The sequence below is a fragment of the Geotrypetes seraphini genome, chromosome 5, assembly GCF_902459505.1.
Source record: "Geotrypetes seraphini chromosome 5, aGeoSer1.1, whole genome shotgun sequence".
NCBI classification, from domain to species: domain Eukaryota; kingdom Metazoa; phylum Chordata; class Amphibia; order Gymnophiona; family Dermophiidae; genus Geotrypetes; species Geotrypetes seraphini.
In genome coordinates this window covers 66,351,188-66,495,366 of record NC_047088.1, presented here as the reverse complement: position 1 = coordinate 66,495,366, position 144,179 = coordinate 66,351,188, and the positions used below count along the sequence as shown (strand labels likewise).

Here is a 144,179-nt window from a genome sequence, read left to right as displayed (position 1 = left end):
AGTGGTGAAAAATGATCTGGGGATGAGAGAGGAAGAAAAGTTGGACTCGTGGAGGGACAGAGAGATGTTGGTTGGGGAATAGAATGAGGTCTGGAGGAGAGGAAGCATGAGAAAGAAAGAAAAAAAGAAAGATTGGATGCACAGTCAGAAGGAAGTGCAACCAGAGACTCATGAAATCACTAGATAACGAAGGTAGGAAAATGATTTTATTTTCAGTTTAGTGATCAAAATGTGTCAGTTTTGAGAATTTATATCTGCTGTTTATATTTTGTACTATATTTGTCCATTTCTCTATAGTTGTTACTGAGGTGACATTGAATATTTTAAAGTCATCTGTCTTGACCTCTTTGAAAACCCCCCAAATATAAATGAGTATTAGCATTTTCTCTGCGTACAGTGTGCTTTGTGTTTTTATAATTTTGTGGTTACCATTATGTATTAATAAGATTATATTGTATGTATATGAAAAATGGATGGAAGAAATTGCATTACAATTAGTACTATTATTATGTGGGTGGAGTCATGGGCGGAGTTTGTACAGGTTATGGGCGGAGCTTGGGAAGGGGTACTTGGTTGGTATTTGTTAGGCTTAGGGGGAACTTGGCTTGAAAAGGTTGAGATACACTGCTTTATACTGAAATTTATACAAATTTCAGTATAAAGCAAATTTTAAAATAGCCCCCTTAAACACTAGCCTAAGAACTGTAACACAGACTTTTTATGCTAATGGAGTAAAAAAAATAATCTGTCCCTTAAACTCCCTTGTTAAGTGAGCAGAGCACTTAAAATAAAGTCCCTGAACTTATGGTATTTAACTTTAAGTCTACCTTTCCCCATGTTTGCAAGCAACTTCCCAGCAAATTCTTACTAGTGATAAATGTGAAAAGTGAAAAAAAAAATGACCTAAAGAGTTAATGTGACAAATGATAATTTGAACAATATTGGAACAAGAAGTAGATAACAAGATATCAGGTAACTATTAGAGGTGAAATGGTAACAAATGATGTAACATAACAAAGCATCCTAAATTATGAAACCAAGCCATGATGTTGTTACCGGTACAGTGGTGTCTGAAACCTCTGTTAAGCCGATGTGGAAACAACAGAGATAAACCTAAAAAGATTAGGGGACTCCTTTTATAAAGGCGTGTTAGCGGCTTAACGCACGTAATAGCGCGCGCTAAACCGCTGGCCATGCTAGCCGCTACCGCCTCCTCTTGAGCAGGCGGTAGTTTGTTGCAGGGGTTAGCGCATGATGAAAAGTCACACACGCTAAAGCCGCTAACGTGGCTTCGTAAAAGGAGCCCTAGGAAATACTCCTAATAACACAACAATAAAGGCAAAGTTTGGAAATAAACCACAATCATTTTTAAGGCCATAACACATCTGAGCAGTGAATTATATATAATGTGACAACATAGTTGCAGTAGATGATATAACAATTAATAATAATAATAATAATAACAGCTTATATACCGCAATACCGTGAAGTTCTATGCAGTTTACAAAGATTAAGTAAAGGTACAAATTGATTGACTTTAAGAGGGAAGGAAGAAAGCGTCATGCGTCCAAATGAAAATAGCGTAAATAACAATATAAAACATGAAAACATGGAATGTATAAATTAAAAAGAACAGCCATAGTGTAACCAGCTCATGTGTCCACTAGAAATAATCAGCCAAATCTAAGCATAAGACCCACTGTATTACCCATGCCACTTCGGCTATTTCTAGGTTTCATCCTCCTGTGATACATTCGTAGGTTGGGATTAGGAGTTGGGGGGGTGAGTTAACTACGGGTATGGGTTGTGTCCCTGGGATGGGAGTTCTGGTTTTCCAGGGGGAGGTGGGAGGTTTGGGGAGGGCTTGTTTCTTTGGGGAGGGAGGTTTGGGGGTTGGGGGTTTCATTTGCACTTTGACTGAAAAAGGAGGGGGGGAGGGTTGGGGGACATGTTTGATTTTGTAAAACTTGATGATACATGCTGAACTCATTGTTTGCTGACAACTTGCATGGTCTGTATTGTTGCTTGCTATCATCAATAAAAATTGTTTATGTGTTAAAAACCCCCAAAACAAAACATTAAGACCCTCCTTTACAAAGCCGTGCTAATGTTTTTAGCACCAGCCGCGGTGGTAAGAATGCCGAAGCTCAAAGGAATTCTATGAGCATTGAAGTTCTTACTGTTGCAGCTGGGACTAAAATCGCTAGTGCGGCTTTATAAAGGAGGGGGGACATTTTTACTTGCTTAAATGTCTAGAAGTCAATGTATAGAAAAACGACAACAAATGTTTTATTATTATACATACTTATGTGTATGAGGTCGCAATTGCTTATAAATAATAAATTGCTGAACAATCTTCAAAATGAAGAGACATTTATATAACAGATGGGTTTTAAGACAATGTCCTAATCTGTCATTTAAAATGTCACGCCAGCTTATTCCTTATTTGCTGTGTTAATTAAATACATGACGTCAGTGATTATGGCATGAGGCTAACTTTACCGACCCCTCCCTTTTATCAAGCTGAGCTAGAAGTTTTTAATGTGGGCCGGTGAGGTAAGTGCTCTGACACTCATAGAAATTCTACGAGTTTTGAAGCATTTACCACACCGGTTTGCGCTAAAACCCTCTAGCACGGCTTGATAAAAGGGGCCCTTAATATGTAGAAACTAATTTACGCATAAGGATATTGACATTATCCTGCAAACATGTGACACATAAAAGGGCTATGTAAATGCATTGCATATAGATTGTGAAAACTTTTTAACAAACGCTAAAAGCTAAACTCATTTTGAAGCAAGAATCCCTTAATGTTAGCAGCAGTGACAAAAACCATGCTCTTATTCTCATCTGCAGAGGACGCAAAGTCTAAAAACCGCACATAAACTACCAAGAATAAACGATGAGGCTGCAAATGGCTGTGAACATTTGAGAAAACATATAAATACTCACAGATAATGGCTAAATCTATAGCAGCATCTAATCTATGTGAGAAAGAAAACCAATAGCTCAACAACTTGTCTTTTAGAAGGGAAAGGACGTAAATGGGTAGAACGCATGACTGGCATGACGTATGCAAACTATGACTGCTGATGGCTAATTTAACCTGACATTTGCAGGAAAATAAACTCATAAGAAACACAAAGAAATGGACTGTCTAAGAAATGCAATTTAATGGACTAAAGAACGCACAAAGCTCCTTTCCTTTCGATTTTTGTGTCCAAGAGGCGTAACTCTGAACTTAGCTGCCAGCAGTCAAGCATACTTCAGACTTTTTAAAAATCACTTCTCATCTGATCTGTTCCCTCTGCTGTATCCACTGTGCTATAGATCTTAGCATCCTTCACAATATATACAAACTTTTCATCCTAATTCATTCACATTATCACTCACAAAGATACTGAACAGAACCGTCCTCAGGACAGATCCCTGAGGCACTTCATTAATCTCCTTTCTTACCTCAGAGTAAAATCCATGCATCACTACTCTCTGTCATTCACTCAGCTAGCTTCTAATTCAATCTGCTACCTTGAGAATCTCTTCCCAGGTTGTTCAAATTATTTATGAGCCTTTCATGCAGGACATTATTGAAATCTTTGCCCTGATTATTGCTTTGCCCACTTTGGGGGAAACTCTATGACAGTGCTTCTATATTTAGATATCTAGAATTACCTGATAAAATCATATTCTATAAGGGGCTGCTGAAAAGGTCTCAGCTCAACCAACAAATATGGGGCAGTTTCCATCAAGGGCTATACACTTAGGGCTGGATTCTGTATAGGATGCCAGTTTCTGCAGCTGCCTAAGAAGTGGCTGAGAATCACACACTGACGTCCTAATCATGTCTGCCCTAAGGCACAGACGCCCAACTCTGCCTAACAGAAAAATTCTTTAACTGGTGGCCATATCACAGGCAGGACCCCCCCCATGAAGTTGGCCGGCAGGAGAGATGCCTACTCCCTCCCACTAGATCCCTCGAACCCCCACGCAACCTTGGCTGACAGGTGGGATGCTCACTCCCTCTCACTGGAACCCTCAAACCTCTACCCGTGAAGTAAGCCAGAGAAGGGAAGCCCACTCCCTTCTGCCCTGGATCCCTCCTGAAGCAAGCTAGGCAAGAGGGATGCCCACTCCATCCTGCCGTTACCACCCCTGAACTCAACCCCCCCTGAGCCCGAATACCCTTGACATTCCCCCCAAGGCTAAGGCTCCCCACCCTGCACCTCTAACTCTACCCCCAACCCTTATACCTTTTAGTTGAATGTCCGACTGGAGGGATGCTCAAACCCTCTGGCCGGCCAGCCCACTACTCCAAAATTGCAGGCCTTTCCCTTTCCGGTGCATTCTGGGATGCACCGTGGAGGGGCCTAAGGCTTTGATCGGCTTGTATACCTATGGCTTCTCCCATAGGAGGGGCCTAGGCACCTGGACCAACTGGTGTCTTAGGCCATTCTCACTACATCCCAAAATGCACTGGGAAGGAGGCCTAAGACTCTGTTTGGCCCAGGTGCCTAAGGCTCCTTAAATGGGAGGGGCCTTAGACATCTGAGCCTATCAGAGCCTTAGGCCCCTACACGGTGCATCCCAGAATGTACCGGGAAGGAGAAAGCCTGCCATTTTAGAGTGGCAGCTGGCTGGAAGGTGTGAGCATCCCTCCTTCCGGACATTCAACTGAAAGGTACAGGAGTTAGGAGTACAGAGTGGGGGGCCTGAGTCTTTGGGGTTGTTGGGGGTATTTGGGTTCATGGGGGTTCACATTCAGGGGGTTGCAGCAGGAGGAAGTGGGCATCCATACTGCCCTGCTTGCTTCAGCGGGGGTTTTGGGGCAGGAGGGAGTGGGCATCCCTCCTGCCCGGCTTACTTCGTGGGTGGGGCTCGTGGATTCTGACAGGAGGGAGTGGGCATCCTTCCTGCCAGCTGACTTCATGGGGGTTTTTCCTGCCATGGCTGCTCAGCTGATCGTGGTGGGATTTCCTTGCCACAGTCAGTTCGGCGGCCATGTCTATTTGAAATGTAGGTCAGCATTTTGCTGACCTACATTTCAGACATCTATTGCGGCCCTAGTGAGACACTTAGGGCTGCTTAAGCTTGCCGAAGGCCACTTCCAGGCAAAACCACAACCTACCCAGCCTCGGGCGCGCTTATGTGTCCCAACACATCTCCCTGCACCTGCGACAGGCGCCTACAGTGTAGGCAGCCTGCCTCTGGGATTTTTTTTTTAGAAAAGATGTAACATGATTGGCTGGTTAAACAGTGGTAGGACGCCTATCACTGCCTAAAATCGGAACACCGTGTATAGAGTTTGCCTCTTGGTCCAGTGATTTTCCTTTTTTTTTTGTTCTGTCAGAAAAATACAGAATGAAAAAGTAGAAAATTCTTGGATTAAGTGGGAGAGTGTGGTGCAACTACAGCCTCAGCACCCTGAGGTTTTGGGTTCATATCCCTCATTGCTCCTTGTGACCCTGGGCAAGTCAATTAATCCCCCCATTGCCCCAGGTACACTAGATAGAGTTTGAGCCTGCTGGGACATATAGGGAAATATAATAAAGTATCTGAATGTAAACCACTTAGGATATAAATGGTATATAAATAATTAAATTAAAAACAAAAACAAATGAAGGCTACTAGTCAGGCTTTCTAGATCAGGTAAAGAGGGTGGTTTGAAGTTGGAAAGAGAGCTGAAAGATAGATGGTTATTTTGGCTTGTAGGGTCTGAGGACATTATAGGTATTGGCTCTCCTAAATTGGATCTGATATCTTTTATTTTTTGGTCAATAGTTTGCCAGTTCTGTGGCAGATGGCTGATTGAGTGGTAGAGGAGGGTTCGAGTATGGGGATAGGGAACATATGATGTTATATAATGCTGAAGAATTGTGAGCGGTGGTTATGCCTGGAGAAGCCCAGTAGGCGGTGTACTGAGCCATAGAAAGGGGAATCCAGGCCCATATACTACCCTACATACTACATTTATGGTATAAAATATGAGCCCACCAAACCCAACCAAAACCTACTGTATTGCCATATAGGTAACATCTGCAGCTATAAGGGCTATTAGGGTGGTAGACAGGTGGGTATAGTAGGTTTTGGGGGAGTTTTGAAGGGCTAACAAGTTATAGAAGATGGTAAAGTGAGGTAAACTGGAAACATCCACAATGGCAAATTGCCCCACTTCTGAGTGTCCAGTAAGGAAAGAGGTCTAAAGGGTCTCCAACACCCACTCAATTCCACACCGATTGTGTAGTACACACATTTAGTGGGTAATAATATATATTCTTGACCCTTATTTTCATCTCCTCATTGTTGTTTCATAGTTGAATGAACCAATTCAAATAAAACATCACAACAGAGAGAAAACCTAGCCCTAAGAAAGAAAGGACGCTTGAGTGGAGCTCCTTAAGAACCCTTGAGAAAGCCTTTTTGTGGCAAAACAGGTTCCGTCAGGGCAGGCTAGTGATTCTGCACATTAAAAGATAAGTGAAAACACTTTCTGTTGTGATGTTTTATTTGAATTGGTTCATTGAACTATGAAACAGCAATAAGTGTTAAGCAAGACATCAATGAGGAGATAAAAATAAGGGTCAAGAATATACATTATTACCCACTAAACATGTGTACTACACAATTGGTATGGAATTGAGTGGGTGTTGGAGACCCATTAGACCTCTTTCCTTACTGGACACTCGGAAGTGGGGAGTTTTGAAGGGCTCAACATATACTATAAGGGGGTTATGGTGAAATGTGTGCTTGGCTCCCTTTATGTGAAGTTCACAGACCATAAGAACATAAGAATTGCCGCTGCTGGGTCAGACCAGTGGTCCATCATGCCTAGCAGTCTGCTCATGCGGCAGCCCTCTGGTCAAAGACCAGCGCCCTGAGACTAGCCCTACCTGCGTACATTTCGATTCAGCAGGAACTTGTTGAACTTGATCTTGAATCCCTGGAGGGTGTTTTCCCCTATGACAGACTCCAGAAGAGCATTCCAGTTTTCTACCACTCTCCGGGTAAAAAAGAACTTCCTTACGTTCGTACGGAATCTATCCTCTTTCAATTTTAGAGAGTGCCCTCTCGTTCTCCCTACCTTGGAGAGAGTGAACAACTTGTCCTTTTCCACCAAGTCTATTCCCTTCAGTATCTTGAATGTTTTAATCATGTCCCCTCTCAATCTCCTCTGTTCAAGGGAGAAGAGGCCGAGTTTCTCTAATCTTTCGCTGTACGGCAACTCCTCCAGCCCTGTGTTCTCTGGACCCTTTCGAGTAGTACCGTGTCTTTCTTTATGTACGGCGACCAGTGCTGGACTCAGTACTCCAGGTGAGGGCGCACCATGGCCTGGTACAGCGGCATGATAACCTAAGGTGCCCCACTGCTCTGTTAGCATGTTTGTGTCCATTAAAATACTAGCCCCTTCCACATCCAAATGGGCTTATTTTGGATGTTTTGCATTTGGACATTTTGATTTTCAAAAATGGCCAAAGAAGAAAAATGTCCTAAGGGCCAGAATGTCTAGATGAACAATTTTTGAAAAAAAAAGAAAAAGAAAAGACGTCTTGCTGTTTTGAAAATGGTCATTTTCCTGACCTGACTTTTGGATGTTCTTGTGGAAAAGTCCAAAGTCAGACTTAACGTCCTATCAAAAATGGGTCCTACTTAAAGGGTTTGTGCTAAAAATAACTGATTATAGAGTTTGCTATAACCATCATCTGTAGTCATTGAATGCTACTTAGAAGTCCTCTAAATATTTGGATTGCTATTTCTTAACATAATATATATGTACTGGCGTATAAACATTTATGCGTCTACATTAGTTTCAAGTTTTATTAGGGTTTAATATACCACTCTTAAGACAGCTTCTAGAGCAGTTAACTACAAAAAGGATTGAAAAGAAAGGAAGAAATGAGAGACGCAGTACCTAGGCGCTAATCCCCAAGTCAATGGCCAGCGAGTCAGAACCTTAACATATCATGGGCCATGTGCATCAAGAAACAAGAACGTTTTAAGGTCCCTCTTAAATTTCATAATCAAACCTTCCATTCAAATAGGGAAGAAGCAGTGCATTCCAAAGGGTAGGACCAATTATGCTATATATTCCGTAAGACCAAAATGAATATGATCTCTCCCTTAAGGGAATTGTAACAGCAGCGAGAAAACAACAATAAAGGCAAAAAAATCCACTCAAATAGTAAAGTGAGGGAGGAGCCTCAGTCTACACAACTCATGGATAGGGGAAAATTGATAAAACCCCTTAATTCAGAGTTGACACTCAATGTGTGAAATAAGTGAGTCAAATAAGACTGTGCTCAGTGGCAAATGTAAAAAAAAAAATTAAAATTTGTGTTGAAGAAGGCTTTTGCCTTCGAAACGGAGCCCTGTTGGACTTGAATTACATGTGGAGTTGTCAATGGGTCTTTTTTGACTTCTGATTTCCCAAAGATAAGTGCTGAGTTTATTTGGTTTTTCCAGTCGCATTGTCACTACATTACACCGCATGCTGCGGTGACTTTTTACACTGCTATTGCGGTGATTCTCTGGACGCTGATGTTTTTTGGATTGTACAGCAGCGATTCAACACAAATTTTGATTTTTTGAACATTTGCCACTGAGCACATTCTTATTTGACTCACTTATTTAACACACTTATGGGAAGTGTCCAGGGATGTTTCCATAACATTTACCCTTTATTGAGTGTCAACTTTGAATTAAGATGGTTAAGGGGTTGGAGGAGCTGCCGTATAGCAAAAGATTAGAGAAACTGGGCCTCTTCTCCATCGAACGGAGGAGATTGAGAGGGGACATGATTGAAACATTCAAGGTACTGAAGGGGATAGACTTAGTAGATAAGGACAGGTTGGTCACCCTCTCCAAGGTAGGGAGAATGAGAGGACACTCTCTAAAATTGAAAGGGGATAGATTCCTTACGAACGTAAGGAAGTTCTTCTTCACCTAGAGAGTGGTAGAAAACTAGAACGCTCTTCTGGAGTCTTTTATAGGGGAAAGCACCCTCCAGGGATTCACAACAAAGTTAGACAAGTTCCTGCTGGACAAGGATGTACGCTGATAGGGCTAGTCTTAGTTAGGGCGCTGGTCTTTGACCAGAGGGCCGCCGCATGAGTGGACTGCTGGGCATGATGGACCACTGGTCTGACCTAGCAGTGGCAATTCTTATGTCAATTTTCTCCTATTCATTCCTCAGATTTACAGAAGCAGGAGTTATTTTTCATATTATTTCTTCATTTTTGCTAAAGGTAATATTGGCATTCCATGTCAGTCAGGAATTTAGGTTACCTGCTTTCCAGACCACAGGTTCCATGAAGTGGGACAAACTTTTAAAATTGCTGAAGAAGTCTTCTGCAATATCTAGAAGTAAGCAATGATTTTCATCTTTCAGATCATCTGTTTTTTCTTAACCAATGCTGCTAGGCTAGGCAAGTCAGCATTTAAGGTGATGATTTCCAGATGGATTTGGTTGGCAAACTTGTTGGCATACATTGGCTGTGGTAAGCAAAAGCCAATTTCCTTGAGAGCACACTCTACTAGGAGTGTAACATCTTCATGGATAGACATGTGGGTAGTTCCTCCTGAAGAAATTTGTAGAGCAGCTACATGGTCCACCCTTCATACATTTACAAAGTTTTATAGGATAGATGTGGCAGTGAGATAAGATTCCACCCTGCCTAGACTCAGGAGACTGCTTTGGTATGTCACCTATGGCCAGGACTCATATGCCTTTTGAAACAGAAGGGAAGATGAGGAACTTATCTGAATAATCTTCTTTCTGGAAAAGTGATATATGATTCCTGTCATCCCACCCTGTCAGTCTGGAGTTCACCTGCCTACTGTTTCGGATAAATGCTTGAGTCCAGAGCTGGAGATTTTCTCCTCTCCGAAAACAAAACCAACCAAAAAACCCCAGCAAAGTAGTAAGTGGGTCTCTGTGAGCTCTATAAGTTTCATGCTGGTTGTACTTGCTTGCGTGGTTTCTGTTTGTTCCACCTAGAATGTTTAATGTATTGTTTAACCTTTTTAAATATTTCTTATAGAGCAGAACAGAAATGTTTTAGCAGGAAGACTCCCTGTCCCCCTCCTTCTTATTTCTTTGTTATACTGCTGTAAAATTGCTTTGGGACAAACTGAAGGGCCTACAGCACTGGAGAAAGAGGCAGAGCTGAATAAAGTAAAATTTATCCTTCTGCAATCAACTCATGGAGTATGTGAATATCACCTATAGTCAGGACTCATATGCCCCTTTATCAGAAGATTATCAAGATAAGTACCTAATCTTCCGTAGGCATGAATGTAGAATGGATGCTGCATGAAAATGAACACATGAGATATGATTACTGAATAACTAAAGACATGAGTATAAGGAAAAATAAAGACTGACTGTAAGAAGAGAAATGATCTGATGTTGTAGAGGAGATTATAAACATTATAGTCCTTATTTTAAAAGCTCTATTTGTGTTATGGATGTTTGAAACCTGACATTTAGACATCCTTATGACATGGATGTCCAAATCCTGATTTTATAAAACCAGATTATGGATATTTGCAACTATTTTATGTTCATATGGTAAGGGGCATAATCTGGGTATGCTCTGGGTGGGACTAGGGAGATGATAAAATATGGACACACAACTCTGATTGTAGAAGGGGAAGGGATTTTGGAGGAGCTGTCATACAGCGAAAGATTAGAGAAACTGGGCCTCTTCTCCCTCAAACAGAGGATATTGAAAGGGGACATGATTGAAACATTCAAGGTACTGAAGGGGATAAACTTAGTAGATAACGACAGATTGTTCACACTCTCCAAGGTAGGGAGAATGAGAGGGCACTCTCTAAAGTTGAAAGGGGATAGATTCCATACAAACGTAAAGAAGTTCTTCACCCAGAGAGTGGTGGAAAATTGGAACGCTCTTCCAGATTCTGTCATAGGGGAAAGCACCCTAAAGGGATTCAAGACAAAGTTAGACAAGTTTTTGCTGAATAGGAACGTGCGCTGGTAGGGCTAGTCTCAGTTAGGGCGCTAGTCTTTGACCAGAGGGCCGCTGCGTGAGCGGACTGCTGGGCATGATGAACCACTGGTCTGACCCAGCAGCGGCACTTCTTATGTTCTTATGATGTTCAAGTAAAAAAAGATGGACATCTGTATTTTGACCTGGTACTTGGTACATGTAGGTGACAGAAAGGAGCTCTGATTGAGTTCATCACTGGATGGAGTAAAGAAAGTCACAGTATGTAATTTTCTGTCCCTGGAGGGTCCAGAATTATTTACACAAAAAAAAAACCAGAAAATAAAAATTTTAAATCATCCACATTGGGACTTGAGCTATGACCTCCACTGTATCTCTGTTCTGGTTTTCATTTGACTGTTCTAACTATTAGGCTACGCTACCTCTTAGCATGTCACTTTTCCTTGTTTTGCCTTATTCACAGTTCGGATGTTTCAGTTTGTAAAATGGATGTTTGTGCTGGACATAGCCAGTGTTTAGATATCCATTTCTCTTGTATTTGTGAACAGGCTTTATGTGGCCAGATCATGTTCTAAAATACATGGGAAAGGGATGTCCACATGTAAATTACAGACTTGAACATCCATTTTCTGAGCCAGATGTCCTTTCTAAAATTTTACAACACGTATGTCAAGGTAAGTGTTGTGGTCTTCCATAGAAAGATACAACATTGGATCCTTAGCACCTGAAGCCTGGGAAATAGTAGTTCTTAAAAATAGTCATTCTGAAGGTTGCTACAATTTTTAGGTGGTTTGTGATATGGCAAAGTAAGAAGCTTGGTTCCAGACAGTTTTCTTATTTTATCCCCGTAGTAAAAAAAATGAAAAGTGATTAAAATACTTTACGCTGGTGATTAGAGCAGCTGCCTCAGCACCCTAAGGTTGTGAGTTCAATTCGCACTGCAGCTCCTTGTGACTATGGGCAAGTCACTTAACACTTCATTGTTTCAGATACAAAATGAGTACCTATCTGAAATATGTAAACCACTTTGATTGTGTAAACCACATAGAAAAGGCAGTATATCAAGTCCCTATCCCCTTTAATAGATTGTCTGTGGTGGTTTCTTCTTCTGTACACTGTGAAGTCTATGGGAACTATATCTTTTGTGACAAATATCTAATGAAAATATCTATTTCCAGCAATCCTTGATTGGGATAAATCAATTTTAATGCTATTTGGCTTCCAGACACAAAGCAATTTTTGGTGAATCTGGAGTCTAATATCCTCAGGCTTGGAGTTTCTAAACAACGCCAATTTTTTAGGTGCCTAAGCTCAGTAAAAAAAAAAAAAAAGCTGTTTAAATGACAATTTTTACTGTTTCAAGGTGCCTACTAGTGCCTAAAAAATCAGCACCGAAATTGTGCCTGCATAGGTGCTTTAGGCTGCCTAACACAATTGTGGGCATAGCTAACGCTGGAATGGCATTAGGCGGCCTAAAGCGCCTACATAGGTGTGAATCACGATAAAGATAGGCAATGGGAATGTAGGCCTGGAAAATCCTGGCCTACATTTCCTGCATCTATCTTTCATGGAAGCACTATTTTCTATATGGCATCAATCCATGAATGAAATGTGAACGGCAGCCGCTTTATAGGCGGCCGCTAATATCAGCGTCATATAGAGAATCCAGGCCTCAGTATCCTTTCTTTTGTGCTTGACATTGGTACATGTCTCCTTTAGAAGGCTTTTGTAAAATGAAATGGCTTCTCTCTCATATCTACCTACAACTTTTTAAACTGTAATATTTTGTCAAGCATAATCAACTGAAAAAAAAGAAAATTCAAAAAATGAGGATTTTAAAAAATATGCATTACAATTTGTGATATCCTTCTTTTAAAAATGAGGGCCTTATTATTTTGTCTTCCAAAGATATCATCTGCATAGGAAAAAATGTGAACTTGTGGATTTGAGAATTTCCTTCCTAATGCTTAGAGATGTGGAGGGGCATAATTAAAAAAACGTCTAAGTCCCCTTTTAGCCTAAGGCCCTAAACGCTGAAAGCAGAAGCAGGGAAAATGTCCATTCTCAAAAAAAAAAAACGTTCAAAAGGAGATTTTTTTTTATAATGGCCTGCCTCTACATTCAGCTGTTTAAATGCCCAGACCACAACTACGTCTAAACACACCATATAATCAACCTAAAAAAAGCCTAAGTCCCAAAAGCCCAAAACAAGGGCTTTTAGGCAAAGGAGGGGCCAGTATTTCACCTAAAAGCTGGGTTCTGTAACCAATGTCTGTCAAAAAGAACACAGGTTACAGAATCCCCCTCCAGCAACGATCGGGGCAGGAGGGAGCCCAAGCCCTCCTGCTCCGGTGAATACCTAAATCCCCATCCTGACAGTGATCGGGGCAGGAGGGAGCCCAAGCCCTCCTGCCCCAGTGACTACCTAAACCCCCACCCCCACTAAGATACAGGCAGGAGGGAGCCCAAGCCCTCCTGCCGCAATGACTACCTAAACCTCTACCACGACAACAGTCGGGGCAGGAGGAAGCCCAAGCCTTTCTGCCCCGGCAAAGGCTGACACCCCCGACAACGATTGGGGCAGGAGGGAGCCCAAGCCCTCCCGCCCCAGCGAAGGCCAACATCCCCGACAACGATTGGGTTAGGAGGACGCCCAAGCCCTCCTGCCCCGGCGAAACCCCCTACCCCCCACCCCCACTAAGATATGGGCAGGAGGGATCCCAGGCCCTCCTACCTTTGCCACACACCCCGTATGATTGCCCCTGAACCCCTGATTGGCCCCCTACCCGCTGACCCCACGACCCCCTGCTGACCCATCGACCCCCCCCACCCCTGTACCTTCAGAAATTTGTCCGGATGGACGGGTCCCAAGCCCATCCATCCAGCAGGCCCACCATCCGTCAAATAGCAGGCATTAGGGCCTGATTGGTCCAGGCGCCTCAAACCCCACCCAGAGGTGGGGCTTAAGGCGCCTGGGCCAACTGGAATTGGCCCAGTAGCCTTAGGCCCCTCCTGTGGGCATTGCCTTAGACACATGGGCCCAACCCAGCCCATGTGCCTAAGGCCCCGCCCACAGGCGGGGCCTAAGGCTACTGGGCCAATCGGGCGATCGTGGGGGGGTTCACATCCTGCCCCGATTGCTTTCGGGGTGTCAGCCTTCGCTGGGGCAGGAGGGCTTGGGCTCCCTCCTGCTCCGATCATTGTTGGGGGTGGTAGGCAGGTTGCCGGGGCAGCTGAGTTCATTGCGGCAGCCCCTTTTTCGGCACATATACCTGTTTTGACTTGGTCTAAGTCAAAACGTATAAGTGCCGACTAGGCAACCTGCTTAAATTTTTGGTTATACCTGCTGTACGACTAAGTGTAGGTCGGCCCACCTCCCACCCTTTCCCCTCCTCTAAAAATGCCTTTTTTGCTCTATTCGTTTAGAGGCAGGGGAAAGGCCTAAGCTGATTTTAGATACGTCTAAAACCAGCTTTGGTTATGAGTACTTGGACGATCAGGCTTTTTGATCATCCAAGTACCCATTTAGGCCACTTTTTAGATTTATTTTTGTTCTGATTATGAGCCCCATACTGTATATTGAACAGGGATAGAGACAGTGGTGAGCCCTGTGGTATGCAACAAAAGGCCTTACAGGCCTGAGACTTACTGTTGCCCTTACTCCTGTGATTTTTCACTTTTTTTTGTTTCATGGAAAATATGGAATGAAAAATGTGGAAAATCGCTGGACTAATACCTCCTTTTATTAAACTGTGATAGCAGTTTTTAGCGCGGGGAGCTGCACTGCTCCCAAAGCTCATAGAGTTCCTATGAGTGTCGGCAGCAGTGCGAAGCATTCAGCTCGGCTCCCCGCGCTAAAAACTGCTAGTGCAGTTTAATAAAAGGAGGCCTTAGTATATAGCCCTCAATGGAGACTGGCCCAACTTTGTGGGTTGGGCTAAGAACTTTTCAGTTGCTCCTCATATATTTAAATTATGTGTATCTAAAGTCATTGCTCCATAGTCTGGCATTATAAACTTTGAACTGTGCATCCTTGTTCATCCATAGAAAATATGCTATAGAAAATATTTTTAGTTATTTTGTCAGTCATATTTCATGTATTTTATTTAGTTTATTAGATCTAATAAATCTGATTATAGTGAATTTCAATTCCATTAAGGGGAGAATTCATCAATGTGTTCTGCTTATAAAATGGGTTATTTTATCACAAGTTGTGCTATTTCAGCACAAGGGCTCATTGGGGAATATAATGGGACCCTGTGTTAAAATAGCATGACTTTTGGTAAATTAACCCATCTTAAAAACAGCACACATTGATGAATTCCCGCTTAATGTCCATAAATCAGAAAATGTAGGTCCCTAAATTAAAATTCCATTAAAATGAAATTCTATATGTGAGCTTCTATTTCATAAGGGATTGGTGTGTGGGTGTCTGTGTGTAGAGTGCTACAAATTTAAAATAGAAAAGGGAAGAACAGAGACAGGAATTCCTAAATATATGTGAAAATATTTACAGAGTAAATAAAAACAGCAAAACGTGTTAATTTCTGTAGATGATTTTACCATAGAATTTAAAGGGAATATTTTGAACAGATGGGCAGCCCACTATGGAATTTGTAAATTTGGTTATTTTTAAACCTTTTGTATAGAAATTCTTCCTTTAAAATCCATGATGAAGGATTTCACCAATTAGTTAATTTTTATGGAATATTTGCATGACTGTCTGCAAAGTAAAACCCAGTAGTATTTGTTGCTTATCTTAGATGTTAGGATTGTACAGAAAGTATAGGAATTGTTATGTTTGCACGTTAGAAGTGAAATTGTATGTATAGCTAGGGAATAAAGACTTTTGTTCCCTGAGTCACTGGATGTGCTCTAATAGCTCATGAAGAAATGTAAACTTTTAATCGTCACATTTAAAAAATGACTTATTTTACAGAATTGGTATATCCATGAAAAAAATAGTACACTATCTTGTTTAAAGAAAGTAGGATTTCCAGGAACCAATCAATACTTAAAGAGCATAAACTGTATTGTACATTCCATGTTTGAATGCAGATTTTATTGTTACTGCCTTGCTTTCAACCGTTTTATTGGAAACAACAAAACTTTCAAGTCACGTTGATTGAGGATGTTCTAGTCTTTGTCATATCATGATATAGAATACAGTTTTCAAAAGTGCACTCATTTCACTTTCAGCCTGGAAGAAGCAGATTTTTCATGAGTTCCTGATTCTTAGTGAGGATATTCTTATGTTGTGTGCTTTTTTATTTCAATACAATTATGGCAATCTGTGATGTTACTATTTTCAAAATGTATACTCTTTTCACTGACGCTAGATAATCTCTATTTTTCCTATACTCTTATGGTCTCTCTCCTTGTTGTCTCCCTCTCTATTCTCTAAATAATTCAGTAGGGGGGGTCCTTTTATTAGGTTGCGCTAACCAATTTAGCACACACTAAAGCTTAGCATTTAGTGCACACTAAATTGGTTAGCGTGTCTTAATAAAAGGACCCCTAGGTTGCAGTGGTTTCTGATCATAATAAACAGGTCCTATCCTCCATTTTTATTCTTGCATATATTATACACTTTATATATACCATTACTGCCTAACCTGTTTGATGAAAAGAAAACTGACTGTCAGACCCTGAAAAAAATGTTTTCTATATGACGAGAGTTCAAAGGAACAATAACATATATATGTCTATATATTTCTGTATCCCACTAATATAAAGTAAGCTTGATTCCATTCCAATAGCAAAATGGATGCATTGACTTCATGCATTTCAAAAGAAGATATTTTTTTGTTTGTTTGTTTTACAGTAAAACAACTCATCTGCATTCAAAGTGACCAACAAAGAAGAACAAATCTTACACTGTCCTTTCAAAATTGTATTTTTAAAGTAGTATTTTTGTCCTGGGGGAGAAAAAAATTGTAAAGGCTCCTAACCAATTAACAACTTTCAAGTACATTTATATCAGCATACATTTCCATTGGATAAAAAAAGAATTTTTCTGTTTAAACACCTTCCCCCCAAATAATAAAAGAAAAAAAGAAAATAAAATTAATGTATACATTACATTATTTTGGCACTGTATGATTTTTTTTAAAAACATTTTTTTAAATACTTAGAGGACGGTTTATACAAAACTGTAAACTATTTTCAAGTTTTACTTGTTTTAATTTCACCTTTCAAAAACTGTCACAAAAAAAGCCAAAACAAAAATAAGGAAGGCAATTTTTGAAAGGATATAAGAAGTGATTAATGAGAAAGCACCTCGTGTCAAAGTCACTTCCTTTAGCAGAATGGGATAAATGGCTGTCCAATAGGAAGCTTGCTGTAAGGGACAGAAGTGCCCACCCATCAGTCACATGGTTACACCTGTAGAGTACACAAAGATGGCTCTTTAGGTCATTTTATTTTAGATTCTTTGTTCTTTCATTTTTTTCATTCTTTCTATTCTTTTTTTTCTTATTTTTTTCTTTTTTTTTAAAAAATCTCTACATTTAAATCACTTTTGCTAGAAACATTTTTTTTTTTACATTTGTTAAGCAGGATCTGCTCTGTGAAAAAAGACAAAGATCAAGGTCTTATTTCATGCAGAAAGTGCAAATTAAAGGTAATAAAAATGAATGTTTGCTTTCTGCTCATTTTTCTTTTTGTTTGTAACTGTACAGGATGCAATGCAGCCACTGAAGAGTACATTAAAAGATTTTAACAACAGATTTTCCTGAAATTTACATTAGCATATTTATGAAATAATGTCAAAGTCATTGGTTTCCTGTCCTTTTAAATTAATTGTTATTTTTGACCATCGTTGTTGACCTTGTTGCTTCTTCTCCAGTGAGCGATACGCACATGAGGAGTTTAGGAAAATGATATGTTGGTTCAGTGTCATGGCTAACCTTTAATTCTTTCTAAATAATGACCTGGTTGTAAGAACTAAACTTGTTATCCATCATAGCATCCAGTATTGGTGGACCAACCTGTTTTTTAAACAGACCTAACTGTGAGATAAGACTGCTGTCATTTTTATCACATCAAATAAGCAAATATTTACTCTCTTTCTGCATAAACACAAGATGCTGTAACTTTTATGGTAGGCTTACATTTGGGAACTAGCTAAATCTGTATGAATGAGACTCCTCTGCCCAACCCTTGTTAAAAGTGACCATTTCACACAACTGATGGCTCAGCTCCCTAGCCATGCAAATGTTTTAAAGCTCAGCCAACCAGCAGCAAGAGCATGAAATGGAAAAAAGAAGCAGTAACTGCATAGGTGATTCTATACAGTACCCATGTGCATTATTTCTGTTTATCACACAAGCACTATAGATAGCATTTTGAAAAGTGGGATGGAATTCCTGGGGAAAAAAATACAAATGTTCATCATGATACTATGGTAAAATTTTGAGCATAGTATACAGAGTTTAGTTTACAGGCTGGAGATTAAAGCAACAAGCTGGACCACCTGAAAACTTCTTTGTTACTGATTTTGGCCCGGATTCTATAAATGGCGCCATGGTCATCGGCTGGCTATGAAACGGCTGTTGATCGCATGCCAATCACGCAACAGTGCCGTTTATAGAATCACAGCTTTGCGAAAGGTAGGTGCCGGAAGTGTAGTCCAGGGCACCTACCTTTCATGCAAATCATGGCTACGGAGGCACTTAATGCCACTTCCAGCATTAGCCATACCTACAGTGGCATTAGGTGTCTGTAGCTGCGATGCAGGCACCGGTAGGCACCTGCATTTTTCTTTAAAACTACTTTTAATCTTTTTTTTTTTTTAATGGCATTTTACACTTAAGATAGGTGCCAGTAGGATGCCTGCCATCATCTAATTTAAGACGCCATTTATAGAACATGGGCCTTCGTGACCTTAAACAAGCCACTTAACTTCTCTGTGCCCATGCCCAGGTTGAAAGCTCTTGTGGAATTAAAGTCTTGTACCCATATGATTTATCTTGTATTACACTGTTATAGAGACTTACATATTATATGAAAACTAAATGTTATTAAATTAGAAAATATAAAAACACCATACTCCTGCATTGAGCTATGCATTTCGGTTCATGGGGAAAAAAACAGTGCTTCTCACTTGAATTATAAAAGTGTATTGTCTTCCTTTAAGTACACAAAAAACCAAGGGTGCGTTTACTCTTCTGTCTTGTCTTGGTGCTTGCCTTTAAATTAATACAAACGAGTAAACATGGTTTATATGAACATCCATTCTGTTGGATAGATACTTACAGAAGGCATGCTTATGCATAAAACTACACTTAAAAGGAAAAACTCAAGATGATAAATAAAGGCCCTGATTCTGTAAGTAATGCCTGCCATGACAGACACCTACAAAACCAGCGCCTGTCGACTGTCAATCACTAGAAAAAACAAGGAAGGCAACCAAGTCACCTTGATGTGACTTGGTTGCCTTCCTTGTTTTTTCTAGTTTAGGATTTGTTTGGCAAATCAGGAGTGTGTTGTTGTTGACTGTCAATCACTGACAGGCGCTGGTTCTAGAAATGTGGCTCCCAAGGGCTCTCGGTGCTGTAAATATAGGCCAGGGTTTTACGGGCCTACATTTCCAGTACCCGGGGCCCTTCCTGAATCAGGCCAGCAGCCCATAGTGTGGCCAAAGTCCGATGCCGCCCCTAACATGTCTGCTTCTGGGCTTCAGCATCGCTATGCGCCTCTATCTGCCAGGGACCTAGGCGCTGGTCTCAGAGGCTGCATAGTTGTGGCTATTTCATTTTTTTTTTTTTTAAATGAGGGTTTAATTGGGTTTTAATAGCATGACCAATTATCACGCCACTTAAACCCAATTAAATCAATTAAGTTAGGCAGCGGTTGGGCGGCTACCACCTCCTAACTTTTGGCAACAGTTGTAGAATCTGGCCCAAAATGAACAAACTTTGAATTAAACAGGTTCTCTGTCCATTGTGTAACGCCCTAGAAAGATCAAAGGTAATGAACAGGCATCGATGAAGTTAAATATTTGTCATTTTTAAACAACCAGACTACTAACTACTTATCATTTTTATAGCATTATACTACCCAAAACTGATAACCTGTCTTTGACTTAAATATGTAGTACCTATACATAGATTATGCGTATTTGCTTCAAGTGCACTAAAATAACCCTGTGCAAGACAAAGTGAGACTCATAACCAATGCTCTCCAATGTGATGCTTAGGGGGAAAGATAAAGAAGCCCCATGCCTAAAGCACATTAGCTGCCAGTCACATGACCTGAAGTTCAAACCCTTCCGTGCCATATACTGCTTTCATCTAGCGAAGCAGTTTTTGAATAGCCCACTTAGTTCTATGGTTCACACCTACTTTTGCACTCACACGCGCTGTAGCTAATTTTCCGGAAGAAATTGCATGTGTCACTTAACTTTAAACATTAGCTGCAAGTCCAAGTGTATTTTACACCTGCTAAGTAGGTGGGTAACTGATTAGGGGTAAAGAAAGCAAGTGGGCATTGGAAAATGTCAAATGTACCCATGTTGTTTATGTCCCTCAATCTAAATCGCTCTTGCGAAACCTGGTTAATAAATCTGTGTACTCCGAAAAACAGAGAATATATTTAGCCATTTCGAGTACAACTCACAGTCAAATCAGCCTACTCAGGTAATTCTCTTAACAAAAACATAGGTAGATATGAGTCACCTGAACCCTTCTAAATCATAATAACAATTATATTTCCCTCATGGAATGGTGATATGATATGGTATGCACGGGCAAGAAATTTGCAGTTCATTTTTAGTTCATTTGGCATTTGTTCCTGATTTTTCTTTTCAATTTGTTTGACACTTTCATTTTATCAATCTTTTGAAAATGTGTCTTTGAACTTTTTTTTTAACACAAGTTGACTGTATACACATTAATTTGCAGGCTAATACATGTACAATTGATTTTGCACCAAAAAAACAATTTAAGGCACCCAAACTGAATGCACCTTTCTAATGAGGTGTGATTTAAGCAGAGGCATTAGCAATTTCCCTTGGGATCATAACAACAAACTACAGAGGTACAGTAGCAATGGGATACTTTTAAATTGACGATCATGTGAATTTTGGAATAGGAGCTCCTCCAGCTAATCTGAAACATCAATGCTGGGTGTTAAAGGAATCAGAGTTCTACTTAAGGAGACCGAAGAAAGGCAAGCAAATACCATCTTTCAAAGTGGGAATATTTTTATACATGCACTTGTACTATAAAATAAAAACCTTGTTAGAAATGGACACATTTCTTGCCTCGTTTCTTGGAAAACAATCTAAAACTGCATTCCTTCTCATTACTCGATTCTTTGCAATCTTTAGACTGAATCTGGAAGGGTTTGGCACATGCATTTACTTCATGATCTATGAAGAACACATGATGGATGGATTTAGTCATTCATAACAAGTGAAATGAAGCATGAACCATGCATTGGGCTTGGAGCATGTCATTCCTTTTTACACTGTCAGAAAGAGTACACAGTACATAGAGGAGTTAGATAGGACTTCAGAAAATGCTGCAGATAGAATTATATTCACAATGTTCATTAATGGTAGGACAGGCTTCTGTAACTCATGAGTGGTGAATAATGAAATCTCTGCTTGCCAGATAAACTTGGGCACCTAACCCAAATATTTTACCTACTGTTTATACCACTCTGCACAGGAATGACCATTCTTATAAAATATAACATCATGCTATTTGGGGCTTCCAGTGTAACTGAACTAAAGATCACAAGCTCAGGGCTAAATAAATTTGTTAGTCCATAAAGTACTATCTTCAGCTACCTTTCTGTTAAAGATGCGGATCTGGATGACTTTGATTTCCCTTCTCTGCTACTCATCATGTGGCACTGAGCAAGGCACTTAACCTCCAATACAAAGGATAAGCTTTCTAGACTGGGGACAGTGACTGCACATAGGTCAACATGCATTAGCCATACTACATAACCACCCACATTTGCTGTAATTATTTTGGGTTGTCTGAAATTGACCACAATGGCCTTGCAATGCTAAAGATGCTCTTCAGACACAATTCACGCCTGCATTTCTGTGTCTAAAATTTCCTGTTAATGCCTAAAACACTAATAAAAATAGAACAAAACGTGTAATAATTCCAGTTTATTGAATTACTGTTAAAAAGAGACATGCTACTAAGGTTGAATTTGATTACATCGGGGCTAGATTTGTTAAGCAATGTCTCACGTTTCTGGGGTCCTTTGCAAAAACATGCAGGCAAATGCAAAGTTTGCAAATACCTACAGATGTCATAGGCAATGAAAAATGGTCAAGGAAAAAGTACAGGTCGATATTTGCACCTTCTTTTCCTGTGTACTATTCTGGCAAAATCCACATACTCTGTTTTGACAATGCAAAACTGTGTACTAAAACCTCTACATGAAAATGCAGATAAAATAATGCACATATACTGATCTACTGTTCTACCTGTACTAACAATTATATTGAATGTCTATGTCAAACTGTCCATTGCAACTTCCTGGGTAACAGACCCAACCTCTAGTAATGTAATCCAACCTTGAACTAAATAGGTAAAGACGGAATAGAAAACCTGATGTAACATAACATAACATATTTCTACCTGCCTATAAGGTAGGCCCTTCCCCCACCCCCCCAAAAAATCCTCTTTTGCCAGGGTAAACCGACATTTGCTTAGGTAAACAGTATTTAAAAATTGTCCTCTTTTCTCTTTATTCTATAATCTTGTATTCTTTTTTTTGCATAAATTCCTGAAATTCTATAAAAATGCTAAAATAGGACATGGAAATTTTGATACATGCCCAATTTGCGTATGTAATTTAATTGAATAGTGAACCATTTAGTGCTTATAATTGGGATATTAATGAACTATTATTGATGCTAATTGTTTTTAATATATGTAAATTTAGGTGCAGGATCAGCGCCTACATTTTAAATGCGAGTCACAAAAGGGGACATGAAAATGGGAGGGTCACAGGCAGCTCGGGAATGTTTCTTGAATTTATGCATAAGGATTTATACCATGTTGTTGTTGTAAATGGCCATGCCTAAAGTTAGGCATGGATCCCAATGCTAAGCGCTATTCTATTAAAAAAAGTCTAACTTTGAATGCCATTCATAGAATAGCACTGAACATTATTCTTTTGCAGTTCCAATTTTTTAATGCACTCTTTATATTCAGTCAGCATGCAAAATTGTGTGCAAAAGTTACAGAATACCAACAGTTATATGCATAATTTAATTGCTCGTAGGAATTCTATGAGCATCGGAGCTTTTACAGCCGTGGCCTGCAATAAGAAACCCTAACGCGGCTTCATAAAAGGGGGGAGGGGAGTGTGAATTGACACTAACAACCAATAATTGCTCGTTTTGGAGTTGAAACTAATTTGCACTTATGCATGTAACTACAATGTTAGCACCTAAGTCCTATAGCGTGTAACTGTGAGATGTGAGTGAGGCATGGACAAGACAGAGGCCTACCAAGAAGTTATATATGTTAAGATTTTAGAATATTATCAGTTATATGCCTAATTACTGCATTTAGGTTTGTGCATTTACACCTGCCATAGAGCTAACATAAGTGCTCATGCCTGAAGTTACATAAACACTTTAGGTGCCTAACTTTAGGTGAGCTGTACAGAATTACGGTACCTTCTTTGTGACTATTAGCTACAGTACATGCTTTTTACATAGGTCTCAGAAAACCTCTTACAGTTAAACTTATACTTTCCTAAATGATTGTATTGCATGCATCAGAAATAGAAAAACATAACAGGTATAAATTACTGTACAGCTTTGCAGATTTTCTATCTCGTTTTCTTATGATATGCATTTTGCATATTTAGTTAGTCATATACTTAGAGTGAATTGACCTGTGCTCTGGTGAAGGAGCCTATTTCAAAACTAGGTGAAACTTTTGTGGATGCTTTTCGTCATGGACTTTAGCAAAGCGGTTATGTATTTTACCTTTAAAAACTACCTACAGAAAACTACCTGCAGAGATTTGTACCTCCTTTTTTTTAAAATTTGTGCAGAAACCCTTTTCTTGAAAAAGAATCTCCCCAATATTTGAACTCCACGATTGTTGGTTTTCATTACCGATCCTGGCATATCTCTGTCTTTTCTTTTTACGCATAGGCCCTGATTCTATATATTGCACCCAAAGTTGCATGCAGAAATCTGTGAAAGCAACTTAATTGGTTAACAAACCAATCAGTGCCAATAATTACATATCTATGAAGTTTTCAGTCGGTACGATTTGTGAATGCATAAATTTCTACAGGGCCCAATTATGCACAACAATTTTTTTTTCGCTAAAATACTTCAAATTTCCAATTGATTTTTACCCTGCTGCTTCAGTTTGCTCCATGAAGCCTTAATGCAGAAAAATGTACCATGTAAGTACAGTAACTAATTGTTTCGAGGTGAGGAGTGGCCTAACGGTAGAGATGCTGCCTCAGCACCCTGAGGTTGTGGAATCCCTGTGCTGCTCCTTGTGACCCTGGGCTAGTCACTTAATCCTCCATTGCTCCAGGTACAAAATAAGTAACTGTATATATGTAAACCTCTTTGAATGTGTGACCACAAAAAGGTGGTATATAAGTCCCGCCCCTTTCTTTTTGTACCAGCACTATCTGTAAAAAGAGCGTGGTGTAACTACATATGGTGTGGCATACCATGGGAGCTATTGTCCTCAACACGTTAGAATGGCTTTGTTTTTTCTTCAGATATGGAAAGGAAAGAAAGTCCATGACATTATGGAACAGCCTTGATGCTGTTTATTTCCATGCAGTAGACTTTGATCACTGAGCATTCCCTCTTTCCATTCTTCTCTAGTTCCTCATAAAGGGCTAGATTCACTAACTTCCGATCCGTATCCGATCCATGTCCGTTTGTATGCAGGCCGATGAATTCACTAAAGGCCTGCATACAAACGGGGACAATCATTGGCACGACCCCCCCCCCCCCCACCCACTGCATGGATCATTACAGAGCAATCCTTGCCTATAGATCCTTGCCTATAGATGGCCTGCGCATGCTCTCAGCATTTTTTGTTGTTTTTTTGCAAGCCCTTCGGGCCCGGCAGAGCTATTTAAACTATTTTGTCTACTTCGCGAGCTTTAAACCCGCAGGTTAAACCCACGGGCTCACACTGCGGGGAAGGGCAGGCAAGTCGGGGCTGAACAGGGCAGGAGATCGGGACTGAGCAGGGTGGCGAGACAGCTGGAAAATCGGGGGCTCAGAGCAGGAGAGCCGGGGGAAGCAGAGAAAGAGAGTCAGGGAGGCAGAGAGTAGGTCGTGGCATAGAGCAGAGAGAGTAGGTTTATTTCAGGGCTGCAGGGCTGGCAGGACAGTCGGAAAGGAAGTGAGCGACTGGTCCCCAGCAGTCGCTTCTTGGTGATAGGACAGCCCAGTCGGTGTTCAAGATTTTTGTTTAGTGACTCGCGTCCCTGCCTACTTTACATGCCGTTTCCCTCATTTGCATGCACGGATCGGAATCGGATCGGTACACAAGTTAGTGAATCAGGTTGGAGGGAAATCGGGTCGCAAAGGTATTGCAAACCGATCGGTACACTAGGCCAAAGTATTCATATCTAGGCTTAAAGCCCACTTTTTCAAGGCTGCTTTTAACTTCTAAATCTTACTCAGTTTTAAAGTAGCCATGCCTGTTTTATCATTCCCCTCTGTGAGAAATACCCTAACTCCTATTTGTCCTGTTTGCCTGTTTTAATTAGATTGTAAGCTCTATTGAACAGAGACTGAGCAATGATATAGAAATGATAAGTAGTAGTAATAAAGTGCTTTTATAAATTATGCTTATTTCATGTTGATACTGAAATAATTGTGACAAAAGGCAATGTATGTGTCCTGAAGTCAGGGATACTATTACCTGAGGTTCTCTAATTACTATTTCACCAGTTTATCATAGATGCCAACTTCACCAGTTTCAGTAGGGACCAGTTAAATCCTGGTTTTCAGCTTATACCTCTGCAGTGTGGGCTTTCTAGTACTTTTGCTTATTGAAATCAGTGCTACAGGTATCATAATAGATCAGGACATGGTTGCCAAAAATGCAGGAGTGGCCTAAAATATCCCTTCTGGAAATGGGTAAGTCATCAGTTATGTGTTATCTTGGCTTTGTCTACTACATTCTGGGAAGGGCTACGATGCAACATGACCAAGAATTAAAAAATGTAGAAAAACACCCCTTGGTCTTTTGCTGCTCCTGACTTAGCTACATGTGATTGTGCATTTATGGACAGATTTACTAACGTTTTCCCTAGGGACATGAACAGGAAAAAAGCCTTGGTAAACCAGACCCATAATTTAAAAAATTGCCTTAGAGAAGCTGAAAAAAATGCCAGGCACTGCTAAGGTTACAGTGCTTCTGGGTTTCAAATTTTCTGTGCTTTTTATCTTCTTTTTTGAGGCTTAGGTAGTTTGGAGCCCAGAAACATGAACCATGCTACTTGTTTCATAGGCAGCAGAAAGCTGCTTTATTTGGGAGGGGGGGAACCCAGGAGCTCTGCCCTGGCACACGACCTCTAAACAGCTCCCGAGTCCCCCACCCACCTCCACCCGGCTCTTTAGTTAAATCTTCAGCAGCCACCGCACAGCGTCCATGAGCAGGTCTGCCCCCAGAAGTAGAATAAAGGATTGCAGGGCAGGTCTGCTGTCTGACGCTGCACAGTGGCTGCGTGGAGGCTGCCTGAAGATTTAAGCAACACCACCGAGATAAGGGTGGGTGGGAGGGACAAAAAATAAAAAGCAACTGAGAATTTTGTGGAAGGCCTTGGCCCCCTATGGCTTTCCCTGTTCCGACGCCTATGTCTTCTTTAACCCTTGTTGAGGTTTTCAAGTAGAACTTAAATCAGCAGTACTATGTATTTATCAAACATCATTAATATGATTTAAACAATATCCCCTTGATTCTAAAATCTTGCACAATACCTTTTTCATTCGTATTATGCAAAATTGTGTACACAGATTATAGAATATTGCCACTCGTGTGTATAACTTGATGGTTAACCTCCCCCCACCTTCTACTAAGCCATGGTAGAGGTTTCTAACACAACCTGTAGCGGTAAATGCTCTGACACTCAGAATTCCTATGAGCATTGGAGCAGAGTTGGTGTATTTAGTGCGTGGGCTATGATAGAAACCTTTACCACAGCTTAGTAAAGAGAATGGAATCAAAATAACATAACCATGCTTAAGTGGAAAATCTAGTAGCTGGGGAGTATAGCTAGTACTATGCAAACTTTTAAGGTCTGTGTCCTGATCATGGCTAGATCTGGTTGGACTAGACTGGGTGTCAACGACAACTCCAGTAGTTAAAAATTAAGCCAGTGCCAGGCAGAGTTCTACGAAATGTGCACTGAAAATAGCAAGCACTGCTCAAGATCAAGTATGTATATGTTAGATCGAAATATCAGCCGCTTGATATTCAAAAGGGTTTAACCACACAGGAGAGGCTCCTGCCTGGTAAACCCCCACTGAGTGACCTGGCACCTAATATTCAGTGGGACTTAACCGGTTAGGTTAGGCATGGGCTGGGGGAAGAGTGCATACTTAGGGGTCCTTTTACTAAGGCACGCTAACCAATTTAGAGAGTGCTAAGCGATTTAGCACATGCTAAAGATTAGTGTGTGAGGCACATGGGCCCAACCCGACCATGTGCCCAAGGCCCCACCCCCAGGAGGGACCTAAGGCTCCCGGGCCTATTCTGATTGGCCCAGGTGCCTTAGGCCCCACCAGTAGGCGGAGCTTTGGGACGGATGGGCCAATCCGGCCTCATTCCGTCGTTGGCTGCCTGCCGGACAGGCGGGTTTGGCTCCCGTCTGTCCGGCCAACTACAGAAAGGTACGGGGAAGGGGGGTGGGGGTGTTGTGGGGGTCGGCCAGGGGGGTCGCGGGTCGGCTGGGGGGGCAGTCGGAGGTTCTTGGGGGCGGTCGTTGGGGGGAGGGGGGTTTGCGTCGAGGGCAGGAGGGCCTGGGATCCCTCCTGCCCGTAATGTAGTGTGGGGTGGGGGTAGGGGTTCGCCGTGGCCAGGAGGGTTTGGGCTCCCTCCTGGCCCGAACAACTAGCGGGGGGGGGGGGGGGTCGCCAGGGCCAGGAGGACTTGGGCTCCCTCCTGGCCCGATATTGTCGGGGAGTTGGGGAGTCAGCGGGACAAGAGGGCTTGGGCTCCCTTTTGCCCCGATCGTGTTGGGGAGTCGGGGGGGCAAGAGGGCTTGAGCTCCCTCTTGCCCCGATCGTGTCGGGGGTGCCGCGGTTGGCTGGGGCAAGAGGGCTTGAGCTCCCTCTTGCCCCGATCGTGTCTCGTGTCGGGGAGTCGGGACCGCCAAGAGGAAGCAGCAGGACACCGGTAGGAGCTTGTACATGATGGGGGGGGGGGGTCGGGAGGCTGTGGGGGTGCGAGTGGTCCTTCAGGGTGGGGGTGCAGGTGCGGGTGGGAGTGCGTGCGAGCGGTCTTTCGGGGTGGGGGTGCGAGCGGTCCTGCGGGGGGGGGGGGTGAATCGGACGTCAGGGGGGGCATCAGGCTTTCAGGGTGGGGACAGGACTTCAAGGGGGAGAGGAGAGTCGGGGTGGCCAGAGGAGAGTCTGGGCGGGCGAAAGGAGAGTCGGGCAGCATGCGCGGTATACGGGTGTGCGCGGTATATAAAAATTTCTGTACATAAATTTGTGTTTTTTGCGCGCTATACCCTTGTGCGCGTTTTACACGGTGCGCATTATCTACGTGAAAATACGGTAATTTATTTTAATGTTTTTTAAATTGGTTTTTAAAGGTGCTTTCATTTATCAGTGCTGATTAAACCAATTAAAAAATTGAAGTTAAGTGCCTAGATTGGTTAGGTGCACCAATCTAGGGACCATTTATAGAATGTGTGCCCATGTGCCTCCACACTAATCGCAAGTTTAGATGTGCTAATGGAGTTTTCAGAGTGGTAGTTGCAGCGGACATGCTGGGCATACTCCTAACAATTACTGCACGGCCTTTGCGCTTAGCACGTTATAATTTTTGCTGTTAAGATGTGAACTATAACAGCACACTTTAGTAAAAGATCCCCCTTAATTTCAGAGAGAACATGCTGGTTGAATATTACATGTGGCCTCAACATGTCAGCTATTTTTGGATGACCTTTTAGAATGTAAAACCATTTATATTTGATCATAGGACTGTTTTGATCAATGAGACTGTCTATACCCAGGGGTCTCAAAGTCCCTCCTTGAGGGCCGCAATCCAGTCGGGTTTTCAAGATTTCCCCAATGAATATGCATGAGATCTATGTGCATGCACTGCTTTCAATGCATATTCATTGGGGAAATCCTGAAAACCCGACTGGATTACGGCCCTTAAGGAGGGACTTTGAGATCCCTGGTCTATACAGTTTACAGCTCCCTAAATATATATCCATAGGATATAAAAACACATTGCTTCATGGAGTTATATTGTAGTTTATAGTTTAAATGAACAGTCATTGCTCAGTGGCACAGTGATAATCTCTTCCTGTTTCTCATGATGTGGTATATGCATATATGGTAGGATATACACTAGAAGAGAAGCATGAAAACATGATGGCAGATAAAGGCCAAATGGCCCACCCGCAGCATCCAGTATCTCCTCCTCTCCCTAAGAGATCCCATGTGCCTGTCCCACACTTTCTTGAATTCAGTCACAGTCTTTGTCTTCACCACCTCTACCAGGAGACTATTCCAAACGTTTACTACCTTTTTTTGTAAAAAAGTATTTTCTTAGATTACTCCTGAGCCTATCACTTCTTAATTTCATCCTATGCCCTCTCATTCCAGAGCTTCCTTTCAAAAAAAAAAAGAAAGAAACTCGACTCATGCAAATTTAAGTCACATAGGTATTTAAATATTTCTATCACATCTCCCCTCTCCCACCTTTCCTCCAAAGTATACAGATTGAGATTTCTAAGGCCCTCTTTTACTAAGGTGCGCTAACCGATTAGCGTGTGCTAAACGCTAACGCTTGCATGTTAGTCTACGGATGCGTTAGCATTTAGAGCGCGCTAATTTGATTAGTGCATGCTAATCGGTTAGCAAACCTTAGTAAAAGAGGGGTTAAGTCTTTCCCCATACGCCTTATGACAAAGGCTACCGATCATTTTAATAGCCTTCCTCTAGAGCAGGGGTGTCAAAGTCCCTCCTCGAGGGCCGTAATCCAGTCGGGTTTTCAGGATTTCCCCAATGAATATGCATTGAAAGCAGTGCATGCACATAGATCTCATGCATATTCATTGGGGAAATCCTGAAAACCCGACTGGATTGCGGCCCTCGAGGACCGACTTTGACACCTGTGCTCTAGAGTCTAGACTGACTCCATCCTATTTATATCTTTTTGAAGGTGTTGTCTCCAGAATTGTAGCAATATTCTAAGTGAGATCTCACCAGAGTCTTACACAGGGGCATTAATACCTCCTTTTTCCTACTGGCCAAACCTTTCACTATGCACCCAAGCATCCTTCTAGCTATCACCATTGCCTTTTCAACCTGTTTGGCCACCTTAAGATCATCACATACAAAAAACTTAATTTATGTGCTTGAATCATACGTGGCAAGGCATAATAAAAAAATCCATCTAAGTCTGTTTTTAGCCTAAGGCGCTAGTCATCCAAAGTTGGCAGCGTCCAAAGTCTATTCTCGAAAAATACATCTAAAATATTTTGTTTTTTAGAGAATCGTCTACTTCTATGTCCAGCCATTTCATTGTCCAGACTAAGTCGTCTATCTTTATACCCCATTCTCTTTCAAAAAATTATCCAAGCCTAAAACGCCTAGAAAAAAGACCTTTTGGGCATGGGAGAGCAACAGAGTAGTGGGGCACCTTACAGGGCACTACCGTGAACTTCACAAAAAGGGTGCCACATAAACATCTCACCAGAACTCCTTTATAGGTCATGTGAGCCCCCCCAAACACCCCAAAACCTACTATACCCACCTGTCTACCACCCCAATAGCTGCAGATGGCACCTTTATGGCAGTACAGTAGGTTTTGGGGGAGGAAGGTTGGGTGTGCACATTTTATCACCATTAATGCAATGGTTAGAGTGGCTAATGGGCCTGGGTCCTCCTCGCTATGGTTCACTAGCCCACCCCCCAGACTACTTAAGCCACCTCTGTGCAGCTCTACTAAGCTTTCCTATGCCAGGTGCTGATGTTCTGGAGGCAGGTATGTACTTTTTTATTCTGATTTCTATGGCGGGGAGGGTGGGGTGGGTTGTGTCAGTGATCACTGGGGAAGTGTGTGGGGGTCTGTACTATGTCCCTTCAGTGGTTATCTGGTCACTTTGGATACTTTCTGGGCACTTAAACCTGTTTTTAAATCGCCTAAGTCACAACGTATAAGTTCTGTCTCGGCAGTCTCATTAAACTTTCGATTATCGCTGCAGGACGACTAAGTCTAGGTCGTCATAGAAACATAGAAACATGACGGCAGATAAGGGCCATAGCCCATCAAGTCTGCCCACACTATTTACCCACCCTCTTAAGTCTACTGACCCCCTAAAGAATAATTGTAATTATACTGTCACTCTACTGACCCGCTCATTCAGTCCTAGTGACCCTATCCCTTGGCATGACCTCGTAGGGATCCCACATAGGTATCCCATTTATTCTTGAAGTCTGAGATGCTGCGTGCCTCGACCACCTGCACTGGAAGCTCATTCCAATGCTCAATCACTCTCTCCGTGAAGAAGTATTTCCTGGTGTCTCCACGAAACTTCCCTCCCCTGAGCTTGAGCGGATGTCCTCTTGTGGTCGAGGGTCCCCTGAGAAGAAAGATATCATCTTCCACCTCTACCCGTCCCGTGATGTACTTAAACGTCTCAATCATGTCTCCCCTCTCCCTACGCTCCTCGAGAGTGTAGAGCTGCAATTTGCTCAGTCTTTCTTCGTACGGGAGACCCTTTAGCCCCGAGACCATCCTGGTGGCCATCCGCTGAACCGATTCAACTCTGAGCACATCCTTACGGTAATGTGGCCTCCAGAATTGAACACAGTATTCCAGATGCGGTCTCACCATGGCTCTGTACAGTGGCATCATGACTTCAGGTGTCCTGTTGATGAAGCTTCTCTTGATACAACCTATCATTTGCCGTGCTTTAGATGAAGCCTTCTCCACTTGAGTGGCTGCTTTCATGTCAGCACTGATGATTACTCCTAAGTCTCGTTCTGCCGTAGTCCTGGCTAAAGTTTCTCCATTCAGGGTGTAAGTTCTGCAAGGATTTCCGTTGCCGAGATGCATGACCTTACATTTCTTGGCGTTGAAGCCCAGCTGCCAGATCAAGGACCAATTTTCTAAAGTACGCAGGTCTTGCTCCATAGCATCCTGAAGATTACAGCCGTTTACTCCATTGCATAGTTTGGCGTCATCAGCGAATAAGGTTACCTTACCTCGGAGCCCTTGAGTCAGATCCCTAATGAATATGTTGAAGAGGAGTGGGCCCAGGACCGAACCCTGTGGCACTCCGCTGGTCACCTTCGACATTTTAGAAAGGGTACCGTTGACCACCACCCTCTGAAGTCTGCCACTAAGCCAATCTTTAACCCATGCAGTTAGAGTCTCTCCTAATCCCATAGATTTCATCTTGTTCAGCAGCCTGCGGTGTGGGACACTGTCAAACGCTTTGCTGAAGTCCAGGTACACGACGTCCAAGGACTCTCCTGAGTCTAGTCTTCTTGTTACCCAGTCAAAGAAGCTTATTAGATTGGATTGGCATGACCTACCCTTGGTGAATCCATGTTGGCTGGGATCCCGGAGATTACCCTCGTTCAGGATCGTATCTAATTTGTACTTAATTAGTGTTTCCATGAGTTTGCACACTATTGAGGTGAGGCTTACCGGTCTATAGTTCGCAGCCTCAGCCTTGCAACCCTTTTTATGTAGAGGAACGACGTTGGCTGTTTTCCAGTCCAACGGAACTTTCCCCGTACTTAGTGAGAGATTGAAGAGCACCGCCAACGGTTCTGCCAGGACATCTCTCAATTCTCTGAGCACTCTTGGGTGTAAATTGTCCGGTCCCATGGCCTTGTTTACCTTTAGCCTTGCCAGTTCGTTGTAGACGTCCCCAGGAGTGAACTCAAAATTCTGAAACGGGTCATCCACGTCTTGTATTATCATCAACTGTGGTCCGTGTCCCGGTGCTTCGCAGGTGAAGACTGAGCAGAAATATTCATTTAGTAGTTCTGCTTTTTCTGAATCCGCCACCGCGTAGTTTCCGTCCGGTTGTCTAAGGCGTACTATACCGTCTGTGTTCCTTTTCCTATCGCTGATATACCTAAAGAAGGATTTGTCCCCTTTTTTAATGTTTTTTGCCAGAGTTTCTTCCACTCGACGTTTGGCCTCCCTAACTGCTGTTTTGACCGCTGCAGATCTGGTCTTATATTCTACTTTAGTTTCTCTTCTCTGGGTGCGTTTGTAGGAAAGAAATGCTTTTTTCTTCTCCTTAATGAGGAGTGAGATCTCTTCAGTAAACCATTGGGGTTTGTTGTTTCTTTGCCGTTTATCTACTGATTTTATGTAGCGATTAGTTGCTTCGTGTATGGATGATTTCAGGTACGACCACATAGTTTCCACATTGCCGGTCTCTGCTTGGTCCTGTAGCGTCTGATGAACGTGATCTCCCATACGTGCGAAGTCGGCGCCCCGAAATTTGAGCACCTTTGTTTTTGTAATTGATTTAGGGGATCCTTTCCCAATGTTGAACCATACCATGTTATGGTCGCTGGAGGCTAGCGTATCTCCTACCGAGACCTCTGAGATGCTTTCCCCGTTTGTGAGTACCAGGTCTAGGATCGTCTGGGCCCTAGTGGGCTCCGTTACCATCTGTTTGAGATGGTCCCTCATTCCGCCTTCCTCCTGCACTAACCACTCCTTCAAAAATGCCCCTTTTCACTCTGGGTGCACAGTGAAAACGCCAAAGATGCTTTGAGATACATCTAAAACCCGTTTCACTTATCAGCACTTGGACGACCTGTCTTTTTGATCGTCCAGGTGCTGATTTAGACGGGTTTTTAAACATATTTCCATTTCGATTATGAGCCCCATTGTGTATAAGAAAGGGTCAAGGTACAAAGCTCCCATTTACTATGTTTCTATGTCTAACACATTGGAAGGGCCATTTCAAAGCGTTCTGAATCTATGATAATGGTGAAAAATCGATTTATCTGAGTAAAGAAGGGGCAGGTTAGGTCTTGGGAGTGACAAAACATAGAATTCTTTTGTTTTGAAAGACCTGTGTAGAACTTCTCTGGGTACATCTGCAGCTGCTTCAAAGCAGGTGAAAAACGAATACTATAAGACTATCCCTTCGCTGACAGATTTTCAAAGGGTGAACCTGTAGGGCTGCAAGTCCTATGTCCACTCTACAAATTAACCCCGTTACAAAATACAGCCACCTTATTTCACTTGAAAACTAGGATTTAAGAGTACATCCCTCAGAGATTAATGTGTAATGCATTAACATAGTGAAATATTTAGTGGTAAGAAGTTGATCATTGGCTATTCAGATTTCAGGCCTTGATAAATAAGTAAAAGACCTAGAAGAGGAAGAGAGAGATAATGTTATTGAAAAGACCTTTTGGCTTCCACTTGGGATATATCTAGTAAATGCAGACAATTGCTGTAACAGCGGAGAGAAAGATTGATTGTCAGGTATGACTAATCCTAAAAGGCAAGATGTCAGTAAATATTTTTCCTTTTCCTGCATGAATATCTCTGGCCCAACTGGTGGCCAAAAAATCAGGTTCAACAAAGTCATTCCCTTTGGGGAACCACAATTGAGCTTTAATTAAAAAAACAAACAAACACATTTCTGATCAAAACAAGCAAGACTAAGGTCTCTTTTTCTAAGGTACGCTAGCATTTTTAGCGCACGCTACAATGCCGCACGTGCTAACCCCGCGCTACACGGAAAATACTAACGCATGCTCTAAGGAGGCGTTAGCGTGTAGTGTGCATGGCAATGTAGCGCGCGCTAAAACTGTTAGCGCACCTTAGTAAAAGGAGCCCTAAGTGGTGACCTTCTACAGAAAGTGGAAGAGAAGGGTTAAAGTTTTGTTTTTCTAAAGTAACTCCTTCGGATTCTCTTTTGGAATTGAAATAACAATGCTGGCCTTTTAGTTGTAGCAATGGACACTGCACTGCAGATGAGTTCCCTTCATGTCTGCCATCTTGTAGGGCTAGTGAGACTGAGGTGTATCACAGAGATGAGGCCGTCAGGCTCCACAGGTGTAAGAGAAGTCAGCTTTTGGGATGATCCGAGAGGTCACGAATGACACTGCGTAGTTCAGCTTTAGAGAATACTTCAGCCCTCAACCGGTTGAAGGTGTTGCCATCCAGGTTGTTGTCACTGAATGGAGAAAGGAAATGGGGGAAAAATTGAATGCCTGTGACCAGTCCCATTAGTGCGGTTTCTGACAATCAGCTGGAGTCTTGCATCATCTCTATTTCATCCGAGGGACAAATAATTGATGATTTTAATTGTATCTACGAGAACATAGGCACTATAAAGGACTACAGTCAATTCATGACGGACAATTAAGGACATTTTTTTAAGTCATTGTGCAATCCTAAAGGATTTCACTTTCTTCTCCGAGTTGTCTGAAAGTGGAGATTATCCAAGAGGCAGCAAACCGGGTGAAGCTTGCTTTGAGAAATGATGAATTTGCATTCATGAGAAGTGGAACTATAGTTTCTGAAATAATTAAAATCCAATTTATTAAAAAATTAAATTAAATTAAATACAATTTATACAGTCATAAAACAGAAGCGAACACAGCTAAACTAAAACATATGTTTCTCTCTGGAGCTGCTAAATCCAGTCCTGGGAGAGAAGAAATCCAGTTGTTTGAAAGCAACGGACAAAAAAGGTCCAGATGGAGGAGCCTGCCAGTGGGACCCAACACGGTTTGTGTTTTGGCAAATAAACGCCTTCCTCAGGGGTCCTGAATCCTGTCTAGGCAAAATACGATAAAAATTGAATGTGCTCACTAGAGCAATTTGCATACAATGAAAACCTGACTGGCAAGGCGGTACTCCGGGACCGACTTGAGAAATACTGGTATAAGGGATAGCAAATGGCATCAGCACCCGTTAGAACATCTGGACTTGTTTTGCTCATTGCATGCAAACAACATTGAACTTGATCTCTTCTCTCCCAGGATTGGACTGTTTCCTAACAGCCCCAGAGAGTAGCATATATTTGTATTTAAGGAGGGTATTCCTCACTTTTTTATGATTGTATATATTTATAACAAATTGGATTTTGGTTATTCCAGAAACTATTAGTTCCACTTCTTTTGTTGTTTTTGCTTTGGTCTCGTTGGTGGAACTTTAGGTCCTTTTTTTTCTTTTTGTTTTACTCCTACATTCATGAGAGCCAGAAAGAATGCAGACGCAAGAAGGCTGAGGGCAAGTCGAAAGTTCTCTGGTGAAACAAAAAGACAATCCTGTCGGTGTTTTCTTTTCAGAAGTTATTTCTTAAGAAACATCGGGCTCCTTTTACTAAGCTGCGCTAGCGGTTTTAGCGCGCGCTTAGCCCACGCTGCATTGCCGCGCACGCTAGACGCTAACGCCAGCATTGAGCTGGCATTAGTTCTTGACATGTAGCGTGGGGTTAGCGCGCGGGGCGATGCGGCGTGCGCTAAAAACGCTAGCGCACCTTAGTAAAAAGAGCCCATAGTTTGAGATGTTCTAGTTGGAAATGATGATTTTTTTTATTCGTAAAGAAAATGAAATAGAGCCAGCCACTTGAATTTAAGAATTCAACAGGCAAAGCTGACAAATTACTATGACAAATGCCTCCAAATAAGTACAGAGCATATAAGGAAGGGCAGTCCTTCTTTTCCTCCGGCTGCAGTGACCTTTCAACAATGTTCATACTGTTTGTTCATTTGTATGACACTGTTTTAGATTAAAAATCAATAAAGATTTTTTTAAAAAATGTATGGAATTAAAGACATTAACATCTTATTCATCCAACTTCTCCCCTAGAAATCTCTGGAAATACTGACATATTTAGATATAATCTTGAACTGTAGCATGGTTTGGATGGCTATGAGCCTTGCAACAATTTTGTTTTTTGTTTCTTTCTATAAAGTGATTAATCTCTTTTTCCTTTTAGAATAGACTAATACATTAAATAGAACAAATCTTTTTATATATCAATATCCACGGTTTCCCTCCCCAAAATCCATTAGGGTCCAAAATAAACACTATTTACAATCCGATTTTCCTTTCACCCCATTTCCTTTTATCTTTCCAAGCCTCATATGAATGCTCATGCTCATATCTTTTGACATATTTAACCATTTGAGCTCTGCTTTTTGGAGTTATAGGGAGTATTGCTGTCCCCTAATTGATACCACTCAGTTTCTCAAAACCAACTGCCTCTAAATCACTGTAGTGTTGCATTTTTAGTTTTGAAAACTTTAGAACAAACTAGTTGGACTGTTAGCCCTATGCTCTTCCATTTAATCCACTCATCAGTCTCCCTTCACAACTGACTTATAACTCCTTTTACTAAGCTGCGGTAGCGTTTTTAGCACGCGCTGAAGATTAGCGTGTGCTAACCCCCGTGCTACATGGAAAAACTAATGCCAGCTCTATGGAGGCGTTAGCGTCGAGCACGTGCGCTCAAACCGCTACTGCAGCTTAGTAAAAGGAGCCCTGAATGTAGACGTCTACTTAATCACCAGCATGACTTTCAAATTCTGAAAAGAGAGGGATAGAGCTAGTGGTCTGCCTTAGAGGCTTTCAAATAGTGCTCCTTCTGCATGCATTTGGTATTTGCAAACAGGATTGGATTTAGGTAAAGACATGTGCCTATAGTGCAAAATTATAAAAGGTGCCCAATACCTAAAATGGATTTTCTGCTACCTAATCTGAAGTGAAATCCTCCCCACTGCCCTCTACTTATTGATGCTATGATCTTGGTTTCAAGACAAAAAATAGCTTATCCATGAGTGAGATAGTGAGATAGTAAGTGTCGGTTAAGACCAATTCTTTTGTTTCATGCACTGTGATTTAGTCAATATGAATAGGCTAAGATGAAAAATAGGTACCTATTATAGTTCATTGTTTTCCCTTATCTAAAACCTATCCTCTTCTGATAGTTTTATCAGTTATTTTCAAAGCCAACTATTATTTTCCTTTGCATCACAACTTTTGTCTGTCAGAGTTAAATGAGAAAAAAAAACAGTAATAAGGCCCCACATTCTCATTTTATCAAATACACTATAGTTAATGAAAAATGCTTTCAGTATAAGAAAACACAGTGGCTGACCATTTTATGTAGATGGGTTAATTTAAAAATGACCTAGTTCCTTTTTTTCCCTCCTGCCATCCAAGTTTATAAAAAGAGAAACTTGTTTCCAATATAAAAACATAAGAGTTGCCATGCTGGAACAGACCAAAGGTTCATCAAGCCCAGTATCCTGTTTCCAACAACAGCCAATCCGGGTCACAAGTACCTGGCAAGATTCCAATAAGTAAAACAGATTTTATGCTCCTTATTCTAGGAATAAGCATTGGATTTCCCCAAGTCCACCTTAATAATGGCTTATGGACTTTTAGGAAATTATCCAAATCTTTTTTCAAACCCTGAAACGCTAACTGTTATCACCATATTCTCCAGCAGCAAATTCTAGAGTTTAATTGCATGTTGAGTGAAGAAATATTTTATCCGATTTATTTTAAATTTACTACTTAGTAGCTTCATTGCAAGCCTCCTAGTCCTAGTATTTTTGGAAAAAGTAAACAAGCAATTCACATCTACCCATTCCATTCCATTTAGTATTTTATAGACCTCTATCATGTCTCCCCTGAGCCATCTCTTCTCCAGGCTGAAGAATCCTAGCCACTTTATCCTTTCCGCATAGGGAAGTCATCCCATCACTGTTATCATTTTCATCATCCTTCTCTATACCTTTTCTAATTCCGCTATATCTTTTTTCAGATGCGGCAACCAGAATTACACATAATATTTGAGGTGCAGCCACACCTTGGAGTGATATTATAACATACCATGGATGTGTCTAATCTTCATAGGAAGCTGTAAGCACTGATATGCAGCTCAACATAGGTGCCTTAATTTTGGACTGAACACTAGCACCTAAACTATAGCTTCCTCATACTGAGGTTCCTACAGCTAGGCTTGCTGTTGAAATACCTAACTTTATATATTTGCTCCCCTAACCTACCCTATCCAATGTTAAGGCTGCCAAATTTAGGAGAGTTGTATATTAAGGTGCCTGTCATTTTTAACATTTTGATTATAAAAGTTTTGGCAAGTGGGTAGTAATTCTATAAGGAAGTAACTATTTTTAGGTACCAAGAATGTGTCTATTTGGAGCTATTCTATAAAGAAAAGTAGGCACCTACTATTTTTTTTAAAATAGAATATCGGTATAATTGGTCAAAAACATGCTTGTATTTTAGGTATAATCATTTACACCAGCTATTGAGCCACTGTAAATCTTAATACCTAGATTCTTAAAGAACACATGGACATTATAGTATTTTAAAATATATGTGCCTAAATATGTCCTACCCATGCTCCACCCAAACTCCACTCATGCGACTGCCCACTTGCAAAGTACCCACCACCAAATATTGGCACAAACCTACAGAATAGTATAGAGCAGTGGTTCCCAAACCTGTCCTGGGGGACCTCCCAGCCAGTCAGGTTTTCAAGATATCCCTAATGAATATGCATGAGAGAGATTTGCATACCTGTCCCTTCCATTATATGCAAATCTCTCTCATGCATATTCATTAGGGATATCTTGAAAACCTGACTGGCTGGGGGGTCCCCCAGGACTGGTTTGGGAACCACTGGTATAGAGCCAACATATATACTGTACATTCATGACTAGAATACCAGCCTTTACCTGTGTTCTTGCAACCTAAATCTGGGAAACTATTTATGGAATTATCCCCCTATCTCTTAACCTGTTTCCCACAATGTTCCAAAACTGGTTTTTATAAATCTAGGGTTAAATTAAAAGCTTGAGCCGAAATGGGTTAATAAAAGGGACCTAGATCTTTTGAAAACCGGATTCATTAAACACCAGCCTTGGAGCCTGTTAGGTTCGCCCCTCCCCCCTCCCCCCCTCTAGAAACAGCCTTGGTATATCAGGCCCTTAATGAACTGGGATGGAAAAGGCTCACTGCATTCGCATGATAGGTATTCATTCATAAGATGACCTAATGTAACATTAATAATTTAATAATGGCATTAAACTTATACAGTACTTTGTCTAAAGTGCTTTATAAGTATAATACACAATTTTTATTAACAAATTAGACATTATCTATCTTAGAAGAATGGAGAGCTGATAGAATTTAGATTCTCACTATCATTGATGGTTTAAAATATTAAAAGCAAACAAGCAAACAAACCAAAAAGGAAATGGAGAGAACTTATTCCTTTACTGGGTTAATAAATGTCAAGATATTGACTGAAAAAGGAATTTTAATAATCTCCAGAACTTCCATCTTAGACATTAATTAACCTAGTAAAGCTATTCTATGTTCCTAAGAGACCCTGCTACAAAACTGGGTTAAGCATTAACATGCACTTACCCCCGTTTTACAAAACTGTAGTGTGTTTTTTAGCTCTGGTTGTGGCAGTAACCGCTGCGACGCTCATAGGATTCATATGAGCGTCGGAGCTGTTACTGCTGCGGCCGGCACTAAAAGCCACATTACAGTTTTGTAAAAGGGGCGGTTAAAGTGGGAAAAATGCTGGGACCAAAACACCCCTTAACATGTTCTGTGGCAATTTGTCTGGCAGTGCGAACTAATTATGCACTTTTGTTTTAAACATTTTTTTTTTCAGGAGGTAATAAGCCATGAGCGGGGAATGGGCACAGAAATGTTATCTCGCTAGAACATTCTGATTAGCGCGTGGTAACTGGATATCTCATGCTTATGGTGGTAAGGACATCTGAGTTATGTTTTTGGAAGACCCACCCACTAATGAAAAAATTAGTGCTGGACCTGCCAAAAAAGCAATAAAAAGAAAACTCCTTAGTTTACTGCCATGCACGTAAAATAAGGGCTTAGCAGATGGGAAAGTCCTGCATTAAAATGTACTAAGCCCATATTTTAGTGTGTTTTAGCAAAATGACCCCTAAGTTTGCTGTTGCTTTTCACGTAACAAATCTTGCTTTTGGCAGACTGGCACAGTCCTTCCTCTCTGCATCATCATTCTAAGGAAACAAGAGTAGGGGCTCAATGAAGTTTAATAGTTTTGGGAAGTCAAAATATTGCACATATACAAATGTTCAAAGATTTTGCATTATTTCTGGATGACAAAGCAATAGATATCGCATTTATTTGAAGGAAAAAAAAAAATATAAAAAGGTTTTGAAAACCAATGACTGTGCTACCAGTTAGTCCATGGCAAGATATATATAGCACAGTGACACCATTACTTTCAACAGAAATATCTGGAAACCCCAAAGATTGAGTAGATGGCATATCTTTTTATTGGAGGCATTTGAAAGTTAGAACCCACCCCAACCAAACCTTTGTAAATTGAGATAAACCAAATAGCCGAAAAAAGATTTCCATAATTTTACAAGTCGGCTTTGCTTCTATAAATTGTACAGTTCTTATTTCCTGCAATTTATGTATTGTCTGAAACCTGAGTGTCTGTAGGCACATTGGAGGGAAAAACGAAAGACGAATGAGTGTCTAAATGTTTCTTCTCTATGTCATCGGTCTATGTACACATTTCCGTGCAAATCCAAAAGAGATTGCATGAAAAATGCCTTTCGGTCCCGTGCATTCTACCGTAAGTCTGTAAAATGTACTGACATTGCATCTTAAAAGATGGAAATAATGAAGAAACTTTGCTGTACATTATACCACATGTATAAACTACAGTCTATTATAAATATCAAATTTTATCCTGTCGAAAAACTATTCTCAGTGTCCCAACGTTAACATTTACTGGGGTCAGCAATTCGTATGGCTTATGCTTTATTTTTTTTTTTTGATGCAGTTGGTCAGTTTCCACATGCGCCCACGCCTTCACCCACCCAATGTTGATTTTGCTTTGCATTGGTAAATCATAACATTACATATAGTCTTTCACTTTATCATCCTTAAACTTGGCTGTTAAGTAGGCGGCTTTAGCTGTTTAAGTGCTTCAGTTTGCTTTGGATCTTGTTTCTTTCACTCGTTTGATGGGGTGACCTTATTAAAACTTTAGTAACTGGGGCCTACTCTTCTATTGTATGCCTAAGATAGTTCATATATTTTACTTTGTTAAGATCCTATTAGCAGTACTTTTTATAATCATCTCCTGCCACCCACTCTCTTTTTTTTCTTGATTTTTTTTTTTGTTGTTGTTTATCAGCATAAATCTTTGCTTTGTATCTCAGTACAGAGTGGAAAAGGAAATCTGATTTAGTCCTTTCCCCTTCCCTTAAACTGGGAAACAATGATACAATTTCCTTCTCTTATTTCCCTGTTATTAAATAACTTCATATTGTCTATTTACTCCTTTTGGTAATGATATAATACAGAAACAGCCACAGGGGAATGGGAGTGAGATGGCAGGAGAACAGGAGGTAGCAGGGGAATGAGACGGGTTAGAAAATATCATTTTGCCGTTGTTCACTTAATATGTGCCTGAGGATTTTTCTTTAAGTTTTTGGTAACTTTTACACTTGATTTGTAAATAACCGAATCATAATGTATACAAGGAAAAATCTCCACTAAGAATAGAGAGAATGCATCAAAGTTCTCATGCAGTGGGGGATTCCTTTTCCCAAAATTTAGCATTAATGCAGACAACCAGGTCTCCTGAACAGTTTGAACTGGGAGCAGTTGTTTTAACCATGTCCATATCATAGTATTTGATCATACAAAGTCTAGAAAAGTCTAAAAAGAAGTTACTAAATGTATAAATCAGTCAAATGATTACGCCAATGAAATAAAAAGGTTTATGAGTCTCCACAAAGGCCCAATTCTATATATGTCGCCTATAAAATCAGCACCGACTAGTACACTGATAAGCGTGATTCTATAAACGTTTGGCACACCGTACAGTATAGAATCGTCCTAAGCACCACCTTAGCAATGTTAGGCATTTTAGTGCACGCTAAACTCCAACACATCCATTATAGTCTATGGTCGTATTAGCTAGCGCGCCTTAGTAAAAGGACCCCTAGGTATCCTAACTTTTAGGAACACCTTATTTACGCCAGAGTTTTCTTGGCCTAAATGCCTGCACCTAAGTTAGGTGCACAGTGGTGCCTAAATCATAAAGAGGCACCTAACTTGAAAACATGCCCACCATCTGCTCCCTAACCATGCCCACTTTCAGGTAGGTGCTTTGGACTGGGCACATACTTTTTATAGAATCACGCTTTCTAAGTTTTGCGCCTAACTTACAATTAAGTCCAATTAACATCAATTACAAGCTCTTAATTGCCAATTATTGGCACTGATTAAACATCTTAATCAATTAAGTTAGGCGATCACATAAGCTAGGGGCAACAATGTGGTCACCTAACTTTAGGCACACTTTATAGAATTTGTGGGAAATTGTGGTTTTAGAGCACCGCTGACAGAATGGTCCAGTTCAAGATTTTTGTGTAACTTTTCAAAACATTCTAGAGTTTATATTCCAGTTTAATAGGGAAAAATCAGGGTTATAAACCTCAGAATGCTTTTGAACTAGTCAAAAGAAAGGGTACACGGATGCTCTACTTTCACAGAGATGGATCAACAGAACATAAATTTTCAAGAGAGATGGATCAACACAACGTAAATTTTTAAGATACTGGATAAATTAATTGAGCAGGAGAGAAAAGAAGGGGCACAGAGAAAGGGAAAGGTGGCCCTACAACCATCTAGTGTTTACTCAAGTTGTAACCCTATAGAATGAAGATATACAGTCCATGTCAATATTATGATCGACAAACTATGCTCCTTCTTGAGTAATTTCCAGTCATTTTCAACAATGGAATATTATTGAAACCGTTTTAGACTACAACTGAATATTGTTTCAAATGGACCAATGATCAGCTGGCATTCCTTTATTTTCTCTTCTTTAAACTCTACTTCACCTGACCAGGTAGCAGGGAATTGGGCATTCTGCCCAGCTCCAACTTGTCTCATTATTCTACAAGTATGCAATCTGACTTTTTCTTATGAAAAATGTTAAGATTCCAAATTCTGTTTGAAGTTATTTCAGAGAGACGTTGTCTGGGCACCTGAGGACCAAAATTAAAATTCATTTGAATATCCCCTTCAAATTTTAAAATGGTTCAACTGATGGCCAGGGCCAAAATATCAACGTTGGCTTTTCAACTTCTCAGGAGCTTCAATCAAATTAGCATAGCATTCCTTTACCTTTTTTTTTTTTTTCTCTCTCTTATGTTCTGTCCCCCTCTCTCAAAACCCATTTTGTTTCATTTAAGTAGAGAAAACACCATAAGAAAATGCTCAAGGGGTGGGTGAGAGGTATCTCCAGTACTGGAATCAAATATCCAGAGTCCTGCCACTTTCTGTAATGCTTGACATGAACTTAACCTCATTTCTCGATTTCATTATATAAAAAAGTATTACAAAATCTCCCTCTTTCCTTCTCCAGAAAAGGTCTGCTGGTAGGCATGCATTGGCACATTCTGCACATATGCCCACATACACCTTTTACAGCAGTGCAATTTAGAATCTCATAATACATCCTTCCTCTTTCTCCATCCCCATCAGCTTTCTAACCAAATCCCTACCATCCTCTCAGTCTAAGTTGAACAGATCCATTTTTAAAATCCCATTTTCTCTTATAAGCAAGAAGAAAACTCATGCACTGCAACAAACCCTTTCTCATTGGAGCCATCCAGGAATTAATGAGAAAAGTGCGATGAAGTATAAGACCGAAAATTAGTCTGAAAGCAAAATTCCAAAATTAAATTACACTAGCAGGAATGAAATGGATGTCAGCCTATTCGTAAGCATTGCACATTCAAAGGTAACCTATTGTCCCTCCCCCTCCCCATTCTTGATTCTTGTTTAAAGGATTTTTAAAATCTTTTCTGCATGTGTTTTTTTTTTTTTCTTTTGTATTTTCCATCTGCTTTGTTTCTTTTTTTTTTTTCTTTTTTTTCTTTTTTTTTACAATGGTGAAATTGTCCTGTAAGAAATCAAAAAATGCATTTGCATTGAGAAAGATTCCCTCTCTCTGTATTTCCTGTGCTGAAAGGGAACAAAAATGTCAACCCTCACTGCCCTCCCTCCCCCCGAAAAAAGCACTCCCATGTGTCATTTCCCGAGTGTCTTTTGCTCTCTTCTGGAGATGACAGATATCAATTTACATAGTATAGCCAATAAACCAGGTTGAAAAATCCAAATGTGATAGGAAAAATGATCCTAGACCACTTGTCAATGGTGCTGACATCAGTCAGGTCTGGGATTTTGAGCTTCAACTTGGAGGAGCGCCGGCGCAGGCGGCAATTGGCACGGTTGCGGGCCACAGTGGCGGTCAATGGGGCATGACGGTCCAAGGTGGCATGACCAAAGCCATCCCGAGAGGTCAGTTGTTTCCGGAACTGAATTCCTGAGCTGTCAAAGGACATGACGGAGTTTCTGGAGTCACTGACACTGCTTGCCACTTCAGAAGGCATCAGCTCATTGTTCATGTCTAGGGTGCTCAGAAGAATGTTGCCATAGGGATCCACCTAAAAAAAGACAAAATAATACAATAGTTAATCTGCACTATCTGCTTGACCTGAAACAGAAGAAATGATAAAGAAAGAGAAGAGAATGATAGAGAGAGCAAATTTAGTACGGCAGAGCTTCTACGGCCATATTGGTCTTGGAGAACAGTGAATATTTTGCAGGTTATGATATATTTTGACTAATATAAAAATAAAGCAAAGATAATGCTGAACAAGAGATATTGGAATAACAGTCTGAAAATAATTTCATTCTTAAGTGTAGAAAAGGGAACAAACATGTGGTGTTATACATTGATCAGACAGTGGTAAACATGTGGAGGGCAATTCTATAACTGGGCAGCTCCATTAAGGAAGGGCACATAGTAGGATTCTGTTCTATAAAGGAACCTAGGTGCCTAAATTCCATTATAGAATACTAGTATAGCTCAGTAGAGACATGCCTTAACATAACACCCCCTTTTACTAAACCGTGAAAGCGTTTTTATAGCGCAGGGAGCCGCGCTGAACGCTGTGTGCTGCTCCTGACGCTCATAGGAATTCTATGAGCGTCAGGAGCTGCGCGAGCATTCAGCGTGGCTCCTTGCACTATAAAACGCTATTGCAGTTTAGTAAAAGGGGGGGGGGGGGGTTAGTTACTTGCATTTATGCTGGCCAAAGAGCTGGAGTAAATGCCTGCCCCTATGTATGGCAGTGTAACTTATGAGTGTAAGTAGGAGCTCCCCTATGTCTCACTCATGTTCCGCCCCGTGTGCATCCTTTATGCACTTGCTTGCTTTGCAAGATACACATCTTGGTCAGGATTGCACTTAGGCAGCATTCTATAGGTCTCAAAGTCCCTCCTTGAGGGCCGCAATCCAGTCGGGTTTTCAGGATTTCCCCAATGAATATGCATGAGATCTATGTTCATGCACTGCTTTCAATGCATATTCATTGGGGAAATCCTGAAAACCCGACTGGATTGCAGCCCTCAAGGAGGGACTTTGAGATCCCTGTGTTACAGCGTAGGCAAGCTATTATATTTCATAAAGCAAAGTAAAATGGAATTGCCACATATCTCCTTCTAATACTGACCTAAGTGAAAGACAAACCATGAGAACAAAGCATGAGGAAGATAGACAGAAAGAAAGTAAGCATGAGAGAGACAAATACGAGAGACAGCAATGGTGAAACAGTAACAGGGTCTCCTTACAAATGGCAAAAAGGGACAAAAAAGGAGAGGAAACCGTCTATGGTATTGAATGTTATCTGTTTTTAGTTATATTAATACGCAGCATACTGCACAAAGGGATGATTCATTGATTTATATGGTCTTTATGGTTGTGTAGTTCTGTAATCATCAATAAAATTGTTTAAAGCAAAGTAGGTCAATACTATAAAAATCAATGAAGTCACAAAGCAACAGTCTATTCTAAAAATAATTACCAGCCAATTTTCTAAGTGATTTGAAAGTGGCGTTTGTTGTTGCAGGATGCTTCTTTGTGAAGCATAGTGAGAGATTTTCAAATTGGTTTTCCTGTTTTTATTGGGGTCATTTAATGTTTACATGATATAAGAATTTGTGACTCCTGATGCAGGCGGGTGTCCGCCGAAACACGGTTCTGTGTCGTCTTGATTTGATTAACCTTTACATTGGATGAAAAAAGTCTCGATTTGTTCAGACTTTATACTGGCTCAAAGACATTGTGTCAGACCCCTTTGATTTTTTATGCATTAATGTTCAGCATTTACACCAGAGAGGACGGGTCACCTTAAGCAAAGGACATCCAAGGACAGCAACGGAATGGAATGAAAATCATTATTTAAAGAAACACAATAGGAGTGATTCAACACGAGACATGTTTCAGCCTTAAGACTTGCTTCAGAATTCTAAAGACATGGACCCTTAAAAAAAGACCTGAACACTTAGGCCCAGATTCTCTAAAAGTGCGTCCCGATTTTAGGCAGCTGCAGGCGTCCTACAGCTGTCTAATCAGCCAATCGGGATGCACGTTTTTAAAAACAAAATGCTCCCCAGGCAGGCCTGAAGGCACCTCCGGGAGCCTAGGGAGACCCGCAAGATGCCTAAGCTCGTCTAAGGGCCTTAGGCGGGCCTTAGGCTGAACCTAGGCGGCCCTACGCGTCTCCCTAGTAGATGAGAAGCTTAAAAATGTAGGCCAGCAAAATGCTGGTCTACATTGTAAGTAAACGCGGCCGCTATACTTATCGCGGCAAGGGATCTCTCTGCCGCTATAAGTATAGCGGGCCGTGGCCCCTGACCGATCACTGGCAGGAGGGTGCCCAAACCCTCCTGCCCGAAGACGCACCCCTCTCCCCGACACTACCGACCGCCCCCCCGACACTACCGACCGCCCCCCCGACATTACCGATCCCCCCCCGACAATATCAGTCGCTGGCAGGAGGGTGCCCAATCCCTCCTGCCCGAAGACGCACCCCCCCCGGCGCTAACAACCCCCACTCCACCAAACCTGTTCTTACAGATGGGTCTTGCACGTCGAGCAAGCAGGCACGCCTCGTCGAAATGAGGCGGGCCCACCCCTTCCCGGCCCATCCCGCCGAAGCCTAAGGCCTGATTGGCCCAGGCTCTAGAAGCCTGGACCAATCAGGCCTTAGGCATAGCGGGTCCGCCCATCCCCACTTAATCTAAGGCCTGATTGGCCAATCAGACCTTAGACTTAGTAGGGATGGGCGGACCCGCTATGCCTAAGGCCTGATTGGTCCAGGCTTCTAGAGCCTGGGCCAATCAGGCCTTAGGCTTCGGCGGGATGGGCCGGGAAGGGGTGGGCCCGCCTCATTTCGACGAGGCGTGCCTGCTTGCTCGACGTGCAAGACCCATCTGTAAGAACAGGTTTGGTGGAGTGGGGGTTGTTAGCACCGGGGGGGGGGGGTGCGTCTTAGGGATTGGGCACCCTCCTGCCAGCGACCGATATTGTCAGGGGGGGGAGATCGGTAATGTCGAGGGGGGCGATCGGTAGTGTCGGGGGGGGGAGCGGTCGGTAGTGTCGGGGAGGGGGGTGCGTCTTCGGGCAGGAGGGTTTGGGCACCCTCCTGCCAGTGATCGGTCAGGGGGCCACGGCCCGCTATACTTATAGCGGCAGAGAGATCCCTTGCCGCGATAAGTGTAGCGGGCCGTGTCTAATCTAACCCGATTCTCTAACCCGCGTCTGTAACAGAATCGGGGTTTAGTTTAGGCCGATTCTGAATAGGACGCCTCTCCCGGGCGTCCTATACAGAATCAGGGCCTAGGTGTCTTGCGGGCCTCGCCTTCAATATAGGCGGCCTGCCTGGGGAGCATTTTTTTTAAAAAAACGTGCATCCCGATTGGCTGATTAGACAGCTGTAGGACGCCTACAGCTGCCTAAAATCGGGACGCACTTTTAGAGAATCTGGGCCTTAGAGCAGAAACACCCACTGTCCCCTCCCTGATAAAATAAAAATATTTTTAATGCCTCCTTATCACTCCATGGTGTGACCTCACTTTGAGTACTGCATTCAATTCTGGTCGCAGTATCTCAAAAAAGATATAGTGGAATTAGAAAAGGTCCAAAGAAGTGCGACTAAGATGATAAAGGGGATGGAACTCCTTTTGTATGATGAAAGACTAAAGAGGTTAAAGCTTTTCAGCTTGGAAAAAGATGGCTGAGAAGAGATATGATAATGACTGAAGTCTACAAAATCCTGAGTGAAGTAGAATGGGTGCAAGTGAATCGATTTTTTACTCCATCAAAAATTGCAAAGACTAGGAGGCCACTCTATGAAGTTACAGAGAAATACTTTTAAAATCAATAGGAGGAAATATTTTTTTCACTCAGAGAATAGCTAAGCTCTGAAATGCATTGCCGGAGGATGTGGTAACAGCAGTTAATGCAGATGGATTTAAAAAAGGTTTGGACAAATTCCTGGAGGAAAAATCCATAAAGGAGCATTTTCAATAGGACTTCTATATCTGAGGTTGGACATTTTGGGTAAAACGTCCACAAACCCAGCCGAAAAAATGTCAATTTTCATGATTGAATACTAGTTTAGCGCAAATCGTGTGCCCAACTTTGGCACTGCATTTACGCCTGCTGAAACCTGGTGTGGAATGCTGGCATGGAACTAATGACAATTAGGCGTGCAAATGACTCTGTTCTATAACATTGCGCACAATTTCTGGAAATGTCCCTGATCTGTCAATGCCCCTCCCATAACCATGCCCCCTCTTGAGTTGCTTGCAATGAAATTTAGGTGCCCACTCGTAGAACAGAGCACAGGGCAAATCAAGAAGTAAACCCACATAAGAACATAAGAACATAAGAACATAAGAAGTTGCCTCCGCTGAGGCAGACCATAGGTCCATCCTGCTCAGCGGTCCGCTCCCGCGGCGGCCCATCAGGCCCATTGCCTGAGCAATGGTCTATACCTATCTATACCCCCCAATCCCTTTTTCTTCTAGGAATCTATCCAAACCTTCTTTGAAACCATTTAATGTTTTCTTGTCTACAACAGCCTCTGGAAGCGCGTTCCATGTGTCCACCACCCTCTGAGTGAAAAAGAACTTCCTAGCGTTTGTTCTAAACCTGTCCCCTTTCAATTTCTCCCAATGCCCCCTTGTGCTTGTGGTGCCCCTTAATTTGAAAAATCTGTCCCTGTCTACTTTTTCTATGCCCTTCAGGATCTTGAAGGTTTCTATCATATCTCCTCTAAGTCTTCGCTTTTCCAGGGAGAAAAGTCCCAACTGCTTCAATCTGTCGGTATATGGGAGATTTTCCATTCCCTTTATCAGTTTGGTTGCTCTTCTTTGTACTCCCTCAAGTACCGCCATGTCTTTCTTGAGGTACGGCGACCAGTACTGGACACAGTACTCCAGATGCGGCCGTACCATTGCACGATACAGCGGCATGATGACTTCCTTCGCCCTGGTCGTAATACCCTTCTTAATGATGTGCTAGATAATGCCAATTATTAATAGCTCATGATCTACCGTATTTTCACGCATATAACGCGCGCGTTATACGCGTTTTTACCTACCGCGCATACCCCTCGCGCGTTATATGCGTGAGCGCGGTATACCAAAGTTTTAAAACATAGTTCCCACCCCGCCCGACGCCCGATTCACCCCCCCAGCAGGACCGCTCGCACCCCCACCCCGAACGACCGCTCGCACGCGCTCCCACCCGCACCCGCATCCACGATCGGAGCAAGAGGGAGCCCAAGCCCTCTTGCCCGGCCGACTCCCCGACGTCCGATACATCCCCCCCCCCCGGCAGGACCACTCGCACCCCCACCCCGAACGACCGCTCGCACGCGCTCCCACCCGCATCCACGATCGGAGCAAGAGGGAGCCCAAGCCCTCTTGCCCGGCCGACTCCCCGACGTCCGATACATCCCCCCCCCCGGCAGGACCACTCGCACCCCCACCCCGAACGACCGCCGACTTCCCGACAATATCGGGCCAGAAGGGAGCCCAAACCCTCCTGGCCACGGCGACCCCCTAACCCCACCCCGCACTACATTACGGGCAGGAGGGATCCCAGGCCCTCCTGCCCTCGACGCAAACCCCCCTCCCCCCCAAGAACCTCCGACCGCCCCCCAGCCGACCCGCGATCCCCCTGGCGACCCCCACGACCCCCCCACCCCCCTTCCCCGTACCTTTGGTAGTTGGGCCAGAAGGGAGCCCAAACCCTCCTGGCCACGGCGACCCCCTAACCCCACCCCGCACTACATTACGGGCAGGAGGGATCCCAGGCCCTCCTGCCCTCGACGCAAACCCCCCTCCCCCCCAAGAACCTCCGACCGCCCCCCAGCCGACCCGCGATCCCCCTGGCGACCCCCACGACCCCCCCACCCCCCTTCCCCGTACCTTTAGTAGTTGGCCGGACAGACGGGAGCCAAACCCGCCTGTCCGGCAGGCAGCCAACGAAGGAATGAGGCCGGATTGGCCCATCCATCCTAAAGCTCCGCCTACTGGTGGGGCCTAAGGCGCGTGGGCCAATCAGAATAGGCCCTGGAGCCTTAGGTCCCACCTGGGGGCGCGGCCTGAGGCACATGGGCCCAACCCGACCATGTGCCTCAGGCCGCGCCCCCAGGTGGGACCTAAGGCTCCAGGGCCTATTCTGATTGGCCCACGCGCCTTAGGCCCCACCAGTAGGCGGAGCTTTAGGATGGATGGGCCAATCCGGCCTCATTCCTTCGTTGGCTGCCTGCCGGACAGGCGGGTTTGGCTCCCGTCTGTCCGGCCAACTACTAAAGGTACGGGGAAGGGGGGTGGGGGGGTCGTGGGGGTCGCCAGGGGGATCGCGGGTCGGCTGGGGGGCGGTCGGAGGTTCTTGGGGGGGAGGGGGGTTTGCGTCGAGGGCAGGAGGGCCTGGGATCCCTCCTGCCCGTAATGTAGTGCGGGGTGGGGTTAGGGGGTCGCCGTGGCCAGGAGGGTTTGGGCTCCCTTCTGGCCCAACTACCAAAGGTACGGGGAAGGGGGGTGGGGGGGTCGTGGGGGTCGCCAGGGGGATCGCGGGTCGGCTGGGGGGCGGTCGGAGGTTCTTGGGGGGGAGGGGGGTTTGCGTCGAGGGCAGGAGGGCCTGGGATCCCTCCTGCCCGTAATGTAGTGCGGGGTGGGGTTAGGGGGTCGCCGTGGCCAGGAGGATTTGGGCTCCCTCCTGGCCCGATATTGTTGGGGAGTCGGCGGTCCTTCGGGGGGGGGGGAGGGATGTATCGGACGTCGGGGGGGGCATCAGGCTTTCAGGATGGGGACAGACCTTCAAGGGGGGACAGTGCACGGAAGTCAGGGGGGGTGAACGGAGAGTCGGGACAGCGCACGGAAAGTCAGGGCGGGCGAAAGGAGCGTCGGGCAGCATGCGCGGTATACCCGTGAGCGCGGTATATCAAAGTTTTTGTGCAAATCATCGTGATTTCTGCGCGCTATATTCGTGTGCGCGTTTTATACGGGTGCGTGTTATTTGCGTGAAAATACGGTAATCAGATTTCCATGTAAATCTTGGTTCTGCACCAAGGCCTAGATTCTGTAAAGTGCGCATAATTTTAGGTGTGCTATAGACATCCTTGTAGCGCAAGTGGCAAGCAGCGTTATCTAGGCACTGTTTAGGCATCGTATAGATGTCTCTAATGCACTAAGCGTATCTTAGGTGTCTATTAGGCACATTTTCCCAAAACCCCATATAGATGCTAGACAGACGTCCCTACGATGTTATATATAAAAAGGTGGTTTTTACTGATTTGTTATCATTATTTCAGGACTGTAAGCTTTAATATAATTAACCTGAAGTATACCATCATTAAAAAGATAATAAAAACACAGTATACCATGTTTAAAAGGATATTTATAATATATTAGTTTCAATAGGAGTTGATCTGGGAACATCAGCATGGAAGGGGGGGGGGAAACTTCACTCCTGTGCTACGCAGAAACTTATATAGCAATGGTATCATTAGCTCCTATAAGAAATGTAAAGCATAGGACTTTGAGCTCCATATAGGCTTCAAATAGATGTGGTTTAAGCTCCAGAAAGGCTTTAGCCCAATACATGCTATTTAGGTCATCCAATCAGCTTTCTCTGGGCATCCCGCAGATGTTATTTGAGAGAGGTTTTTAGAAGCGATTCCTTGCTCTAAATAACACTTTCTTTATCATGAAACATTGCTACAAACAGCTCATTCTTCTGAGCAACCAGAAAACCCATAACTTCAATTGGCCAAACTTAAAAACAGAATAAAACACAGAACAGACCTGAATGTGGCTTCTAATTCATTGCAAATGGAGGAATGGAGCTGCACAATGATGACCTCATTGTGACATCACCCTAACCCTAACCCTAACCTTATGCCTAACTTTAGCCTAACTTATGCCTAACTTAAGCCTCACTTTGGCCTAACTTAAGCTTAACTTAAGCCTAACTTATGTCTAACTTATACCTAACTTAAGCCTAACTTAAGCCTAAGTTATGCCTAACGTATGCCGAATTTAAGCTGATTTTTCTTCTCCTGCGCTGGGATTTAAGCAGAGCCCAGCATCTGATGAGGTGCAGGGGTGTAGCAAGCTCACATACCATTCATCAGCAAGAAAGTTGAAATTTTGAAAGTAAGCCAATAGGCACTTATGTCACGCCCATGTTACACCCATGTCTACAAACTTAGACGCAACTATTCCCTAAATCTTCGCCTATTTTGCGTCTGTGCTATAAAGACGCCTAACGGATACCTAAGTCCGTCTAAGTTCCAATTAACGCTTGTTAAGACCCTTAAATCGCTAATTATCCACTTAATTCGGATGCCTAAAGCATGCCTAAAGTTAGGCGCACTTTACAGAATCTATGCCCAACAGTTTAGTGATCTATTTAGAAGCCAGGGGATAAATATGTAAGTGCATGGGAACAAACACAAAGGTGGAAGATGGGAGGGTCATGGGAGGGGCTGCTACTTACATATGCAACTTATAGAATACTGTGATTTATACCCATTGCATTCTGCACTTAGGCATGCTCGTGGACTCCTGCCATTGACCTTGCCTAAATGGTGTGCCTATATTTAGGTACACCGATGTGTATTTACACTAGCATTCTGTTTATTTATTTGATTACAATATTTTTTACCTTCCTATAACCTAGGCAGTTTACAATAAAAACATCCAAAATCTTTAAAACATATATTTAAGATAAATGGAATTCTGATGCACAGATGCCATTATTGAATAGGCACCCCTGCGCAGCACTGGGGCACTTAAATGGGGTGCTCAGGTATAGTTGTCCCCCTACATTTCTAGCATAATTCACAAGAGCAGACATTTATAGCTTGGTCTTTTTATTCTTATGATGTGAAAACTGTTGGGTCAATATTCAAATACCATGGTCAGCATTTAAAAAAAAAAAAAAAAAATTGTCAGCTAAAGCATGTAAATTTATCCTGTTATATAGTAGTACTATCTGGAGATCAAGAAAATGTTCAGATAAGAGTGATGAAAATGAATAAAAAGGGATGTGAAGACTTTCCTGTGAGGAAAGGTTAAAGCAGCTAGGGCTCGTCACCCTTGAGAAGAGACAGATCAGGGGGGATATGATAAAGGTCTATAAAATACTGAGTGGAGTGAATATGGGTAGATATGAATTGCTTGTTTACGCTTTCCAAAAATAGTAGGACAAAATGGAGGAAATATTTTTTTACTCAACATGTAATTAAACTCTGGAATTTGTTGCCAGAGAATGTGATGAAAGCAGTTAGCTTAGCAGGGTTTAAAAAAGGTTTGGCTAATTTCCTAAAGAAAAGTCCATACGCCATTAGTAAGATGGACTTGGGGAAATCCACTGCTTATACGTAGTATAAGCAGCATAAAATCTGCTTTACTCCTTGGGATCTTGCCAGGTACTTGTTGGAAACAGGATACTAGGCTTGATAGACCTTTAGTCTGTCCCAGTATAGCAGCCCTTACATTCTTAAAGGGGTACAGATTATACTTGCACAAGGGTGATTGATGCCGTCTGTATGGATTGTGGCAATATTCAGCTGCTAGTCATATAGCTATGCTGTTTAAATTAGCACAACCTTTTGATTGCTGCCTGTGTGAAAAAATGCTTCTGAAAACCAACCAGTGCATTTCTCAAACTGACATGAAGTGAAATTGCACACAACTTTCAGCATTCTATCTCTCAAAATATCTATAAATAACCTTTCTCAGGGACCTGAGATTTACCAGACTTTCTGTCTTTCTAGATCCATTACAAAAAAAAAGACAAAAGTTTGAATAATGGAATAAACATGAAAAGAAAGTGTATTAGCAAAATCTTGTATAAAACCCCGCCACCAAAAATAAAAACAAAAAAACTTGTACTATAACTATGACAAATTGTAACCTGTTAACTGTATATTATGTATGTCAACCTGTAACCCGTTTTGAGCTCTTTGGGGAGAACAGGACAGAAAACGAACCAAATAAATAAGTAAGTACAGACAAGGAAAAATAAACAAACCTGTTCTCTCACTCTCTTCTCTTCATATCGGTGGCGTTCATTATTAGCTTTGGTCATCCGTTCACTTAATTTCTTCTGCTGCTGAGGTCCTCGACCGAAGAAAACATAGTTGACAAAGGCATACTCAAGAAGTGCCAAGAAAACAAACACAAAGCATCCCATAAGGTACACATCAATAGCCTTAACATAGGGGATCTTCGGCAGTGTTTCCCGCAGATGAGTGTTGATGGTCGTCATGGTGAGCACTGTTGTGACTCCTGCAACAACAAAGTTGGTTCCTAATTACTGGATTTGGCTAATTCAAGCTAGATGTTGTTTTCATTTGTTCTGATTCTAGTTTGACTATTTGAGATGGTATAGTTAACCCCCCCCCACTGATTTTGGGGATCAAACCTCTGTTCAAACCAGGTTCAGCTGAACGATATAGGCTCTATAATTGGAACAGGAGGTGGGGGAGGGTGAAGCTTAGGCACTTTTGGTTAGTCTCAATGGACTAAATTCTATAAATGTTGCTCAAAATTGAGTGCTAAGTGCTAGTTTGGCAGCATTTATAGAATAAGGTTTGGGCCCGGATTCACAAACAAGTCACCTTAGGCAGGTACTTAGATTGCACCTACTGGTGTCTAATATAAGTAGTTTAATTGGATTTAAGTTGCGCAATAATTAGTCACGCCATTAAAACTCAATTAAACTCTCTTAAAAAAAAAGCCACCACTATACAGCTTCTGGGACCAGTGCCTAGGTCCCTGGCAGAGAGCGACACATAGTGACACTAAAGCCTAAAAGTGGGTGTGTTTAGGGACAGCACCGGACTTCGGTATTACTATGCGCCGCTGGCCACGATTCTGACAGGACTTTAGGCACTGGAAAGTTAGGCCTTTTTAAATCCTGGCCTACATTTCCAGCACCTAGTGTCCCTGCGCACTGCAATTCTGGAAGCGACGACTGTCTGAGCTTGACACGTGGCAGGCACCCGTTTTGTAGGTGCGTGCCATGGCACGCGCCGCTTCCAGAATCATCCCCTTAGTGCCAGGATCCACACCCAATTTTAGGCCTGAAGATTTACACCAACTGATCCCTGGTGTTAATCACGGCACCTAAATTAGGCATAGAGATGCCTTATTGTGCAACACTGCAAGCAAATTCTAGGAATGTCCCTGACCCACCAGTGCCCCTCCCATGGCCATGCCCTTTTTGGATCTGCACGTAAAGCTTTACAGGCACATCTTTATAGAAAACTGACTACACAGATGTGCTTATAAATTCAAATTGGAGCCAACTAGCACCAATAGTGGATTGCTAGTGTCTAATTATTGTGGCTAATTGGCTCATTGATTAATTTAATTCAGTACACAAATTGGGTGCATGCCTACATTAGCATGCAGAATTTTGAGCGCCATATATTGAATTAGAGGGAGCGAGTTAGGCACAGAGGGGTACAGCAGAGGACTTACCCAATGCTACTCTTGCAGCAGACGCATCATAGTTGATCCAAAAGGAAACCCAGGACAGAATAGTGATGAGGATGGAGGGCATATATGTCTGTAGGATGAAGTAACCAATGTTCCTTTTAATTCGAAAACTCAAGGATAACCGTGGATATGAGCCTGGCAATCAGAAAGCAGAAGCAGATGTTAGCTAATAAGAGCGTGCAGGCTAGAATAGAGTTATAATTCATAATCAGTCTATTAGATATATTCAAGGATAATAGAGATTTCAAGGGGATATTTCTGTGTAAAGAAGCCTAATTTATATATTTAAAAATAAAACATGAACTTTGCAATTGCATCTATTTTACATTCTATAAATGATGACTTTGAACACTTGGATGAGGAAAGCAGACACTGGTGCTGGCATCTATAGTTCCAATCCGTGGGTGGGCAGCTATAGTCCTCAAGGGCCACAACCCAGTCAAATTGTTAAGATTTGTCGGTGTACCCATGTAAATCAATCTCATGCATATTTATTGTGGAAATCTTAACAATTTGACTGGGTTGTGCCACTGTTCCCTCTAAGCTGAGCAGGAGTCCTCCACCCACAGTCTCACCAATAGAGGGTGCTGTTTTACTGTCACATTTTTCAATTGTGAGGGACAGGCAAGTTCTGCAGGACTCCAGGGAACATACCTGTCCTTAGCGACTGAAAATATTCCACCCCCTAGTGGTAGCAATGCAGCTGGAGGACACCTGCTCAGCTTAGAGGGAACACGGCCCTTGAGGACAATAGCTGCCCACCCACGGACTGGAACTATAGATGCCAGCACCAGTGTCTGCTTTCCTTATCCAAGTGTCCAAAGTCATCATTTTTAGAATGTAAAATAGATGCACTAGTACACTGACAAATCCGCGCTTGACAATTGTGCCCTCTGAAATGCGAAAGGTATACATACATTGAAGACCCTGATTTGCTCAGACTCCTCAGGCCCCGTCCCTTGGGATGGCCCCATCCAAGGGATGGGGCCTGAGGAGTCTGAGCAAATCAGGGCCTTCAAGATATCCAGTTATGTAAAAGGTTCCGATAATCATCATGTAACCCTTACCCTAACACTAGGAAGTAAATCTTTTAAATGTAGTGGGGAGGGGGGGTCTCCCCGGATCCCCCTCAAAAAAGAGGGTTACGAAGTAAACCTCAAAAAGACAAAATAGTATCCAATGGTCGGAGCACATTTGATGGGTCACCTCCCATTCAGTGTGCACATTTGTCAGGGCGCAATTGTCGTGCACGTATTTGACGTGTATTGCTTTCAGTGTGCACAATTAGAACTCAAGCATAATCATTGTGGAAATCTTGAAATCCCAACTGGGTTGTGGACCTTAAGGACCAGGACTGCCTACCCCTCTTCTAATCCATAACACTTCTCTAACATTTTGACAGGAGTATCACTTTCATACTGGGCAAGCCAAATCTCTCTTATTACAACTGGAATATTACATAAACACATTATTGGAGAGTAACTTAAACTTTATATTACAGAGAAACCAGATGATATTCAAAGGCACTTAAATGGTTAGCAGGTGCTAGTAACTGGATAAATGCCGGCCAGAAGAATATTCAGTGACATAAACCAAATAGTGCCACTATACATTCCCTCTGATCTCCTTGGCACTATGTGGACAGTGCTGTGGTGGTATGTGGGCAGAGGTTATCCAATTAGTAGTGACAGCTATTCAGTGCATAATCCTGGATATTCGGTTCCAGACAGTATTGAATATCTGGTGTTTGTACCAATTTCAATCAGCATTTAAGAAATATCGACCACCACAAGCAAACTATTATAGGCTGCAAAAAATTATTACACTGTCTAAGTTGCAGGCAGTGTTATCATACTGATGCATCCGCCTCAGATTCCTCCTTCTGTTGTAGAAATCCTAGATTCTCTTTTCTCTATTGGCTGAAAATCAGATACATTTGGCATATTTTAGAATTTGGCATGAATCTAACTATAGATGCTCAACCTTTTTATGGACCTCTTCATCTTCTTGCTCTACCACTTAGAGAAACAAAACATTTGCTGATGCTCAACATATCACTCTGTCATCCACCATTCCCCGTGGTGAAACTCACCTGTGGCAAAATCCACCTTTTTGGTGACCAGTTGTTGCTGGATAATGGTGAACTGGGGCAACTCCAGTGAATCTACTCCTGTCACAGCATTGTCATCTCCTTGCCAGAAGAACTCAATGTCGTCTGTGGTGTAGCCATCTGAGGAAAGAGAACTCTGGTGTCAAGCACAAAGGAGTTGAAAGAACAGCCAGGGGATCTGAGTGGAACAGTTTTCATCTGCTAATGCTAGTGGAAACATTACTAGTGATTGATACTATGGATACTTGTATGTAATCGATACTAAGACTGGCAATACCATCACACACACATATGTACAGTATAAGCAACACAGGCAAACACCTATAAATGTGAACAGTAATTATTTGTAGTATGAATTTTTCAGAAATGCTAGCATCAACACACATGTTATATGCAAGATTTAAATTCACTCACCTGTGTTCTGATGGATTTAGCCCAAAATTTCTCCGAAAAACAGGGAACTATCACAATGTTTATACAGAAACATGCTTTCAAGTAAACAAACATTTACTGAAGAACACAGGGAAGTCAAATAGACCATTATAGCCTTTTACAAAACCACGCTAGCGGTTTTAAAGCACGCATCGGATTAGCGCGTGCTATAGTGCGCGCTAGCCGGAAATCTACCACCTGCTCCAAAGGAGGCGGTAGCGGCTAGCATGTGCGGCAATTTAGCATGCGCTATTCCCCGCTTTAAGGCCCGAGCGCGGCTTTGTAAAAGGAGCCCTTAGTTTCCTTAGCACACTCGCTAGATCTATAACTTCACAAACTTTTGCTCCCCACTGTATGTTCTCATAAGGCTGTAAAATTTTCAAACCTGGTGTGCAAACAGATTTTAAAAATACGGTGTTGGTTTCATGGGTTTTATCAGATTTTTCTGAACTTTCCAAAATTCTGACAACAATTCCATTCAGTTATTGTTATATTTTTAATTTTAAAGTTTGCGCCTTGCTACTTAACCAGCTGAAAATTTTGTGATGGTAAGGCTTGCTCCCTTTTCTAGATAGTTGATTGGTTGCCCTCACTCTGCCTGGGACATACATTATCAAAGACGTCTTGTAAATATGGAAAGTTAAGTCAGTGCTTGCTCTCAGTCATGTCTTGGAATTCTCTGTGGTTTGGACCCATATTCTGCATCTCTCAGCACTGCTTAAGAAGTTGAGAAATGCCTAGGAAGAGGAGGTCTTTTTTTTTACATGCATGCTTTTCCCATGCTATCTCCATCTCAGTTCAAGCAGCAATGGCAGGTGAGACTGTTAGTTCCAAACCACCACTGGCTTCCTGCTGGTTCGAAAGTTTAGAAATAACATTTATGCCAAAGTAGCTTCCATTTCATTCCAGTCTGTTTCCATCATCTTTCTGGTTCTTGCCTGAGCCCTTGTCTTCTTGCAGGTACGGTTCTGGACCCGTCAGTCACTCATCAGCTATATTTCTGTCCTCTCTTAACATCATTTTGGACAGTGGGGGCCCTTGATAAATTAGCGACCCTTTTACTAAAGAACACTAAAATCTAAGCCTAACACATTTGAATGTGGTGCTGTCTGATGCACTAAATCCAGATTTACCCTACCATTTACAAAACTGTAGTGCACATGAAACCTGTAAATGATTAATGTATTTACCACCTCCTATGTAGAAGGCAGTTAAGTGTTCATGTATTAACTATGCATTAACCAGTTAAAGCCAGTTATTCTATAAAGGGTACTAACTTGAAGCAGTAAAGAACATGCCCAATTTCAGTTATTTTAATAATTTATACACAGATGTGGCAACATTCATGTATAAATGACTCCTTATAGAATACTGATTGATTGAAAAGTATGCATCATGACTTGATGGTACATATTTTGCAAGGAGTGTACTCAGGCATGGAATTTGTGGACACAGAGGACAAGTAGCACCTTGACCTAATAGCCCGGTCAAAATAGCCCTGACAAAATAGCCTTTGACATTTCTTCTCTCTCCATGCCTGCTATCCATCTTTTCTCTGCATCCTTATCTGTCCTGTCCAGCATCTCTCCTCTGTGTCTCTGTTCAGCATCTACCTTTTTTGGTGTTCTTATCCACCCCTTTTCCAATATTTCTCTGTATGCTTGTCTCTGTTCTTACTCTATGCCCAGCATCTCTTGTCTGTGCCCTGTCCCTCCCCTCCCTCTTCCCTCCCTTCTTTTCCCTGGGTTCAGCATTTCTCCCTCTCTCTCCCCAAACTGCTCCCCCTGTGGTCTGGCATAACTTCCTCTCTCCATCTGTAGGTCCAGCATTTCTTCTCCTCTGTATCATCTCCCACCCTCTGATCTGGTCTGTCTCTTCCCTCCTTCAGTCTGGAGGGAGGTAGGGATACTGGATTCGAGGTGAGTGATGTTATCTAGATCTGGGAGGGGCACCCCTTTGTCTCCTAGTAAGACTGGCCCTGTGAAACACCTCAGTTCACAGCAGCAGCAACAGCAGGACACAGCAACAGCAGCAAGGGTAAAACAGTCGGGTGGGCCCTTTTGTTGGGGAGCACATTTGTCAGGGGCTATATTATCAGGATCTTTTTTTATTGAGGCTATTTTGTGTTCAGGCTGAGCTGTTGGGGCTATTTTGATCTCATATCTGTCCAAGTATGTAAAACACTGTAATTTATGTACATACATGACAAATATTGGCAAGGGTATATATATCTGCCATTTATGCTAGAGTTACAAGACGCCCAGATTTCCACGGATATGTCCTTTTTTTGAGGACATATCTGGGGGTATGGATGGATTTTCAAATCCTGGCACTTTGTCCAGGTTTTGAAGAGCTTCTGATGTCGGAACGGCATCCGCAAATGCGTGTCACTGCTTCGCATCCACGCATGCACGGATGCCATCCAGACACCTGAACAGGTTAAGGAGTGGTGCTGGAGGCGGGAAAGGGCGGTGAACAGGTGGAACTGGACGGGCCTTAGGGCATGGCCAAAGGTCCAGATTTTCCTTTGGGAAAATCTGGTAACCCTAACCTATGTTAGTATTTTAGAAAGAGAAGTAGGCACTTACTTTTTCTTTATAAAAGATCATCATGGTTAGACTCAAATAAACTGTCTCTTAACATCAACAAATCGAAACTTATGATTTTTCCTTTTAAAGAAGGAAAAATGCTTCAGGCCCCCCTGAAGCATGAATCACTCCTCATCAAAATTGTCCCTACTCTAAAACTATTAGGAGTTACTTTTGACAGTAAATTTTCTTATCATTTTCACATTAGCACAGTTGTTCAGAAATGCCTCTATCGACTGAGGATGATACGTTCCCTTGCAAAATTACTTGAACCAGCCTCCTTGAACACATTGATCCATTCCCTAGTAATTTCTTGTATAGACTACCGTAATGCCCTGTATAACATTACAAAAAAGGAAATTAGATTACAAAAATGCCCTGTATAGACTACCGTAATGCCCTGTATAGCATTACAAAAAAGGAAATTAGATGGCTTCAGATTGTACAAAACACAGCTATTAAGATCATTAGTGGCGCAAAGAAATACGATCACATTTCACCTCTTCTGATTAGTGTACATTGGTTACCAGTCGAACATAGAATCAGTTATAAAATCTTACTTTTAACATTTACAACAAAATTAAACAATCAACCAGAGTTCATTAATAGTTCATTAATAGACTTTTAATTCCTTATAATACTTTAAAATCTCTTCGTTCAATGTCTCAGAATCTTCTCGTCATACCTTCTTTAAAATTAATCTATACATTGCGCTCCAACAACTTTGCCGTCACTGCCCCTACTCTCTGGAATTCGCTGCCTAACCATTTGCGCATTTGAATCTGATATAAAACCATTTGAATACATTTGGCATATTTTAGAATTTGAATCTGATATAAAACAATTTAAAGCAAAATTAAAAACATTTTTGCTCCAGGATGCTTTTGGACAACTGTCCTCTTAAGGACAAAAAAAAAAAAAAAAATAATAAAAAAAAAAAAAAAAAATATATATATATATATATATATATATATTTTTAAATTATTACTTTTTACCCTAACCTATTGTATTTTCCCTTTTTTGTTGCACTTTTCTTTTACGATTGTAGTTCTTCCCTTTTTTCCTATTGTCTGAAGTAGATCTATACGTCTTATCAGTGCTATATTATGACACTTATATTTTATCCAGTATCCCCAGTTTTAATATGTTTTTATGTAAATTTTATATTGAACACCGCTTAGAAACCTGATTAAGCGGTTTAAAAAAAATCTTTTAATAAACTTGAAACTTGAAACATCTAAGTCTGTGTTGCTACGTATATTGTGAGTGGTAAAGCAGAAGTTTGTTTCACTTATTTATACAACATACCCTGCACTTTCAATCCTCGGGCACTGCCCTGTTGATAGGCTGGTAAGTCCACCCATGCTTGAGAGTGCCAAATTGTTTCTACTTTACAACAATCGACCTGGTGTGTTTATTCCTCCAGGGAGAGTTAAACACACTGGGCCCAAAATTCAAAGCGATTTAAACAGACAAGAGAGACTCCTGATCATTTAAATGTCTTGCCCGTGGCTATCCAGGGATAAAAGGCAGTCACTGTATTTTTTGCACTATAAGACACACCTGACCATAAGACACACCCTAGATTTAGAGGAGGAAAACAAGAAAAAACCTCATTCTGAACCAAATTGTGTACTAATATATACCAGGCTCTGCACCCAGCCCCTCTCTCTCCCTGCCAGGCTCTGCACCCAACCCCACACTCCTTGCCATGCTCTGCACCCTGTCCCCCTCCCTGCCAGGCTCTGTATCCTGTCCCCCTCCCTATCAGGCTCTGCACCCAGCCCCTTCCCTACCAAGTTTTGAACCCAGCCCCCTTCCCTCCCTGCTCTACCAGGCTATGCAGCCAACCTCTCTCCCTGCCAGGCTCTGCACCCTATCCCCCTGCCCTGGCCTGTACTCTGAACCCCCTCTGGTGGTCTAGTGGTAGGTCAACACAGGGTACAGTGCAGGTCCAGTAATACAGGGCAGGTCTAAGTGGTAGGCAGTCCCAGCCCCCACCCCCATTAAATTCTGGTGGTCCAGCGGTGTATCAGCAGGAGTGAGCTTTCCGCGTTCCTGCCCTTCCCTCACTGGACATCTGCCTCCTCATTATCTCGGGGCACTCATGAGAACTGACGTCAGCCATTCAGGAAGCAGCACAGGGCCAGGGTGGAGCGTGAAAATCTCGCTCCTGCTTTATGCACCGCTGGCCTCGAGATAATAAGGAGGCAGTCGTCCAGCAAGGGAGGGGCAGGAGTGCGGAAAGCTTGCTCCTGACAATACACTGCTGGACCACAAGAATTTAAAGGTACCGAGAGGGGGGGGGGGGCGTGTGTTAAAAAATTGTTATTCGCTCCACGAGGCACAAATATTTCTACCCACTTTTTTGGGGAAAAAAATGTGTCTTATGGAGCGATAAATACGGTAACTGGTTAGTGCTTCTTTGATATCCCTGTTAATGGCCATCCCCTGGCCTTGAATATCTGGGGTTAGTTCAGCCGTGAGTTGAATATCAGGCAGATTTAAATTTTCTCATAATCTTCCAATCAGTATATTTTAGTAGTTTTACTCTGGGTTTCATTGCTGAAAATTCGTTTCATATAATGGAATCCAGTGATTGGACACAAGTAGCCTATATATAATATATTATGGGCCTTGTTGAGGCAGTATTTGAAAACAGAAGTCATTTGAGCTTTCTACGAAGATGTGAAGAGGCATGCAATCAAGACTTTCATTTCTTATTCTTAATAACGGAATATTTCTATCATTGTTCTTTCACACTGAAAGTGCAGATTAGTGAAACAAATTTCTCCTTTAACTCTGTTTTTTAGACAGCAGAATGAAAATACGTATATGCACTGTGGAGACAATTTTACAACTAGGCACGTCCATTTAGTTCCCCAGGGAAATGAAGAAGCCTATTGTAACCAGGGTTAAAAGTTTAAAAGTTACCTGAGTGAGAAAAAAACAAGGTTTAAAGAAGATTTTAAAGGGTTTTTAAAGTAAAGAAAATCTGGAAGGTAAGATCTGTGGTTTTTTTCCCCCTATTTTGAGAAGTTTGGTTTGTGTATCTTTTGTATTTGCGCAGTTTTGGTATTCTGTTGCTGATCTCCTGCACAGGTTTGCTGTCCTAGTGCAGAGATCGGCATCAGCTGGTGAATATTCCAACTGTCAGATTTGGAAGGGAGACTTGGATCTGTACTATTCTTTACTAGAACTTGGGCTTTCAGGTCTGTTTTAGCATTCTAATGTTCCATATTGGCTCCATATTGGCGTGCCTAAAATTTACATGCCTGCAATTATACCAGTCATAGAATTGGTATAAGTATAGGTGATTAAATGCATCAGAATCAAGCAGGGTCTATAACCCAGAAATATCAAAGAACAAAGACAAGTGATCTTAACCATGGATTTTTAATGCATGTAGTTATTGGACAGACTGGATGGACCATTCAGATTATCTGCTGTCATTTACAATGGATAACAAAGTAGTCTGTAAGTTACATGTGTAACTAGGAGCCCTGCCTAGCTCTTGCCCAGGCTACACCATTTATAGTCCCCCTTGCAAATATGTGCTACATAAGTTACCGTATTTTTCGCTCCATTAGATGTACTTCCCCCCCAAAAAAAAAAACTGGGTGGAAATTAGGGTGCATCTTATGGAGTGAATACCCAAAGCATTACCCCCTGTTACCTTATTTTAATGTGGCTGCCCTCCCTTGTTGAACATGGCGCCCTCCCTTCCTGAGAGCAGTGAACAAGGCTGACTGGCTGCCTTATTCCTGCTGCTTCCTCGAGAACTGCCAGCTGACGCGGCTGCCTCCTCTTCCGTTCTCTAGCATAGCGACGCACCAGGTTGCCTGCCTGGTTCTGTGCCGCTACGCGAGAGAACGGAAGAGGAGGCAGCCGCGTCAGATGGCAGTTCTCAGAGGAAGTGGCAGGAACCAGGCAGCCAGCCTTGTGCGCCCCTCACAGCGAGGCGCCACGTCCAGAAGTAAAAAAAAAAAAGGTATGTGCGGGGGGTGGCGGGGTAGAGGAAGAGGGCCAGGGCCTGCCTGTCACCTGCCTGGGGGGTGAGGAGGAAGAGGCCGGAGCTTGACGGGTGCCTTCCTGGGGGGTAGGGAGGGAGTAGGAAGAGGGCCAGGGCCTGTCTGTTGCCTGTCACCTGCCTGGGCGGTGAGGAGGAAGAGGCAGGGGCCTGCCTGGGGGGGGGGGAGGGAGGGAGAAGGGGGGAGGGAGAGGCTGGGGCCTGCCTGCCTGCCTTGCCGAATTAAAAATAGGGAGGGAGGAGGGAGAGGCTGGGGCTTTCCTGCTACCTGCCTGGGGGGGGAGGCCTGCCTGCTTGCCTGCCTCCTACCTACCTACCCACTCTGTCCCGTCCCTACCTGCCTGCTTGCCCTGTCCCTGCATGCCTGCTAGCCACTAGGCCTGCCTGTCCTGTCCTGACCCACCACTAAACCGCCAGAGGGGTGCAGAGCCAGGCAGGGAGAATTTGGTTCAGAATGGTTTTTTCTTGTTTTCCTCCTCTAAATCTAGGGGCATCTTATGGTCAGGTGCGTCTAATGGAGCAAAAAATACGGTATGTGGATATTTGCATAATATTGCTTAGATGCCCTGTAGCATTTACAAATCTAAGTGTACATGTTTGCATGTACTAGTATTGTACACTTTTATATGCATAAAAGGCATTTAGATGATGGTGCCTAGATAATAGTATTGTCCTTCATAATTATTTATTTATTCTAGGTATTTATAAACGTTCGGCCAAAGCACAAGTTGATGTATCCCACTAATTATAAGAGAGAACTTTGAACGATCTCAAGTGCTCACAGCTACAAGTCTGATGTGTATTTCAGGCTAATAACCACCGTGTGGTTATTTGCCTGAAATACACATCAGACTTGTAGCTGTGAGCACTTGAGATCGTTCAAAGTTCTCTCTTATAATTAGTGGGATACATCAACTTGTGCTTTGGCCAAAAGTTTATGTAAGTTTAGTGTGGATCACAAAATATTTAGAGGATTATTTATAAATGTTCAACAACAAAAAAATCATAGGTGGCGCTAGATGCATGAAGTCAAAACAGGGTTACATTCATATCATCAGATGTCATGTGTATTATTCTGATCTGAATCTTTGCATGAAAAAGCAAAGCAGATAAATAAGACCAGTGGCGTAGTAAGGGGTGTGGGTGTGTGTGAAGGGGGGGGGCAGCAGTCCGCCCCAGGCATGGTCTTTCTAAGGGCACCCTTGCTCCTCTTTGCTCTCACTCCTCTCCTTGCCACGCACATGCACCCCTTGCCTTTCCCCGTACCATTTTTACTTCCACAGCGTGAGGTTGCTGCCCACGTTGGCATCGTCACTCTCTTCGCGCCTAGGAAGTGACATCAAAGAGCGAGCTGACACCGATGTGGGCATGCTGCAGAAGATAAAAAGGTATGGGGAAAGGGAAGGGGCATGTGGCAGGGGTGGGTGGGGAAGAGGGGTGGGGGAGGGGCGCCACTGCCCTGAGCACCATTCACCCTTACTACGCCATTGAATAAGACCTATTGTAGCTCTGTTTTTCTATCAAATACTCTTGACATCATTTTGCTTTTATAAGTGACACTAGCGATCTCAGAAGAAAGGGGACATAGGATTAGTTAAGCTCTAAAGGAAGCACCCACTCTTTATTCACACAGCTATAAGACTACTATAAAGGAAAGGAATGGTCCAAAATTTAACCTGGGCCGTGTGAAGATTATTACGTGATGCAACACATCTTGTGTAAGGCCAGCAGTTCTTCTGCACCTACAATTATAACAGCGAGGACGGAGGGCAAAGAAATTAGAACTGCTGCACGAGAGTGGACTGTGGCCACTAGACTAGTGCCTTGGACCTGTGGAGAGCGCAGTGTGTTATCCAGTTCTGCTTTCCTCAAGCCACTCCCACTGTAGAAGAAAAACACATGCACAGATACAAGAGATGCTTAAAGAGAATGAGAGGGGAAATAAGGGACGGGGAGAAGGAACTGAGTGGGAGGCAGTTTGCAGTATTTGGGAGGGCATAACGAAACAAAGCAAACATCAATGTACAAATTGAGGAGGGGTGGAAGCTTTGCCTTCTTCCCCTCCCCCATATGTAACAAAACATAGTGATCCAGTGACTGTTGTGATCAGAATACATATGGAATACCCACAGCTCTCGATTTCTAGCGTGCAGTTCTGCTGGTCCAAGGGGTATCTCCTCAGGTCCATCATGCAAGCTGCTGTTGTTGTGATTCTGAAAGAAAAAAAAAAATTATATAAAAGGAAGAAATCAAAGACAAGCTGAAAGAGGGGGGGGGGCAGTGTTACTATGGCAACCTACGAGATGTAGTAAGAGGGTGGGAGAATGAGGGAGGGAGCAGAATAGGAGCAGGAAAAAGGGAGGGAGGTCACCCGCTGCTGTGCTGCTTAAATCTTTCGTGACTCACTTCATCAAGGCTGTTTTTTTTATTCAGAGAGATGTGTGTGTGTGTTTTGAAGAAGCAAAGCAAATGTGCACTGCAAAAGAAAGGAGAAGGGGAAAAAGAGAGAGGGAATATTTAAGCAAGAGGGGAACAGATAACGTAAGCACTGAACTGTACCAGCCAATAGTAAAGAAATAAAAAAATATGGTTCTAGAAAATAAGAGAGTTTACTTTCATTTTGTTGATTTGTGTGTGTGTGGGGGGGGGGGAGGAAGCGGGGTGTGTGTGTGTGGAAATGACTGGGCATGTGTTTATATGAGGCATATATATTGCACCTTCTTTTCAGAGTTTTGTCGTAGCCGCAGAAAGAAAGAAACCATCTTGAATTTGGATTTGGTTCTTGAGACGTGGGAAATTACAATTTCAAGACACCTACCCAACCTTTACAAAAAATCTGAACAAATTAAACCCCCTCATGCACCTATTTTCTTAGTCTCATTTCTGTTCTCTGCTTGCAGCAAGCGCTGAAGGAATGCCTCTACTCCCCATTACCTCATCACTTATTAAAGATCCATGATGCATAAATCAAGCAATGCATGTTTTATGATGCATGAATAAATGATTAGCTATGAACAAGGATGCAATGCAGGATACAAGTGCTTTAATGGAAAGAAAGAAGGTGAGGGATCAGAAGGAACTGAGGAGGACAAAGAAGATATACAAAGAATAGGAGAATGAGAAAAGAGATGAGGAAAAAGCTGATGCTTTAAGAAACCCTGTATACTAAATTTATATCTCCAGCCTGCTAAAAACTGTTTGCAGAAGATGAAGCCTTGAGGTAAATCTCTGTTACTGCCAGTCTCACTATAAATAGATCCTGCGCCAGAAACAAAGGCATTTAAAATATATCAGTGGTAGATCTTGATTCAGCTATCCAGTGATCCTTGAGGCCAGCAATGCCCCACTCAAAAGTGAACATTTGTTAGCCACTAACCAGCTGATGAAACGAATGTTAGATAGGAAAATCCAATGTCAAAAGACTACTTTTTTTTTTTTTTTTTAACCAAACATAGGATTGTCCTTTAACCGGCCTGGCAGATGTAGAAACATATCTGAAATTCTGTTCTGTTCCAAGCTCTTCTCTGTAACAATGTTTGTGTTCCTGTTAGCTTTTAGCACTGGCCCTGAAAGTTTCTGAACTAGGCAGAAGGAGAAAGCATGAGATTTTCTCCAGAACGAAAATGGACCTTGTGCAACAGAGACTTTTTTCCCTATGGAAAAAAAAATATCTTCATTAAGATCAAATGATTGCTTTCCTCCTTAGGTGTTCTCATTGACTGCCTTCCCCAAAGCACTCTAGTTAATGTCTCTAGATTTCCTATCCTATTTTGGACGTCTGCCTTTTCCCCCTATATTACAAAAAAGGGTAGCCTAGAGGATTTTTTTATTTTTAGGGAGAACATATTTTATTTTGTTAATAAGTGTTCAATTTTACCCTTGCTTTCTTTTCTCTGAAGTTTTGCTCCAGAAGCCACAGACTGTAAATATATCTACCAGTGGCTGTGTGATGAACTCAGGAAATTGCTAAAAGTAGAACCCATTCAGAAAATTAAAAATAGATTTTTATAAAGAGCTCTTGAGGCTCTCTTTCCTCACCTTTTAAGGAGTGAACAGAGTGCATAATGATAAAAGCATTACTTTTTTTTTTTTTTTATCATCCTACCTCCCCTTGATGAGAGCACATAGGTCCCTTTTTTGACTGAGAACTGAATGGACTGCCTTGTCTTAGACTAAATACTTCACTATTCTTCTTGAGACAGCAGGGCTTGCTCCTGTAACTGTAATTATTCAATCCTATTAAGAAACCCAGGCATTATTTCAAAACCTTACAAGCCTGTGAGCAGAATTTCAAATGGAAACTTCATTTGAGATTGCAGGGCCTGAAAGCAATGTGGACGCTTTAGTACCTCTGGACTCTGAGTTTGCTTTATACTCGTACTAGGTAGAAAATGTGTACCATAAATTTCACAACCCTGTCTACTGCTTCCAAATTTCCATTGTCTCCACCCTTTTGCAGCATGAGCAAAAGTACCCTTGTTATTGTACAATTGTAGGTACTTTTTCTCTCATAGGCTGAAGACTAATTTCAACTATATATTTTACTTATGTACCTGCTTATTTCCCAGGTAAAAGGGTTAGAGAATTACTTCTCTTTGCATTACCTGTATAGTCCAGATAAACAAAGACAAAGGGAATGGGGACTTGTATACCGCCTTTTTGCTGCTTTGGCATTTCAAAGCTGACATTCAAAGCGGTGGGCATTGGAGGATTAAATGACTTGCCCAGGGTCTCAAGAGGGCAGCACTGGGATTTAATCTCACAACTTCAGGGTGGAGAGACAGCAGCTCAACCACTGAGCCACAGCCAAGGAGCTTCCTGTTTCACAGTTGCACAGAGCTGTATGGAGTCAGTTAGCCTTGTGGCAAACATAAAAATCCAGAATGCTGGCTCGCAAACACATTGACAACTTATAATATGACTACAGTGAAAATTATACTGAGCAATATAGTTAATGGGGCTGATATTCAAAGTGAATAACATAAATCATCACTTTGCTGGAATGTAGCAAATACACTAACTAGCTTACGCATGTGTGATCAGCCCTTATATAATAGATACATTTAGGCAAATTATTCGCTAACATCTTATTCTATAATGTGAGCACCTAAATGTAAATGCCATTTGTACACTCAGATTATAGAATACCAGCTCTAATGTGCATGAATGTTACAGATTTGCACATTAAGTGCGTGATTCTATAAAATGTATGCACCAGTTCTAGTGTGTGAATTTGAAAAGAAGGCATGGCCAGAGGAGGGACATGGGTGGAATATGGGCGGAATGTGGGTTCTCCTAAAATTTATATGCATTGTTACAGAATGTGCCTGATCTGAGTTCAGGCACAGGAATTTAGGCCTGGTTTTAGCTAGCCCAAATGGGTTTTCCTAAAAGTTGCGTGACGCATTGGTACTTAGTGCGATTCTATAAAAGGTACGTGCCACTCTAGTCAGTGCTGATTTTTTGGGGCACTATACGAGGGGCCGCTGAAAAATTCTTAGACCAGCCAAGAAGAAAATGATGTAGAGCCATGAAACTGACACGTTATTCCACACTTTTCTTGACACTTTTCGTTTCATTTCATATCATTGAAACAAAAAGTGTCAAGAAAGGTATGGAATAACTTGTAATTTTCTTGGCCCCACATCATTCTCTTGGTTGGGCCGAGAACTATTTCAGCGGCTCCTCGTATTGTGATGTCATAATGCTTCATTCCACCAATGCCTAAAAAACAAATTCATCGCTGATGTCACAATGGCTTGGGTTTCCCTACACTGGTGCCCATTTACTAGATACATTTGCCTCATTGAAATGAAGAGTCGAGAAAGTGTGGAATAACTTGTTAAGTTTCATGGCTCCACATCATTCTCTTCTTGGCTGGTCTAAGAATTTTTCAGCGGCCCCTCATATATAGAATCAGGCTCATAGTGCACAAATGCAAGGGGCATTCATGTGGGTAGAGCATGGATATCTTCCACAATTATACACACATTAAGGAACGGTGTCACGTACATGCTAAAGTTCTATATTTAAGTGTACACTTTTACACTGGCCGCAGATGTGGAGGGGCATAATCAAAAGGAACATCTAAGTCCGTTTTCGTCTAAGTTGCAAGTAGTCCAAAGTAAAAAAACAGCCTAGGACACATTTTCGAAAAATACAATTTTTTTTTCTTTTGAAAATCGTCTAATTATACGTCCTGCCGATCTGATCATTCAAGTTGCTAAATCGTCCATCTTTATACCACATTTTCATCCAACTTTTCATCCAAGTCAAAAACACCTAGAACAAGCCTGTGGGAACAGGATGTGGGAGGGGGTCTGCAAAGTGATTGACTGAACACCCAGACATGGAACCTAAATAGTGGGGTACTTTACAGGGCAATGCTGTGAACTTCACAAAAAGGGTGCCATATCTTCTCCTCGCTACAGCTCTGTTATAGGTTATGGTGAGCCCCCCAAACCACCTCCAGAATCCCCTAGACCCACTTATCTATCACCCTAATAGCCCTTATGGCTACAGGAGCCACTTATATGCCAGTAAAAAAGGGTTTTAGGGGTGTATAGGGGAGTGCACATGTTTAAGTATTAATGCAGTGATTACAGGGGCTTATGGGTATGGGTCCTCCTCTCCATGAGTCCCTAACCCACCCCCAAAACAGCTTAAGCCGCCTCTGTGCTGGACGACTAGGCTTTCCTATGTCAGGCTGCCAGGTGATGATGGTCTGGAGGCTGAATTTTAAAGGTGTGATTATGATTTTTATGGGGTTGGGGGGGGGGGGGTTGGTGATCAGTGGTGTAGTGTGTGGAGGTCTGTTTTATGTGTTTGCAGTGCTTATCTGGTGACTTTAGTTGGGTTTTTGTGACTTAGACCATGTTTTAAATGGTCTAAGTCACAACATCCAAGTTCCGTCGATCCTGGGCTGTATAACTTTCAGTTATACATGTTGTACGACTAAGTCTAAGCCAGGCCACGTCCCACCCAACTCCCGCCCTCGACACTCCTCCTGAAATGCCCCATTTAGCTTTGGTCATTCAGCAGTACTATGAAGGCCTAGGTCATTTAGAAATACATCCAAAACCCGTTTTATTATCGGCGCTTGAACATATTTGGACAATGTTCATTCAAGTGCCGACTTAGGCCTGTTTTTGGACGTTTTTCTCTTTCGATTATGAAACCCATAGCGTTAATTGGTGTGTAAATACTGACTTAATGCTAGTATTCTTTCTTTTCATTTTTAATTTATAAAAAATTGCAAAATAATACAATGAAGCAAATTATTTTATAGAAAAGCTCAAATTGTACGTAATATACTATATTAAAATATAATAAATACAATCTAAAGGATAAGTCTACTATGAGTTTAAACAAAAGTCCAATATGGAGAGATGGTGGATCAGAAAATTACAAAAGATAAAAAAAACAACAATTGGTAACAATAGTCAAAAGGAATTATAATGAAGTCAGTGGAATCCTTCAAATTTTACTCTCATATACCCCCTCCTTTACAAAGCCGCACTAGCGTGTTTAGTGCTGGCCGCAGAGGATGATCATAGGAATTCTATGAGAGTCGGAGCTGTTACTGCAGCAGTCGGCGGTAAAAACGTTGGCGCTGGTTTGTAAGGGAGGGGGAATAATACAATCAACAACAGGAGTCAGAGGAGGAGCAGGAAGCTTCTTTTCCGCCAAGAAACTAGTTAAATGAACAGGATCAAATGATATTTACGTGATGTACAGATTTATATTTCATACTACATTTGCATGGAAATGTCAAAAAAATACAATGCTCCAGGTATTAACAAAATAAATTGTTTTCTCTTTTTTTGTGTCTCTCTTGAGATATCATGAAGCACATTTATTTTCAAATCAAGAATTTCTTATCACGATGACGAGAAAACATTCTCAGGCACCACTCTTTGTCAGAGATTAAAGCAAGGCGCTGAAACTTACAGCCATGGCTGGCACTAAAAACCAAAAGGGGGGAAAAATGTTTGACAACTTTTAAACACTATTTTTGCTAATTATCATCCCGAATTTCAGTACAATTCAGCATTTTCATTAAATTATACTAGAGAAAACAAAAAGCCAGAATTTCTCACCCCTGTCCCCCTCACCCAGCATCTCTCTCACTCCTGTTCCCTCTCCCACCAGCCAGCATCTCTCACTATTTCACCCCTGTACCCCGTTGGCCAGCATCTTTCACTCTCTCCCCATTGTCCCCAATCCAGCATTCCTATCCACTACCTCTGTGACGCTGATTCCAGTTAATGACAACCTGCTGCTGGCTCTGCAAGCTTCCCTCTACTGCGGTCTTGCCATAAAAGAGGAAGTGACATCATCGAGTGTTGGACTGCAGTAGAAGGAGTCCTGCAGCAGAGCCAACGCCGGCTGCCCAAAGATGTTACAGGCAGCAATTCGGGCTGCAATGAGGGATTGCCGAGCTGACACCAAAATCTGTGTAGACCAGGGGTGTCCAACCTGTGGCCCAAGGGTCGCATGCAGCCCCGTGAAGTATTTTGTGCAGCTCCAGTCAAGGGCGATGCAGTGTTTTCCTCTGGTGCCCCTGGGGTGTTTACCGTCTTGCCAGCTCCCTCCTCTGTCTTGCTGTAACTTTTGTGCAGCCCCAGAAACATTTTTTTTGGCCAATGCGGCCCAGGGAAGCCAAAAGGTTGGACATCCCTGGCGTAGACCTTAGGTATTTGCCCCCCGCCAGCATCTTTTATATTCTCACCATTGTCCCCAATCCAGTATTCCTGTCCATTACCTCTGCGACAGCAATTCCAGTTAATGCAACCTTCTGCCAGCACTGCAAGCTTCCCTCTACCATTGTCCCGCTGAAGAAAGAAGTGACATCATTGAGGTTGGGACTGAGTAGAGGGAAGCCTGCAGAGTCCATGTAGCACCACTCACACTCAGATGGTAAACCACATGGCAATTCCAAAGCTAAGTTTATATCCTCGTACCCCTCCTCTCCCTCTTGAACTTCCTAGTAGTTCAGGATCGGAAGGCAGTCCTTTAGTAGCTTCTGATTATGAAACTTTACTTTAAGAATGACACAAAATTCTGTGGTGATGGGATTTTGATTTTTCCTGATGTAGCCAGACCTACCCAGTCTATGGACCACTTTTTTCCTTAAATTTCCCTGTGTTTGCTACATTTGCATAATAAGGATCATGGGGTCCTTTTACTAAAACGGTTGGCACATCTATGTTTTTTGGGACCCAACACAACTAGAAACATTTCTTCAGACTAATGAGAAATAAACTTTGATCTGTGTTTTTTTTAAATTTTACTTCAGATTAAGGGTATATTAGGTAGAGTGTGAGCCTACCAGGACAGATAGGGAAAAATGCTTGAGCACCTGAATGTAAACCACTTAGGTAATAAGTGGTATATAAATACTTAAATAAAAAATAATAATAATTAGGGGCTCATAATCGAAAGAGAAAAACGTCCAAAAACCGACCTAAGTCGGCACTTGGACGAACATTTCTCTGAAACATCCAAGCGCCGATAATAAAACCGGGTTTTGGACGTATTTAAAAACGATCTAGACCTTTATAGTGCCGCTCAATGTCCAAAGCTAAATGGGCGTTTTGGGAGGCGTGTCAAGGGCGGGAGTTGGGCGGGACGTGGGCCGGCTTAGACTTAGTCGTACAGCATGCATAACTGAAAGTTTAACAACAGAGCCTAGACGGAACTTGGACGTTGTGACTTAGACCGTGTAGGGAACTCCAGTCCTCCAGAGCCGTATTCCAGTCGGGTTTTCAGGATTTCCCCAATGAATATGCATGAGATCTATTTTCATGCACTGCTTTCAATGCATATTCCTGAAATCCTGAAAACCTGACTGGAATACCGGAGTTCCCTACCCCTGACCTAGATGAAATAGAACGTACTTTGCAGGAGGGTATTTATATGGGCTGAGTTTGGATGGAACATGGACAAGGTAGTTACCCACATGGTGGTCGATATCTAGTGCAATTTAACCGGCCAGGAAGGATCTCTTTCCAGCTAAATAGCTAAGTGGGAAATAGCTGCTGAATATTAGGGCTTAGCAACTAGTGGCTAGCCGGCTATGTCACATGACTGAGCTGGCTATCCGTGAATTTCAAAGTGCTGGCCAGCTACATTTTATTGTGAAATCGGGCCACGTAAATAGTTGGTCTATCTTTGGCTCCTATAAATTTATCTGGCCAGTGTTAAAAATCAACGTTGCAGGCTAAGTTTATAGTGGCCCAAAATAAACCAGATATTCAATGCCAGTCACTGAAAATAGCCCAGCACTGAATATCTGGGCTCATCGCCAACTGCAGGAGTTAGTTGGCCTCCCTTCCACAGTCTGAATATCAGCTCCGTATATCGGGGAGGGTGTGGCACGGTGGTTCGAGCCTGCAGTCTCAGCACCCTAAGGTTGTGGGTTCAAACTCATGCTGCTCCTTGTGACCCTGGGCAAGTTATTTAATTCCCTCCATTGCCCCAGGTACATTAGATAGATTGGGAGCCCATTAGTTCATACAGGGAAAAATGCTTGAGTAAATAAAATTCATGCAAACCATTCTGAGCTCCCTTGAGAGAACAGTATAAATAAATATAAAGTTATATAATTTATAATCATTCTTTAACAATCTAGGCATGAACCTTTATACCAATTCTGGACATGGTTTCAGTGATTAGGCTTAAAATATAGGTGTGTGCCTACTTTTCTTTATTGATTAAGTTCCAAGTAGGCACATTCTTGGTGAGTAAACATAAATGCTCTTTATAGAATTACCCTCTTAGGTCACCGCAGATACACCTATCGTATGTATGGGCTCCCAAATGCAAAAGGGATGCATGCAACTTACAGTACTATGCACAGGTGGAAATTCCTTACAAACACACTCTATGAGGGGCATTTTTGATGACATCTAACCCCCTTTTTTACTAAGGTGCTCTATGCATTTTAGCGTGTGCTAACCGCGAATGCGTCCATAAACTAACACGCACGTGATAGCGTTTAGCGCATGCTAATATTTAGCGAGTGCTAAAACGTTTATCGCACCTTTGTAAAAGGAGCCCTACGTCTGAGTTTGAACGTTTTGGGAAAGACGTCCAAAAATCCAGTAGAGAAAATGTCCATTTTCAAAACCACAATGCCTCTGTCTTTTTTATCTGAAAATGCCCTGTTAGACGTCTTGAACTAGCGAGATGTCTATCTTTTTTCTGAAAATGACCTGCTAGACTTGGCCTAGCGAGACAGCTACATTGGTTGGTCATTTTTACAAAATAGGTCATCCAGATGAAGCACGTCCAAAACAAGTCATTTGCATATAGAATGGGCCAGCATTTTTAATGGACTGGCCGTACAGACACACCAGCAGAACAGCGGGGCACCTTAGAGAGCACTGCTGTGAACTTCACATAAAGGATGCCAGGTATACAACTCACCATAATCCCCTTATAATGTATGGTGAGCTCTGCAAAACTCCCCCCAAGCCTACTATACCCACCTGTCTACCACCCCAATAGCCCTTATGGCTACAGGTTTCACCTATATGGCAGTACTGTAGGATTTTGCTGGGCTCACATTTTCTACAATAAATGTAATGGTTAGAATTGGATATGGGTCTGGGTCCTCCTGTCTATGGTTCACTATTCTGCCCGAAAACAGAAAAAGATTAACTAATAACAATTAGATCCCCAAAAAGTTAATCCAAAGAGCAATAATTATGATGATATTAGTCTGATCATTAAATCATATTTAATAGCGTGAAGGAAAAGATCTCAGAATTGCCACTCCTAAGATCATAATAATATCATCCAAAATGGAATTGTGGCGTGGATATCTTTCATTGATCATAAAAACCTTCACCTATATGTAGTGATTAGACTTAATTCATCAACATTATTATCATTGTGTTTAAACCACCCACATAATTATTATTTTTATTTTATCCTAAAAAATGAATAATTTTTTAGCTATTTAATATTAAGACTGTGCATATTGACATATATTAAGGCTATCCATATAACGTTAAAGGGGCTAGTGCATTAACTAACCTGTTGAACAGCTATATGAATGCCACTAAAGTGGCTAGTGCATAAACTGGCCTACTTGATTCAAAAGCTATGCAGTTGATTGTAAAAATGACATTAAAGTGGCTAGTGCATTAGCTTACTCACTGATTCCAAAGAACTTATGCATTTGAGCATGTTATAAAGCTGTAATAAATAGCAGCTATAACATTAAAGTGGCTAGTGCAATAACTGGCTCACTTATCTCAAAAAAGGTTGTGCAATCTAAGCAAACATTAAAGTGGCTAGTGCAAAAAACTGTGCAATTAAGCAGGTTTTGACTGTGCAAAATGGCGATTGTATGATATAATAATGTCTAACAGACCGAAGAAATAATCAGGCTGAAAGAACAGATATAAGCCATAAAAGGCACTTATCTTTTTTATAGTTCGATATAAGATGATCGAACGACTAAAACGGCATGATTGGGGATCTCACTATTCTGCCCACCAGGCTATTCCAAACACCTGCTTGTAGAAGGATTCCACATACCAGGTGCTGCTGTTATAAAGACAAGGTATGCACTTTTTCATTCAGATTTTTAGGGGAAGGGAGGGGATCAGTGACCACTGGGGGAGTGTGGGAGTCATGCCTTCATCCCTCCAATTGTCATCTGGTCAGTCTGGGCACCTTTTTGGCCCTTATTTGCTTTTAAAATAGGTTTAGATCTGAACATGTAAATGGTATCTTGGACATCTTGGTAAATGTTTGATTATGACTGTAAAACATCCTAGCTTGCTCTAAGCCCAAGTTTCAAGTTGACCACTTTTCATTTCCAAAGCGGTTTACAACATGACATATCTTTAAAAATGAAAAACAACAGAACTGTAGGAATTACAAACGCAGATACATAGGTAGACAAATCTCATAAACACACACAAGAGGGAAAAGGGAAGGGTTACATTGCTACAATAAAAAGGTGGTAGAGAAAGAAAAGACAAAAGGGCAAGCCGGGGATGTTTGGACACACTCCAAGCAAAAAGTCTAGCAAGAAGTCTAGAAAGTCGGTTTCAAAAATGACTACTTGGACGTCTTGTTCAGAAACTTAAGTGGGAATTAGTAGAATAGTGCTTATGAAGAATGTTGGCTTTCCATTCCACTGCATACAGATCTGTCAGATTTTTGCATCCCAAATGCATGATTCTGCACTTTTTAGCTATGAATATTAACTGCCAAGCAGGCAACTACTCCTCAAGTTTACAGAGATCAGTGGTGTCCACTGTGCTGTATACCCTAGAGCAGGGATGTCCAATCTGCGGCCCGAGGGCCACATGTGGCCTAGTGAAGTATTTTGTGTGGCTCCGGTCGAGGGTGATGCAGTGTTTTCCTCTGCTGCCCCCGGGTGTTTACCATCTTGCCGGCTCCCTCCTCTCTCTTGCTGCAGCGTTTGCGCATTTGTGTGGCCCCAGAAACATTTTTTTGCAGCCAATGCGGCCCAGGGAAGCCAAAAGGTTGGACACCCCTGCCCTAGAGTGTTCTTCAACCACCGGTCCGTGGACCGGTTCTAGTCCGCAGTCTAGCATGTGCATCAGGCCCGAAACAGTGTTCTTCAACCGCCGGTTTGCAGTGCAATCGATATGGCGTTATCTTTGGGCCAGTTTCCTCTTCCTCGCTGCCGCAGTTCACAAAGCCGGGGGCAGCGGCTCCTAAGCGCGTCCTGCGCCTGAAACGAAAGCATTCTCTCTGACATCACAACGTCAGAGGGAAGGCTTCCAGATGAGGCATGAGACACGCGAGGAGCCATTGCCGGCGGTTTTGTGCACTGTGTCAGTGAGGAAGAGGGAGCTGTCCTGAAGATAACGCCGAGGGCGGCATAAAACGGCGAGATGAGAGCAGGCCAGAAATTAAGCACAGCAAGGGAGGGAGACAACAAAGGTAGGGGGAATGATTTTATTTTTGAATTTAGTGATTGAATTGTGTCAATTTTGAGAATTTACATCTGCTGTCTGTATTTTGCACTGTTCAGGAAGAAATGCATTTGTTTCTTTTTCTCTGGGGTTGTATTGCATGCAGAGTCTTGCATCTTAGGGTTTGTTTGTATATATGAGTACTTTTAGTTTTTGATGCCGTATTTGCATAGGGGTTATCTGTGTTCTGGTAGGAATGAATGTTGAGAAGTATACATACAGTGTGCTTTGCGTAGTTTAATTTTGTGGTTAACCATTATGTGTTGTTAAGATTATATTGTGTGTGTGTGTATATGAAAAATGAATGGAAAAAATATTGTTACAGTTGGTACTATTATGGTGACGGGGTCTGGGGCAGAGATGGATGGGGTATGGCCTATGACTTAGCCCAGTGTTCTTCAACCGCTGGTCCGCAGACTGGTGCCGGTCCATAAAATAATTCTTTTATTTCTGCCGGTCCATAGGCGTAAAAAGGTTGAAGAACACTGCCCTAGAGTCTTCCGCAAAAAGGAAAACATTTCTATCTAACCTCTCCACAATCACCTCTCACAAAGATTTTGAACAGAACCTGCTCGAGACACATAAGGGTATGCACAGAAAACACGTTTTCATTTGTAGTTATGACATTTTCAGAACTTTTTTGCCAATATTTACACATTTTTGGATCATTTTAAAAACGAATGCACTTTTACGCATGTGAGGCTGGAAATGAATCGTACAGAAATGTTGCAGGTCGAAGGTTCCAGTATTTGGAATAAATTACTTATAGAATTGAGAACATTAACATCTATAATTCAGCTTAGGAAGTTATTGAAAGCTTTCTTTTATTGCCCAAGTGTTTGTAGATTAACATTAGCAGCAGTCTTATTATTTTTATGAGTTTTTGTAGTAAGGATTTTTTAAAAATATTATTCAATTTAATGATTTTTTTAATTGCATTATACAATATAGTATGTGATTTTTGTCTCATTATTATGTACGGTATGTTAATTTTTATGTCACCTTGTACTGTTGGATGGAGCTGTTTATAAATGTTTTAAATAAGTAAATAAATAAGTTTAATTAATGCAAATACCCACTCCCCCTTTTACAAAACCGCAAAAGCAGTTTTTAGCGCCGGCTGGCGTGCTGAATTCTCTGCACTGCTCCCGACGATCATAGCAATAGAAATTGAAGAAAAATTTCCACTAAGTGTTCTTCAGTTTCTCCTTTATCTTATATTTTAAAGTCAAAAGAGGGCACAACCTGAGGAGAGGTACACTTTTCAAGGCATAGCATCCCAACATTAGAGCCAAGTTTTTATTCCTGAGGAGCAGTCACTTTCCTGCCATGCCTCTCAGCTTTGTAGATTGAACTGCTGTTTATCTGAAGGGTTTTTTCCCAGTATTAGTGGGAAGAAAGCATTTTGTAGGATCAGTCATAATTTTAAAAATATATGGGAAAAAAAATCTGTTTTTTTCTTTATATAACCCCTTGTAGGAACAACATGAGGCAGCTCTACAATCCAAATATTAAGATGTTTAAGAAACTATCATATGCTTAAGAGCAACACTGAGAGAAATACTACACTATTCCTTGATACTGTATGTGCTTCCAAAGCTATACAGTACATACAGCATGTACATTTTAACGCTAGACTAAATCAGGGGCATAGCCAAACCCAGTATTTTGGAGGGATCCACAGTTAACTTGGATGAGTCCTTCCACACACACCCCGTTTCAGAGATATAAAAAAATAAAAGCTGTTTACACCCATTCAACATCTCTCCCCTCTCTCCTCTGCAGTGTACCTCCTGTCTCTTAAGCTTGTCCCTCTCCAATATACCTTAAATGCATCTCTGGTGCTTGCAACAACTCATTTTTACTGCAGGCACTGGACTTGATGGCTTTCCTCTGCCGCAGTCAGCCAGAGAGGAAACAGGAAGTGAAATCAGCAAGTGTGGGATGCGGCAGCAAAAATGAGTCACTGCAGGTACCTTGGATGCATATAAGATGGACAGGCTTGAGAGATAGGAGGGAAGATGCTGGGACACCACAGAGGAAAGAAGGGAGAGGGTAGTATAGTGCCACTGCTGGGTGGGCCTGGGCATACACAGGCCCACCTGAAGCTACACCACTAGACCAAATCAACTTGACATACATGTGTCTAGAAGACATTATTACCTGTCCCACATTTTGATGCTTAGCACATTCTGTGATATGTCCCTTCCATATGACCTCCCACTGACACCCTAATACATCCGGTAAATTCTACATATTCCTCCAGATGTTGTATAGGTTATTAAAATGTGGGTGTGGATCCCAGATGTACAGATAAACTAATAAGTCAATTAGACAGTAGCAATCAATTATGGAGCTAACAAGCACTTACTTGATGATTATTAGGAGTTACGTACGAATCTCTCCACACCCTATTCTATAACATTTCATAGTGTACAAATGCAAAAAGACGGACTGAGTCAGAGGCATTTCCAGAAATTAGACGCAATGTTATAGAATACCAGCATTTGCATCCTAATTGCCGTCAGTTGGACGCAAGCATTTTCACCAGCTTTTGGCAGGCTTAAGAGCTCAAGCCCAAAGTTAGGTGCAAAAAGTATGCTAAACCAATATCTTGTTAAGGGCACTCTGCGCAGAGAGTCCTTTACAGAATATTAGCTTAGCACAGATTTTAGTGGTGCCTAATCTTGGGCATTATTTGCTGAATCTGGCTCATTGTTCTGTATTGAGAGTCTCTTTTCCTCCAGGTGGTCAAACTAGAGCTGCCCAGAAGAAGCTAGGTGGCCATTTAACATTGGTTACTGTGAGGCCACATTGAAGAGGTGGGGGTGGCAATAGCATAAGTGTAGGTGGGCAGTTGGAGGTAGTTAGAAGATGGAATAGGGACGAAGGTGGCAACTAAGGTATGATGGAAGGTGATTGGAGGCTAGGGATGAGTGATGATTGGATGTGTAAAGAAGGAAAGAGGGGATGAACAGGGAGTGTAGAATTTGGCAGGCGGGAATGCAGTTGAGGGGAGGGAAGTTGAGGGAGGGAGATCGGGTGGGTGAGAGAGACCATTTCCAACCCAGGGTTCCATGTCTATTATTGGGGTGTTTACTTTGAGAGTAGGGGATGGGGGGGGGCGCAGCTGCTTGGATGGGGAAGGGGCCTGAAGATGTGTAGGACCTTCCAAGCTGGCTGTAATTTATATGGGGTGATATGACTGGTTGTTACTTGTGCTTGTGGGTGGCACCGCTACGAGTGGGCATATAATTTGACAAACCAGAAGTCACAACAGGACATGAAAGAAAAGTTATGTTACAAAGTTTCGATATCAAAGAGCTCCATTGAGTTGTCCTGCTGCTCTGTGGGAGTTTAAGAACTGTATGATTCAATAAATTCTGTTTACAGTTATGAGTGATGTGTTTAATGAAGTTGTAAAGGAATAAAGCTGCCGCCAAATATGTTGCCAACAGAAGATGTATGTAAGTGTAATTATTTAATAGAAGGTGAAGAAAGGTTGAATCAGTGATGGCTGAGGTTGAATCAGTGATGGCTGAGGTTGAATACCAATGTTAAGACATCTCCTTATCCTGAAATTTATTCTTACAATGTAATATTTCTGAAATGCCATGAAGGCATCGCTGTATAACTTATGATTAACCAGTTGGCAACTTGTGTTCTACTCATTTGCCAAACACATCGTCATGTATTAAGTGTAAAGCATAATGATACTGCACACATATTCCTTCCATATCACACACTACGAGTCTCTGGCATTACAAATTCTAGGCAAGTCCAACTGAAAATGCCACAAGCGACTCCATGCATAAAAATAAAAGCAGCTAGTGAGTGAGTGATAAATGTTTATTTACTTGAAATGAATGACCAAATTATTTAATTATGGCTCCGCTAGTCATGAGTGATTCTCGTCTCTACCCTATGAAAAATAAACACATAAACACAGGTAAATGGAAAGGGGATATTGAGCAATGTGATCTGTTCCATATGATCGCTCATCTGACTGCACTTTAACTTTAATTCATACATGATAATGTACACATTTCAATTTCTGCTGAAGCACTAGCCAGTAGGATTGTGCAAAAACTACAGGCTTGTCCAAGTTCTGTCCTCAAGGGCTGCAAACAAGCTAGGTGTTCCAAGATATCTCCAATGAATATGCATGAGAAAGATTTGCATGCTTACTACATCCATGGTATACAGATTTATATCATGCATATTCATTAGGGATATCCTGAAAAACTGGTCTGCTTACAGCCCTGAACTTGAACATGCCTGTACTATTACTTAAAGCAGTGCTTCCCAAGTTGGTCCTGAATACCCTTTTGCCAGTCAGGTTTGCAGGATATCCATAATGAATATGCATGAAAGAGATTTGCATATAATGGTGGCATTGTATGCAAATCAAGTTCATGAATATTCACTGCAAATATCCTGAAAACCTGACTGACAAGGGGGTACTCCAAGACTGACTTGGAAAACACTGATTTAAAATATACCAATGACTCAGTACAGTACATATGCCAATCTGTCCACTAGGGGCAGGAGAACGAAGTGAACTGCATCATGGCTGCTTGAATTGTATCAGCTCTCACTTGGACTTTTTATTATTTTGGTGTTGTGATCTGATTCAAACCCTGGTGCCATGAAACTTTTCTGCCCAGTTCTCATGTTTCTAAATTGTTTTAACTTAATGGGGTCAATGTGATATCCCAAAGCATTTCTCAAAAGTTAGTAGCCACCTTCATGTAATAAATTTGCTACGGATGTGAATTAACCCTGTAGCAAACTTTAATGTGAATATGGGCTATGAGGCAGTGGACAATTAGCATGGGCATGTGAGGCCATTTTTATTCACCTGTTTTCTCAAAATGGCAAACTAATTTTCCTCTTTCCATGTTTTTTCATTTCAGCAGCTCATTATTTATGAACTTGTATAACATTTTGCAGTTAATAGCCTATGGGCTCCTTTTATAAAGCCACGGTAGATGTTTCTACCATCGACAAGCGAAGTAAATGCTCCGACGCTCATAGGAATTCTACGGGCGTCGAAGCATTTACCTTGCCGGTCCACAGTAGAAAACTCCACTGCAGCTTTGTAAAAGCTAGCGTATGTATGAAAAAGTTCAGATTTTGAGTCATCATGTATGAAAATTTACTTACATGATGACTCAGAATCTGAACTTTTTAATAAAAGGAAGAAGTTTTATTTATGTATTGGGATTTATTAACTGCCTTTATGAAGAGATTCACCCAAGGCAGTGTACAGCCCCATTTTAGACAGGTCATAGAAGTTGAAATGGAAATGTACAGGTCAGTGTGTTTCACGTTTCACAAGTATTTTAGAAAAATAAGCTGCCAATGCAGAACCTCTTCTAAAATACAGGTGTAAGGGATGCTTATGCGCTGGGTGAATATAGCCAGTAAAATTAATGTAGCAAATAATGGTAAAAGGGTATGTGCCTGCACATATCTGTTTATCGTTGCAACTTTAGAACCTTAACCTGATGATATCACAGAAACCGGTTTCCCTTGCCAGGGAACAAAAACCACTGAAAGACTAAACTGCAAGCTCCCCAAATTCCTCCAGTGGACTATTGCTCAGTAACAGCTGCTTACCAAATCCTAAACGCACTTGGTAGCAGGTGCAACCCCTGACTTCGATCTTTTAGGGTAGGGGTAGGGAACTCATGCCTATTCATTGGAGAAATTCTGAAAACCCGACTGGAATACGGCTCTTGAGGACCGGAGTTCCCTACCCCTGTTTTAGGGCATCAACTTTGTGTATGTCTCAAACATGAATAGGACTCATAAAACGAGGACCCCAAAATTCAAGCCTGCCAAATCACCCTGGGTCAAGAGGGATTTATTCTTGTTTCTTTTGGATTGTTCTTTGCCTCTTTTGAATACTATTTAGTGGATTTTCACTGGACACTATTTAGGGAATTGAATAAATTGGTAATGGTCACCACCTCCATCTGTGCCCGTATTGAGGATTACATCAGGACGTCAATTTGAGATAAGTTTCTTTCTTTTTTTGACTTGCTTGGACTACCTTAGGGTTTGGTAAGCAGGTGGTGCTGTGATATGGCAGATGTAACCATTACCTCTTGGGATGGTGTATATCATTTACTGAGCACTTTTTATTTATGTAAATCATTTTTATGAGTATAGATCTTTTATATAATTTTTTGTTTTGGTCTCTTTGGAGCAGGGGTCTCAAAGTCCCTCCTTGAGGGCCACAATCCAGTCGGGTTTTCAGGATTTCCCCAATGAATATGCATGAAATCTATGTGCATGCACTGCTTTCAATGTATATTCATCAGGGAAATCCTGAAAACCTGACTGGATTGCAGCCCTCAAGGAGGGACTTTGAGATCCCTGCTTTGGAGGGATCTAGAGTAGCTTTTTTGTATGTTTTCCTGATATTTATGTATTTTTACAATTTAATATCCATAATAAAATAACAAAGAGACAAAAACACAAACAAAATCAAAGTAGGGAAGTGAGGGGGAAAAAAACCATGTATAATACCAATGTGCCTACATTTGCATGTTTCACGGCATTTTGCAGTTTTTCACTTTTTGCCACTTTTGCCAAAATAGATATTGACTATCAGAGGTACCCAGATAACTTTTGGCTCTGCGATAGCTCTGCCCCCACTCCCAGATAGCACCAGGATGGTTAATAAAGATTTTCAGGGCATTACCCCAGTGAGTGCCCCCATATCCAGACAGTGACCACTGCTACAGATAAATGCCACTGAATATCAAGCCTTTAACCTTTTCATATAGGCCCAAATTCTCTAACTGGTGCCACTGTTGGCAGTCGATCGCGTGTCAATCTCGCGACGGTGCTGGTTTGAGAATTGTGCCCACAGCAAAGGCCAGGGTTTCCCAGGCCCACATTTCTGGTGCCTACATTCGACGCCAAACTATGCAACATAGTAGACAACCGCACAACAGATGAAAGCACAGTGCCCGACAAAAGCTCAATGTCCGACAGTATGACGCAGGACATTGGTCAAAGACTTGGCAACTAAGTTTCAATGCCAAAAAATGCAAGGTCATGCACCTTGGCGGCAAAAATCCATGCAGGACTTACACCCTAAATGGTGAGATCTTAGCAAGGACTGTAGCAGAACGTGACTTGGGAGAGATCATTAGCGAAGACATGAAAACTGCCAATCAAGTGGAGAAAGCTTCATCCAGGGCTAGACAAATCATGGGCTGTATCCGTAGAAGTTTTGTCAGCCGTAAGCCCGAGGTCATAATGCCATTGTACAGATCCATGTGAGACCCCATCTGGAATACTGTGTACAATTCTGGAGGCTGCATTATCAAAAAGATGTGCAGAGAGTTGAGTCGGTTCAGCGAATGGTCACCAGGATGGTCTCAGGTCTCAAGGATCTCCCGTATGAGGAACGACTGGGTAAGTTGCAGCTGTACTCATTCGAGGAACGCAGAGAGAGGGGAGACATGATCGAGACGTTCAAATATGTCACAGGCCGTATCGAGGTGGAAGATGATCTCTTTTTCCTTAAAGGACCCACGGCAACAAGAGGGCATCCATTGAAAATCAGGGGTGGGAAATTTCATGGCGACACCAGAAAATATTTCTTCAACGAAAGGGTGGTTGATCGCTGGAATAATCTTCCACAACAGGTAATTGAGGCCAGTAGCGTGCCAGATTTTAAGAAAAGATGGGATTGGAACGTGGGATCTCTTCATGGAGGTAGTTAGGGGGTGGGCCATTAGTGTGGGCAGACCAGATGGGCCGTGGCCCTTTTCTGCCGTCATGTTCTATGTTTCTATGATGTGAATCGCACCTCCGAAGGTGCTTTATGCCACCTAATGCCACAGGTGTTAGCCACGTCCACAGTGGCATTAGGCACCATAAAGTACCTATGGAGGCTCAGTTCTGGTGCCGATTTTTTACGCCCTGGTAGGTGCCTTGAAAATCAGTGATTAAACTGAGTTTTTCACTGAGCTTAGGCATCCTACCGGTGCCTAACAAACCGGCGTTGTTTTTGAGAATCTGGGCCACATTGCCCTCAATGCGAGTCAGATCATGAATGAGTTCCACGTCCAACTTATTTTTTTTCTCCACTTGAAAGGAGGAAACCTCTAGGTAAGTTCTTTTCAGTGGTTTATTTCCATTTCCTGTCTTGCATCATCATCATCACTTGCCCTGTTTGTTCTGCTTGTCCTGTTTCAGTTACCACTCTAGGCAATAATGTGCATTCATGAGGGTGCATTTGATTTGTTTAGACATCATGGATTTACTAAGGGGAGATCCTGCCAATCCAACCTGATCAGCTTCTTTGACTGGGTAACGGGGAAGCTGGATATAGGGGAGTCCCTGGACATCGTGTACCTGGACTTTAGCAAAGCATTCGATAGCGTACCACACCGCAGGTTACTGAGCAAGATGAGTTCTATAGGATTAGGTGACACATTGACGAAATGGGTTGGGAGCTGGCTTGGAGGTAGGCTCCAAAGGGTGGTGGTGAACGGCACCCCCTCCGAAATGACGGAGGTGATTAGTGGAGTACCACAGGGCTCAGTCTTGGGCCCAATCCTATTCAACATCTTTATAAGAGACTTGGCAGAAGGGCTTCGAGGTAAAATAACATTATTCGCCGATGACGCCAAACTGAGTAATGTAGTGGGCAAATGCACAACAGACGAAGATTCAGTGCCCGACAACATGATGCACGACCTACTCCTACTGGAGCGATGGTCTAGGACATGGCAACTCAACTTCAATGCCAAAAAATGCAAAGTTATGCACCTGGGCAGCCAGAATCCATGCAAGTCTTATACCCTTAATGGCGAGATCCTAGCAAAAACGGTAGCAGAACGAGACTTGGGGGTAATCGTCAGTGAGGACATGAAGTCTGCCAATCAAGTGGAGCAGGCTTCGTCCAAGGCAAGACAAATCATGGGCTGCATACGAAGGGGTTTCGTCAGTCGTAAGGCGGAAGTCATTATGCCATTGTATAGATCCATGGTGAGGCCCCACCTGGAATACTGTGTGCAATTCTGGAGGCCACATTATCGCAAGGATGTGCTGAGACTGGAGTCGGTGCAAAGAATGGCCACCCGGATGGTCTCGGGACTCAAGGATCTACCATACGAAAAACGGCTTGACAAATTACAGCTATACTCGCTCGAGGAGCGCAGAGAGAGGGGGGACATGATCGAGACGTTCAAGTATCTTACGGGCCGCATCGAGGCGGAGGAAGATATCTTCTTTTTCAAGGGTCCCACGACAACAAGAGGGCATCCGTTGAAAATCAGGGGCGGGAAACTACGAGGTGACACCGGAAATTCTTTTTCACTGAAAGAGTGGTTGATCACTGGAATAGTCTTCCACTACAGGTGATTGAGGCCAGCAGCGTGCCTGATTTTAAGGCCAAATGGGATCGGCACATGGGATCTATTCACAGGGCAAAGGTAGGGGAGGGACATTAAGGTGGGCAGACTAGATGGGCCGTGGGCCCTTATCTGCCGTCTATTTCTATGTTCTATGTTTCTATGTTTCTATCTAAAAACTTCAAGTGAGTGTAAATACAAAACCTTTCTGGATAGAACTTTTATGTACCAAGCAAACAAACAACAACACTGGTTAGACAACTATATCAATGGAGCAAGACTGACCTATGACGTCTTTAGAAAAGCCATAAAAACTGCCTTATTCGACAGAAATATCACCTAAAAAGTACCTACACCAAACACTAAATATGTCCTCTCCTGCATATAAATCTGAAACATCTGAAACTTCTAACATTTGCTAACAATCTATATATTGTATTTCGCTGCCTTCTAAGCTTCTGTATGCTGTAATTCTCTGACTTCTGCATATTGTAACTCGCTGACTGTCCAGTTCTCTTCAATGTGAACCGTCTAGAAGTCTCACGACTATGGCGTTATAGAAGAATAAAGTTATTATTATTAAATCACTTAGATGTGTGTATATCTATAAATTAATGCACATATAGGGCTGGATTCAGTAAATAGCGCTTAAAATTTGGTACTAAAATAAAAATTGGCACTGAGCGCAATTCTATAAAGGGCATGTGCTCTTTGTAAAATCGTACTTAGCACCGATTCCTGGCCTAATTTTAGGCACCAGATATGCACCAAAGTTAGGCACGTCCGCAGCAAATAATTTCCATGTGCAACTTTTTTGGAACACCCTGACACATCCAAAGCCTTGCCCCATTTTGAGTTACAAACTAGCAGAGGTAGATGCCATGCCTTATAGAATAGAGTGAAGCCAGTTGCACAAGCAAATTGTAATGAGTGTTAATTAACATAAATAATTGCTTTTAGGTTCATTAATTAATTTGCATGTATATCTTGGGCACACGTATAAATCTGGGTGCACATTTCTGGGTACCATAAGTAGAATCCAGGGGATAATCAATAGCGCATCTTTTTAAGTTCTCTCATGCATGCAATACAAGATTTAAAAAATCTGAATAGGTCAATCATGACAAACACCTGGAATTTGTTTTAAACAAGCACAAACCAAGCTTCTTTTCTGCCGTGCAGAGCCTTACTGGGTATGCTGTAAAACTGTAACCTTGCCATTTCCATAAATTCATTTTCAGGTTTCTCTTTTCTGGCTTCAGATTATCTACACTCATGATCATAAGCAAGTGCCAACTGTGAGCAGGTGGGGCATGAATAAGAGAGATGGAGCAGAAGGGAGAGGAGATGTGAAATATATTAGGGAAAGAGATTAAAAGAGAAACAGAAAAAAATGATGAGAGAAAAAAAGATATAGCAAAACCTTAAAATCATCCTCGATCAGCCCTTTGTAGGTTTCAAGTTAATTTTCATTTAATTTGTAGACTTTATTTTTATCAGGCTTTTTAGGGCAGCCTTTTAAGAGAATTCAATCAAATTGTTATTAAATGGAAATACATTTATTTAAATGTATAAATCAATCTTCTTCCAGGAACTCAGGGAAATGTACCAGAATAAAATAGATAATATAAAAGCATGTAAACATAAAAATACAGTAATGAACAACACAGAACTGGAAGGAATGATCAAATTATATAATAAACAGTATAAATAAAACAATATCATAAACAATCCCCCCCTTTTATAAAACTGCAATAGCAGTTTTTAGCACAGGCTGGTGCACTGAATGCTCTGTGCAGCTCCCGATGCTCATAAGAACTCTAGAGTGTCGGGAGCAGCGCAAAGCATTCAGCGCGCCAGCCTGCGCTAAAAACCTCTATTACTGTTTTGTAAAAGGGGGATAATATTTGGAAAAGCTGATAACGTAGTCAGGAAAGCAAAGATGCAACTGGAAGAAAAAAAGGCAATAAGGTAAAATGGGGGGGGGGGGAAGGGGGAGTAGGCACAAAGACACTAAAAAAAAAAAAGGATCCAACAGATCTGCAGTGGAGAACGATAAACCAAGGACAAAGAAATGCAGACAGGTGTACAAGATGTAGGCAAAATTTATTACGAACAAATAAGCAAAATGTTGAGTACAAATAAACCACTTGTAGTAGCAATATGGGACCCGACACGGTTGGTGTTTCGAGCAACGCTGTCTTCCTCAGGGGGATCCCATAAAAAGGTGGTATCAAATAAACGCAACAGATATGCCTGATCTGTATACAGAAAGTAAACTGACCTCACTTAAAACCTGTCTATGGAGATTGATCAAAAATTTGGAAGTTGCTCAGAGATGTGAAACTCTTCAGGGAAGGTATATATCTCCCCAGTATGGGTACAGAGTTTACCTTCCAGTCATTGCAGCTTTTTCAATAATGATCACGCTCCAAGCCAGGGAAATTTAAAGAATATATCACAGTCTTTTAAAACTACTTCAAAAATGATGGCATTCTTTGTTTGTATGTTTCATGAAAGCAAACATCACTTAAAATAGGTGACTTTTAATGCTATTACTTAGCTTTATGAAAAGTTTGGGGTCCCAACGTGGCCCCGTTTCATTTTTCTTCTTCAGGAGACCCAATTGTAAAAGTACTGAGAGTCCTTTAAAGCTTTAAATAACCATTTTGAATTGGTGATGTAAACACACCACTGCTGGAAACAGCTACCAATATGGGAGGTTTCAACTGCCAGGTTTTAAGTGAGGTCAATTTACTTTTTGATACAAGCACTTTCTGACTTCCTTCTGTTTTCAATCGGAAGTTTCCCTGCAATTTCTTAATGATCTGTATACAGTGCAGAGCACAAACGGAATGTGCTGCTGAAGAAATCTAAGGCAGCAGAGGGAGTAGGCACAAGACGTTTTTAAAAAAAAATATGTTAGGGCCCCTTTTACAAAGCCACATAAAAGATGCTACCACGGTACTTTCACAGGAGCCCACTGGAATTGAATGGGCTTTGGTGCATTTACCACAGCAGCATTGCTATTACAGCTTTGTAAAAGGGGCCCTTAGTGATAGAAGGATATGCAAAAGTAGCATTGTGAGACTCAAGGGTGATGGGGAGGAATATGTAGAAGCCGTTAAGATAATAATAACAGTCAGCTTATATACCGCAAAGCCGTGAAGTTCTATGCGGTTTACAAAAGGTTAGAATACATAATTAGGAAGAAGTTAGATGCCCAAATAGTTAGAAATAAAGTTTTAAGGTCTGAACGGTTTACTAAATTTGCAGTTTCGGTGTAAATTCAAATTAATTACCCAAATATTTAGTAAACAAATATGTCTTTAAGTGCCTCCTAAATACCACATTGGAGCCTGAAGAAATGACCAAATGTTATAAATCCCTGTCCCATAATGCTGCCTGATACAGCAGAAGGTGTTGATGATTTCTTTTAAGTTTACAACCTTTAACAGGCATGAAGACAAAATTTAAATGCGAGCTTCTCCTGTGTAAATTAGTTGCGAAGAAAAAGAGATCGATTAAATATGTAGGGACCGAACAGAACCTTAAAACAAAAACAACCAAACTTGAACTTCACACTCGCCTCCGTCGGCAACCAGTGCAACCTCCTGGAAAAAGGCGTTATATGGTCATACTTCCTCAGCCCCAAAATCAGTCTAATCGCTACATTTTGAACCAAACGGAGTCATTGCATATTTCTCTGAGATATTGCCAAAGAGGCAATATTGCAGTAATCAAGTTGACTGCATATAAGGGACTGTATCAAGATTCTAAATCAGTGTTTTTCAACCTTTTTACACCTATGGACCGGCAGAAATAAAAGAATTATTCTGTGGACCGGCATCGGTCCGTGGACCGGCGGTTGAAGAACACGGGGCTAAGTCGTGGGCCAGACCCCGCCCATCTCTACCCAATCTCCACCCCAGACCCCGCCCCCATAATAGTACTAATTTCACCTTTCACGTCCCGTGCCTCATTTGGAAGCCTTCCCTCTGACGTTGCGACATCAGAGAGAAGGCTTCCGGTTCAGGCACAGGATGCCCGTAGGAGCCACTGCCCGTGGCTATGTACACTGAATCAGTTAGGAGGAGGGAGCTGGTTCGAAGATAACGCCACATCAATCGCACCGGCGGTTGAAGAACACTGTTTTGGGTCTGATGCACGTGCTGGCCCTGTGGACCGGCGGGAAATTTCTGTGGACCGGCACTGGTCCATGGACCTGTGGTTGAAGAACACTGTTCTAAATGATGAAACGTCAAAAATAAGCCTATTTCTATTCTTTGTTTACAGATGCATGTGTTTGATACCTCCAGATAATACACAGCACAAAGTCTGTGGCATGGACACAACACGGTCTGTGTTTTGATATTTGACAACCTTCTGGGTGGTCTGTTTTCACTGGTTTTCACTGTGCTGGCTGCATTCCGACCAATTCACACAGTATTTTGGATGCAATTTAGCATTTTTATCTTTGGTGGCTCACCCAGAACGGACCCCAGAAGAAGGTTGTCAAATACTGAAACACGGACCATGTCAGGTTCATGCCACAGACTTTTTCCTGTGTATTATCTGGATGTATTAAGCACATACATCACTTTTATTTGTGAAGATTTTTAACTTTGAACAATAAACTGGTTATTGAGATCATCATTTCTACAGTTCTTCTTTGCTTTCGGTTATCTTCTTACTGTGGAACTATGTGGTGACCCCTTCTTGGTTTCCTTTAGAAAAATTTACTTGCCTGTATGAAATAAATGTACAGGAACAAACAAAACGAACTGCAGATGTGTACAAGATGCAGGCAAAATTTATTGTGACAAATATGAATATATATATAAAAACCTTTTTACCAAACAAGGGACCCAACACGGTCCGTGTTTCAGACAAACCTTCGTCAGGGGTCCGTGGTAAAAAAGGATTGAGAAATATGCCACAAAAAATGTAGGATAAACTATCATAAACCAAAATATCTGATGGCATATTTCTCAATCCTTTTTTACCACGGACCCCTGACGAAGATTTGACCGAAAAAGGGACCGTGTTGGGTCCCTTGTTTGGTAAAAAGGTTTTTATGTATATATTCATATTTGTCACAATAAATTTCGCCTGCATCTTGTACACATCTGCAGTTCGTTTTGTTTGTTCCTGGTTGGTGTTTTCTCTGCAGATAAGGTTGGACCCCTCCTCCTTTTTTGTATAAATGTACAGGATGGAATGGAAAGGAATCTCTGGAATGAGGGGACACAGGATGAAGGTAAAAGGTGAGAGACTCTGGAGTAATCTAAGGAAATACTTTGTTATGGGAAAAGTGGTAGATGCATGGAATGGCCCCTTGGTAGAGGTGGGGACCTAGATATTACACCTTCTAGGTTAGTGAATAAATAAATGAGGAAGCCTCAGCCCCACCACTCTACCGCTGTAGCTTTTCTAACTACGGGAAGAATTACGTGGTGCCATTCATCATTGGCTGTTCCGCATTCTTATGTTCTTCTGTGTGAATAATTTTTATATACGTTTTTTTATATTTTTATACATAAACTTAAATATTTTATATAACTCTTTTAAAATTTATATGCACTTATCTTTGCATCCGCCAAAACTTGGGAGTCAGACCCGACATGTTTTGCGTTGTTACACTTTATCAAGGGTCTCCCAAGATGTCAAAGTAGACAATTTTAGCAAAAAAAAATTAAACCTCGACATCCAGCGTTTTGAAAATAGATGTTTCTCCACCTCCGATTTTAGACATCTTGCGGGAAACAGCCAAGTCTGACTTAGACATCCTTTTCAAAAATGACCCTCCATGTAACAAAATTTTATTTATTTTATTTTGGGGTAATAATTGTTCTTTCTTAATTGCCTATACAAAATAGTATAGAACATGGCTATCATTCCCCTCAACCTTTGATTTTGTGACCAGAACACTGATATTTTGAAATTTACCTTTTTTTGCAGAACATTCCAGGTTGATTTCAAACTGAGTAAACTTAGAAACCCTTGTACTAAGTCGCAAACATCCGGCAGATGCATTTTGCTATGCATGTGACCGATTTATCAAGACAAGAAAGAAAAGTACTCCATAGAAGCATCTGCTAAGATGTGCAATGCCTTCAAGGGGATCAAGCCAATCTTTGTGCATCTCACTTCACATGCAAGCACTGCCAAACATCTCTAGAAGGTAAGACAATTTTGTTTCTCACTAGGATTTCGGACCTTTCTGCTATAAAATTTCTTAGAATATTTAACTTTTTAAAATATTCAAATTTTAAAATTTTCAATATTATTTAAAAATATATCATATTTGAAATATGTTGTGAGAATCTCGTACACATTAGTATACATTAGTCATAGGTGAAATAAATTTCATTTTATTCTTTTACAGGATGGTACAGAAGGGAAAAGAGAGCCATGAAGTTTTCTATCCCAAGAATTTGGTGAGAATCCACTGACCACTCAAGCAACTGCTACTTCTGCATGGTGGACCCTTCCAGACATCAAATTGGCAAGAATGCATCTGCAATCACATATCCAAACATTCCTTCATTCATCACCCTGGTGCCACATTGCCCTGAGCTCCCCTTATTCACTTTCCCAGAGAAAAAAAACAGCTGTTTTCAGAAGGCAGGACTGGCTATAGCAGACAGAGTTCTCTGTGGGGGAAACATCATCAAATGGGAACTGCTGGTGGACCCCCGGAAAGTGCTGATGCTACCACTGCACATCAAACTGGGCCTAATGAAACAATTTGTCAGAGCTCTAGACAAGGAATCAGTAGCCTTCAAGTACCTTCAAGACATCTTCTCCAATCTGTCTAAGGGAAAGGTCAAAGCTGGTGCCATCATCAGTAACAAGCCCAGCACTACTGCTAGCCTTGTTCCAGTTAAAAGGCAAAAGAACACAGTCCTTCAACTGAGAAGAACTGACCAATGTAGCAGTTCTACTTCTTTTATGGATATAGACTCCTACTCTGACAAAATTTCCTGTGAGAATTCAATGCCATATAGGGGTAAGTACTTTAAAAAAAAAAAAAAAAAAGCTAAACACTGTTAGGACACAGCCCAGAAAACAGGGACTGTCCCTTTAAATCTATACTTGCTCAGGTTAATTACTGATCAGCAAAAAAAAAAAAAAAAAAAAAGAGCTGAATCTCCTGTGCCTCTCCCATGTAGTTTTGGGTGTGGCACTTTGAGACAAAGTCAGTTAGAGCAGTGGTTCCCAACCCTGTCCTGGAGGACCACCAGGCCAATCGGGTTTTCAGGATCGCCCTAATGAATATGCATGGAGCAGATTCGCATATCTGTCACTTCCATTATATGCAAATCTCTCTCATGCATATTTATTAGGGCGATCCTGAAAACCCGATTGGCCTGGTGGTCCTCCAGGACAGGGTTGAGAACCACTGAGGTAGAGGTGTGCAAACTGCAGTCAGTGGAAGTTGGTTAAGCATAGGGAACAGATCCATGGTTGAGCTCTCCAGAGCTCAAACAAGGTAATGAGATAGAAATGCTGGATTGGGAGGAAACTATGCAGCCAAACAAGCCAAAGGGACAAGAGGAGCCCATGGACATTACAGTACAACCTGTTTGTGAGGACATGGATGTAAGTTGATTTTTCCTTTTTTCCTGTGGGAACTGACAACCGCCATGTGATTTTTTTTGTTGTTGGTAGTTTTTTTGCATGAAAGGAACTGTGTGTTTGTTGGCTGGCTTTGAACCTAGTAGCCAGGAACCATTTTTGAGTTTAAACGCAACTGGAGAGAAAGCTGCTTCAGCACAAAGAGGAATATTTTTCTGTGTTTTGTTTTTGTTTGTTGAGGAAAATACAGGGTCTGCAAAAACTGCTTCATTACAGCAACATTGAGCACAGGAAGGAATTGTCAGTGCTGTTTGTGGAACTTTGTGTGTGTGTATGTGGGGGGGAGTCCCCTTTACTGGCTTTCACAAGCTGCTTATTGCTGTGGAGATTATTTGGGAAGAATCCACAATAGATTCAAGGGTTTTGAAATTGTGGGGCCTGAAAGGCCAATTAATTCTGTGAATTTGGCAATTCTCCCCTCCTCCAACTCACTGGAGTTGGGGGTGTGCCTGTCTGAATCTAAACAGGCCCAGCGAGGATTATAAGAGAGTGTTTTGGACTATATGAATCACTACGTGAATATATGATTTTGTTTTGAGAAATATCGGAGGTTTAATTCCTGAACTAGCTTTGAATGACTTGTGTAGCAAGCCTTGTGCTGACCTGGAAGCCAGAGGAGCTACATTGTGACCCAGAAGCAGGTGAACTGTTTTGGTTTTGCTTTGTTTTATGCCCCTCTTGAACCTATGTGGGAAACTGTGATGCCTTGGCATATAGGAAGCTGGGGTGAGCTAAGCATATAAACAAACTACATTTTTGAGTTTAAATGTTTTGAAAGTTACTGGGGACTGAGTAAATGACCACTCCATCTTACCTGGGACTGAATTCTGGTCCTATTTTTCTTTTGGGCATTACTAGTATAAATGTTATCACTGAGACAGGACTTTCAACCCTTGAAAGCATGCCAGAACTGTGATTGGCACCCAATAAGGTTTGCCTGTCCGTGGACTAGAACCCACTGTGCGACATGTTGGAGTACAGATAAAGAAAAGCTTGGAGTGCAAGAAATTTCCCTAGAAGCTAACTAGGAAGGAGAATGCAGCTTGGAATAGCTTTGCTGCAGTGGTTTGGGGTTTATTGAGCAATCACAGGGCCAAAAACTACATGGAGCTGGTTGAGAATCTGGTGAATTACAGTAAAATAATAATAATAATTTATTTCTTATATACCGCTATACCGTGAAGTTCGAAGCGGTTTACAATAAAGATACATTTGACAGTACATGGGATAGAAACGGTTTACAATAAAGATACGTTTAGTCAGTACATGGAATGCAAGTGGTTTACATTAAAGATTCATTTTATCAGTACATGGGATACAAGTGGGTTACAGTAAAGATAGATTTTGTCAGTACATGGGATGCAAGTGGGTTACAATACAAGTGGTTTACTATCAAGGTGCATTTTGTCAGTATATGGGATACAGGTGGGTTACCATAAAGATACATTTAGTCAGTACATGGGTTACAATAAAGATACGTTTTGTCAGTACATGGGGTGCAGGTGGGTTACAATAAAGATACATTATGTCAGTACATGAGATTCAAGGTGGAAAGTACAATTAGTTTCAGGCCTTGGAATTAGGGGGCGAGGTGGAAGGGTCATGGCGAGGAAGAGTTGGGTATGGGAATTTAGAATTTGTTAAACAGTCGAGTTTTCAGGGATTTTCTAAAGTCTGCGTATGTAGTGGCCTCAAGTATGGGCTTTCCAAGCCATGTAAAATAGGCTGAGAGATGTCTCTCAAAGTCCATGTCCTTGATGCTCATCTTGACACATCCAAGGAGAACATGGGAGCAACTCAGAGGAGCACAGTGAATGCTTCCTCCAGGATATACAGGACTTTGAACACCACTATTAAGTACAATATAATGAGAACATGATGGAAGACTACATCTGGAGCGATATTCAGCTATAAAGAACCCGATGTTCAGCTAAAAGAACCCGATGTTCAGCTATAAAATTGGGGGATCATTGCTAGGGGTAAGTAACCTTGAAAGAGACTTGGGGGTGATGGTGGACACAACATTGTCACAGTGTGCGACAGCCTCAAAGAAAGCGAACAGAATGTTGGGTATCTTTAAAAAGGGTATCACGACCAGGACGAAGGAAGTCATCTTGCCGCTGTATCGCGCAATGGTGCACCCACATCTGGAGTACTGTGTCCAGTACTGGTCGCCGTACCTCAAGAAGGACATGGCAGTACTTGAAGGAGTTCAGAGAAGAGCGACTAAACTGATAAAAGGTATGGAAAACTTTTCATATGCTGACAGGTTGGAAATGCTGGGGCTATTCTCCCTGGAGAAGCGGAGACTTAGAGGAGACATGATAGAAACCTTCAAAATCCTGAAGGGACAGATTCTTCAGACTGTGGGGAACTACAAGTACAAGGGGACACTCGGAGAAATTGAAAGGGGACAGGTTTAGAACAAACGCTAGGAAGTTCTTTTTTACACAGAGGGTGGTGGACACATAGAACGCGCTTCTGGAGGTTGTGATAAGCCAGAGCACACTACAGGGGTTCAAGGAAGCCCTCTACTTCTATCTGTACCCTTCAATCCCCCTATCCTTTAGATAGGTTCCTAAAGGATAGGGGGATTAAAGGGTACAGATAGAAGTAGAGGTAGGTTATAGGAATAGTCAGGGACCACTTCACAGGCCATAGGCCTGATGGGCCACCGCAGGAGCGGACCGCTGGGCGCGATGGACCTCTGGTCTGACCCAGTGGAGGCAACTTCTTATGTTCTTACTTCTTATGTTATTATTTGTGAAAGTGACATACAATATAATCGCAAATCTCGAAAAACTATTCACTTCAAAATCGTCTGAGGTCAACTTTGTATAATTTCAATAGAAATACATATTAATTGTTATTCATATGTTGCTTTTTATGACTTTATAAGAATGAAAAGATGAAAATTTGGCATTTTCACCTTTTAAATAGATCAATTGTAAAATATGACTCTACTGGTCACAAAAGCAAAGTTTTATGAAATAGACATTTTCTATACTTTTTTAGGCATGAGCAATTAGGAAATTACACTTACACTCCTCCCTCCGTATATGTTATTCGCTGTTTTTTATTAAAAACCATCATGAATATGGTGAAACCGCAAATAACATAGTGAGAGACCTGGCCTGTTCCTGAAGGAGAGGCAAAACACAGTGAAGAAAGTGCTGGGAATCAGCAATTTTCTCTGTAAATACTTGGAATCAGCAATTTCTATATGCAAGCTGATGTAATTTGGGGGGAGGAGCCAGCAAGCTAAAACCCGCAAATAATCGAAACCGCGATTGCTGAAACTGCAAATACGGAGGGAGAAGTGTACTGCCCAGGAACAAAAATTGTGCTACATGGTATAATAGATATAAGCAAAGGCTGGAGTGTTTCTGAGTACTGAACTAATTTATCCAGACAACTGAGGGGAGATTTGCATTTTATGATTGCTGTTTCATGAATTCAGTGACTCCCTAAATGGCCTATGAGGTGGATAGTAGCAGAACTGGACTGTTAATGGTACCATGGGAGGTGGCCCTTCATTAAAAGAAAACCTCTGTTAATGTGAAGGAACATTAAAAACTGAAGACTTTGCTTATTTGCTCATCAAGATGAGAAGCAAAAGTTAGAGTGCTGAACAAGAAAGAAGAAAAAAAGAACTGATATTTACCAGGAGGATAAAATCCTGCAGGCTAAGCACAGACTGCCTTTGACGGTTGGTGATGCCTATTTCAGTCAGTTATGAATTTTATGACAATGTTAGTTGAATCCTGATTAATAAGGAACGTTTGGAGACCTCATTGACTTGGGCCTTCACATGTCCAGTGGCATCTTCCTTTCCCTCCCCTCCCAACCCAACAGGCAACATTTGTTTTTACCATTTGTAACACCTCCTCTTACCCTCCCCCCCCTATGCCCAGCATCTCCCTATCTCTCCCCCTGCTATGGAGTGCAAGTCAAAGTGTGAAGTTAGAAAATGATAAGGGGACAAATTTTTCCTCGTCCCCACAGGGACTTGTTTTCCCATCCCGTCCCTGCGAGTTCTTTTCCTGTCCCTGCCCCATTCCTGCAAGCTCCGTCCTCATTTGCACAAGTCTCAAACACTTTTATATCATAAGTGTTTGAGGCTTGTGCAGTTAAGGCAGAGTTTACAAGAATGGGGCAGGGACAGGGTCAGCAACACAACTCAAGGGGACAGGACGGGGAAATTGAGTTCCTACAGGGACGGGGACAAATTTGTCCCTGTGTCATTCTCTATGTGAAGTGTCCAGCATCTCATCTCCCCTTCTCCCTATTTTGCCTGCCACTGCCACAACAGCCAACCTACCTCTACTTGTGCCACGATTGAAGAAAATCAGTACAATGGAAGGCCTTGGACATAGGCCCACACTCAAGAGTTGCTGTGTCCTGCATCCCCCTCAAATGCAAACTCTCTGTTGGAGGGGATGGGATCTGGTGGAGCTCAAATTCTTTCACATGCAGAATGTAGGAGGATGGGAGCTGACAATCTAAGAATACAATTAGTAAAAGATAGGTGCCTCCAGAAACATGTGTGAGGCAATACTCCTTCTAAGGATTGGCCAGGTGCATGCAAATGTTTTCTCATGTGAGCGACAAGTTCTAAAAAAAATTTTTGTGATCAACAAGTTTTAAAAACCAACAATTTTCCAGATTTGCGAGCATTTTTGTGAGTGATCATGTAAAATCTGTGAGCGACCCTCCTAGAATGTATGGGGGCAATGTCACAGCAGGGCATCTATTCCAAAAATGTAAAAAAGTGACTGTTTCATAAAGACAATATAGGTACCTGAAACTATTCTCAACAATGAACAAATTTACATCTGTTTCAAAGTGTATGCAAATTGTGCATGCTCTCTATACTGTATAAGTTTGCCCATATTATAAAAAAAATATAAAAAGAAGAAGAAGCATGTACGAGTATATCAGAATTCTACTCTGTTCCACCCATACTATTCCTCAAGCAGAGAGAAATGGTTACTGTGGATGGGAAGACTAGATGGGCCATTTGGCCTTTATCTGCAGTCATGTTTCTATGAATAGCTATGCATGATGTTGTCAGTATGTGTAGTCATATATATGTATTATCCAAAGTACATCACATGATGTGCTGCCCACCAATAAGCTTTCCCTGGAGTAGCCCCCACACTCTGGATTGCACTCCTTGAAATCTACTTTTGGAAGTAGGTGAATGGTTCTTCATCCAAGTCTTTAATGGGAACAGTAACTACACTTCTCCCTCCGTATTCGTTGTGATAGGGGATTAACAGAACCACAAATACTGAAAAACTGCGAATAACTTTTTTTATTTGCTGTTTTCTACTAAAAACCATTGTGAATATGGTGAAACCGCAAATAACATGGTGGGAGACCTGGCCTGTTCCTCAAGGAGAGGCAAAACACGGTGAAGAAAGTGCCGGGAATCGGCAATTTTCTCTATGCAAGACTGATGTAATTTGGGGGGAGGAGCCGGTAAGCTAAAAAACGTGAATAATCGAAACCGCAACTATGGAGGGAGACGTGTAATTAGCTAGTCACACACATAAGGACTAACACCAGCTGCACATACTGTAGCAGGACTTGCTTATCAGTACTCCTACAGGTAGCTGAGATCATATTCATGCACACTTCTGACTTCACATGTAATTTCTTTAGGTTTGTCCCATTAATTTCTACTTCCTGTTACTCTGCCTGTATGTTCCATTTCCTATTTCTGTTAAGAATATAAGAAACTTTCTAACATTCTCTTCGCTACAGCCACTCATCTTAAAAATCTGTAACTGGAAGGATAATGCTAAGCTTAATTTTAGCGAGTGGTGGAGTTATATGTGCTCTATACGAAAATATGAAAGTATTATTGCCTTTCGTAAAACTTGAGTACCCTGTAACAGCTTTTGAGTTTAAGGATAAGCACCCCACCCTATAAGGGAGCAGCGGCAACAAAATGGCTGAGGCTGTTGCCCCAGGGAGGGAAGTGAAAGGGGGGGAAGGGGGGAACAGGGGCAGAGAATAGACAGGGTCAGAACCGCTTTTGAGTTCATTGTATTTTTGTGTAATTTGCAGCTTGACCCATATTTAAGTAACAATCTATATAAAATATATTGTTTGTAAATATGTTTATGTGCTTCTATTATTAACTTTAAAAATGCAATAAAATATATTTTAAAAAAAGAATATAAAAACAGCCATAATAGGTCAGACCAATAGTCCAACTAGCCCAGTATCCTGTTTCCAACAGTGGCCAATCCAGGTTACAAGTACCTGTAGAAATCGAAATAGAAGCAATATTCCATGCTACTGATCCCAGGGGTTTCCCCATGTCTGTCTCAATAGCAGACTGTGGACTTTTCCTCCAGGAACGTGCCCAAACCTTTTTTTAAATCCAGCTATGCTAGCTGTTGTTTCCACATCCTCTGCCAATGACACAGGGACACATTTTTTTCCCGACCCCACAGGATCTCATTTTTCCTGTCCCTGCCCCATCCCTGCAAGCTCTGTCCTCATCTGTACAAGCCTCAAACACTATAAAATCCTAAGTGTTTGAGGCTTGTGCGGTTAAGGCAGAGCTTACAGGAATGGGGCAGGGATAGAGATAGTGACAAAACTCATGGGGATGAGATGGGGAAATTGAATTCCTACGGGGATGGGGACCCATGTCATTCTCTATTTCAGAGCTTAACTGGCATTAAATTGGTGTTAGGATATTGCCTTTATTAATTTGAAACAACTGTTTGCCTGTCAAATTTTGCGTCCAATTCAAGATTCTCATTCTGTTTCACAAAATTCTTTTTACCTCAACTCCCTCTTATCTCTATTTGCTTATCATCCCCATATCAACCAGTTCACACTTTGCATTCTACTTATGAGTGCCGTCTTGGCTAGGGCCCACACAGAGTGGGGCGGGGGGAAACGCTGCTACCGGCGAATCCAGTGCTTCAACTAGGGCTTATTTTCAGGGAAACACAGTATTTTCCTATGATACAAAGTTACTGGAAACTTGATGGACTAATTGTATGAGTATAGCCCTTGGTGGAGACTCTGTTGTTTAACTTGCTTTTTTTTTAACCAAACTTTTCCAACCACCCTCATATATCTTTGTATTCCATCTGTTTATCGCTGACAGTTTGAATCCACACGTACCTCTGCTTCTGTTAGTTTTGCCCCTTAAAGGAATTCTCTACCTCAAGATTTACATTAGGAACTCTCTTATCTAAGGTTTAAAACTACCCTAAAAACGTACCATTTCCACCAAGCTTTGGCTCATTATGCCCTGCACCTTAACTTACAGCAGCAACTTTTCTGGGATGACTTTTTTTTTTTTTCTTTCCTTTCCGACTAATGGCATTCTTTTCTTATATTCTCATTTAAATTGCAAACTACTTTGAGTGTTCCCTCATTTACCAATATACCATTCTCTCCAAGATGTTTCATTGTGTATTGTGTCAACATTGTAAGTAGCATACTATAGCATAATATGTACTGTTTGAATTTTTTTCTTCTAAAATTGTTTATTGCCTATGTCCAGATTGTTGTGGCTGTACATTGCCTTGGGTACAAAAAAAAACAAAAAAAAATTTAGTTGCACAGTATTATGAGTCATTTTCTACCTTAAAACATGTATTACTGATTTATATGCTACCAACAAGGTTGCTCATTTTGTAATCACATCTTTAGAAGATTCTAGAAACTGGGAAATATTTAAACTATCTGGAGATACAATTTTATCTAATTCTCCTTCTTCACCAGTTTCTTTAGTACTGCTGGGGATGTAATATAAGTTATTAGGACCAAATAATTCCACATGGTAACATTTAAATCAGAAATTGAAAACAACTTATACTTACCGTATTTTCACGCATATAACGCGCGCGTTATACACGATTTTACAAACCGTGTATAACTATGCACGTTATATTCGTGAGCGCGTTATCCCCTTTTTTTTTACATAGTTCCCCCCGACGTCCGATTCACCCCCCCCCCGCAAGACCGCTCGCACCCCCCCCCCGCAGGACCGCTCGCACCCGCACCCCGAAGGACCGCTCGCGCTTGAACACGCACCTGCACCCCCACTCCGAAGGACCGCTCGCACCCCCACAGCCTCCCCACCCCCCCATCATGTAGAAGTTTCCTACCGTCGTCCTGCTACTTCCTCTGCTGGCGGTCCTGCCCCTTCTCTTAGCCCTGCGTTTACGCTGCTTCCTCTTCCGGCGGTCCCGCCCTTTCTCTGACATCAGAGGGGGGGGTGAATCGGACGTTGGGGGGGGCATCAGGCTTTCAGGGTGGGGACAGGACTTCAAGGGGGAGAGGAGAGTCGGGGGGGGCTAAAGGAGAGTGGGCTGGCCAGAGGAGAGTCGGGGCGGGCTAAAGGAGAGTCGGGCTGGCCAGAGGAGAGTTGGGGCGGGCTAAAGGAGAGTCGGGCTGCCCAGAGGAGAGTCGGGGCAGGCGAAAGGAGAGTCGGGCAGTGACGGGAGAGTCAGGGCAGCATGCGCGGTATACAGGTGTGCGCGGTACATAAAAATTTATTTACATAAATTAAAGTTCCCCGCGCGCTATACCCGTGTGCGTGTTTTACACGGGTGTGCAGTATATGAGTGAAAATACGGTAAATTGTATTTTGAGAATAAACAAGCCTTGTTTTGTGGACAACAACTAATGATTTTTCCTGATGTGTCCAGACAGACACAACATAGGAGAAAACAGTTCTTACAGCTTAAACCAGGGGTCTCAAAGTCCCTCCTTGAGGACCGCAATCCAGTCGGGTTTTCAAGATTTACTTAATGAATATGCATGAGATCTATGTGCATGCACTGCTTTCAATGCATATTAATAGGGGAAATCCTGAAAACCCGACTGGATTGTGGCCCTTAAGGAGGGACTTTGAGATTCCTGGCTTAAACCTAAAGTTATAGCTGTGGGAGCTACTTTTTTAAAAAAAAATTCCCTTGCAAGTGTATCGTTAACTTTAAAGCTGATAAATTTGCTTTTGTAGATCCGTCACAATTGGAGAATTTTTTGATTGATATGGTTTCACTGAAAGTTTTAGATACTAATGTTATTGTTGAAGAAGTTTAAGGACATATTGGATTTGGTCATTTTGCATGCAAAGGATGATTATATATTGTTTCTTATATAAATTTTTACCTTCTGTATTGAGCGGCCATCTTTAATGAGGACTTGGTTAAAGTCTTAATTTGAAATTGTAAGTTCTGTTCCTTTTTCTTTTCCTGATTTTTGTTATTGATGTAACAAATATTAATAAAATATGAATAATAATAAAAAAAACATGTATTACTGTTACACAAGTTCATTTGGTATACCACCCATTGGTACAGTCATCTGAGTGGTTCACAATCTAATTAGGTATTCAGAGTAATCTTCCCTGTCTGTTTTGCAGGCTCACAATCTAACTATAATACCTGGAGCTATGGAGTGTTAAGTGACTTGCCCAGGGTCATAGGGAGCAGTACTAGACTTGAACCCACAACCATAGGGTGCTGAAGCAGCAGCTGTAACCACTGGGCCATTCCTCCATTCAAAATGCACTCTAAAATTACCCCACAGAAAGGAAGAAGAATTTCTAGAGCAAGTGTGGACTATCTAGGTTCAATTTTACTTCCAGAACATCCTTCCTGGTAGATTTCTGAAATGTGTCCTACCTCTCAACCACTGTTCCCTGACTCTTATCTACAATTTTGACGTGTCTTTAAAAATGTATCTTTTTACTGAATAGTTTGAAAATTAGGCATGGTCTGCCTTTCTTCTCATCTTTTATACACATAATCTTTTGTGAACCGCATAGAACTTAGCAGTATTTGCAGTATAAAAGCTGAGTGGGAGTCCTCCACCTACAGTCTTGCCAGTAGAGGATGCTGTTTCAGTATCACACTTTTAAATAGTGAGAGCAAACAAGCTCTGCAGGACTCCAGGGAATCTGCCTGTCTCCAGAGATGGAAGACACAATATTGAAACACTGTCCCCCCAGCAGCAATACAGGACTCCTGCACAGCTTAGAAAGAACAGTGCTCTCAATGTGTCCTACCTCTCGACTTCTAATACCTAATCTATCTTTGATGACTATAAGAGGGGTTGAATTTGACAAACAAATCACAAAGGCCTAATTTCAACCTTTGAATATTAAAGGAAAACTCAAAGCACATGGGTAGAAATTTCTATGTTCAATCACTAAGGAGGACAATTTTATAACAGAGGCGCTGACAATTATATATGCACACTAATGTACGAGTGTTTACATATGTTTGTAAATGCCAAAATAGCAACTAAGTGCTATTCTGTGAATGAGCATAGCATGTGCTTGAAATGGGGTGGGGGTATTCATTATTCATGACTGGAGTCTGGGTAGGACTCACACTTTGTGTAAGTTATGTGTGTATCTTTGACATTTAGGTCTTAAACCAATGTTGCACCCCCACTTCACTGCCCCTTCAGTGAACGACAGAAGAGGTGCCAGGATTACACAATGCCTCCCTCCTCCTTTGAAGAGAGGTAGAGCAATCGCTGCTCTACCCTCCAACTTTCACGGTCCCATAACTAAAGCGTGCAGGACTTTGGCGCGCCAACAATCCCGTGAAGACATTTGTGTGCAGGACAAATGTGCGCCACTGCTTCCTCCATTCCCGTTAGCACTCTGAGGGTGTGTGTGTGGGGAACCCCCGACTACACTTAGAATAGTTTGCGTTCCTGTTGGGGGAGGGGGTTTGGGTGGGGGAACCCCTGCCCCAGTACACTGAAAAGTCCAGTTTTCCTTCCGGTTTTAGGTCTTTAGGAGTTCCCCCCTCCCCCCAACAGGAACGCAAAGACTTCTAAGTGTAGTGGGGAGTTCCCCCACACCCTCAGAGAGCTAAAGGGGAATGGCAGAAGTGGTGGCACGCATTTGTCCTGCGCGCAAATGTCTCCGCGGGATTGTCGGCGCGCCAAAGTCCTGCACGCTTTTGACAGGTCCCCACTTTCACAATTCCATGGGGAATTGAGTGTAAAGGGTCTGATTTTTGTCACTCTTCCCATGGCTTCTGAATTATGAGAAGATGGAACTTTGGCTATACCTTCCTGAGGTGCAGCTGTTTCTAAGAAGCACGCCACTTTGTAAAACATTTCTTCCAAAATTTTGCTCCTGCACAATCACTAATGAACCGACATGAACAGATCTTCAACTCATTAATTTATCATAATTTTTGCAAAAAAAAAAAGATGTGTAGAAAAACAGCATGCAAGCACAATCATGCGTTCTTGTTGGTTTTCTGCACATAATTGCCGTGATAAAATCGTTCGTTCTTTACTACCTTGGCCTCCTTGTGTCCTACAGGCAGTTTTTCTAAATTGTGACCAGGCAGGGACTCTTGAATAAATGATGGAAACATGCTGAGATGCTGCCTGAGATCACAGGACAAACAGATGCAGTCTGATGCCCCTTTCCCCGGTGTGTCGGGAAATGTGCTGAAAAAGGGAATAGCAGGAAATGTGGCACAAAGATCTGAGAATGGAAAATGAGGAGGGCTCTAAACAAGCTTGAGGGATAGTGCCAGGGGGGGTAGTATGGTAAGAAATCAGCCAGAGGAGCCTCCCCAGCCTTCTCTTCTACCATCTTTTTGAAAGAAAAATACCTTCCGTTGCCTGTGTTCTGTTCTGCCCGTTCCATGCCCCACCCCCCAAATAGAACTGCAGTGACAGCAACAGTTTAGTACCTGCAGGCCAGATCAGGCGAGGGTAGAACAAGAAATTGCCCTTATCTACAGTCTCCCACCTTAGTTCCAACACACAATGATCACACCTCCCCCTAAGGTGTTAAAGTTTTGAATAAGCATCAATTATACCCTTCTCTATGCAACGCTGCGTGCATCTGCTAGTGCTATAGAAATAATTAGTAGTAGTAATAAAATGAACTTTTATGGATTTGCAGAGATAAGTGTACCAACCTGCACCTGAATCTATCATGGGATGGGGTACTACTTACAGCAAAAGGTCAAATCTTTCTTGTATGGGATGGAGCAGGACACAGGCAAAGGTATCGCTCTTTCCTTTTTCTTGAAGACATGCTGAGGGTGTTCTGAGGCCCTCAGAAAGGGAGTGGCTTGTGAGTTCTACTAGACACTAGGGCTTTTTTTGTTAGTGGAGTCTGGGGTGCCACCAGATACTTATTTGTGGAGTCAAGGAGTGGCAGTAGACACTAGGGCTATTTATTTTATGGAGTTGGAGTTATCAGGTGCATGGGGGAGGGGAGGGTTGGATGATTGTGTGGTTTAAATGTAATGTAATGTAATGTAATGTAATGTAATTCATTTCTTATATACCGCTACATCCGTTAGGTTCTAAGCGGTTTACAGAAAATATACATTAAGATTAGAAATAAGAAAGGTACTTGAAAAATTCCCTTACTGTCCCGAAGGCTCACAATCTAACTAAAGTACCTGGAGGGTAATAGAGAAGTGAAAAGTAGAGTTAGAGGAAAAATAAAAATAAAATAAACATTTTAACAAGACAGCATTGATCTAAATACTTTGGAAGGTAGAAGAGAGGAGAGAAAGGAATAGAAGCAGAAGGGGGAGCCGTTGAACAGTAGAATTCTGGAGAAATTTAAATGATAGAAATAGAACAAAACAAAGACAAAAGGCAAAACAATAGATAAGATTAAAGATAAATCATAAGCTGGAAAGAAAAATAAAATAAAACTTTGTCTTCAATCCACGGTTTCAGCGTCAGTGATGAAGTGGAGCAAGTAAGTTTAGGAGGAGCGATTGACGTTTCCAGAAAGGGCTTCTTCAGGGAAGAGACTTGGCAGACAATCCCAGGATGCCTATGTCTCCTCCCCTGCGATGTTCTCCCATCCATGCATTCCCTCCCAGACACACTGCCCGTGCCCCAGCCGCTCCAAGGAGGCTGCCCCAGATGAGGTCCACGGTGAATGCAGGATTCTCTCCTCTGCGGGAAAGCCGCCCGGAGCTTGGAGGTTCTGGGAATTTTTGGGGGGACATGGGGCATGAGGAGGTGATGCTTTTCATGGAAAGCTTTTTTTTTTTTTTTTTAAATGTCTTCCTTCCCATCAGTACATGAGCCAGTAACCAATCATTCACTGACAGGAAGAGGGACATTTAACAATGAGTTGCAGATTATTGCCCCAGTGTGCACTGTTAATTCTGATAGCACACATTAATTGATTTCCATGCTCATTGATTACTACATTACCTCAGTATATGTTTAACAATGCGCTTGCAGTAGAAGTCAAGCGTCAGCCATTGGCACATAGCTCCACCATCCGGCTTTCTCCGTTGACCTTAAAGTTAGCTGGACAAACCCTATGAATGTTGGCCCTTCTATTGCCTCATTGGGTCCTAGTCCTAGATTTTCTCTCTCTTTGATTTATTTATTATATGGGGTGCAGTTTTATTGCTAAAGCCTCCATTATTTATTTTTACATACTTATATTTATTGAAGTATCTGCTTTGTTGATAACATTTTTATACGACCAAATATGCAAGCCTAGCTAGTTGCTATTCAATATAATTCACATGATCATTCCAAAATTACATTACTGCTTTTCTACCTAGCAATGCAAACATCGCTGAGGATTCAGCTTCATAAATTCCTTAATACTTCTTCATAGGCCATGAGTTCTCAGCATGTCATATAATAATGGACTCTTAAAAACATATTAAAGTATCTCCTTCCTTGAGCTTACACTTTCTGCTATATTCAAACTTGACGTGTATCACATTAATATCTACATGAAATTTAATTAAGGGCAGTTTCACCGATGTCCTGATTTAGGGCTCCTTTTGCAAAGCTGTGATAAATGCACCAAAGCCCATAGGAACTGAATGGGCTTTGGCGCATTTATCACGGCAGCATCGCTACTGCGGCTTTGTAAAAGAGGCCCTCACCCTTAATAAGATGAGAAGATGGGGTTGTTAGAAACATAACCGCTGATATCCTGTCAGAAACAATCGTATACATCTGAATGTAAAGTATAATGCTATCTGATTTTATTCATCTGTCAACTAAATGAACAATCTGCTAGCACAGCTGCTTTTAACAAAAAAAAAAAACCCACAACAACCCCAAAAATTTACCGCTCGACTTATTTCTTTGACAATATGAATCTTAATTGGTACTCACAAATGTCTGCGCAAAACATTCTAATTTCTAAGTGGCAATGTTTATTCTTTGTCAATAGTGTATTGCTTCTAAAATCCCTCTAACCTGTGAAGAGTACTGGGTCAAATTTTCAGATGTAGCCATATGCAAATGCTTCCCTGGTGTGTGCCTCGGGCATCTGTCTACCTCAGACACAATTCGTCATTCGGTTGGAGCATAAATTACCAGAGGTATTGCAAGAGAGGTATTGCAAGAGAGGTCCTAAAAGTAATGTGTTTGAGGCAGCCCATTCATTCTGAAGAGGGCAGGAGTACAACAAAGAAGACATCTTAGATTGGCAAACCTACTGTTGTGTGTCGGGCTGATGACGCTGCATTCCAATGGTGGGCTATGGTTTAGTTTACTTAATATAAACATAAATTTGTATTTATATATCACAAAACCCTTTCAGTTCTTTTTTTCCCAAATAAATATTTGATTGAATTTTAGTAAATCATTACAATTTAATCATAAAATGATGATAAAAAACAACTATTACAATTTAGTAACTATAATAAAAGAATTATAAAATATGCTAAATGTCAGGATTGCCCCCACCCAAAAAAAAAATGCTACTATAGAAACCTTTACTCCTTCATATTCAATAAGCAATTTCAAATCTTTTAAAAAAAATTTTCATATTGCCACACTTAATTGCAGTTCTATGTGGTTTACAAGAGAGGTAAAACTGACCATCGTCAGTGACCTCAACATAACTTAGCAAAGCGATTAACAATAGAGGTTTACCAAGGGGGTTGAACTGATCAGTTTCAGTGAGCTACAACATAATATGACAAGGCAGTTAACAATAGAGATGCATGCAATAGAATCCTAGCAAGGATGGCTGTGAAAAGGTGGGTTTCTAGGAGTTTTCTAGAGTGTGTGCAGGAGGTTGACACCTTTACATACCACCTTTCTCAGGCAATAACAGAGCAGTTCACAGTAATAAAATCACACAAAAGCTGGTAAAAGGAACTCCAATAAATGATCCAAAAGAACTTAAAAAAGTTATTAACAATTATGGTTAATGTTGCAGACTGTCACGGAACATGAGCTGTCCTACTTCATGAGAAAGACCTGTTGAAAAGATAGGTCTTCCAAAGGGATCTGAATTTTAAGTAAACTGGTTCTAAAAGGACCGGAACTAGGGAGGGAATTCCACAAAGATGGAGAAACACAGAAAAAGCTCGATTTCTAGTTAATTCATAGTGGACTGAATGGGCCAAAGGAATATGGAGGCATTAATTATTTACCTCTCCCCCCCCCCCCCCCCGCCTTTACAAAAGCACGGAAGAGGTTTTTTAGCGTCGGTTGGCCCATTGAATGTTCTGTACTGCTCTGATGGTCATAGAGTTGACAGAGCATTGAGAGCGCTGGCCAATGCTAAAAACATCTTCTGCGCTTTTGTAAATGGAGGTATATGTGTGTGGGGGGGGGAGGGGGAGGGGGTAAATGAATGCATGATTCTAGGGGAACAAAGTAGACGGATAAGAGAGGATAAATAGGATGGAGCATTGTATTGAACAGATTTAAAAGTGAGAACCAAGATTTTGAATTGTATATTAGAGAATGACACGGGGACAAATTTTTCCCAGTCCCCGCAGGAAGTCATTTTCCCACTCCGTCCCTGTGAGTTCTTTTCCTATCCCTGTCCCGTTCCTGCAAGTTCCGTCCTCATCTGCACAAGCCTCAAATACTTTGAAATCCTAAGTGTTCGAGGCTTGTGCGGTTAAGGCAGAGCTTACAGGAATAGGGCAGGGACAGGGACAGCGACAAAACAAGCAGGGACGGGAAAATTTGTCCCCATGTCATTCTCTGTTGTATATGTTCAGGGATTGGAAGCCAGTGGTGTTGAATGAAAAGGGGAGTAATCCAGTCAAAGCACAGAGTGTGAGACAGAAGACAAATAGCTGTATTCTGAATGGTCTGTAATCTGCGGAGCTAATATTGGAGAAGATCTGAAAAGATGCTATTGCGAGAGTTCAATTTTAACAGAATAAGAACACATATACAGTACTCCCCCGAAATTCACAGGGGTTACGTTCCAGGAACCCCTGCAAATTTCAAAAAAACTGCAAATATGGTTTTTAGGCAGTGGAGACAGGAGAGGGCAGCTGGAGAGGCAGGAGAGGGCAGCTGGAGCGCCGGCGAGTGAAGGAAATCCCTCGCTGTATGCTCCGACCGCCTATTCCTATACTAAAGTCGGGCCTTACCAATCAGAAGCTGCATGTCAAAGCAGCTCCTGATTGGTGAGGCCTGACTTTAGTACAGGAATAGGCGGTCGGAGCCTACAGCGAGGGATTTTCTTCATTCGCAGGCGCTCCGGCTGCCCTCTCCTGCCTGGTCATTTGCGGTCAGAAAATAGCACGAATGAATGGGACCACAAACCACTGACCACGAATTTGCGGGGGAGCACTGTAATGGTTTTCTGAGATATTTGGTCAAGAAGTGAGTGAACAGACCAAAAGGGTGTAGAAAAAAGGACTTTGTTAATGTAGAGATATGATGGTCAATGGTCCAGTGTTTAAAGACAGTAATTTTGTAGCAGCTTGCTTAGTTAAGAAATCAATATATACACTTATCTGGGGACTATTTTATAAAGTCAATAGGCGTCTATGTGCCATTATAAATAAACCTCATAAATGCTACAATAGTCATGGCTAAAATGAAATTGCATACATGCACATCTGCTCAGGGGCAAGTGTGAATATATGTATATGAAATATGCACATATGTACATAGATATAATTATCTAGTTGCACTGTATTCTTCAATTATATACTTAAATAAGGGCAATGTTCATAACACCACATAAGAATGCTTGATGTCATCACACATTCATCCTGCTCCTTATTTTTATCAATAGCAGTCTCCCAGATCCTCAGCAGTACCACCAGGGCCGGATTTTCCTATAGGCTAACTAGGCTTCAGCCTAGGGCCTCAAGATCAAGAGAAACATAGAAACATAGAAAATGGTGGCAGAAAAGGGCCATAGCCCATCGAGTCTGCCCATTCCAAGTACCCGCCCCCCCTGAATTTACTCCCCTAAAGATCCCACGTGAGCATCCCATTTTCTCTTAAAATCCATCACGTTGTTTGCCTCAATCACCTGCAGTGAGAGTCTGTTCCAATGATCTACCACTCTTTCGGTGAAGAAGTATTTTCTGGAGTCGCTATGAAACTTCCCTCCCCTGATTTTCAGCGGGTGCCCTCTGGTGGTCGAGGGTCCCACGAGACAGAAGATATCATCTTCCGACTCGATGCGACCCGTGATGTACTTGAACATTTCAATCATGTCTCCCCTCTCTCTTCGTTCCTCAAGTGAGTACAGCCACAGTTCTTTTAGTCTTTCTTCGTATGGGGCCTACATTCAAATTGTTAGCAAAATTAAAATTACACTATTCTAAAAACAGTGAACACTAAAACACTGAACCGTAAATAAGGAGAAATTCTACGCTTCGGGATTGGAACCGACTCCGGCCGCAACGGGGTGCCGACTCGGTTTCTCCCTTTCTTTTTCTCGCCCTGGGAGGAGGATCGGGAAGGGAAAGACGTCAGTCCGGAAACAGCTGGGCAAAGCCTAGCCCTGCGGGGTGAGAGGCAAAACGTGGATCCGTCAGGACAGGGCGGCCCAGACTAGCATCGGGGTTGGGGGGGTGGAGGGGGGGGTTTCAGTGGAAGGGGGATGGGAGGCAGGCAGGCTGGCATCGGAGGGGGGGTAGGGGGGTTTAATGGAAGGCAGGCAGGCAGGATGGCATGGGGGGTGTTCAATGGAAGGGGGATGGGAGGCAGGCGGGCATCGGAGGGGGATGAGGTGAGGAAGGACGCACTGGGGGCACTATGGACATAGGAAGGGGCAATGTTGTGTGTTATGTTTGATTAGTTATTGTTACAAGTACTATATATGGTGCTGAGAATAAATGTCCAAATAAGTGTTCTCGACTTTTTTTTATTTATTATCCGTGTCACATTTTTTATAAAGGTTAGTACCAATAACAACATGTTTCATTTAACATATTGATATATATCACAGTAATGATGTATTTTATTATCTCTCATGTAATTTACAAACTTAAAAATGGGAGGTAAAAGTTCCTCATAAGTGGAATAGCCTAGGGCCTCTTTTCATCTAAATCCGACCCTGGGTACCACCACACACTGCTGAGGATCTGGGAGACTGCTATTGATAAAAATAAGGAGCAGGATGAATGTGTGATGACATCAAGCATTCTTACATGGTCATATGTACATAGAAAATGATGGCAAATAAAGACCATATGGCCTTTTCATTCTGCCCTTCCATGCTAACTACCGATCTTCCTTTCTTTTAGAAAAACTAGGTACTTGAGATATTGCATTAAAATTACCTCTAAAATTTTTTTATTTATGCTTTTATATTTTTTTATTTATGCTTTTATTCCCTCCCTATTGTTGTAATCCTGAAATATAAAATTTGATACATAATGTAACCCTTTAAATATCGTTTTCCTAATGTTTCATGATTGTAAGTTTTTGTAATTATGTAATTTTATTTGTCTTTGTAATAACTACCCCAAGTTTTTTTTTATTTATTCATTATTGATTGTATATCGCCTAGAATGTAGAATAGGCGATTAATCAAATTACTTAATAAACTTGATAAACTTGATAATAAACTCTCAAAAGGACACAGTCACATGAATCCTTAAATTAAACAAAACAATAATAATAAGGAAATAAGATTGCACCTCACAAGCCCCCTCTTTTACTAAGGCGTGCTAGCTGATTTAGCATGCGCTAAATGCTAACGCGTCCATAGAATATAATGGCCGCATTAGTATTTAGCGCGTACTGATATTTAGCGCATGCTAAATCGGCTAAGCGTGCCTTAGTAAAAGGACCCCAAGATGTGGTTTGAAATACATGTTTTTTTGGACATATGTGGTGCAATTCTTCACTAAAGTGGCAGTGATGGCCCGACTTTTGGACAATATAAGAAGTGATTGAAATTTGGGGATATCAGCAATATCATCGGTTTGCCAACACTCATTTGCTGACCTCATTAGTATCTGAAGTATAGAATCTGATTCTTGTCTGTACTATTAAGGGTCCTTTTACAAAGGCGCGATAGTGGTTTAACGTGCGGAATACCGCGTGTTAAACCGCCTGCCGCGCTAGTACCTAATGTCTCCATTGATGAGGCGTTAGGATTTTAGGCTGCTGCGGGGGTTAGCGTGTGATGAAATGTCCGATGCGCTAACCCCCGTAGCGCACCTTGATAAAAGGAGCCCTTATTCTTCTATAAACCCCTAATGCTAACTTGGCCAGAACAGGTATTTTAATAAAGACTTTTTATCAACCTAATTGTGGTGATACTTGTGCTTTCCCCTATAAAAGACACATGCCAGTGCACCTGGATGGCAATAGTTTAGCAATGATTTAAGCAAATGTAAACTGCACTATGGGCTCCTTTTACGAAGCCGCGTTAGTGGCTTTATCGCATGCATCTTTTTAGCGCACGCTAACCCCCGCGCTAGCTGAAAAACTACCGCCTGCTCAAGAGCAGTTGGTAGCGGCTAGCACGGCCGGCAAATTAGTGAGCGCTATTATGCGCGTTAAAACGCTAACGCGGCTTCGTAAAAGGAGCTCTATGTTATTTTTTATGTTAATGTATGTCTTAATAAATTGACCCAATTCTTCCTCTGTGGCTTCCATAGCAGAAGTTGTCAGGACCTGGAAAGCTTGAAGGAGGAAGTTAGGCAACTGAAGGATAGGATACAGGAACTGGAAGGACCTTACATCACAGAAGACCCAATCAAGACAGCTGAAGACATCATGAGAGAGAGACACATTGAGGAGGAAGTCAGGGAGCTAGAGGAGTTCATTGAAGAGGCCTACAGGAGGAGGATGAAAGAACACGAACAACAGAAGAAAAATGAAGAGACGCCCACATGGAATGGAAAACAAGAGGAAGATGACTCCAGGGAATAAACCCGCATAGGAATCCCGCAGGAAGGAGAAGCAAGGTCTTGCCGATGCCTAGAAGAGGAACCAGCTAAACACACCGAGGACATAGACCTGCGACCGGAGCGAAAACTGAAGAAGGGAAAGTCTGCGATCCTAGTGGGAGACTCAATCCTAAGGCAAGTAGATAGCCACATAACAGGAGGAAGAGAGGATCGACTAGTGACCTGCCTCCCAGGAGCGAGAGTAAAGGACATCGTCGCCAAAATTGAAAGGATCCTAGAAGGAGCAGAGACGGAGGAGACTACAGTGATGATCCACATCGGGACAAATGATGTCATCAGGGAGACTACAGTAGAAATGAACTGATCGAACAGTTCAAGATTGAACTGAAGGAAGTTGAAGGTGAGGACCCAGAGGATAGCGTTTTCAGAGATCCTACCAGTACCGAGGGCAGATGTGAAGAGACAGACGGAACTACAGTCAATAAATGCATGGATGAGGAGATGGTGCGAGGAAGAGGGGTTAAACTTCGTGAGGAACTGGACAACGTTTTGGGGCAAGAGCAAGCTCTTCAGGAGAGATGGACTGCACCTAAGCGTGGCGGGAACTAGACTTCTTGCAAACAACGTCAGGAGAGGAATAGAGCAGGCTTTAAACTAAGAAGAAAGGATAAGCTGACAGTCGACCAAGTGTCGACGATTCGGAAGAAGGTATCCCGTGAGGAAACCGAGTGGGAAAAATACTGGGAAGACACAACGGACAAAAAACGAGAGCTGACAGATCAAGAAGAGGATGATACGAAGATCATAGCGCAGGAAAAGAAAATAAAGATCGTAGCACAGGAAAAGAAAATTCAGACAAAAAAATACCAGGACTTAAATTGCATGTATACTAATGCAAGGAGCCTAAGGAATAAAATGGGAGAATTAGAAGTCATGGCCAAAAAAGAGAACCTCTGAGACATGAAGAAAACAAATGGGACATAGCACTGCCGGGGTACAAGCTCTATCGCAAAGAGAGGGCATTCAGAAAAATTAAGAGGGGACAGATTCAGAACCAATGCTAGGAAAATCTGGAATGCGCTTTCAGAGGGTGTGATAGGACAGAGTACGGTATTGGGGTTCAAGAAGGGATTAGATAATTTCCTGAAGGAAAAGGGGATAGAAGGGTATATATAGAGGATTACTATACAGGTTCTGGACCTGATGGGCTGCCGCGTGAGCGTACTGCTGGGCATGATGGACCTCTGGTCTGACCCAGCAGAGGCACTGCTTATGTTCTTATGCTTATGTTCTTAAGTCACTCAATCCTCCATTGCCCCAGGTACGTTAGATAGATTGTGAGCCCACCAAGACAGATAGGGAAAATTCTTGAGTACCTGATTATAAACTGCTTAGATAACTTAGATAGATTGTATATAAATACATAAAATAAAATAAAAACAACAAAAAAAACATATTCTGTAGTTTACAAAGAGACCACAAGATGGGGCCATATTTCCAGAAACTACAAAATATTTTTTTAGGAAGATGTTTTTTCTCTTAAAGGGCCAGTAAATAGGATTACAAAGTCTAAGTAAGACATGAAACAACTCTTTCCTCTATTTCTCTAATTCTATGCATGCCAACTGCACGGTGTACAGTCAGTTAATCTCCAGTCACTTAGTCCCCAGTCAGTAATCCCCATCATAGAAGAGTGAAGGGATAACTTTAAAAGTTCCATCAACAAACCAGATTTTGCTTCTACCCAACTGTTCAAGCAAACAGTTATCACCAAACATCATGAACTGTGTATCGTCACCATGTTCCTTAGAGTCATATACTAAGAAATCATTGAATTTCTCTGGTATGTCTAAATTTTCATCCAGTGGCAATGGAGGCATGGCAGTCTGTGGGTCTCTATCCCTAACCTTGTTTCTATGTCTACTGATGACACTTTTTTGCAGCATTGCCATTAGTAGCACAGGTGAAAGGCCTACGGTAACTGAGGCCTGTGACACTGATGGAGTCGCTGTCGTCTCTAAAATTTTTGTCTTCATTTCTTCGACAGCCTTTTTCGCTAAAATTTTCTCCTTATTTCCTTCGTGATTATGAACTGAGAAATTGCGTACAATTCTGTTTTCCATAGGCACCAGCCTCGCCATACTCTTATGCGATACATATTTACTTCACCTCCAGTTGATGTGGTCATTCTTCCACTGCTTCTTAAACCAAAATTCATATCCCTTGTTTCTGTAACAACTGATTAACCACTTTGCCCTATCTAGCCAAGTATCCTTATATATCCACCGTTCGGATATGTCAGGGCCTGTCACCTATCCCCACATGCAACCTGGCATGCCCGAGTAACCTATCTATGTTACAATGTTGAAATATAGATATACGGAAACACTAGCTTGCAAAATTATATACTCTCTGTTCTATTACAACAATTGGACGAAATTTTACTTGATTGCTATCTACTATTGCATTTTAAGTATAAATGTCTCTTCTACATATACATGTACAACTCTATATGCAAGCCAAAGGCTCTTTTTAAAAAGGTTCTAAAAGGGAAGGGCTTAACAAATTGCAATGCAATGAATATTATTGGAGACTAAGCTAGCAGGAATTATCTAACTAGAGGATTAGGTGACTGGGGACTAAGTGACTGAGGATTAATTGACATGGAACCCAACTGCACATGATACATGGACAAATCAGAAAATCAAAGAACCAATCTGATCTAAAGAACTGAACAAGTGAAATTAATTAGGAAGTGGAAAAATAGCAGTCATCCATTTGCATCGTGGTTTGATTTATCCCCCCTTCTCTCCATTCTCTCTCTCTCTTTCTCTCCTCCCCAAATTCCATGTTCCTTCTTTCTTAGGTCTCCTTTTACTAAGCCGTAATAGAGGTTTCTGCCACAGCTCAGGGCACTAAATGCTCTGATGCTCATTGGAATTCTACGAGCATTGGAGCAGCTTCAGAACATTTAGCATTCTTGGCCATGGTAGAAACCTTTATTGTGGCTTCGTAAAAAGGGGGGGGGGGTGTTAGTCTTTCCTATCTCTTTTTGAAAATTCAGCTAGCTGCCAAGTGGCCAACATATAATTCTTTTTTTCCCAAGGTTTCTCGAAATGATTAAATAGCTGCTGGCTATTTAGGCCCCTTTTTATGAAGCCACATTAGGCTTTTTTATCGCTGGCAATTCTTGAGGCACTCCACCCTGGTTTCCTCAGAGTGAATTCAATTCCATTTACCTTCTTTCACTCAACTAGTTTCAACTCCCATCCACCATTCTTGGGTCTTCCTGGCTGTTCAGTTCTTTAATGAACTTCCTGTGTGGAACAGTATCAAAACCTTTGCTGAGTAAGTATGAGTGGTGTAAAAAAGTGCTGGATAATCTGTGCAGACTGAGTGCACAATTAAACTGTGAGATTGTTGCCAAAGGATGCGGTCAAAGCATCTAGTATAGCCAGATTTAAAATAGATTTGGACAATTGTTTATGGATGAAAAAATCCATAAACAATTTTTCTTCACATAGACATGGAAAAAGCCACTGGGAATGAGTAACAAGAAATGGATTGACTCCCAGTGACCAAAGTTGGCCACTTTCAAGAATTAGGATGCTGGATTCAAAAGACTTTTGGTCTGGTTTTACATGGCAACAAAGAAAAATGGGGAGACCCAATGATCCACAGTGAAAAGCCTTAGCATTTTTTTGCTACTTCAGCTTGTTTGCGGTGTTCTTTGCTCACATGTTTAAAGCCAATAGACTGTTTTCAGTCCAATTCTTTATGTGTGAGGTTGCAAACCATTGGATCCCCGAGGAAGGCGTGTTCACCGAAACACGGACCGTGTAGGGTCCGGTTGGATTTTTATCACAGTATTTTTTATCATTGTACTTTTTTAATTGAATTTTCATGGTTTTATATGTCAGTGTTTAATAAATTATCTCCAGAACATCTGTATCCACAGTTTTTGTTTTTGTTTTCATCGCTGGTTTTACATGGCACATGTTATGTTCTTAATCTTATTCAGCCGATCATGTGTTGCTGGAAGCTACAACAGGGTATTAAAAGTTGGGAAGCAGGTGGAGTGGAGGTGGAAGAAACTGTGGTGGAAAAAGGACGAGGTAAGAAAGCGGTGATGCGGTGGAGTTAAATTAGATTAGGAGAGATAAATCAGAATCATCAAGAGGGGATGAGAAATGGGGAGGCAGGGTAGGGTAGAGATTGCTGACCCTAGATGAGGCTGCATCCTCATTAGCTATCTGGCCATGTGGAAACTGTAGGAAAGGGTGGGTGTTTTTTTTTTTGCTGATGATTAGATCAGGAGTGTTGTGATGAATCACATTCTAACACCAGATGGTGCTAAACTCCATGTCTCAGGCTTTCCCTCCCCTCCCCCCCACCTAGTGAGGTAAATTGAAAAATTTAAAAAAAATAAAAGAAGGATATACATTGGATAAAGGATATAAATTACATGCATGGGAGATTGGCAACACTGATTCAGATTCAGTGGATTTTTTGGGATATTTATGGAATTTTTATAGCACTGTGCAACAGAGGTTTTGAGGCATGAATTATAGTGAGTGTTCTATAGTGATTTGGGGTTGCTGAATTTAAAACTGACCTTAATTTTTTGCTATAATCCTCAGATTTTGGGCAAAAGAGCATTATAATGCAAAAATTAACATTTTTTGCTATATTTTCTAATGCTTGGAGTAAATGTTACAACAATCTGTGAAACATTAAAACAGTTTGCCTTAAATTAGATTTTTTTTCCCCCCCCGATAATCTTGGTAGTGTTAGTGATGAGCATGGGGAAAGGTTTCACCAGGACATTGATACAATGGATAAACGATACCAAGGCAGATGGAATTCATCAATGCTGGCTGACTATTGTTGGACATTAATTAGAGATGCTCCTAATTTTGTTGATAAACGCACTTCAACAGCAAAACGATACTGGAAAATAATATTTATAGGAACTCTTAATTTGGCACAAAGCGTTACATTATGGTTTCTCATGCTATAAATATTTGCAATTTGCTCAGAAACTATACATGATAGGAAAAAACTGAGGCTATTTGCATACACAGGAGGTCAAATTCTATAAAGTAAACCTCATTTTCTTCCTGCCCCAGAAAAAAAAAGTTAAAATTTGTTGCACAGTGTAATTAACCACTGGTTTTTAATATAGATAAGCTGCATTTGGGAACTGGGTCACAATCACAGTGGCGACAGTGGTTCCTCTTCCTGAATGGGCTTCCAATTTAGAGGAGAAACCAGTGCCATAGAATAACAGCTGATGCTGCAGAGAATGGTAACGTGTACAGTTAGCGTGCTAGACTGCTGCCTTGTCAGTGGTCCCACCAGCTACAAGACTCAGAAATTAAGTACGACCAACTAAACACTGGGAAGCTGAAAACACTACCAGTAAATAAAATCTAGATTGCCCCATTCCAATAGACAATTTATAACAGAAGAATGGATGGATAATTATGTTGTCAACGATCCTATGTATTATTGGTGTTCCTTTCAGGATATATTTTATTGTTTTTAAATTGTAAGCTGCCTAGGTCCTTGAATGCTTCAGGCGGGATATCTAATTAATAAATAATCATAACTCATATGGATAGCTAATTTCTATGTAAAGAGCTAGATAATCTCTAGATTATAATCTCAAAATTCATTCTCCCTTTTAAAAACATCTGATTGCTGTGCTGTTTAGATCTCGATGGCACTAGCAAAATGAACTCACTTTCCTGTAGGATCTCTTCAAGAAAGTCCTTAAACCTTGTCAACCTTTAATTTGAATCCAGATTCAGATTTTAACACATCGAAAGGTCAATCTGCTGAAGTACATTAGCATCAGCCATTAGCATGTGTTAATTAGCTTGCAACACAGTCCCATATTAATGATATGCAAATGAGTTTTTTTGCTAAGTACTAAAGTTAGCATTTTAATGTGAAAGTTGCCGCAAAACCTCACTTTTCAGAGATGTAGTTAAGTATTTTTGTGTTAATGGCTCTGTTTTCAATTAATCGATGAACTATTTTGCATACTTTTGCACTTTATTACCTTAGGTTGATGTGCTATAATTCTCATAAACTAATTAATATATGTAAACTACAATGTATATTCTAACAGCTCCTTTCAAAACACATTAATGCTGGCAAAAAACATTAGCACACTTTACTGCATTGACCTTATTGCAAAGTAAATAAGCAGAAGAGAAGGAATCAGGTTCTGCTAGGTCACTGACCTGGAACCTTTTGTCACCGACTTGGAACTTTTTGAACTTGATTTCTTTTCTCACAGCAGCTGGAGTGGAAGGTAGAACCCCCCCCCCCCATTCCTTTTCCCTCCAGGCTCTGACCTGGCACCTATTTTTTTCCCAGAAAATTAACTCTGTTCTTAAGGCATAGTAGTTGGATACATTCTGACTTCTACTGTAAATTGAATCAGTATATTAGCTCAATTGAAAAAAAAAAAAACAACAAAAAACAAAAAAACCAACTATTTACTGCTCAGTTGTAGACAATTAAGGGTCAATTGCACTACAGGGTTTTCTCATTTTGTGACAGTAAGAAAAATGCTTAGTACACCCAACCTTAAACCTGTAATACAATTTTGTAGTCATAGACAAGTGCACATCTAGTCAAAAAGGAAGTGTAGTGGAATATATGTGTTAGGCTGAGACTTTTAGGGGCTGGTGTCTTTGAATATGTCATTATTAGGAGGTAAGATTAGGGTTACCAGATGTACGAATTTCCCCAGACACGTCCGGGTTTTGAAAAGCTTCCCCTGAAATTGTGTTGGGCAAGAGGGCATCTGCGCATGTGCGGATGTCCTCCTGCCCGACCAGAGTAAGCAGTGGGGGCTGGGCTAGGGCGGGATTAAGGGCAGGGCTGGGGCGGGGATGGGCGGGCCTGGGGGCAGGTCTAGGAGGGTCCAGATTTTATGAATATAAAATCTGGCAACTCTAGGTGAGATTGCAATAATAATGGTTAGGAGGCTACAATATTGCAAACCGTTAACCCTTGGGTACTCTCAAGGGCAGAGGAAAATAGACAGGTGTTAAGAAAAAAATACAAATAAAGGAAACATGCTAGAGATACAACAAGCCATGGGGTAACCAGGAGGAATCCATTAAGCTACAACCCCCCATAATCCAAGCAGGTTTATACCAGCAGCAGAATAGTGATCAAGTATCATCCAGTAAGGGCAAAGGATGTTAAGGCAATCATCTCTCTAGTGTTATTAACTGTTTAGATTACTACATAGCTTGATGTTATGATATGGAAGGAGAAGAAGAGATGGATGTTGGATTAAATATGAAATACAAAAGTCTCCCCTGACCCAATACGGGTAAGGGGGGAGGGGGAGAGACAGTCCTGATAACAGCCCGCAAATGGGGAAACACTGCCCTTAATGCTCAGCTGCATCCTTGGACAATCCCAAGTTGTGCAATATGAAACATGTATGCTCATTACCCAGGATGCTAAAGAATCAAAGCAGAAGATAGACTCAGGAGTAATCAAAGAAAATACATTTTTACAGAGATTGTGGTAGATGTGTGGAATAGTCTCCTGGTAGAGGTGGTGCAGACAAAAACAGTGTCTGAATTCAAGAAAGCATGGGACAAGGTGGGATCTCTTAGAGAGAGGAGAAGATAGTGGATGCTGCAGATGGGCAGACTGGATGGACCATATCTGCCATCATATTTCTATGTTTCTAAGACAACCAAAACAAGCTTGGATGGAAAGACATCCTATCTAGGATATGTGGAGGGGCATTTTCAATATGACATCGAAGTCAGAGTTTAGACATTTTCGGAAGTGTGTCCAAATATCGGGTAGAGAAAATGGCCATTTTTGAAACTGTAAAATGCCTATCTATTTTTTTTTTTTTCAGAAATGACCTTTCTAGATTTGTTTGCCTTTAGAGCCTCTGTCTTTTTTGACTATTTTCATAAAAAAAAACTTTCAAATTAAAAACGCCCAAAGCAAGCCATTGTAGGAGGGGCCAGCATTGTTAGTAGACTCGTCACACAGACATACCAGAAGAGCAGTCGGACACCTTAGGGGGAATTGTAGTAAATGTCACATAAAGGGTGCCAGGTACACATAGTAACATAGTAGATGATGGCAGATAAAGACCCGAATGGTCCATCCAATCTGCCCAACCTGATTCCATCAAAAAAACAAAAAAATTCTTAGCTATTTCTGGGCAAGAATCCAATGCTCTGCCCGGTACTGTTCTTAGGTTCCATCTAATGAAGTCTCTGTCAAAGCTCACTCTAGCCCATCTACACCATCCCAGCTATTGAAGCCCTTCCCAGCCCATTCTCAACCAAATGGCCATATACAGACACAGACTGTGCAAGTCTGACCAGTACTGGCCTTAGTTCTTCAATATTTATTGTTCTTCTCTGATTCTAGATCCTCTTTGTTCATCCCACGCTTTTTTGAACTTTGTCACTGTTTTCGTCTCCACCACCTCTCTCGGAAGCGCATTCCAAGCATCCACCACCCTCTCTGTAAAGAAGAATTTCCTTACATTGCTCTTGAGTCTACAACCCCTCACCTTCAAATTAGGTTTTACCATTTTCCTTCCTCTGGAAAAGATTTTGTTCTACGTTAATACTTTTCAAGTATTTGAACTTCTGAACCATATTTCCCCTGCCCCTTCTTTCCTCTGAGGTATACATATTCAGGGCTTCCAGTCTCTCCTCATAGGTCTTTTGGTGCAAACCTCCTATCATTTTCGTTGCCCTCCTCTGGACCGTTTCAAGTCTTCTTGTGTCCTTCACCAGAGTTTAAATCATTTTAAATAGTAAACTTAAATAGTAAACTTAAAAATTTTTGGCAGCCGAGAACAGTGCTTGGATGTTTCTGCCTCTGGCCCTGAAGCAGTGGATTGAAAGTTATTCCCACGAAACGCTGGCTGCGTCGGCAATAGACTGGCAGCACACAAGGCAGCATATGACAGCATACATAGCAATGGCAATATTGAGATAAGTGCTTAGCTGTCAATTATTTTTCTAAACCGAGGGAGAGATGAATCCATAGATATGAGTTTAAGTCTTAAAAAGTTTACTATTTAAAATTATTTAAACTATTTAAAACTATTTAAAAAATTACTAAAAATTATTTAAAAAATTATTAAAATATAATCTCAGGTTTTTCTGGCTGATGACTGGAGCAAGGAGCAGAAAATACTACGCTGATGGTTCAGTCTGTGATAGGACTGTGCGTAGGCTCCAATTCTGAGGCCTTTTCCTGAGTGCATTAGATATAAGATATTGTGAATAGAGTCACATCATAGAACATTCTGGATGCACTCTCTTCGAAAAGTGGTATTGATATATTAATTTGGTATAGTAATTCTTTAGCCACTTTGGGTAAATAACTTTTTAGGTTTTACCTTTAGTAAAGCCATGTTGCCTCGGATCCTGTAACCCATTAGATTCTAGGAAGTTCACTATTTTTCCAACCAAAGTGAGGGTTACCGACCTGTAGTTTCTCGCTTCATCTGTGACCACTTTTGTGAATAGGGACCAAATCCGCTCTTCTCCAATCCCCAGGAACCACTCCCATCTCCAGAGATTTGTTGAACAAGTCTTTAATAGGACCCGCCAGAACCTCTCTGAGCTCCTTCAGTATCCTGGGATGGATCACATCCGGTCCCATCGCTCTGTCTACCTTCAGTTTTTCAAGTTGTTCATAAATATTTTCCTCCGTGAACGGCGCAGAATCTACTCCATTTACTTGTGTAACTTTGCCAGACAATCTCGGTCCTTCTTCTGGATTTTCTTCCGTGAACACAGAGCAGAAGTATTTGTTTAGCACGTTTGCTTTTTCCTCATCACTCTCCACATATCGATTCCTAGCATCTTTTAGTTTAGCAATTCCATTTTTCATCTTCCTCCTTTCACTGATATATCTGAAAAAAATTTTGTCTCTCTTTTTTACATTTTTTGCTATTTGCTGCCTGCGCTTTCGCCAAATATCTCTCTCTCGTGGCTTCTTTCAGTTTCACCCGGTAGTCCTTTCTGTACTCTTCTTGGGGTTTTAATATTTCAGGAATGCCAACTCTTTTACCTTTATTTTCTCTGCCACTAGTTTGGCGAACCATGTGGGTTTCCTTTTTCTCATCATAACCCTCTTATAGTGTATAGTAACCCCTCCAAAACCCACCTAAACCTACTGGATCCAACTGTACACCACACCACTGGCAATTATGCCTGCAGGTGTCACCTATATGTTAGTACCGTAGAGTTTTGGTGGGCTCACATTTTCCATCACACGTGTACCAGTTAGAGTGGGATATGGCCTAGGTTTTTTTGGGGGTGGGAGGAGGTCAGTAATCACTGTGTGATTGTCGGTGTGTGTGTGTGTGGGGGGGGGGGGAGGGGTATACCTTCCAGAGGTCATCTGTTCAGTTTGGGCACCTTACTGGCACTTATTCATTATTAAAACAGTTCTAGCCCCAAATGCCCAAACTGTGCTCTGGACATTATGGAAAATGTTTGATTATTGCTGCATCATTCAAACATATACAAGAGCCACTGTTGTTAAATCGATCAAGTCATGTATGGTTGTGTCTTTATAAGTCTAAGAGAGGTGAAGACAGAACAGACTCACTATAAGCTAAGTGACGTTCCATTGTCAGTAAAATATAAGAAATTTTTTAAAAAAAGATTAAAATGAAAAAATTTTAATGAGATAAACACAAACAATTAATAAGGCTGGACCGATGAAGTGTTATATACCCGATTGCAGTCTGAAGGTCCATACATATGATAAGTACACCCCCAGTGGGGTTGATTAATTTACTATCTGGTAGTCCTTGAAGTTAGAATTATAAAGACACAACCATACATGACTTGATTATTGCTGCAAACACACCTCTAACACACCCCCTTGGATTTTATATGAACTGCTGACAAATGACATAGAAAACCATCTAGAAAACAGATTGAAGGAACTAAGGCCAGTACTGAGCAGACTTGCACAGTCTTTGTCCCGTATATGGACATCCAGTTGAGGACGGGCTGAGGAGGGCTTTGATGGCTGGGATGGTTTAGATGGGCTGGAGTGAGTTTTGATGGAGATTCTAGTAGACAGAACCTAAGCACACTACATGGCAGAGCTCTGGGTTTCTGGCCCAGAAATATCTAAGAAAAAGGACCAATTAAATTAAATGATTAATTTATGGAGCGTGTACGTTTGGACAGACTGGATGGACCAGTCAGGTCTTTATCTGCCATCATTTGCTATGTTACTATGTTTCAAAAATGTCAATTTAGACATTTTGATGAATAAAACATTCAAGCGACACTTTATACCATTTTTCAGATGTGTTTGTCTTTTGAAAATGAACCCCATGATATCTTTAACACTAAAGATCTGAAAAACTATACAGATAAGATAGGTAAACCAATAACATTATCACCCGTAACAGATGTTATTCACAAACAGCAGAATTAATAAGGCACATAAGTAGGTGATGTTATCTAACATGGCAGGACAGAGCTGCTCTCCCAGAGCTCAGAATTTAGTATGACATTCTAAGCATATATCTCCTTTCCTTAGCTCAACCCTCTTCTCTGCTCCTCAGTTAGATTCAAAGTTCAAACATTCAGGCATATCTCAAGGAAGTGGGAGGGATTGTGTGCCTTATCAATCCACTGTCTACTGAAAACACCCTTTTTTAATGTTTCAACAGTTTTATTGATGACTCAACAATACAACAATATAGAAAATATGATATTTCAACTCTGGTCATCCATTTTTCTTATATGTACAGTAGCATCCCCCTTCCCTTTTTCCCTTCTTTATATTGACATCCTTTTCATTGATTCAAAAACTATATAACAATATAATTATTATAATGCTATAATATTTGTCATCCACATATGGTATTCCAACAGTGTCCCACTCCCTTCTCCCCCATGTTCAGTATTAATGGCTATGTAAAAACTGCATAATTATTAAATAGAAATACAAAAAGATTGTCTTCATCATTTTCCAGTATCCCCTACTGCCTTCCCATCCCCACACCCTCCATTGAAAATAGGATCCATAACTCTCTATGACAAAGGAAATCAAAAGAAGACAAATTTAGTAACAATCAACAAATATAGAATATCTTCCCAGATTCATGTAAGATCATGCAGTATACAACGGTGATCGAGAGGACTGAACTCTTATGCCCTCTCACCATGAAAAATTCTGAGAATAAGAAAAAGAGAGTTAAAAAAGGATCAAATAGTCAAATAGAATATTTTAGAATGCAATTTAAATGCGCTTGTATTTCTTTTAAAATTCTACATGGTATCGTTAATCCTGTTATTCCTTTATTTTTGAATGTTTACCGATTCTCCTTTGCAAGAGGTATCCAACAATTTAAATTCTCCCTTCCTTCTAAAAAAGGGATTAAAGGAGTAAAGATCTTCCGTCAATCTTTGGTCTTTAAACTCTCTCAACTCTGGAATGATATCCCCTTGTTTTTAAGGAGTTCCAGTTCATTTCAATTTTTCCGTAAATCTTTAAAAACTACTCTATTTGCCAAACACTTTGAAAATTAATTCTTTTGAAATTTTGCTATTATCTTCTATTTATCATTTGTAAATCATTCCCTGTTTATTTAATTGCTGTAAATCGAGTCGAGCCGTCTCCGAATGATGACTCGGTATACAAAGTTAAGCTTTAGTTTAGTTTAGTTTAAAGCGAGTTAAACATCAAACTGCAGGCTATCAAAGCCAAAAATTGTATATATGGTGCCCAAATTTTGAGAACATGCTTCCGATGACGACGTGTAGAGTGAGTACCAACTCTCCAGAATCTTTAATGAGTGTAAAGCAGTGCACCACTGCCAGAAGGAAGGGGGCACACTTTTCCAAACTTTTAAAATAGCCTTCTTACTCACCAAACCTGCTTTACATATAAAGAGGTGTGTGTCCCCACCCCACAGCACCAAGGACCCCAACATGCTAATAAAAACCTCTTGGCCAAGAGGGTATTCTGGTGGCTAACAGTCTGTCTAAATAAGTAATGATGGAATTCCAAAATGAACATATTGGCTGATACTGCCAAAAAGCATGGTAGAAAAAGTTAATCGACTGATCGTATTTTTTACACAATAACATATCAACCCTTCCCATGCAAAACATTTGTGCTCGAGTGAGATAAGCCCTATGGATTATCCAAAACTGGCATTCCCTCAGATCTGCCCTATGCTCCAATCCAGGAAATCCAGATATCAAAGCCAAGAGATTGTCAGATGTGATGGATCTTCCCAAATCAGAAGTCCATCTTAAAGCTAAATTCTCCAAATTTTTCCTGGGAAAAATTAATACTATGGCCTTATATAACTCTGATACTGAAAGACTATCATCCTTTAACTGTACAAAAAGATTTTTAATCAACATACTATGAGGGTTTATTTTTTGCAACTGATCAGTAGGTAAAGTTGGAACATAATGTAATTACGTCCCTAGAGTCTCCTCAACTCCCAGATCATGAATTCATTCTATAGCAACATCAGGGCTCAACACATTTTCCAATCTGGTAAGCCCTTTGCTCTCCCAGAGTTTAAAAATACCACTGTCTAGACCTGGAGGAAATTGGGAAATCCCATGAATAGATAATAAATCGGAACAAACCGACGCCACCCCCAACATTTTGTAAGCTCTTTCCAAAGTACTCATAAGGGTGATAGAAGAACATTATTCCCCTTTTCTATAAAACTGCACTAGCAGTTTGTAGTGTAGAGGGCTGCACTGAATGGCCCGCGCTGCTCCTAACGCTCATAGGAACTTTATGAGCATCGGGAGCAGCGCGGGCCATTCAACGCGGCTCACCGTGCTAAAAACTACTAGTGCAGTTTAATAGAAGAGGGGGGTCTGTCTGAGATGAACTGGTCACTCCTCCTGGCCACACCAGTCATCATAAAAGGGGGGGGGGGGGTCATTCACTGTCAATTAGTGGGTGATGATGGCTTTATTATACATTATGGGCTCCTTTTACTAAGGTGCGCTAGCGTTTTTAGCACATGCTACAGATTAGCGCACGTTGCCCCCCTGCGCTACATGTAAAAACTAATGCCAGCTCAATGGTGGCGTTAGTGTCTAGTGCACGCGGCAATGCAGCGCACGCTAAAACCGCTAGTGCAGCTTAGTAAAAGGAGCCCTATGTTTCCCAGGGCCCACAGAAGTAAAATGGGCCCTGTAGAAGATACATTATAAATAATAGAAACATCACACATTAGTAGGTATGAACTAAATGACTCTCTGTGTGGTTTAAGAACCTGAAAGCTTCATCTTGACTTGTCATGCATTCTTACAATTTTGTAGGTAGGAATGTAAAAATAAATAAATTAATAATAATAATAATTGCAAACAATAAACTAAGCAAAAATCCCATGTAAGTCACAAAAATATTTTACCTCGTCGACACAAAGATTTCACTTCTACAAGGTCAGTTTCATATCCATATATCAACTTGAATTTTATCTTTGCCACAACTAGTGGAATTCCTTTTCAGGTGATGGCAACTGAATCCCTCAAAGAAATGCAGCGGTGCAGACTTACCTCAGCCCATACAGGACAGTGCCATCTGGATGCAGTCGGATCATGCGGTTCTTGACAGTGACACCGTGCAAATAGGACTTTTTGTCATTGAGAAAGTAGGTGTCAGGAAGCCATAGCTGGTCGGCCACTCTGTTGTCTAGTGTGAGGTTGAGAGGAATGTCAGTATAGGCAAGGCGTTTGTCACGCCAGCTCTGCTGAAAATACATGGTGATTGTATAATCCTAGGAGAGAGGGAGAACACAAATTTGCATAAGAAAAGAACATCATAGAACAAAAAATTGCTGATCAAAGGGGAAATTTAAAGTTATTTCAATTAGTATGGAGTCCGTTGACTAACTTTATCAATAATAACTGAACGATTATAACTTACACATCCAAGGGGTGGGAGGGAGGGAGGGGGGGTTTGTATTACTACTTTAAATAAGAGTGGGTTATTGGAAGGATAATTGCATTTATATTATTGATTAAGTAAAGGGGGTGGGGGAAAAGATTACTTTCGAATATTTGTAAGTTCAGAATGCTTTTCTTGATTTGTTATATGTTCAGATTCATATGTATTGCACTGTTATTACTTGAAAATCAATAAAGATTTATATAAAAAAAGAACATCATAGAACAAAAAAGCTGTAGCCAACTAATCTATAATTAGAACTGAATTGTGTAGCAATAGTCATTCAATTAAAATGCTGAAGGTTAAATTTTTAGTTTAGCTTTATTTTACTCAATAGCTGATCTGAATCTGGCTCTGGCTAAGCAGCAATTATGCCAAATGTTGGTTTCTATGCTATCAGAGCTGGTTATATATTCTGCCTTACACAGGATAGGGGTATAGAACAATACAGTGTTCCCCCGGTCGTTCGCGGTCAGCGGTTCGCGGTCCCGGTCATTCACAATATTTTCCAACTGCGAACCATCGATAAGGAGAGGACAGCTGGAAAGGCAGGAGAGAGTAGCCGGAGCACCGGCGAGTGCAGGAAATCACTCTCTGTATGCTCCGACTGCCTCTTCCTGCACTAAGTCGGGCCTTATCCAATCAGGAGCTGCTTTGACATGCAGCTCCTGATTGGTAAGGCCTGACTTAGTGCAGGAAGAGGCAGTCGGAGCATACAGCGAGTGATTTCCTGCACTCGCCGGCGCTCCGGCTGCTCTCTCATAAGAACATAAGCAGTGCCTCCGCCGGGTCAGACCATAGGTCCATCCTGCCCGGCAGTCTGCTCCCGCGGAGGCCCAAACAGGTCACGACCTGTCTGAATCACCAGAAGGGGCTCCCTTGCCACCTTGGTTTCTCATTGAAGTCCTGTCTTCCCATCGTAGTCCTAACCCTCCGGTCTTGCACATGCACGACCTGTTGGGTTTCTATACTTATTACCTGGTTAGCTTTCTATACCTGTGTTACATCCCAGCACCTCTCTCAGTATCCCACGCTCCCTTTGTCTCACTCAGTATCCCACGATCTCTCCTGCTTGTCCCGCTGCCCTCTCCTTGTCGGTGGTTCGCAGTCGGAAAATATTGTGTACTAAGTCGGGCCTTATCCAATCAGGAGCTGCTTTGACATGCAGCTCCTGATTGGTAAGGCCTGACTTAGTGCAGGAAGAGGCAGTTGGAACATACAGCGAGTGATTTCCTGCACTCGCCGGCGCTCCGGCTGCTCTCTCCTGCTTCTACCTCTGCCCTCTCCAGTCTCCCCCATGAAAAACCGTATTCACGGAACGGAACCCCCTTGAATATCGGGGGAGTACTATATACACTTCTCCCTCCGTATTTGCAGTTTCAGCAATCGCGGTTTCGATTATTCACGGCTTTTAGCTTGCTGGCTCCTCCCCCAAAATTATATCAGCTTGCATAGAGAAATGGCTGATTTCAAGCATTTACAGAGAAAATTGACAATTCCCAGCACTTTCTTCACCGTGTTTTGCCTCTCCTTCAGGAATAGGCCAGGTCTCCCGCCATGTTATTCGTGGTTTCACCATATTCACGATGGTTTTTAAAGGAAAACAGCGAATAACATTTGAAAAACATTTGCGGTTTTTCTGTATTCGCAGGTCTGTTAATCCCCTATCACATTGAATACGGAGAGAGAAGTGTACAATAACATCTGAACTCAGTGGCGTAGTAAGGGGGTGGGTGGACCGCCCTGGACGCCATCATCGTGCAGACACCGGTACCTCTCCTCCTCTCTGTCCCCCACTCCTTCCCACTCTTCCCCCATGTGTGAGCGTGCACCTTCACTTCCTCCCCACTGAACCTCTAGCTTTTCACCAGCACGAGCAGCAGCTCCAACCTGATGCTCGCACCTGCCTTGGCGCTCCCCTCTAATGTTACTTCCGTGTCCCGTGACTAGGAAGGAGGGAGAGCCGACACCGATGCGAGCAGCAAGTTGCAGATGTTGCTTGCACTGGGGAAGCTAAACAGATACAGGGGAAGGGAAGGGGCTCATGCATGGCAGGTGGGGTACCACCACCCTGGGAGCCTCCCACCCTCACTATGCCAGTGTCTGGACTGTATATATGGTACCCAAAGTTGCACACCCAACTTTGGGCATGCTTCTGAGATGCACATGCAAATAAATTGGATAATGAGCTCTGAACCATCAATAATTCGGTGCTAACAATTATTGATATTAACTGGCACTCTAATTAAAATTTGTGTGAGCATCTGGATGTGCCCTATTCAATAAAGCATGGCGTCTAACTCCCATAGCACGTATCTCAAAAGGGAGCATGGCCATAGGCATGTTAGAGGCATTCCGAAATGGGCATGGAATTACAGAATACTGCCTAACCATGTCGAACTTGGATGCTGGCATTTACACCAGGTTTCAGCAGGCATAAGTCCAGTGCAAAAAAGTTAAGTACAAGATCCATGCTAAACGTTATCCTATATAAGGCATATGCCCTTTAGCACCTAAGTTTTGGCACACTTATTAAATTCTCTCCTGTGTTTAGATTCTGCTACAGGTGGGCCAAGATTCTATAGTTCCATCCATGTTCTATCAGCACTATTCAAGGATTTCTATCACTCAGCATTTCCTGTGGCTTTTGAACGGGATTACTGAACTGAGATTTGGATACTCACTTGATAAGGTCTTACTGTAACCGTGCTTGCTGCCAAAAGACTAAATGGGAGAGCTATCTAGATTGCAGGAAATATTCTTGTTTACACACACTGAAAATATGAGCAGCTCTTAAGTGGGAAGAACAGCTTTAACAATTTCAATTAAATTGAGCACATCAAACCCAAGCCAGGTGTATAAATTCTGATTTCTCAATTCAGATTGGGATAGCGTCAACCTGGAAATTCAAACAAAAGTCTGAGTCCAGTATAAGACAGGTGTACATATTTATACTCAAGAGAGGCAATTATATAGCAGGAAGCCTATACATTTTTAAAACCTATTTTATGTATGTTTTTTTGATGGAAAAGGTATATGTATGCCTTGCTAAAGTAGGCTTCTATAACTATCTTTAACAGTTCACAAAGTCTCTTGCACATAGTGACATATGCCTTGCAACAGTTCATGTGCTCTGTTCGGGGCAGCAGACCACCAAATGAAGTTAAAAATTTTAGGCTCCCTTTTATCAAGGCACGTTAGGGTTGTTGTTTTTTTTTTTTTTTTATCGCCGGCTGCTGTGGTAAAAGCTCTGATGCTCCTATGAGCATTTGAACTTTTACCACAGCGGCCGGCGAGAAAAAAAAACCCCTAATGCCGCTTGAAACATTGACACACTGGTTTTAACTACATAAATAGATAAAATATTAGTAACAAAATCTTTACCAACCAGCTAAAAACACAGCTCTCAACATAATATCAAATTCCGTAGAACACACATTAAACAATCCAAAAAAAACCCCATAAATAATATATACAATATAGGGCTCGTTTTACAAAGCCGCGGTAGAGGTTTCTACTGCGGGCCGGTAAGGTAAATGCTCTCTCATAATAATTCTATGAGCGTCAGAGCATTCACTTTGCCGGCCCTTGGTAGAAACCTCTACCTCGGCTTTGTAAAAGCCAGTGATAATAATTTACAAAAAGTCAGGCTCTGTGTTCAAAACCCTTCACTTTTCTCTTACTAGTCTATAACCTGCAGGCTAAGGGCTCATTTTCCGAAGCTGCGTTAGGGCATTAACGCGTGGAATAGCCCGCACTACATTGCCGCGTGTGCTAGACGCTAACACCAGCATTGAGCTGGCGTTAGTTCAAGCCACATAGCACATGGTAATATCTTGTGTGCACTAAAAACGCTAGTGCACCTTAGTAAAAGGAGCCCTAAGTGCAAACATGTGCACACAGGATTAGAGAATAAGGAGGATAATGACTAATGGCCATGAGTCTGCCTATACTGCAGAATAAAAATGTGTGAACTTCTAGTTACATAGACACTCCACATGGGAAACAGGATGCCCAAATCAGGATTCTAACATTTCTTATTTTACAAAATAGTCAGATATTGAAATGCACTTATCAGAAAAGTGGCAGTCGCTATACAGTATTATCAGTATTATCTAGATACTGCCATTGAATATATTCCTACAGACCAGCTCACCACTAACTGGATACCACCATGGAGGAGTGTGACATTCCAACTAACCCAATGGATAGTCAATGATGTTCAGCTGCTGCCCAGACAGTTATGCAGAGAAATGCCAGCAAAAAAAAGGATAAAACTTTGACTAGATTGTTTAACCCTTTATTTGGCATTGTTGCTCAGAAGCAACATGTGTCTTCTATGGCTCTTATGGGAGATTTGCATCTCCAAATGCCTGTTACTTGGCACTGTTGCTCTCGTTCAACATCAAGTTACATAAAGCAGCCGTTTTACCACCTGCACAATTAAAGGGTTAACCTCTTCACATTCCATGATAATATAAGAACAACCTCATTACTGCATTACCGTAGTCCCAAATGTTTACCTGAAGCATATCTTCTGATTACTATCAGCCAATGTCTGCCATTGAGCAAAATAACCACTACTTTCCTTAGCCCCATACTCTTGCGGTTAAAGAGAAATTGTTCTTCTCCTACAACTTTTAAAACAAGATCTAAAGAACTGACAGAGAAATTAGAAGCACGTGGTTATCCGAAAAAAATATTAAAGAGAGCTTTAAAACGTAACTACTATCATAGGGAATGGTTGTTCCAGAAGAAACCCAGCAATGACAAACCAGATGACAGTACCGTAACATGTGCTTTAAGATATTCCACTGGTGGCAGTGCTATCGCTCATATTTTGAAAAACAATTGGAAAATCATAGAGTCTAATTCAGTATTTGAAGACACACAGTTACGAATAGCCTTTTCAAGGAATAAAAATCTAAAGGAAATCATATCTCCCACTGTATCTCCCACTGTATAGAATCTATCTCCCACTGTATAGATCCTATCTCCCACTGTATAGAAAGACCAATCAAACCCATACTGTTGGGATTTTTTTAATGTGGACATTGCAACATCTGTAAAATCACGATATCACAGAATGAGTTCAAAAATCCTATGGACGGCAAAATATATAATATAAAGCATTTTTTAACATGTACCACTGACAACATCATTTACGTTATTATTTGCCCATGTAACAAACTATACGTAGGTATGTCCTCAAGACCATTCAAAATAAGAACGGGTGAACATAAATCCAATATAAAATGTTTCAAACGTAATGCCCCTCTTACTGAACATTGTATTGAAATGAATCACTCTTTTTGGGATTTGAAATGTTTTGCCATTGACAAAGAAATAAATACAGCAAGAGGAGGTGACAGAAAACGCAGACTGCATCAAAAAGAATCGAGATGGATTTTTAGACTGAACACTCTGAAACCGAATGGTTTAAATTCTAACATAGACTGGTGTTCTTTTTTCTAATTTATTTTTCTAATTCTGTAAAATCCAGTCTTTTCTTTGAATAATGTTTCATTAAAGAAGAGACCAGTTTAACACATGCGCATAGATGAATATGACATCACACACGTAGAGATTAAAATGCACATGCGTGGCGTTCTCTGATCGCCAGCGCCATTTTTTCATGTGATAACTGAAGCTGAGTTACACAGTAAGTTCTGTCTCTATATTGTTTGAATGATTATCTGCACAGTTTTTATACACTGACATCTTTAAAATTTTTAAATTTAACATATTATTGTTGTTATTTTCACAGTATATAACTTCAAGACCCCTGATGAAGCCCATGTTGTGGTGAAACGGGTCCCGTAGGGCGTTTAGTCATTTTGCTAAATAGTTTGGCGACAAGTTACTTCACAAAAAAGATAAGTGCAAAAAGTTTTAACACTTATTTATTATTGCATGTAGCACTTTATAACTTGTTGAACCACTTTTGCACAAATTCACAAATAATATTGCTCGATGAATGACACCTTATACCTGTATAAGTTTATTTCAAACACTCAAGTGTTCAGAAAACACAGGTTTCTGAGAGCATATTAGTGTAATTTGTAGATGCAAGATCTTTCATTCTCATAAGTTCTCTCGTTTTGCTTGTTGATTATCCAGTTAAGTGCCGATATTCAGCACCTAGTAAGTTTAGTGGTCATATAAGAACACATAAATAGCTGTCCTATCTTTGACTGCTATAAAGTTAATGATTAGTACTGAAATTTGGCACAACTGTAACTTTTTACAGTTTAAAAAAAAATAAATCCCTGGATATTCAATATCCGTTGCTGGAAACAGTACAGCATTGGATATCCGGGTTTATTGTTGACAGTGGACAGTGAAAGCACTGCTCGCTGCTGACTGAATATCAGGCCAAGTCATACATTATATCTATATACATAGAACACTACAGAACACGTCAGTGTTAAGGCCCTACCATACTAAGGCATGAGTTAATTTTATAAACCTCTCAGACCTATAGTAGATGAATGGCTTCAAAACTTATCATTAAGAATCTTGAAGATTGATTGATGGACTCTGTTTTAAAGCTCTAGAGTCTAGATAGTACCTGTAGCTTTCCCCAGCCTATGATTTTGTTATTAGTAGCACTTTGTATTACATGTTATTGTAGATTTTAAAGGTAGATGAAATAAATTTTGTTAGTTGTTAGGATATGAATTGAATTAAAGCAATCAATAAATTAAATATTTAATTAATTTTATGTTATGGTATTCTTGGTATAGCATTTTAATGAATTGAATATCAGTAATTGACCATATTTACCCTACTTTGTATAGTTGTGTATACAAAAAGTGACCACAAACTACAAACAAATTTAACTTAAATCCTAAGAAGACAGACTTTGCATGGAGTAAAACCCCAGAGAAACAGAAAGAGATTTATTTCCAGCTATGAAAATATAAATATAGCACATGCCAGGGATGGTGTTGTGAAAGGGGTATGACTACAGCAATTGCCCTTGGCCCCCTGGCCAGTGAGAGCCACAAGCCTGCCGGAAGCTGAAGATGATACAACTTGGCAATGAGCCTTGGGAACCCCTTACAAATTGGATGGTGAGCCATGGCAGCAGGTAGGCTCTGATGACATCTGGGCTTCTACACTGCTTTAGACTGAAATAGGTGGCTTCCTATCTCACTTCCTCCCCACTTACATCATAGGAGGGAGGAGGGAACTGGCTAGGGCGGGGGGGGGGGGCAGGGCAGGGCACCATCATCTCTTGAGGTGGCTGTGAGTTGCAGATCCAATGACTCCCTCCGAAGGCCCTAAGAGCATGTCCTTTTTTGCCTAATGCAATTTGACTGGTTGAGCAAGCAAATGTTTGCTGCCTGCTCAACCAATCAAATTCAGAGTAGTGCTGATAGGGCCTTCAGTGGGGTTAAGCCCCACAACCATGCCTTATTGCTTGATGCAGTTTGATTGGTTGAACGTGCAAGTTCAACCAATCAATCTGCATCAGTTAAAAAGTAAACAGAAAACTCTTGTTGAATCCCTTGATGGTACCATCATGCAGTCCAGCCAGAGGAAAGGAGGAAGGCCTACCAGAAACCCACAGCCAGAGGTGAGGTGGATGAGCTGCCAGCAGTCCATGGTCAGAGCCTTCCACTAAGCCATCTCTCTCCCCTTCAATCCATTCAAAATTTTGCTGCATGACTTCTGCCAGTGTTGCTATGTTCACATTACCCCTCTCCTCATGTCACTTCATTGGCTTTCTATACATTTCCTTATACAGCTCAAACTCATCTTATTGATTTACAAGTGTATTCACTCTGCAGCTTTTCAGTATATCTCCTCTCTTATCTCTCCTTATAAGTTGTACTCTTCCCCGGGAACTCTTATTTGTACCCTTCTCCTCTACTGCCAACTCCAGACTCTGTCCCTTGTATCTTGCTGCACCGTATACCTGGAACAGACTGCCTGAGTCAGTATGTCAAGCTCCGTCTCTTTCAGTGTTCAAATCTAGGCTAAAAAACCACTTTTCCAAGGCTGCTTTTAACTTCTAACTCTTACTCACTTGTAATGTACCAACGTCTATTTTATCATTCCCTCTGTGAAATTCCCTAACCCCTATTTGTCCTGTTTGTCTGTTTTGATTAGATTGTAAGCGGTATTGATCAGGGATTGTCTCCTACATATTTAACATATAGCACTGCGTGCATCTGGCAGCACTATAGAAATATTTAGTAATAGAAGTAGACTCATGCTACAGCTTAGAGCTAGTGCCCAAGGATGACCAATCACTCATAACACCTTCCATATAAGCAAATCACTATCAGTAGTGGCAACTCCAATGCTGCTTTTAGCACTAGTTGATGGTTCCATTCTAATAATAATAATAATAATAACAGCTTATATACCGCAATATCGTGAAATTCTATGCGGTTTACAAAGATTAAGCAAAGGTACAAATTGATTGACTTTAAGAGGGGAGGAAGAAAGAGGGTTAATAGGACAGGAAATCCATTTTTGAGGAGAAAGTGATCAATAGAACAAGTTACCAGTTTAAGCATCTAGCCCACTAAGCTCTTCACACACATTTGCAGTTTGGAAGCACTTTAAGATAGGCTGGAGCTTCAGCAGGAGATGGAAAAACTGTACCTGACACCAACAACAGTTGTGCAAAGCAGATTTTTTTTTTTTTTTTTAATTGGCATGAAACTGTAGTTCAGGAAAACAATGTCTGATTTTTAAACTGTAACTGGTTTAGTTATTTTTCCCTCTGCAAAACCTAATCCTTGGTGCAAAAAAGGTATAATAACTTCATGAGAACATCAAACAGCTTATGACCATTTGGAGGGAGTCCACCTAAGATTCTATGCATCCTATCTATAACAAAGTGCAGTGCACCAACTTCAAGCTTCAAATCTTTTGTAATTTTTTTCCTTCCCTAAAGTCAACAGTCTCAGAATCTTCAGCCTTCTCTGGAATTCCAACAGCCCTTAGATTGGACCTCTGTGATCTGTTCTCTGAGTTAGTAACTTTACCCTGAAGCGTTGCCATTGTCTTTTTGAGCTCTGAGAGCAAATTCATAGTGATAGTTACCCAATCCTTTAGACTGGAAGCCCTGTTGTGTTCTATCTTCTCAGTATATGGCAAAGGTTGTCAATTTTATCACTTAATCACAGAACTCTAGAGTGTTTGCATCTCCAAAGCAAAGTCTCCTCAGACAGCTTTAATTTCTGCCCTGAAGCAGCAGAGGGAATAAGAGACCTGCGAAACGCTGGCAGTGTCGGCTCAGTTCTCAGCAGCATGGATAGTCTTCTGGTCCCCATTTTGAACTCTAAGATTTTGAGAGAAATATTAAGACACATGCTAAGAGTAGCCCGAGAGCTTGGCGCCCCTGTGTTGCCGGCGAGGCAAGGTGGGGGGAGGGACAGTAGTAGGGGAGAGCTAGGGAGACAATAGGGAGGGAGTGGTTCACGCCAAAAGGCGGGTAAAGGATTGGGCCAGTGGGATGATTGACGGCGCGGGGGAGTTAATAAAACTGGGACCTCGGAGGACTTGTTTTTCTAGGGTCCTCCAGGGCATTTTTTTCCCCCACCCGCCTGCCCTTGTGTGGGTGGATATAGTAGCTCGGGAGGGCGGGTCTCCCGAGCTACTGGGTGCTGGGGCTCATCCGGCGATGAGCGGTGGGCTGGCTGGGAGCCATGCCTTGGGGTAAGGTGACCCGGGTTAAAGGGGCATGAGGTCATGCCACCCCTCAGACTCTTGCTGTTTGTGGCGAGGTCGGGGGCAATATGTTGATGTTTACACTGGGTTTAATTTATTTTCTATTGTGGATTAATAAAGGGCTGCGGCTATGTTCCATAATACTGTGTGTTGTTTTATTAGTTGGTTGGGTCAGGAGAGAGAGTGGGTGTGTGTATGGGTGGCAGCAGGGACTTTCCAGATCCCGCTGTTATATGTGCGAGTTTGTTGCAACTCTACGGAGTGACCAGAGCAGACCGAAGCATCTTAACAATAAGGTAAGTCTACTTTGTTGCAAATGCTGGATTCATTGCTGCATGATTCGCTGCAATCGTAGCTGGTGAAATGAGTAGTGCTGACCCGTCTAAAAGTGTAAAGATCTGTATTCCTGAATTAAGTGTGTTTGAGAATAACTGAGAATAATATAAAAAAAAGAATATAAAATTATAAAAAGAAACAAACAAGAAAATAAAAAAAGAAATGAGGGCTTGTTTTTTTGCCAATGACTGTATACACAAGCCAAAGTCTGCATTTCTGCTGATATATTTGACACATTTCAGTTGTGCAGGTGGCTCTTTACTCTGAGGCTTTTTTCCCCCATCTACATAAATTCAATTACTGTACAGTATACTAGCGGAATTTAAAATGAAATACAGTAAAATTGATCTTGAATAAATAAATAAATAAGGAGCAGTACTACTCACTAGTGGGGTTATTTGTTGTTGTTTTTTTTTATTACAGATTGTCTTTTGAACCACTAGGTCAGACATTATATTACACTTCTCCCTCCGTATTTGCAGGGGATGTGAGCAGAACATAGCCGCGAATACCGAAAAACCGTGAATAACTTTTTGCATGTTATTCGCGGTTTTTCGGTAAACTAGACCTGAAAAAGATAATAAACCGTGAATAACCCGACCTGCGATTTGCTCCGTACAATGCCGGGAGCAGCAATTTCCTCCAGGAACCACCGAGAGCAGCGATTTCCTCCATGAACCATCAGGAGCAGCGATTTTCCAATGGGAAACGCCGGGTTTAGTGACAAAAATTAGGAGGCGGAGTCAGCAGCTGAAAAATCGCAAATAAGCGAATCTGTGGATACGGAGGGAGAAGTGTAGCTTGAATTTCAACCATGCCTGGATCTTTCAGCTCTCCCTTTGGTGGAACGACCACTGACTGTTCTACTGTCCGATCTACATAAGGATGTGCTGAGACTGGAGTCGGTCCAGAGAATGGCCACCCGGATGGTCTCAGGACTCAAGGATCTCCCGTACGAGGAACGGCTGGATAAGTTGCAGCTGTACTCACTTGAGGAACGCAGAGAGAGGGGTGACATGATCGAGACATTCAAGTATCTCACGGGCCGCATCGAGGTGGAAGAAGATATCTTCTTTTTCAAGGGTCCTGCGGCAACAAGGGGGCATCCATGGAAAATCAGGGGCGGGAAACTGCACGGGGACACCAGGAAATTCTTTTTCACTGAAAGGGTGGTTGATCGCTGGAATAGTCTTCCACTTCAGGTTATTGAGGCCAGCAGCGTGCCTGATTTTAAGGCCAAATGGGATAGACATGTGGGATCTATTCACAGAGAAAGGTAGGTGAGGGTCATTGGGGTGGGCAGACTAGATGGGCCGTGGCCCTTATCTGCCATCTATTTCTATGTTTCTATGTTTTACATCTACTCAACTTCAGTGGTCTGATTTGAGCTGACACTTCTGCTATGGTTTTATGTCCTCAAAAATTCAGAGCAAATGGCAACAAAGTAACAAGGCATACCTAGGGAATGCAATCAGAGGGGGAAAAAGATGAAATACAACCTTATATAGAAGTTAAAGCTATAAAAATGGTCTGTCTCTTAATTTTATAGGGTATTATCCAGGGTTTCACAGAAAGCTTCACAGAAAAGCTACTGTCTCCATCAACAGTGACCATTTTGAAAGGTCTTTAGTTTGCTGGCCTGCTTTATCTTGACTTCCAGAACTCTAAACCGTATAAAATGCTGAGGAGATTACCTTTAAAAATCCTTAGTGTTGCCTTTAATCTCATTTGCTTTGATATCCAGATGTTCATCAGCATGAAACAGTACAGGATGGCTTTGATGGTACTTGAGTTGAACCCTCTCTGTTGAAA

General features: G+C 41.7%; 1 protein-coding gene and 1 long non-coding RNA gene across 2 annotated transcripts; one reads left to right on the top strand and one right to left on the bottom strand.

The window, feature by feature from the left end:
* Nucleotides 1-45,049: 45,049 nt before the first annotated feature.
* Nucleotides 45,050-132,168, bottom strand: LOC117361469 (gamma-aminobutyric acid receptor subunit beta-4). Its single transcript, XM_033946859.1, has 6 exons — nucleotides 131,951-132,168; nucleotides 68,406-68,488; nucleotides 59,208-59,345; nucleotides 57,098-57,250; nucleotides 55,644-55,900; nucleotides 45,050-45,690 (listed from the first exon to the last, which is right to left on the bottom strand). Exons 1-6 carry the CDS (start codon nucleotides 132,154-132,156, stop codon nucleotides 45,319-45,321), a joined length of 1,209 nt encoding a protein of 402 aa, XP_033802750.1. The 5' UTR covers nucleotides 132,157-132,168; the 3' UTR covers nucleotides 45,050-45,318.
* LOC117361470 lies at nucleotides 69,372-95,780 on the top strand. Its single transcript, XR_004539664.1, has 3 exons — nucleotides 69,372-69,495; nucleotides 78,721-78,849; nucleotides 95,581-95,780. It is a non-coding gene; the product is annotated as an uncharacterized LOC117361470 (long non-coding RNA).
* Nucleotides 132,169-144,179: the final 12,011 nt, after the last annotated feature.

Coding starts and splice junctions, on each gene's coding strand:
- LOC117361469 (XM_033946859.1), bottom strand. CDS start 132,156: ATGTATTTTCAGCAGAGCTGGCGTGACAAACGCCTTGCCTATACTGAC. Junction 55,901..57,097: donor TGCTGCAAGAGTAGCATTGG/GTAAGTCCTCTG, acceptor TTGTTGTTGCAG/GAGTCACAACAGTGCTCACC. Junction 45,691..55,643: donor AGAAGAGAGTGAGAGAACAG/GTTTGTTTATTT, acceptor GTCTTTTTTTAG/GTGGATCCCTATGGCAACAT.